Source organism: Lygodium microphyllum, chromosome 13 (assembly GCF_053477565.2).
Source record: "Lygodium microphyllum isolate KBCC chromosome 13, Lygodium_microphyllum_v1.1.10, whole genome shotgun sequence".
Taxonomy (NCBI): Eukaryota; Viridiplantae; Streptophyta; class Polypodiopsida; order Schizaeales; family Lygodiaceae; genus Lygodium; species Lygodium microphyllum.
This window is the reverse complement of record NC_141147.1, coordinates 13,561,981-13,695,894: the sequence shown is the minus strand read 5'-3', so window position 1 is coordinate 13,695,894 and position 133,914 is coordinate 13,561,981. Positions and strand designations below refer to the sequence as shown.

Genomic DNA, 133,914 nt, shown 5'->3' with positions numbered 1-133,914 from the left:
ATATTGGGTGACTATGCTATGGATGGCTTTAGAGAACTTGCACTACTATTTGCACATTCAGGCATTGGGACGAGAACCTCCTCACAAAGAATGTTTTACTTATGGAGATGATATGCATTGTAAGCTTAGTGAGCAAGGCCTTGTTATTTTCCTTCCTTTCTATCATGTTATTTCCAATAACTTCCATGGTATTCATCTCAAATAACGTGGCAAGTCACTTGAGGGCTTGTTGTAGATGGGAATTTTCATGCTAAAGGATTTGGTGACTAACCTTGAGGAATAATGTGTGTTAAGTCTATCAAGCAAGTTATTTTTGTTGTTCATCGACATACTCCAAGGGATTAAAGCTATTGATTGATCTTTTCACCTCTCCTTATCTTTCATCATGTACCTATTGTAATGATCCTTAAATACTTGTACTTTGGCTATGACTACTTCCTTGGATTTTAAGGATTCCTCCAACTCATCATATGAGAATTGAAGCTCTTCTTGAAAATTTCCTATTTTAAGGGGACTAATGATAGAAGTAGTACCAACTAGTCTTTCTTTGACAAAGGAGGGAAATGGAGCAAATTTTCTAGATTGACTAGGCATTGTTCCTTAAAGTGGTTTGAATACATGAGAGAGTGGTTGAGTGAACCAAACGATGAATTCTCGGAGTTCAAAAGAGGATTTTATACTCGTTGCATAGCTCCTCCGTAGGTTCCTTGATAGCTGTGGCTCCAATAGATTCCACTTCAAACTAGCTCTATGCAACTAGTCATAGTAGTTGGAGTAACTAATGTACCTAAGCATGCTACATATAGTCATCTAATCATGAGTTTGGGTGGATGTCATTGAAGAATGTTGATCATGTGGTGGATGACCCGATATTTAAGATCTCAGTAGTGATTAAGGTAGACTTCATGTTGTAGTGCATCAATTATTTTCAATGTAAAGAAAATTGAGATTGTCCATGTTTTTTGGCACTAGTTGCATGAGTTTCTAGCATTTGCAAATAGACATGTAGAAGTGAGACAAGCTTATGGGCTAAATTTCGTGTCTGCAAAGTGTTATGTAGGGGCCTAGAAGTAGTCATCGGGTTAACAAACTAATTTTTGATTGTTGGATTAAAGTAAAATTCAATAAATCTAGCCAAATGAAAAAAAAAACATTTGATAGAGTCAAAATTCAAGAAATTATTAAAACATGCCTTTGACACATCTACTTTGGGAACTATTGGTGGGTATCTAATTGAAATATGGGATTGTACTAATGTCCAAGGTAGATATATAAATTTTTCTATTTTTCATTGATTCTTGGATGCTAGTGAACTAAGAATTGGAAAAAATCCTTAGGCATGGTCTTGATAAGATGTTCACTAAGTACTCACGAGGTATGTGCATGAAACATTCAATATAGAAGTGAAGTGTTTTAGCTTACAATGTCTTGACTACACATTAGTTTCTAAAGCTATCAAAAGTAGGAGTTGCTGAATACATAAATTATCAAGCATAATGTTTGAAGCACTGATGCTACAAATAGGTATCCATGCGTCTTTGCCCTCGGTGGTTCCAGGTACGATTAGAACCCTCCTTGCTAACTGATGGACATGCGCAGGATCATAGTTAGGCATGGTGTGGTTGAGGGAATATTACCATCATTTTTTTTTTCATTAGATGTGTTTTTTCTACTACTTGGATTGCATCCCCAAGCATCAGATGGTTGAATCCTCACCAACCCCCTTGGATGTCCGAGACACTTTGGTCTCACAAACTCGGACATTCCTACTCAAACTTGGACAAACAAGTCCACTCAGACTCGGATGGTCGAGTCACTTCGGTCTACTCGGACACTTAATAAAGTCCACTCAACACTCGAATGACCGAATTGTCCACTTAGACACACTTTTCAAACTCAAACGGGCAACCTTGTCTAAGTTAAACTTGACCATTCAGACAAACCAAAACCACCACTTGAACAGCCAAGTTTGGGATTTAGACACTAACAGACATGCAACTCGAACATCCAAATTGGAAGATTACTAGAACCAAAACACTATCTTAGGGACTATCCAGACCTCCCAAACACACCAAAGGCTATAAGCTAGTTACCAAGTGACCCTACCCTAGCTAGATCCCAGACCCATGAGCATGATCGTAAAGGTGATCAACACAGAATTCACCTCGACGGGCCTAAGAATAGGCTAAATCAGTTGATTAGTTGTAGCTTACTACCTAGTGGAGACACTATTGGACTGCCTAGTGGGCGTGTAAAAGATTTCATTGAAGGTTGCACATTGCATTGTAGGTGCTTAGGTGCATGAGAAAAATTGAAAGCCTGATTGTGCATAGCTCACCTTGCATTGTACCATCCAAGTGTGTGAACTTGTGAAGTGACTTCATTAACAGGGAACACACTAAAGGGAATAAAGTCAGGAAAAGAACCCACCAATAGGACTTGCAACACCCTTGGGACCACAGAAACAACCCAAGAAACTCATCATGGAGAAGGGAACAACCTCAAAAGACCCGAGAATTGAGTGAAGAAAGGAACGAACCATAATTAGAGACATAACCTTAGCCAACTTGATCGCCCTCATTGACACCTTAGTGGTTCAAGAGATCGCTAACATGGTAGGGGCTAGCACAAACACGGGAGACCAAGACATTGACCTAGGAGATTTTCTACTTGACATACAATAACTCATATCATAATACAACCAGCAAATGAAAATAACACATCACGGGAGATCCGCATATGAAATCATAGTTGATCTCAAGGAGGAGAGGAGTTTAACAAGAGTTGCCTTGCAACGCTTGACCAGGTACACTCATCAGGAGCAACATGCTCAGAGACTACGCCAAAAAATAGAGCTTAATGAGGTCCAACAAGTCCTAGCCCATTGTAGGTAGAAATAGAGCCCGAGGAAATGTTGATTGGGAGAGAGGCTGATCTTATGTTGTTCAGTGAGCTTCTCACAAAGTGATTGTTGGATAAAACTACCGCAGAGCAAAGCGGAGTAGCCCTAGAATTGCTAGAGCTAGACTGGGGATCACCCCAAATGCTAGAAGTCAAAGCAAGGTACCTATAGTTGCAAAACAACTTAAGAAGTATCAAACAGGTAATGATCCTTGTAGCTTTGTTGGGAAATTTGAGCATGTGTGCAAGGCAAATAACCTCATGGACCTTGCTCAACATGCACATGCTTTTGAACTTTGCCTACTTGGAGACAAGGGATGAACTGGGTTCACTAACCTAGATACAATAAAGTGCAACAACTTCAACAACCTGAAGGATATTTTCATTAAAAAAATTTTGAAGTAGGATACTTAGACACCTCATCATCAGGTTGATGAAAGTCAACCAAAAAGATAAGGAGGAAATTCGAGACTATCTCACTCATGTGAGAAGTCTCTACAAGAGGATCCCAATGAGATGGAGTGACCTAATGAGAGAGCAATCTCCACCGTGTTTATCAATGGAATCCAAAACAAAGAACTTTATGAGGCCTTAGTTGGTAATTCAAGCCTGCAAAGGGATGTGCTAGCTAGGGTCTTTGAAGAGGCAATATGCGTGGATGACTTACTGGGGGAGAGAAGATCAAGAGCCACATCACAAGAGAACACCACTTCGAGAAACACCGAGAGAACCATAACTCTAAAGAGCGATCAAGACATGGTACACATGATAAGGGGAAAAACATGACCAAACCTAAGAAATAGTTGACTTGAAGTTAGAGTTGGCCAAGCTATAAGAGATGTTGAGAAGGCTAGTGCAACCCCATGTGTAGTATGTGCATTGTGGTGGGAATCATGTCGCAGTTGAATATCCTGACCCTAGATCATAGCCTTGTGCTAACCGTGGTAGGTTTAGACATGATGCATTGTATTGTTGGTTGCCAAGAAAGCTCACATACCCACATCCCTATACTCAACCTTACTATGTAGGGAATAGGCAGGCCAACTTTGGAAGGGGAGTTCCATTAGCTCTACTAGTGTCCAATAACTCAAAGCTAGCTTCCCCTAGGATGGACATCAATCCCATGGAAATCCCAAGGGATAGCATAAGTAGAACCCACATGCCATAGATAGAATAACCTCCCAAGGGCTTTGGCAAAAAGGTATTGAATTAGGGGGAAAGGAAAAGGTAGGAAATTTGCTCACAACACTCATATCAACTCTTATGACCTTGCCATTAGGAGAATTGCTTAGGCAAAACCCCGTGCTATGGCAGGTGCTAAAGCAATGGGTGGAAAGACTTGGTGGGCATGGAATGACTAACTTGCCAGACCAGGACACATAGACACATATACCAAGCTTAACTCTAAACCCATTGTCTAAATCTCTACAAATAAATGCCTTTTGGGGGGGGGGGGGGGGCACCAAAATGCATGCAGTCTTACTTATTGTGGCATTAGGTGATGCCACATGGAAAGGAATTGTGGATACAAGAGTAAGAGTTGGTGTGCTTAGCCATGTAGCTTTACAAGCTTGGGGTAACCCACCAATGGAAACTACACAGTTTAATGCTACACTAGTAAATGGAATGAAAATCAGGCCATTTGGAGTGCTACAAGATTGGCCTCTAAAGATAGCAGGAGTCCAATTCTCGGTTAACTTCATAGTTATGAAGGGAGTGGACTATGATATTCTGCTAGGTAGGCTATGGATGAGAAATGTCCGAGTGATAGAGGATTGAGATAATGGTATGATATTCTTGGGTAATAGAACATAAGCTGTTTGAGTAGAGATGGATACTTGGAAAACCTCATTAGTTAACCTTGATGCTATCTTTTCAATACTAAAGGGTGACTCATAAGGAAAGTGCGAACATGGACCCTTAACCAAGTATATTCCTTGCCCTAAGAATGAGTATGATTGGATGTATGTATTGGCAACCATTGACTAGCCATTCTCAGACAATGAGGAGTAGGTAAGCTATAGAAGCAGTTAACAAACCCAACAGAGTCATAGCCTCATGAGCCTACAACACCATTATGATGAGCTGGTATGCTATATAAAGACCTACAAAAATAGAATGAAAAGATACAAAATGCCATGGAGCAGCTAGTAGCAACGTAGAAGAAGAGAGAAGCCGATGACACCAAAAGCACATAGAAGACCTGGAAAAGAGGATGGCCTTGGAGATTGAAGAGCAGTGGAAAGAGAAATTAAGGAACTAGAAAGGAGGCTAAGGGCATTAGCCTGCATGCACAATGAAAGCCTCTAAAAGAAATGAAGCAAAAAGTAGATGAATGGGTAGATAGGAGCATAGAAAGGGTAAGAGACTTAGCGCGCCGCAGCTAGCCCTTTTACAGAAGGCGATAGGGTGTTAGCAGAGAGTAGGGAAGAGGCCACACAAGTGACTTTAAAAGCCCAACAACGTGCCTTCCTCCACACTCTCTTGGACGCCATGCAATCTGAGAAAAAGGAGGCCGTTGAGTCATTAAGGAGAAAGATGGAGATCACCCGCATGGCTCTAAGACACGGGTTGCACGTCCAATCGCAAACTACAAGGCCCAAAGAAGCAGAGCCACTAGAGCACAAGGAAGAAGAGCGCAAAGGATGACTAAAGACACTGGGCCAAGTTTTGAAAGGGGGCAGCAAGATGTGGCTCCTTAGTAAAAGGTTCTTAAGACAAGACCATACTTCGCAAGAATGCCACCTTATGCCACTCTTTTTTTACCTCAACGTCGACAACGATATCTATGCAATAGCTAGGTCAATTATGTATTTTTTTTAAAAACACGAACAAGAGATCCCAAGAAGGAAATCATAGGGGAAATGCACTACACGTAGGCCATAGCCACTGCACCTAGGGGTTCTCAAGTTAGGTGCATCTGGCGGCTTCAGTCGATCAGCTCCGTCCCTAACTCCCTAGCCCATCTTGATTCCCCACATTATGCTTAGGTCACATCAAGGGCAGGACATACCTAGGGAGGCCACACTCACCTATGGTTAGACCTGTCTCCCTAAGCTGCATCCACCGTACGTCCCTTATGCATGAACTGGGTCCTCAAGTGTGGGACAACACCCAAGCTTGCTTGTGACTAGACCCAGCTCCCAATTCCATTAGCATGAGCACAATGCACCACATAGTGAGGTAGACACTCCCCCTCTGTAGTGCACTTCTTTTCTTTTCAGGTACAGATAAAGGCTGCAAACCACTAACTTCGAAGGTCTCGTCATCCACTCCAACCATTCTCGGCCTCCACCACCTCAACATTTTGATCAGCTTTTCTCCAACAACCAATCCCCGAGAGGCTCCATCATCATCTACTCTCCTACCACCCTTCAAATCACCAAACCCTCGTGAACACAGACTTGCAAGTACCATGGGACTAGGAGGGGGATAATAATAATCCCAGTTCAAGATGGAGAAAAATAAGTCTAAGAAAACTCCAAATGCAGATGCAAAGGAAGAAGCAAGAAGGGAAATAGAGAAAAGCACAAGGGTGGCCTCAAAAGCTAAGTCAAAGGCAAAAGTGCATTTTTAAATGCAAGGCGCCTATAAAACTTTTGTATAAGAGCACCAAGCTCCCTCCTATGCAAAGTATAAAGGGTAGACATGCATAGGTAAAGAGAAATGGCAACTAGAAGGGAATGGGAAAAGAAGACCTTGCTGCAATGGCTGGTCATGTAAAAAAGGGGATAGGTGCCCAAAGGGATAAGGGTTTTGTATATAAACTCAAAAAGTGAATGAGAAGCTCATTTTTTGGTGTGTGGCTAAAGTGGACTCTTTTTATTCTTCTTGCCTTCTTATTCATGTTTGAGTGAGGGAGTGTGAGTGAGGGAGTGAGTGTGTGAGAGTGAGGGACCAAGGCAGAGAAGCTCCCACCATCTCCTCTCTTTTTCTTCTCTTCTTTTCTCTTGTCTTGCATGGCTATGGAGGATGGAGCTTGAAGGAGAGGGCTTAAGGATGCTTGAGCTTGCATCACGAATTGTGGAGCTGGCAGTGTGCATGAGGGAGGAGGGTACTCAATCGGGCATCGAGGTAAGCTCACTACACTTGTAGAGAGAGATAACATGTCGACTATGTGAGAGGCAGCCATTACCATTCTTCCATTCATTTTCCTTTTTATGATGATATCCCTATATCCCAGTGATCTTAGAGAATCGTTGAACACTTCTCCAAATGAAAGATAAATTACTGGCTCGGCTTGAAACACTTGAAAGAATATGCGGTTTGTGGGTCTTGGCAGTCAAGAGTGAGCTCCCAACATATGCATTGAGAGAGAGGGAGGGAGGGAGGGAGGGAGGGAGAGAAATAGAAAGGGGGAAGAAAAGAGGGAGAGGAAAAGAGAAAGAGGAGAAGGGAAATAGAGAGAGAGAGAGAGAGAGAGAGAGAGAGAGAGAGAGAGAGAGAGAGAGGAAAAGAGAAATAGAGAGATGGAAGGAGGAAGAGAGGAGGGGGAGCGAGAGGGGGGGAGGGCAAAACAAAGAGAGAGAAAGGGAATGGAACGAAGAAAGGGAAGAAAAGAGAGAAAGAGGGGTAGGGAGAGAAATAGAGAGGGAGGAGAGATAAAAATAGAGAGGGGAGAGAGAAGGAAAGGATAGGGAGGGAGGAGAGAGAAAATAAGGGCAAAGGAAAGAGAGGGAGGAGAGTGAGAAGAAGAAAGAGAGAGGGAGAGAAAAAAAATAGAGAGAGAGAGAGAGAGAGAGAGAGATAAAAATAGAGAGCAAGAGAGAGGGAGAGAGAAATAGAGAAACAATGAGAGAATGAGAGAGAGGGGAAAGCGAAAAGTAGAGGGTGAGGGGAGAGAGAGATAGGGAGATATTGCTTTTCATTTCTTTGTTTTTTAAGGTTTTTATTTTTCTCTTTACCTTTTTTTGTAGAGAGATGCATTGAGGGAGAGAAAGAAATACAAAAATAGAGAGAAGAAGGGAGGGAGAGGGAGAGAAATGATGAGAGAGAGGGGGGAGAGAGAAATGAAGAAAGAGGAAGGGAGGAAAACAAAGAAAGAGAAAGAGAGAAAAGGGAGAAGAAAGGAGGGAAACCAAGTAAGGGAAAGAGGGATGTGAGAGAAAGAGAGAAGGGGAGAGAGAAAGAGAGGAAAAGAAAGAGAGAGAGAAAGGAAAAGAGAGGGAGAGGAAGAGAAATAGAGAGACTGAGGGAGGGAGAGAGAAACAAAGAGAGAGAAAGAGAAAAAGGAAAGGAGAGAGAGAGAGAGAGAGAGAGAGAGATATATATATATATATATATATATATATATATATATATATATATATATATATATAGAGTGAGAGGGGGAGACAGAAATAGGGGGGGAGAGGGGGAATAGAGAGATGGAGATATTGCTTCCCATTTCTTTGTTTTTTAAGTTTTTAGTTTTCTCTCTTTGCTATTGTTTGCAGAGAGATGGATGAGAAAGAAACAGGGGGGGAGGGACACAAATAGAGAGATGGAGGGAAAGATAAAAGTAAAGAGTGAGAGAGAAATAGAGAAACAAAAGAAGAACGAGAGAGGGGAGAGAGAGATGAGGGAAGAGAAATAATGAGAGAAATAAAAGCATATTGTCTACCATATTATAAACGAAATGGACATCAATGATAGTTGCGACATTCAAGATTGTGAGGTATATCTCAATCAGCGTGTGCCATGCCTTTGCACTCAGTGCAAGCTAGTAATTCAACGAAAGCATCACTTGTCTATATACCACGTGCGATACTTCAACGAGTTTCAATCGGAGATCATTGACCGAGTAATCTCAGGCTTTAAGCTAAAGGTAAGAAAAGCGTGTACCAATCATGAATTAGCACGAGCACATTGCACTAACATAGTAAGGTAGACACTCCCCTTAGGAAGAGCACCGCACCTTCTCCTTTCAGGCATCACACAAGCGGCAAACCACCAACTTCGGAGGCCCCCATCAACCACTCGCTATCCATCTGGCTTCCCCGACAAACATCAGCTTCTACACACACCTGAATCTACGTGTGGCCCTTCCCTTTACACCATCATTGCTCAACTGTCTACCATCCTACAACAACACATAAGTGCCATGGGACTGGCACCCATCTCGGAGGGGGGTAATGTTAACCCCAAATCAAATGGCGGAAAATGAAGGAAAAAGCGAAAAAAGTATGGAAGAAGAGCAAAGACACACAGGCGACCTCTAAAAGCTAAGCCGAGACCAAAGGCGCAATTTTAAATGAAAGCGCCTCAAAAAACTTGAAAAACTCTCGTAAAAGAGTGCCAGGCTCCCTCCTGTGCCAATTGTAAAATATTAGACGGGCATAGGCTAAAGGCATAAGGCTAGAAGAGGGAAATGGAAAAAGGACCTTGTCACAATGGCCGGTCATGTAAAAAAGGAGATGGGTGCCCATGGGATTTTAGGGCTTGTATATAAAGTTCAAAAAGTGAATGGAAGCTCATTCTTTGTGTGGGGCTAACAAGAGCTCTCTTCTTCTTCTCTTCTTCTCTTCTTCTTGCTTGTGTGTGCTCTTAAGAGGGGGAGTGTGAGAGTGTGTGGGAGTGAGGGATCAAGAGGGTGAAGCTCTTCACCATCTCCTCTTCTCTTCTTCTATTCTTTTCTCTTCTCTTTTCTCGCATGCGCGGGTATGGAGGATGGAGCTTGGAGATGGAGGAGACTTAAGGATGCTTGAGCTAGCATCAAGAATCATGGAGCTACCGAGGTGTGCAAGGGAGAGGGCTACTCACATCGGCATCAAGGTAAGCTCACTACACTCATAGGATCGACGGCGTGTCGTCTAGGTGAGAGATAGCCATTAGAGCTCGCTTGAAACGCTTGAAGCAATAAGCAGTCTGTGGGTCTTGGCGATTGAGCGAGAGCTCCCACTACAGATCCCAAGTCATATTCTTATGTAGGGAGTCCATCTCAGACTGCATAGCCCTTTCCCAGGAGTGACTATCAACCCTGCGCATAGCCTCATCATAGGTGAGAGGCTTTCCTACATCTGTAACCAATACATAATTCATCGAGGGCTCAAATCTATCAAGTGAATGTCTATCTCTAGTAGACCGTCTCACTGCAGGCTCTGTTGCATGTTCAACACCTTGGCCATGTGTGCCAACTGCTGCTACAGGCTATCCAACTGGCTATGTTGGAGCACATGCTCCTCCTGGAATATAACCTTGCATATCTCTATCACCTTCTTAGGCTGTTGATGCATCTTGTCTTCATGGAAGACTACATCATGGCTGTGGATGACTTTCCGTGCCTGCGGATCCTAAAGGTAGTAACCCATCTTGCCTACATCTCCATAGCCAATGAAAATGCATTTGATACTTTTAGGATCCAACTTACTACTCTTGTCCTTGGGCACATGGTAGTATACCTCACATTCAAAGACACGTAGATGCGCATAAGACGGAGGTTTTCCAATCCATACCTCCTCTACAACCTAGAAATCCAAACCACTGGAAGGTGATCTATTTATGATATGTACAGATGTACTGACTGTCTCAACCCAAAAGATCTGTGGTAGGCCTGGCAAAGCAGCGTACACGCTCCTGGATAGTTCTATTCATCTGTTCAACCAAACCATTCTGGGGTGGGGTATAGGGGGCGGTCAATTAACACTTAATACCCCTCTTATTACATAGCTGCTCAAAGACGTGACACATTCTCCCCCATTGTCAGTCATAAGGCATTTCGGCCTATGCCCAGTCTAGTTTCTCAACCAATGCAAGCCATCTCTGAAACACGGTCAAGACATCTGACTTAAGCTTAATGGAATAAGCCTAGACTTTATGTAAAAAATCCTCAATAAACGTCACAAAATACTTTGCACCACCCATAGATTGACAAGGCATGGGCCAACAGACATCCAAATATCAATGCCAAGGGCTCACTCATGTGTATCCTACCAGACTTCTTATGCGTATTCCTAGTCTATTTGCCATAAAGATAATGCTCACATGAATCAAAACACGCATAGTCAAGGGGTGGTAAGTATTGCAAAAACCAGAAAGCATTTTCATTCCCTTCAAGGACATATGGCCCAAATGGGCATGCCAAAGAGATACATGTGGGATGGAACCCATAGACAAAACATGATCAACAGAGGATCCATCAACTACAAGAGGTTAGAGGCTACCAGCTTTGGCACCTCTAGCAAGCACAAGTCTTCCACATGTGATCTTCTAGGCAGAATCCCCAAAAGAGACATGAAACCAGCATCATTAAGCTGCCCTCCTGCAGACATAAGATTGCATGTAAGCATAGGTACATGATATACAGCCATACGTTCCCAATGCCAACGATAGCAAGTGAACATGAGAAGCTCCCTCAGCATAAGGTCTCCTTCTAGCACACACACACTCTCTCTCTACGTTTGGTCTTGTTCGATTTCTGTATGCTAAGGCTAACACTCACTGGATCTCCCGCATTTCTACGTTCTATTGCAAGCTTCTAGCTTGTTGTTCCTGATTATATGCCACTATGCCTTGCAAAGCTTTTTGCGCTAGTTTCCTCTCCTCTTCGAGATCTACTATGATATCCTTAGATGGCCTACAATGGTGGTCCATCTAGGTTTGCAAGTTATATTTACTCACTATCTATTGGATTTTATCTGAGAAATCCCCCAGATCAAGCTTTTCATTGAGTCTCTATGGTTTGTGCTAGTCTTTGGCATATCTGTGGTCTCTTGTTCCACTAAGGTGTTGATGAGGTTGATTAAATCAAGTAGATTCACACTTGCAAATGATATTGGATCTTCTATTTGTCTAGCTCTTGTGTCGTGTCTTAATCTTGGTCCTACCACTTGGGGTTCTCGATTACCCGTTTAAGTTTCAGGGCCTTCTCCTACTGGTGGGTTTGTTTAGTTTATTAAGTCTGAGTGAGTTCCTTGTTATTTACAAACAATCCTCAATTTAAGTTCACTTAGTGTGTATGGTACTATTTTCTATGCACTATGCGAAATTAGACTTTCAGCTTTTCAGTGCACTTCAAGTGACAAAATAAATGTGGAGTGCGAATGCAGAATGGAAAATGTAGCTCACACTATTCCCCTTTTTGTTCACATCCTAATGTGGCTCTTAAGTGTGTTCTCTAGCTATTCCTAAGAATTGTATAGGGTCTTTATTGCGCTTCTCTACTCAGTCAAGGTGGAATTGGGTTCTATGAGTTGGTTTTAGCTCTAAGTGGGGTTGGACTCTCAATTAGGCTACTAGAGGTTGCCTCTAGGTCATAGGTCACAATTTCCTGTGTTCTCGACTTCTGTAAGTCGGGTCGTTTATTTAGGGGGGTTTCGAGGTCTAGTTCAGCTGGTTTAGATGGCTAGGTGATTTGTCATTGTTTTTATATTTTTCCATGTTGGTCCAACTCCTAGAAACAGACGAGGTGGTCTGACTCTGGGAGTTGGGCAGTCCGATTCCGATCGGGTGTGTCCAATCGGATGGCAATCCAATCAGACCAAGGTAGTCAGATTCCTAAGTTTGGTCCGATTTGAGGTTGTTTGACTATACAAAAAAGGTGGTCCGAATGGGGTGTCTGATTGGACAAAAAGTCATCCCATGGTCCAATCAGATGGTCTCTGATCAGGCAGTGGTATGCCGACTGTCTGGCTAACCAATTGAACGGTCCAACTCTACTAACCAGATTATTTGATCGGTCACCGATGGGATAGTACGACTGCGGCGAGCGTGAGTGCAAATGCTAGCGCAATCGATGACAAGCTCCCTTAGGTTTATGGCATAACCTATAACCTTCCAAAACAAGCAGATAAAGCACAAGGAAGGCCTAAAGGTACATGGAATGGAAGATGGACTCAAAATCAACACGCTTGATTCGTTATGTACTTGTAGCACACACACACTCTCTCTCTCTCATCACTGAAGTGCAAAAATAAGCTCTTCTCTATTGGTTTTGGGATTTTAGGGTCCTAATCTACTTGTCTACTCATAAAAAAACTCCAAACACTTACTTGTTTCCAAAGATCAAAGTGCCTAAATCTCCTACCTATATCAAGCACCAGTTTAGGGGTGAACCCCTACTTCAATGCTCGATTCAAAGCACGTAAGCGCTCAAGGCTTGAATCCATTGGTCTCAGAAACAAAACCAAAATGTTGGAAGCTCACAGTCGACCGCCAAGGCCCACATACCACTTATTCTTTCAAGTGCTTCAAGCCGAGCACTAATGGCTACCTCTCACATAGCCGGCGCGCTATCCATCTCTACGAGTGTAGTGAGCTTACCTCGATGCCCGATTGAGTACCCTCCTCCCTCGTGCACACCTGTAGCTCCACGATTTGTGATGCAAGCTCAAGCATCCTCAAGCCCTCTCCTTCAAGCTCCATCCTGCATAGCCGCGTGAGACAAGAGAAGAGAAGAAGAACATAGGAGATGGTGGGAGCTTCTCCACCCTGGTCCCTCACTCTCGCACACTCACTCCCTCACTCACTCACTCGTAGTCCCTCCCACAAGCAAGAATGCAAGAAGAAGAAGAAGAAGAAGAGTCCACTTTAGCCACACACCAAAGAATGAGCTTCTCATTTACTTTTTGAGTTTATATCCAAAACCCTTATCCCTTTGGTCACCCATCCCTTTTTTACATGACTGGCCATTGTGGCAAGGTCCTCTTTTCCCGTTCCCTTCTAGTTGTCCTTTCACTTTACCTACACCCATCTATCCTTTACAATTTGCACATGAGGAGGGAGCCTGGCGCTCTTTTACAAAAGTTTTATGGGTGCCTTGCATTTTAAAATGCGCTTTTGCCTTTGACTTAGCTTTTGAGGCCGCCCTTGCGCTTTTGGTCATTTCCCTTCCTGCTTCTTTCTTTGTGTCCACATTTGGAGTTTCCTTGGACTTCTTTTTCTCCGTCTCAATTTGGGGTTAACATCATCTCTCCATAAACAATAATAAAGAAAGAAAAGAAGAAAATACAAAAGTAAAGAAAAAAGAGGCAATGTACCCAGCTCAAAGGCTTGAAGATGAAACCCTTTGTGCCTCTCTTTTGCAGCTTCCCTCCCTTCCCCTTTGGACCTCTCTCCCTCTTTCTCTCTCTCTATTCCTCTCCCTCTCCCTCTCAAAGCTTTGAGCTCTCCCTTTCATTCTCTTTTGCCAATGGTTTTAAGAAATGCCGCATTCAGGTTTTCAATGTTTTTTTCCCCTCAAAACAACATTACTATTTGCGTCACAATGTCTTTGGGTTACATCCCAATCTAGATTATGTAATACTTAAGGATTTTCCATAATGTCAAAATTCATGCCTACCTTTTCATTGCATTGCTTTAGTTTTGATGTTAAAAAAAAAAAGATTTCACATTAATTATATTGCCTTGTTTACACTTCTTTCACAAAGACATGTCATGAGTTTCATGGAGAATGGAATCTTTTACTATTGAAACAAAAATGCCTCACAACATATTTGCATTGTTGTGTTGGCTTAATCTCTTTCAAGTTTGTAGAAAATGCTTCACAACATGCCTTGTCATTGTGCTAGCTTTTGGAAATTTGATTTAGGCCAACCATGTAACTAGAATACCTCACTTTTCCCTAGTTTCAGTAATTTGTGTAATTATTAAAAATACTAATTTAGCATAGTGAATAGCATGAGTTTTATATAATGTGTATTGTGTGTGTGAGAGTGTGCATGTATAATAGACATGTTAGAGTTTACACTCTCTACAAAATCAACATATATATATCCAAGAATAGATACATCCTTCCTTCCGAAACATATGCACATTTCTCCAGCACCGTTCAAGCATCCCATGATACTCTTCACTAACTTCTAGTGCTTATTGCCATGGTTCGTTATATACTTGCTAGCAACTCCCACTACATAGGCAATATCTAGACATGTAGCAACCATGGTGTACATCAAGCTTCCAATTGTGAATGCATAAGGAATCTTGGCTAATTTAGTTTTCTACTCATCTAACATGGGGCTATCCTTGTGGGGCTAAGTTTCAAATAAGGAGGTAATTCTCTATCCCCCTTAATGCATATGCCAAGAATGTGACTAGCATTTCCAAAGTCCTTCGTGTTATAGGTCTCGTGCAATCTGTTCTTTAGTGCATTCACATCCATGGCCGACTTTCTAGCAATTAGCATATCATCCACATATACAACCAAAATTATAATGCTACTATCCCTAGCCTTTCTTTTATATAGGCATCAATTAGTCTCACTTCAAGTATACCCCTGAGACCGCATGAAGATCTCAAAATTGTAATACCATTTCCTAGGATCCTATTGAATGTCCTCATGCAAGTCCCCGTGGAAGAAAGTCATATTTACATCCATTTGAGCCAAGCGTTACTTTCACAAAATGCAACACTTTGCATAGGAAGAACCTTATGATGAAATTAATCCATGCATTTTAATTGTTTACTTTCTTGTACTTGAGCCTTTATATTGCTTTTTACTTTGCCAACTTGGACAAAGGTTCCCCAAGTGTTTATTGCCACAAAGAAAAAACAACCTTGTTTCATTGGGATTTTAATGCTATGGTAGTCTATCGAGAGATAAATGTTTACATTAGCCTTTAAATAGAATATCATGGTTGTGATCCTCTAAAACCAAGGAAAAAGCGTAGACCTTTCTAATTCTCCTAACTATATCCTCTAAGGTTATATTCTTGCTTTTTAAACCTCCAAACATAGTCAAAAAGTTCCTCATCCAAGCTAGGCCATTCTTATTTAAAGGATATTGAATGTGACTTCTTTCATCCTAGTGAGTTTCCAAATTTTGAGGGGCTACTCATTCAACTACTTTGTTCCACAAACATGACAAGTTTCAAGTTGATACTATCATCAAAATTGGCATTGTTCATCGAGTCTTTAGCAACAATCCACACCCCTCAAACTTCTATACATTTTCAAAAGAGACGACATATGTTTTCCTCCTCTCTCTTGCAAGGTGGCCAAAGTGGTGAAACCTTCATTACTTTCTTGATCCTCTTCCCATAGTGCTTATTGTTTTTTATCCCCATCGTGCTTTCCATAAATGTGCTTTCCATAGATGTGCTTTCTCAATCCCCCTCCTGATTGTGCTTTCGTTGACTAGCACCTCCTCCTTCTGCCTCTTTGTCTCCCCACCCTTCCCCCCATCACTTGTAACTAGAGTGACTAGGACACTTCCTTTGTAAAGGCCATCCTCTCCTTCCATTGACCACAATTCTTTCAACATAGATACTATCATCTCCTTAGCTTTCCATGAACCAAAATGCCTCCTCAGTAGAGGCTATCCTATCTTTTCATGGTTTACTAGTTTTCCTCCCTGGTTCCCAATTGTCTCTTGCCCTCATCACTAGCTTTGTCACCTCTTGATTTGGATCTCCCGATTTGGATATGTAAGCCAGATTCATGTCAAAGTGGGGTGCTTCCATGCATGCCAATACATTATAAGTAGATTTGCCAAAACCCGAATTACAATTGAACTTTTACTTGGTTTGGGCTATGATACTCTATGAATTGCATTAGCATTATGTTTGCATTTTATGCTTACTAATCCTATCTACATTTTATTTTTATTGCTCCCAAAGTTAGTAATTTTATGTGGCAAAGGTTGGCTTCAATAAAACTCTTAATTAGAAGATGGCTCAACCCTATATATAATGATATAGACCAAGATTCTTTCACTTGGATGGCTCAACACTATGAGAACATTATAGATAATGATATAGACCAAGATTCTTAATTAGAAGATGGCTCAACCCTATAGATAATGATATATACTAAGATTCTTTCCCTTAAGAGCACATTATATTTTATGGACCACCTCTTTTGAAACCAAAACTAATATTACATTCTCATGTTGGCCAAAGGCTCAAAGATATATACATGATAAAACATTGCATGAAAACAAAACTTATCATGGGAGGTGGAACACACAAGCATGGAAAATGCAAATAATTCAATAGCTCAAATACGTATCTCATATTTATGGAAAATTAAATAGACTTATGTTTTTATGACTACATTTACTATTCTACTTTTGATGTATAATGTTATATAAATATAAAAGCTATTGCCTTCTAAGCTCAAAACAACTTTATTGCCATATGATTTTCTATTTTGCAAGGTACTATTTACCAAGATGATAATATTGGCCTCCACTATGAAACATGACTGAAACTAGTGTTCCTTGCATGCTTCGTGTGTATGGAATGCTAGGCTACTTTGAGAGGGAAGTGAAATTACAATGTAGTATCACTTTTGCAGTTTTTCCTCTTCTCTTTTACCTTTTCTCATTTCTTTTTTCTCTCTCTTCTATATATCTCTTTCTTATCTTCTTGTCCTCTCTTTCTCTCTCTCTCTCTCTCTCTCTATATATATATATATGCACAACAAGGTAGCGTGGCAAGAAAGGCAACTCAATAGCAATAGTGGGATAGAGCAGCAAAGAACATGAAATAGCAATGCATGGTGGATGACAATATAGAAGTGGAAGAGCAATAGAGCAGGGACACATTGATGTTAAAATGAGTGGTAAGGTGGTTGATTGGTAGGGTCAATAAGGTGGTGGCAACTATGTGGGCGTATTACATAGCTACAAAACCATAATAGGATAGACATCATTCAAAGTTCAAAAGTTTGGCAACATATTATAGGTTTGGGATGCTCTTTGGAAGTTCATGACTTTCCTCGATGACAACCAAAATCATATAGTAAAGATTTCTTTCCTTCATTTGACGGTAAGTGCTTTCTAACTAGCACACATTTTTTATTATGTGATGCCATGATGGCATTTGTATTGGAAGATGGGACATCTCGCAAACCTTGAAAGGAGCCTTTCATCGCGAAGGATCTATTCGTTCTGAAGAATAATGTGTTGCGAAGCTATGCAATTGAGGGGATTTGATCCAACGACTGCTTCGAGCTAGACACCCAACCCTTTTAAAAAAAGTGTGATGTCATTTCTGGCAGGTTATTAAATGCACTCACAACACACTATGCAAGTAGAGCTGATCCACTAGTCCATCCCTAGGAATTGAACTTGGCTTCTTATGCAACCCACACAAATGCATTAAGGATTGGTCTAAATGCTAGTGTGTAAGGATACCCCTGAGATGCTCCCCGTGAACGTAAATCTCTCCGTGCCGGAGAAGATCGCTGAAAGTCCAGGCTGATATGCCCCTGCAGCTGCTTCCGGAGATCGATCTTTCATCGAGAGACATCAATCAATCACCTTCAGCTGTTTTTGAGATCGATCTTCTCATCAGGAGACCTCCGTCGCCGGCGGTTCTTTTTTGAGATCGATCTTTCATCAGGAGATCTATCCATCAACATGCGCTTCTTGTTCAACATGGCGCGAGCGAGGAATAGGAGGAGGAACAGCAGCAGCAGCATCCTAATGCGATCCCTGCTCGCCCCTCTCTGCATCCTTCCGTTGCTGCTCCTGCAGCTCTTCGTCGACCCCTCGCCCCCTTTCTCCTTCTCCGCCCTGCCTCCCCCTCCCCCTCCTTCGCGCTTCCCTCTTTTGCTCCTAGACTCCTCCCGTTTCTGCACCGGCGGCCCTCACTCCAGTTGCTTCCCTCGCATCCATGGCCTCTGCATCTCCTCCTCGCAGGTCATCTCTTCCTCTCTCTTCTTGATCCCTTAATCGTCAGATTCTGTCAGTGGATTTTTTTCCCCAAAAAGCAGACAAAACAAATGAAAACCTGTTTCTGCACCGTTAATTTTTGTTTATGTGCAGCTCACTGTCCACAAAAAACACTCTCAGTTGCAGATTCAAAACCCTTTAACTCAAAATTTTGGAGGGATTTTTCAATGAAATGATACATATTTGCCATTTTACGACTAAAATTTTTATGAATTTCAAGGATTTAAACTTAATGTTGCCGATGGGGTGTAGCCCAAGTCCAAGTGGTTTGAGTGTGTGGGTGTGTAAATGGGTGCGTGAGTTCCAACCCTGGATATAACCTTGAGGCATCTTGCATCTTTCAAATTTCAAGCCTTCTCAAAAAAAAAAAAAAAAGGCTTAATCTTTTTTTTTCCCAGTTCAGTCTACCCTCAAACCTCGTTTCTTGGTGAACATGGATGTACTATGTCGCCTCATAATGGCAAACTATCATCAAATCATCATAAAGTTTACAGCACATCTCAAGAGCTTGCATAACTCTGAGTGCTGACTTGTCTTTGAGTGAGGGTTTGCCCTTGGCCTGTATATAAGCCAAACGCCATGTAGAAGATGTTGCTATGGGGGAGCCTTCCAAGGTCCTTAGGGCCAATGATGATGCGGGTATGGAGGTAGACTCCTATGCCTCTCACACCAAAGATAAGGGTCCAAACTTGCAAGCCATTGATCAAGCCTTTATGTTTGGTATGTTCAAAGTTAATAATGCTAGGAAACAAGCTTTTTGTGCTAATGCTAAGAAGATTGATAAGGTTGAAATGGAGTGATCAATAGAGAACCTCTGTTAGAGGTACTTTGGTTTTGTTTCATTTGATCTTTACTTGCATAGATACCCTAATGCTAGATGATGATGATTGATGTATCATCTAGCACAATAGGCATATAGATGCATCATGGAGAGGAGCTGGACTCAATAGATATTACTTTAATAATACTACAGAGTGGGCTGCCCTTGATGTTAGACATCAAGTCTTTGCTGATTGCTTGATTGCTTGATTCTGTTCATCTCCCTTTGATGATTACCTTTAGGATGAGATGTGCCGACAAAATAAAACACCACATGCGAAAGGTAATCTCTTCTTGATGATTACGTTGGTCTATAATCTCGTGAGGGATGTACTGAATGAGACCTTCTTCATCCATAGTAGGCAACTCATCAACTATTTCCACTTGAGTACCATAAAAGGGTTTGAGTTGGCTAACATGAAACACATTATGAATCTTAGTGGAAGAGAGCAGTTTCAATCTATATGTTAAGTCTTCAATATGCGTCAAGATCCTGTAGGGTCCATAAAACTTGTAAGTTTATTATTGGCGCCATCCTTTAAAGTAGAGTAATGAGAGTTGGGTACTTTTAGCAAGACTAACTCTTCTTCTTGGAACTCTAAAGGTTACTTCTTTTTATCAACGTACATGTTCATTTGATCTTGGGTCTTTCTAAGATTCATCTGACACTGTTAAGAAGGGTTTGCATTCTTTCTAATTTTTCTTTCCCATGAGGGTTGATCTTCTCACTGAAAATGATTGTCGGTAAGGGCACCTTGTAACCATACATAGCCTAAAAGGATGAAACCCCAATACTAGCATGAGTAGAGTTTTTATAAGCAAACTCAACTAAATGCAACCATGAATCTCATGCATGTTACACATCTTGATAGAAATGGTGAATGTAAGTCTTCAATCACTTATTTACTCTTTTTGTTTGATTATCAGTTTGCAAATGATAGGTTGTAGAAGAAGCCAACTCAGTACCCATAGAGTTGAACATTGCCCATCAAAAGTTGCTTATGAACTTGGTATCTTTGTCACGTATAATCACTTGTGGTAATCCATATAATCTAAAGATCTGCTCCATGAACTGACAAGCCACTTGTGAGGCAGTAAACTACGTCTTGGTGGGAATAAAATGGATTGCCTTGGTGAGTCTATCCACTACTACGTAGATGATATTCCATCCCTTTTTGATGATAGGTAAGCGAGTAATGAAATCCATGGTAATATGTGTCTGTTTGCCTTCAAGGATAGGTAATGGTTGCAATAAACCACTTAGCTTATGAGTGCTGTCTTTATTCTGCTAACAAGGCATACACTTAATGACATAATCCCTTGTATCTCTCCACAATTCTTTCTAGTGAAAGCTTTTGTTGATTTTCTCATAGGTCTTAAATACTCCAAAAAGTCTAGTTATAGGGGAAGAATGCAACTCCTCTATAATTTTCAGTCTAAAAGAAGAAGTAGAGGGAATAACAATCCTACCGTTAAGCTAGATTAGGCCACAATCTGAAAATTTAAGTTTTTTTTCATGAAGTCTTATTGTAATTTTTGAAATATATGGTTGAGCTCATCATCCAAAAGGTAGGTCTCGTGTAACTCCTAAATCCAATCACTATGTAGCTCTGTTATAGTTGAAACCTTGCATGTCCACATCCTGGAAAAAGAACCGATTACTATAGTGTTCTTACTCCTTGTATGAGTGATGGCAAAATCATAATTTTGTAAGGTAGCTACCCATCCATGCTACTTGGAAGTGAGATTTGATTGAGAAAGGAAGTACTTTAGGATCTTGTGATCAGTTTGAATTCTAAATCGGCTGCCTTATAAATAATGGTGCCATTTTTTTATTGCATGAGAATAGCTAATATTTTTTGGTCATAGAAATTCATAGCCACCTCCTTATTTGTGAGCTTGCGGCTCTCAAAGGCAATAACTCCATGCTCTTGTAACAATATAGCTCCTATGTGATAGCCATTGGCATCACAGTGTATAGTAGACTCTCTAGAGAAATTTGGGCATACCAAAATAGGAGTAGAAGTAAGAAGTACCTTTAATTGGTTGAAGCTGCAATTTGCAAGGGCATTCCAAAAGAAGGCGTCATTTTTAAACCTATTAGTCAAAGGAGTTGCTATAGTTGCATAATGCTTAATGAATCTACGATAGAATGACGATAGACCAATAAATTCTCTAAGTGAAATAGTGGTAGTAGGTGTTGGCCAATCTTTGACACATTGCACCTTCGTAGGATTGACATGTATCCCTTTCTCACTAACAATATGGTCTAAGTACACATCTATCTACATAAAAGAACATTTTTTCTCCTTAGCAAAGAGTTTATGGAGTCTCAATATATCAAAACTTCCTCATATGTAACAAATGATCTTGTAGTATCTTGTCGTAAATCAGTATGACATCTAAGAAAACAAGGACAAACTGAAAGAGGAAAGGTTGTAAAATCTTATTTATTAGACTTTGAAAGGTAGTTGGAGCATTGGTAGACCCAAATGACATCATCAAGAAATGATACAATCCATGATCAGTCCTAAAGGCTGTTTTAGCTTCATCACCCTCTCGTATACGGATCTAATGATATCTTGATCTCAATGGAATTTTGGTAAAGAACCTAGCCTCCTTGAGCTCATCAAGTAAATCATCCACTTTGGAAATTGGATATTTGTTATTCATTGTGATCTTGTTTAGATCCTTGTAATCAATGCACATCTTGAAGAATCCATTTTTTTTTTCACTAACAAGACTAAAGAAGCATATGGTGAGAAACTAAGTTCAATGAACCCCATCTCTAAAAGCTCCTTGATTTACTTGGCCTATTCTTCATGCTTAAATTTAGACAATCTGTAGGGTGGCTTATTAACTGGCTTTGATTATGGCTCCAAATTTATAGGATGATCTACTGCTATTTTAGGAGATAATAAAGTAGGCACTTCAAACAAATCTCTTTACTTCTCAAGTAGAGCTTTTAAAGCTGGATGCTCAATTGATTTCTTGGGCTGATCCTCAACCTCTTTATTCAAGTGTAAAAAGAAAATTTGAGAGAATCTGTTTGATAGCTATCTTGGGATGTGTGCTTAGAATTGAGAGCCTAGGACTTGAATTCTAGCTGTTGAAATTGAGGAATTTTAGGGAGATTCAAGAGACTAGTCAATATTAGATTTGGGGCTGAATTTGTCTTTGAAGGAGTAGGATGAAGACCAATTCTCAAGCAAATCAAGGCGTAAATTGGTTTGAAGGCTTATTGGTCAATTTCAACAGCAAGAGGCATTTGGATTAGCGGAGGGGATCAGAGAATCTCAATTGTACTCCATCCATTTGCAATAAAAGTTAAATAAATATTGCAAGGGGCACGAGTTTTGGGGCCAACAAGTTGTTCATTGTTCAAGATTGAAGTGATAAAGTGTGCATTTTTAGTTTATGTGAAATTTATACTTGTTGTAGTTAGTGTTTAATCAGGTTTTTTAACCATCCTATTTGAGGAGGAAGGCTAGTTTCACTATCACTATAAACGATGATTATGTGCTTCTCAATATGGATTCAGTTGTCGGTCTACGCGTGGAGCAATTTGATGCACAACGATACTTGATCACGAATGAGAAGCAATGTATTAGTGAGTGAAAGAGAGTACAATGCTCGAGGCGAACACCGTGAATAATGCCACACTTATATGCTAATGAGGGACAAAGTGTCTATTTATAATAAAATGAGACCCTAATGGCTTAACCATCATAGGAATTCCTAGGTAAGACTCTAGAGTTTCTCTACTGCACATGCAGTTGTTGTAGAGAATGCTCTAGTTAGAGAGCCTTAGTATGATGATGATGGGAACGTCATCAGTGATGGAGACATTGGTGTGTCAGAGTAAAGCAATGTGGAAGCGAATGACCAAGGCAAAGAGAGTGTGTGTGTGTGTGTGTGTGTATAGAGAGAGAGAGAGAGAGAGAGAGAGAGAGAGAGAGAGAGAGAGACAGGAAATCTGCAGTGAAGAATGCTGTATAAGGATGCAGAAATATACATCGGTGCAGAGAGAATATTTGCGTATGTCTCTACCTCGAAGATCTTAGTCTCCGTCAGCCCCGAGGGCAGTCTCCACTGTGTGTAGCTTGAAATTTGTGAAAACAACTGTTCGAGATTGCTGAAATCAGGGCCAATAAATAGGCCAAGAAAAATTCTAAAAATAATGCAGGTGGACTGCATTTAATACAGCCGACCAGTCGACTGGACAGCAACTGTCTGACTGCACTATCCGATTGCAGCAAACTGGCTGATTGTGCCATGTGGCACTTGCGTTCCCTGCCCCCTGCTGTATGGACTGACGGCCATGTGGATTGCTTGGAGAAACTGCTGCAAAATTCCTTGGATCTAAAACTGTGTGTCCAGGGAATGCCAATCTCTAACACCCCCTCTCAGATCATGGATACGGCAAAAGGCTGAGGGATTTGGAGTGCTGCTGAAGTAAAGCCCAGGGAAGTGCCTTGATAAACAAATCTGCAGACCAGGGAAATGGTCCCATCTAGGATCTTCTCCTGAATGAAATGGTACTGGATCTCAATATACTTCGTCCGAGCATGAAATACAGGATTCCGAGCCAAAGCAATGCCACTCTCAATGTCGCACTACTGAAGAACAGTAGGATCTGGTCAGTCTATGGGGAGCCAAGCTCCTCCAAGAGCTTGCAAAACCACACTGTCTCACATTTAGAAGACGCCACTTGATACTCTGCCTCGGTCGAAGAGAGGGCAACCATGGGTTGCTTCTTGCTGCTCCATGAAACAACACCAACACCCAAGATAAAACAATAACCTGTTGTGGACCTCCGATTATCCACATCACCAGCCCAATCTAGATCACTCCAACTTGTAAGTACCAAGTTTGTAGCACCTATAACAATGGGATAATGGATCCCAAGATCAGGAGTCCTCTGTAGGAACTGCAAAATCCTCTGTGCAGCTTGTCAATGCACTCATGAACTTGGCCAGCATGCCTATAGCATAGCATAAGTCAACATGGGTATTAAGAAGCCAGATCAAGGAACCAATCAATTGCCTATATCGGGTAGCATTCGCCAAAGGAGAATTGGAATAAGTTGTAGCCTTCCAATTCAGATCCATAGGAGTTAAGAGAGACTTGCATCCCTCCATCTCACACATAGTTAGGAGCTCTTGTACATACCGTTGCTGGGAAATAAAGATCCCTCTCGGAATTTGATAGATCTCATGACCTAGAAAGAAGTGAGAAGTCCCATATCCGTCATCTCAAACTTCTCATGAAGTGCTACCTTCGTCTGCTCGACCATTTGAGTATAGTTACCTATCACAATCAAGTCGTCCACAAAAAGGACAAACACGACTGCCACTTGAGGTGTGTACATACATCTGAGGGTCAGCTTTGGAACACCAATACTCTAATTTCTCTTGGAGGAACGAGTCAATTTTCTCATTCCAAGCATGGGAAAATTGCTTAAGGCCATAGAGAGCCTTCTATAACTTGTACACCTTACCAATAGAAGAACTTCACATCCAGTTGATAGACCAGCCATCTCCTATGGCTAGCCAAGGCAAAAACCATGCGAATAATGGCCATTCAAGCTATAGGGGAAAAAGTATCTGGAAATCAATGCTTAGGCGCTGTGCAAAACCTTTAGCAACAAGGCGGGCCTTCTACTTGTTCAATGTGCCATCGCTGCAGTACTTGGTCTTGAAGAGCCATTTGACTCCAATGATCTTATGAGGAGGCTTCGGCAGGAGATACCAAGTGCCATTTCTCTCAATCGACTCCAGCTTCTGCTCCATCGGTTTTCGCCAATGATCATGTTGTAAAGCCTCCTTCAGGGAAGTGGGCTCCCGATCTTGCATGACACGAGTCATTAAATAATAATTAGTGTAAACAAGCTCAGTGTGGTGTGCTTTGTTCCTCTGAGAATGCCGCGGGCCATCCTATGGTTGCTATTCCTTAGGGACCCCCTCAATCCCTGCATAACGAGGAGTGTCACGAGCCCAACGAGGAGGCGAGATCTTGCCTCGTCACTCTCCATCTGCTAAAGTTTTTGGAAGGTCCACCGATAGCAGGGGAGCAATTGGTGAAGCCGGTGGTTGAGAACTAAGCTCCTCATCTGAAGAAGAGTTCTCAAGAGGCACAGGTTCTAGAGGAACAATTGCTGGCATCCAACTATCATTGGGATCTGCAAGAACAGGGTGTTTCGTACCCCCCTCTGAAACTAGAACTTCCACGAACTGAACATCACGCCTCGTGTAGACATCTCGCTTAACAGGATCATATAATTGGTAGCCTTGAGACTGCGAGCTATAGCCCATAAACACCTGTCTTTTGGAAGTTGCATCAAACTTGTCACGCTGTGTCTTCGGGATGTGAATATAGGCATCACACCCAAAAACCTTGAAATAAGAAAACATTTGGCTTAGGCTCAAAGTATACCTCATATGGAGTCATATCAACAATAGCAGAAGAAGGGGAACGATTAAGGATGGTAATTGTGGTAGCCACAATCTTAGACCATAGACATTGAGGTGTTTGACGATGCTCCATCGTGGTATGAGCCATCTCGATCACACTGCGATACTTCTGTTCCAAGATGCCATTCTTCTGAGGGGCGTTTGTATTGGCAAACTCTTGGTGAATACACGATCTGCACAAAAACGAGCAAACTCATTAGAAATAAATTCTCTGTCCTTATCTGATCGTAAGGTCTTCAATGTTGGGCCCAATTGGTTCTCCTCAAAGAGCAACCAATCCTGAAAGTTGGAGAAAGCCTCCGACTTCAGCTTCAAGAAATAAGCCCATGTCATTTTGTTGTAATCATCCACAATTAGCATGAAATACAAGCTCCCTTAAAGGGACTCTGTCCTCATCGGTCCACAAAGATCGGTAGAAACAAGCTCCAAGGGTGCTGAAGATTGCCTTGAAGCCTTGCTGGGAACAACCTCACGGGTCCGCTTTCCGCGGATACAAGATACACAAGGCTGCTGGCTCACCACAATATCCGACAAACCTCAAACAAGCTATCTCTTTGATGTTGTCCAAAGGTAATCATAATTGAGGTGGCCAAACCGAGCATGCCAAAGCTTGGACTGAGTTTGTGAGGTAAGAAGAAGAGAAGTCAAGGCAGAAGAAGACCGCAACTTGTGGACACCATTCTCCTCATAACTTGAAGAAAGAACTTGTCTTGATCCTCGATCAAGCATTTGAAAAGAATCCACATTAAATTCGAGGCCGAGGGCACAAATCTTGTGCACTGAAAGTAGATGGTACCCCTAAGTCGGCACATAAAGTACCTTGGAGGTATGGGCACCACCACATCCATCTGGAATAAGAAGCATGTTGCCTCGTCCCTGTATAGGAATAGACAAACTGTCACCAATGAGAATCTAGCCATGCGAAGGCGGCAAATGAGCAACACCTGCTGAAGAAGAGTTATGTGTTGGAAGGCACCATTGTCAACAATCCACTCCCAAGTGTATGGGGCCGTCAACGCAGTATCAAAAGTTGTCAGGGGCAAATCCTCAACCATCTCCAAGTGGAGGAAAGCAGCTGATGAGGGAGTAGCCACTGCTCTGGAATTCTTTGAGATTTCTCATTCTTTTTCTTCTCCTTCTTCTCCTTGTTGGGGCAATCCTTCCTCCAGTGACGCGTTTTGCCACAAGTGTGACAAGTAGACTTCTTTTTTTTGTACTCCTTAGATTTGTCCTCCTCCTCCTTCTTTTGGTCCTTCCCCTTCTTTTGAGAGGATTGACCAACCAAGGTCTCAGATTTAGAAGCATTGGTCCCTCTCAATTGCTTCTCTTGGTCCAAGACCTTAGGAACCGACTCTTCCCACCAGAGAGTCTTGGACCACCTTAAAGCAATCAAGGCGGAATAAAAACCACTGAAATGGGGCGGTAATTGTGAAAGAAGAGTTATCGCCATGTCTTCAGAAGTGATCACCTTCCTTGTGTTTTGAACTTGCATTTGAAGCTGCCTCAGCTTGTTGATATGCTATTGCATAGAAGATGACTTGTTGACACTCATGGTCCACATCTGCACTTTCAAAGAAACTCGCTTCATGACAATCATCCGATTGTACAGCTGATTAAGATTCAGCCATATCTCTTGGGCCATTGTCAAATGCCCAATATGAGAGAAAACAACTATAGTACATGAGAGAGAAAAACGAGCAAATGCGAGCATTGAGTTTATCGCAATGTGCCTGAGCCTTTGCCAACTCTGCCTTATCAATGGAAGAGAGTCTGGACTTATCTTGCGAAGAAGGACGATGGATAGCCTTCGTAACAAGCTCCGCCAAATCATAGGACTCTAGAATGGCAAGTATCATGACCTGCCAAATGTGGTAATTCTTGCCATTGAGCTTTTGATTTGATGGAAGAGCCGGTAAGACAGGCACCTTCCAATTCATGATCGCTTGAAACTCTGTCTTGGCCTCAGAAGACACCATGTACAATGCCTGCACAAAACACAAAAAGTAGTCCCCTCTAATTGTGAGAATACAGCCTACTAGGGCTCTTGTGTGCTCGTCACACTCTTCCACCCACTGGAGGCGATGAAAAGGTAAAATCTGCACTTGAAGGCCCAAAATTGTTGGAAAATGGTAGCCAACTATGGAGAGAGAGAGAGGAGAGACAATAACAGCAAGAGAGTGAGCTGAAGCAAAAAGAGGAGTGTACTTGCTAGAATGAAAGATAGAGTGAAAGTACAACTTATGTTTAGGTCAAGGGTTTTGACCTAACCAGCCTTCCACCAACTAACTAGAGTTAGGTTTATTTTACTCTAGAGCCTAGTGTCACTACTTTAAGTTTCTAAGACACTAGGTATACACACCTTATATTGACACTTTAATAAGTGTCCACACCACACAAATTACATTGGGTGCTGCCCATAGAATTGGCAAATTCTAACACCCCCTTGCAGTGCCAATGTGATGAAGTACAAGGATGATCAATCACCAAAGGGTAACAAGTTTAAGGACTTTCGAAAAGCCTCAAACTTCTCGCGTGGTAGTGTCTTGGGTAAAATGTTTGCAACATTTTTTTGTGTGGGTACATACGTCAAGCTGATCTCTCTTGCATAGCATCTCTCTCTGACATAATGGTAATGCACCTCTATGTGTTTCGTGCGAGCATGAAACACAGGATTTCATGCTACTGCAATAACACTTGACTATCAGAAAGAATCGGTGTAGGACCCTCCAATGGTAAACGTAGATCAGCCAACAATTTGTGCAACCATACACATTCCACTGTTGTGGTGAAGGCTGCCCTGTACTCAGCCTCATAAGACGTGGTAGCCACTGTAGGCTGTTTCTTGCTTAGCCATGAAATGCATGAACGGCCTAGAAAGAAACAGTGTCCACTAGTAGATTGCCTAGTGTTTGCATCACCAGCCCAATCTGAATCATTGTAAGCCTGTAAGTGCAAGTCTCCCCCCTAGGAAATAATAATGCATGTGACTGGATACCTTGCAAATATCTGAAGATCCGCTTAATAGCTTGCTAATGTATGGTCTGTGGACTATGCATATACTTGCTCACCTAAGATATTGCATACTGAATGTCATGGCGTGTGTTGCAAAGATAAATAAGACAGCCAACAACTTGGCTGTAAATTGCAACATGAGACGTCTCTTCACCATCATGCATAGACAGCTTTAAGCTTGGCTCCATAGGAGTGCAAATAGGTTTCCAATCTTGCATACTAAACCTATGTAATAGCTTATCCACATATTGTGATTGTGACATGATGATACCATGCTGATTTTGGGTGAATTGAATCCCCAAATAGTAGTGTAGGCAGCCCATATTTGACATAGCAAGTGCATGTTTTAATTCAACCTTAAAATCTGCAATTTTTTCTTGTGTAGGTCTAGTGAGCAGCATGTCATCTACATAAAGAATGATAATCAGCAAGTCCCTCCCCTCATTCTTAATGTGTAAAGTGGGAGCAATTGGGACTATTTTTGAACCCTTTGCTAGCTAAATAAGCATCAATTTTGGAGTACCATGCATGAGTAGCTTGTTTGAGACCATAAAGAGCTCTATGCAACTTGCATACCATGTGCTCTTTCCCTTCAACCACAAACCTTGGAGGTTGTGACACATAAACATCCTCATGCAAATCCCCATTCAAGAATGCTGTCTTAATGTCCAATTGATGTACTTTCCAGCAATAATTTGCAGCCATAGCAATCACACATCTCACCGTACTCATACGGGATGTAGGAGCAAAAGTTTCTTCATAATCTATGCCCTTCTTTTGTGCATAGCCTTTTGCTACCAATCGTGCTTTGTACTTGTCAATTGTACCATCAGCCTTGCATTTGAGTTTAAAAACCCATTTTGTGCCAATGGCCTTCTTGCTAGGTGGTAAATCCACAAGATCCCATGTAGAGTTAGTGGCAATAGAGTCTAACTCATCCTGCATGGCCTGCATCCAATGTACATCTTATTGAGCTTGGTCGAAGGAAGTAGGCTGATCATCATCCAATAGTGAGCTCATAAACACATGCTCATCACAATCATCTACTTTCGTAAAATCAATCAAAAGTGCCCCCCCTACATCATTTGCTGCATTCCTGGCAGCCCTTCTAGTGCGTTGAGGTATAGGAGCATCCATTTTACTCTCTTGGAGAGTCTGTAACAGCCATCTTGGGACTATTTTGGCTGCATTTACAGCAGCCCTTTCATGTTGTACTGCTTCTTCCACTGCATGTGGCAAACCATCATCGATATCTTGCTGTTTGGGAGCATATGGTGCAGCATCAGCTTGCTGTATTAAGTCTGCCCTGCCATTTACAGCAGGCACGGACTCCAAAGTAAGTGGCAAAAGACCCTCAAAGACATCACAAATGTCATGGGTGGTTGGCGTTTGTGTTAGCATATTAGTTAGCTCAGGTGTGAGTCTGTGCTGTAGAGGCTACATCATTTTATGTAGTATTTATCTGGCATTTTTTGGAGTGCTTTCTAGAGCTAGGGAGCATTTAATGCTGGTCGGCCAGCATTAAATGCTGGCCGACTGCATTTATTGCTCCCCCAATTTTATGTCTATTTATTGCTAGGGCTCTTGCTCCTCTAGTGTACTTCAGCCATCATTTGTGGATTCTTCTTGGGAGAGAGGAGCCAGTGCCAGGGTGCCCACACAGCCAATGACTCACTATTGTATGTTGCTGTCTCGTGTTCGATGTGGACTCCGTTTCCCGAGCATACATCTGAGTTCTCATCCATATTTGTGTTCATTCATTCATTCTTTCTCTTGTCTTGTGTTTCAACAGTTTATTTCAGCATGTTGTTTATGCTTCCATTGCTGCACCACTTTTGACATGGTATTAGATTTTAGGATTTGTGTTTCTGCTGTCTTTTATGCTGATTTCAGGACTGTTTTCCCTCTTGGTGATCATGCAACTGCTGCTTCAATTAGGTGACCGATTTTGCCTGCGTTTTTTGTTGACGTTAGCATTTGTACAGCTTGTGCATCCATTTCAGCCTGCGTTTTGGTGTTTTTGCATCTCCTTCTGGCTGGGTGCTTACATCATCAGGTCGTTTTTGTTGTTTTTGATAGTTTTTGACTGATTTCTTGACTTTTACTCAGTAGCTTTTGTCTTATTTTGATCAGATTTTGGGTTATACTGCATGTGAACTCTTGCTTTTTGCAGTCTGTGCTTGTGGTTTGGTTGTGTTCCCTCTCCCAATCCCTTCTTTTCTCTATTTCTTTTCTAAATCCTCTCTAGATGGCTCCTCCATGCACATCAACTGATGACAAGCTCCATGGACTTGATTATTACATGTGGAGTGTGGTGATGAAGGCTTGGTTTATTGAGAAGTGGTTATGGTACATGGTTAACGGAGCTGTGGCACGTCCTCGACAACCTTCTCCTGTTCCATCTGCTTTTGATGAAGACAACCATGAGGAGGTTGTGCTTACATGGGATTCGGATGATGCCTGTGCTTATTCGGCATTACTTCGAAGTCCTACCGGTGGCCACCTCCTGTACGACAACTTAAGATGTATGGTTGAAGTTACAGTTGATGTACGAGGCTCCTTTCACCATGAGGGCCGTTACTCTCTATGGCTAGCTCCAACAACTGAAGTTTGAATCCACAGATACAATTCAATCCTTCCTACTTCGTGTTACCCAACTCCAGGATCAGCTTTGCACTATACAGTCTAGCCTATCAGAGGCACATCTTGTTGTTACGGTACTCTACAAGCTTCCATCAGGAGTTTGATGGAGTGGCGAATGCTTTACGGGCGCAGACATCTATGACTCCTGTCAGTTTTCTTCACATCTCCTCCATGCTACTTGAGCATGAGGCTACTTTGCGACTATAGGGGAGGCTTCCGTTACATTATGGAGGTTCAGGTGAGGCTATTGCAGCTTCAGAGAGGGGTTCGAAGATGAAAAAGTCGAAGGCCCAATGTTACCACTGTGGCAAGAAAGATCATTTAAGGAAGGACTACAAAGAGTTAGCAGCTTCCAGGAATAAAAAGAAGCAGAAGACGAAGCGAGATGCGGACTCCTCCGACGAGTCATTATCTGCCTCAGATTCCGATTCCGATCCTCCAGCCAAGGCAAAGTCCCAAGTGTGGAAGGGATCCTCTTCTTTGGATCATGGGAAGGGCTTAGTGGCATCTTCCTCCGCTGCTTTCTAGTGGTGGTGATGCGGACATCCCGCACGACCCTCCAGTGCCAGAGAGGGAGTGTGAGCGGGTAGTGAGATGGGGCGGCCGTGCCTCATCTTTATGTCTATACATATGCACAGGATCTAGAGAGGGACATCGCTGACGCATCGACCAAAGTCTGGCAGGTACAAATCTTGGAGCTAGGATTGGCATCTAGGTTCATGATGGGCTGGTTACTTGACAGAGAGTGGGAGGCTTTCGTTTGGAGCCTACATGAGGGGACACTTTGGCAGTTTTGGCTGAAGGTGGGGATTCCATGGTCACATGTTCAGAGACATGTTTGGCAAATTGGTCTTGTATGTCCTGAGTGACATAGGTGACATAACACAGAGAGCTGCTATGATTCTTCTCTATTTTCAAGTGGACGTCAGATACTCTCCGAGGCATCAAGGTGGTGGGCTGGCCACTCATGGCTTGGATATCCATAGTTCTTCTGGTGGTTCTATGTATCGTTTATGATTCCCCATCATTGTACTATTGTATTGTATCCCATCACCCTTGATTTGAGAGAGGGTGTTAGTATATTAGTCAGCTCAAGTGTGAGTCTGTGTTGCAGAGGCTACATCATTTTATGTAGTATTTATTTGGCATTTTTTGGAGTGCTGTCTAGGGCTGGGGAGCATTTAATGCTAGCCGACCAGCATTAAATGTTGGCTGATTGCATTTATTACTCCCCCCATTTTATGCCTATATATTGCTAGGGCTTCTCCTCCTCTGGTGTACTTCAGCCATCATTTGTGGATTCTTCTGGGGAGAGAGGAGCCGGTGCCTCAGTGATTCACTGTTGTATGCTGCTGTCTCACGTTCGATATGGATTCCGTTTCCCGAGCATACATCTGAGTTCTCATCTGCATTTGTGTTCATTCATGTATTCTCTCGTCTTGTGTTTCAACAGTTTATTTCAGCATGTTGTTTATGCTTCCATTGCTGCACCACTTCTAACAATTTGAAACTGATAATGTGAAAATGCAGCATTTTCAGCAAATAGGACATCCCTATTGACAAAGACTTTCTTCTTGCGTGGGTCATACAAGCGATAGCCCTTGCTCCCCGAACTGGAGCCAATAAATATGCATTTTACAACCTTGTCATCAAGCTTCCCACGAAGCTCTTTCGGAACATGTGCATAGGCTATGCAACCAAACACTCGAAAGTAGTCTACTTTGGGTTTCTTGCCATGCCAAGCTTCGAATGGTGTGATTGTCTTCAGTGCCTTAGTGGGTGCATGATTCAAGACATGATTTGCACACTGAAGGCCTTCTAGCCAAAATTGATGAGGTAGCCCCTCGCTTTTTAGCATACAACAGGTCATCTCCAGAAGAGTCCGATTCTTCCTTTAGCAACACCATTTTGCTGAGGAGTCATTCTAACAGTGGCTTGATACGTAATGCTATGATCAAGCAAATATGTCTCAAAAGCACAAGACATATACTCCCCCCCTCTATCTGTGCGAAGTGTCTGCACTTTTAAGTCAGTTTCAGCTTCAAGCTTTGCAACAAGATGTTTAAAATGCATGAATACATTGGATTTTGCCTTCAGCCCATACACCCATGTATACTGAGAGTATTCATCAATAAATGTAACAAAGTACTGATGACCTCCAAGTGCATGTGTCCTCATGGGACCACAAACATCAGAGAGAATAAGCTGCATTTTTCGGACAGCACGCATTGCACCATCCTTTTTAAAGGCAAACCTATGCGTCTTGCCCAAAATACATCCCTCGCATGCATGAGAAGGTGGAGTTTCCACTGGAGGCAATGCATCTACCATATGACACCTTTGAAGGGTCATCAAACTCCCAAAGCTCGTGTCCATAGCAGGCATGACATAGCTCCACATTTTGCATAGTGGACAAAAGAGTAGTGATTGCTAAAGCATCATGAGATTGTCTATCCAACAAAAATAGACCCTTATGTAAGGTGCCGAACAGCCTAAGTGCATAATCCATCTCTTTGTCTCTAACAATGCATTTGTCATTCTCAAAGATGACTTGAAAGCCATGCTTATTAAAAGTAGAGATAGACAACAAGTTCTTTGTAATGCCAGGTACAAACAAGACATCTAGAGGCATGAAATCACAACCATTTGTAGCAGTAATAGTGACTGTCCCAATGCCACATACATCATAACTATTGCTGTTTGCACGTGTAACACGCTTCCCAGCAGGGGTTGAATGCAAAGAGGTAAACAAACACTTTCTGGAAGTGATGTGCATTGACGCCCTAGTGTTAAAATACCATATTTGCTGCGTTTCAGCAGCATTAAATGCTGAATCAGCCATTGAAGAATCATAGCTGCATGTGAGAAATGCACAGTCCTCCTTTACAAAGTTGGCTGAAGTATCATCATCAGTAGATTTGTTGGCTGATGTTTCTTGGACAGCCAAACCGGAGTTCTTTTTCTTCTCTTTGGCCAATCTCTTTTTGCATTCATCGATATAGTGACGGGGCTTCTTGCAATAATGTCATTTCCCCTTCTTTTTAGTCTTTTTTGTGTCTTGGACAATCTTATTTGATGGCTGTCCAGCATCACCCTTCTGCTGATTTTTTATATTTTGCTTGACTTTTCCTTTGCCTTTGAACTTGGAAAGCATAGCCATATCACTTGAACGCAATGCCACATTCTTCCGAGTCTGTTTCTCTTGCAGCAAGAGGCCTTCCAACTCCCTTTACAAAGTTGGCTGAAGTATCATCATCAGTAGATTTGTTGGTTGATGTTTCTTGGATAGCCAAACCGGAGTTCTTTTTCTTCTCTTTGGCCAATCTCTTTTTGCATTCATCGATATAGTGACGGGGCTTCTTGCAATAATGCCATTTCCCCTTCTTTTTAGTCTTTTTTGTGTCTTGGACAATCTTATTTGATGGCTGTCCAGCATCACCCTTCTGTTGATTTTTTACATTTTGCTTGACTTTTCCTTTGCCTTTGAACTTGGAAAGCATAGCCATATCACTTGAACGCAATGCCACATTCTTCCGAGTCTGTTTCTCTTGCAGCAAGAGGCCTTCCAACTCCACAAATGTAAGGGGCTGTTGCCCCCCCTCAAAGACAACATCAAAGAGGTGTAGAAACCAAGATATGACTTTGGAAGAGAGTTCAGTGTGATGTTTACCAATTCAGCATCCTGAATGACCTCATCAACAATGAGTAGTTGCTCATGTGAATCTTGTATGTGAGTAAGGTACTCTGTCATGCTGTCACCTTCATCCACGGTCACATTGGCCAACTCTCTGTGGAGATAGGATATCCTGGCCTCATTGCGTGCTGCAAACATACGCTCAAGTACATCCCATGCTGATTTTGAGGTCTTACAAGACTGAATGCGCGGAATAATTGCCCTTTTCACTGACAAGGCAATCAAAGAAAGTGCATGTGCATCTTTTGAGTCCCATTTCCTCTGATCCTTGGTAGGAGGGAGAGGAGGGGCAGTAGCAATAGCAGCACCAGTATCACCACTAGTAGCACCATCAACTTGTCCTCGAGCGTTACGTTGAGGTGTTTAAGGTGTGAGATCTCTTGGCCGCTGCAAATCACCTATAACATAGTCCCACAAGTCCTTTACCACATGAAGGTTACGGACCATAAAACTCCATAGTGGGTAGTTTGAGCCATCAAGTTTGTCCTCCTGAGTGAGGACACCAAGGATGTTACTTTGATCATTATTCCCTTGACGTGCCATGCTGTCAATGATAGACAAAAATCTGCAGCCAAATAATTCAATGTTGAAGTATAGAGTATACTCCTCAGAGTACCAAAATCCCCCACGGGATAAAGAAACAAGTACTAAACACACAAATGCCAAAGTGTGCACAATGCCACCCAAATCAGTACTCAGCCAGTAAATTACAGCACTATATTGCTGTACTACATCGCCTCAATATGTGTGCCCACAGAAGTACAAAATATAGCAACTTAATGCTGATTCTTACCAAAATTTACTGAAATTTCCCAAAATTCTTTGCCCAATCTGACTGTAACAGCAAATAAATGTTGCTGTACTACTTGTTGGGTAAAAGCCGAGAATTTCTTTTTAAAATTTCAAAGAAATTGAAGAAATTTGTACCTTACAATTGGAATTTCTATAGAAATGTCACCTCAGGATGCATGTCGGTAGTGAACAATAGCTGAAATCTGCATCGTGATGTGTGTCGGATCAAAAAAAGTGAAAAGCCCAAAATTTTCTTGAGCCAACATGGAAGAAATTTCGCAATGTCTATGGGTTTGGTAAAAATTTGCGCAATGGGCCTCCAATCGGACAAAAGCCCTAAATTTTTGGTGGGAATGTCCAAGAAATTGAGAAATTTCTTCGAATTGGTTGTCAATTCGAACTCCGGGAGCAAAAATTATCAAAAGCCCCAAATTTTTGGGCAGCATGACCTGAGATTTAAGAAGAGATGGCTGAAATAGACTGGAAATTCCAAAAATTTCGAGAAAACCCCAAATCTGAATATTAGGGTTTTTGCACTTTTTAGGGTTTGCAGAAATTGGCGGGCAGAGCTGAAAACAGCAGCAGCTCTTACAAAACAGCACTTCTCGGGCTATGTGTGGGACTGCGTGTTGGACTGCATGCAGGGCTGCACGCAGGCTGAAAACAGCAGGTCTGGAGCAGATGACCGAGCTGAACAGATCTGGAGCAAATGGACAGATTTGAAGCTGATGACTGAACTGGACAGATCTGGAGTAGACAAGAGACGGCTCTGCTATATCTCCTCCACTTCAGCAGCACCTCACAGCAGCTGAAAACTCTTCCTTGAGCTGAGAATCAAGCTGGCAACAGTAGGACCTTGGGCAGGATGGCATTGGCTGATGGTGGCTAAATAGAATCCGCGCGTACGAGCTGCTCTGATACCAAATGTTGGAAAATGGCAAGCCAGCTATGGAGAGAGAGAGAGGAGAGACAATGACAGCAAGAGAGTGAGCTGAAGCAAAAAGAGAAGAGTGTACTTGCTAGAATGAAAAATAGAGTGAAAGTACAACTTATGTTCAGGTCAAGGGTTGACTTAACCAGCCTTCCACCAACTAACTAGAGTTAGGGTTATTTTACTCTAGAGCCTAGTGTCACTACTTTAAGTTTCTAAGACACTAGGTGTACACACCTTACATTGACTTTCTTCTCTAACATAAAAAACCAGCAGCAGCTGCAGCAAATCTTCTCCTTTCTCACATGCCCATGCTCGCCTTAGCCTTGTTCTGATGCACAGTCCTCCTTGTCACACTTGAATGCTGAAAACGTAGCGTTGTGTCGCGTTGAAATCTCCTCTTCAAATGGGTCTACCCTAGGTTAGTCCTTCAATGCTATGATATCATGTTACGAGTGAAGCAATGTGGAAGTGAATGACCAAGACAAAGAGTGAACACACACACACACACACACACACACAGAGTGACAGGAAATTTGCAGTGAAGAATGCTGTATAAGGATGCATAAATATACACTGGTGCAGAGAGAATATCTGCATATGTCTCTACCTTGAAGATCTTAGTCTTTGTCAGCCCGAGGGTAGTCTCCACGGTGTGCCGTTTGAAATTCGTGAAAACAATTGTGTGAGATTGTTGAAATTAGGGCCAATAAATAGGCCGAGAAAAATGCTAAAAATAATGTAGGTCGGCTTAATGCAGCTGATTGGACAACAGCTGTGTGATTGCACTGTCCAATTGCAGCAAAATGGCCGACTATACCACATGGATGATGGCACCTGCTCTCCCTACCGCCTGTTGTATGGGTTGATTGCCATGTGGATTGCATAGGGAAACTGCTACAAAATTGCTTAGATCTAAAATTGTGTGTCTAGAGAATGCCAATCTCTAATACGGTGAGCCGTTTGAGGCCCTATCTTAGTGAGGGTGGGCATGTGAGAGAGTGCAATCGAAGAGAAACACGAATACAGTGAAACCAATTTTTTTGGAAAGGGTGGTAATTCCTTGATTAAGCACTTAACTACAGCAATCGGTAAATGAATATAACTTTAAATGTACAAATTACCTTAACAATCTTGGACATTGGACACCTTGTTGGCCACAAAACTAGCGCCTCTTTCGGTATTTCTTTAACTTGATTGCTAATGGAACGAATACAAGTTGAGATTCACAATCTCCTTTGCTGTTTCAAAAAGCCTCTTTGTTGTAGCAACAATCAGTAATCAATTGGAGCCAATTTCCCTTTGATTTTTCACCTAGGACTTGTACCAATGGAACCACCAATTGGCCAAATGCTGCGCCAAAGTCAAAGTCCTGTAAATGCATTTTCCTAGGATATGGTGACGAGGGTGAAACGGGGTATAGATTATGGGATCTTGAGAAAAGGGAAGTAGTACGTAGCAATGATGTTATCTTCCGGGAAGATCGCATGCATAAACAACCTGAAAAGACTGAGGAGGTATGTAGGGTTGTATTCCAGGAAGAAATACATTTTGGACAGCAAAATGTGCCCGTTGTACAACAGCAAATACGTGTTGTAAATGAACTTGCAAATGCAAAAAATAATATTGGAAATGATCAGCCAGCTATTGCCCATAATAATGAGCCACTGGATGTGCAAGAACAGCCAAGACAACAAGCTGTTAATGTTGATTTGTAGGCTGAAATGCCAGGATAGGAAGTTGAAAATGGAAATTTGCAGGAATAGCCAGCAAACAATGATCATTGGGTTAGAAGATCATCTAGGGCTACTAGACAACCTGATAGATTTGTTCTTGGTGCAAACAATGTGGCTGATTATGTCATGTTGACAGACTACGGTGAACCGTCTTGCTTCAAGGAAGCAATGGATAGATAGAACAGCAAGAAATGGTATAAAGCCATGTTGTCAGAGATGGAATCTCTTGAGAAAAATGGCACTTGGGACTTGGTGCAGTTGCCTAAAGGGCAGAAAACCCTTCCATATAAATGGGTTTACAAGATGAAGGTCACTTCTGGTTCCTTGCCAAAGTACAAAGCAAGATTGGTTGCGAAGGGGTACAAGCAGGAACATGGAGTTGACTTCGATGAGATTTTCACTCCTGTAGTCAAGATGACTACATTGAGAACCATTTTGGGCTTGGTTGCAGTTGAAGATATGGAGCTCATACAGATGGATGTAAAGACTGCGTTCTTACATGGTGATTTGCATGAAGACATATATATGCAGCAACCTAAGTGGTTTGTGGCACAAGGGAAAGAGAAGATGGTATATAAACTCAAAAGGAGTTTGTATGGGCTGAAACAAGCACCAGGAGAATGGTATCATAAGTTTGATATATTTATGTAGCCTCAAGGTTTTCATAGAAGTTAGGTGGATCATTGCTTGTACACCAAGAAGGCAGGAGATGGCAGCCTGATTATCTTGGTTCTGTATGTTGATGACATGCTGATTGCTGGCAGGGATACTTATTCCTTGGACTCATTGAAGCAAAGTCTTCATGGCAGCTTTGACATGAAGGATCTTGGTGATGTAAATCACATTCTTGGTATGCGAATACTCATAGATAGGTCAAAATGATTACTCTATCTATCTCAGCAGGAGTATATCTCCAAGGTTTTGTAGTGTTTCAATATGGAAGGGGGGAAAACAATTGGGGTTCCATTGCCTCCATATGTGTAACTTAGTACAGAGGACAGCCCTACATTTGATGATGAGAAGGCTGAAATGACCAAGATATCATATGCTTCAGCTGTTGGCAGTTTGATGTATGTTATGGTTGCTACACGTCCTAACATTGCCTTTGCAGTGGGAGTAGTTAGCAGATACATGGCAAACCCTAGTAAAAAGCATTGGGTAGGAGTGATAAGCATTATGAGATACCTCAAAGGCACAAAGGATTTGTGCATCTGCTTTGGAAAGCAGAAGGTATCTGTCATTGGCTTTACGGATGCAGACTATATTGGTCATGCGGATTGCAGAAAGTCCACTTCTGGGTATGTGCTTACCTTCACAGGAGGAGCAGTCTCTTGGATCTCCATGCTACAAAAGTGTGTTGAATTGTCTACTACAGAGGCAGAGTATGTGGCTGCCACTGAGGTATGCAAGGAGGCTTTATGGCTTTTACGTTTGGTGGGAGAGCTTGGCATTACAGAGTTACCTGTTCTCCATTGTGATAGTCAGAGTGCTATTATGCTAGCACAGAATCCCGTCTTTCATGCAAAGACGAAGCACATACAGGTGAAGTATCACTTCATTAGAGATGTACTTGACAGCAAGAGCATGGAGCTTGTCAAAGTGCATACAAATGATAATCCTGCAGACCTTCTTATGAAGGGTCTTCCAGCAGAGCTGTTTGCTCATTGCCGACAGATGATGGGAATTGGATAGATATATGTATTTCAGCTTTGTACATACCTAGACTTAGCTGATTCTTTTCTTCTCTTAAGGCACATTGCCTTTAGGTGGGAGGTTGTTGGGAATAAAGGGCCATCATGCCTTTTACATGTGCACGGGTGTGAACACACCCTTAGCACATTTGTACTTTTATATATATATATCTATCTAAAAACCTAAAGAGGTACACTCAACATTGTATCCACAAGTCGTGCTCACTCTCCTCTCTACTCTGCACTCTCTCTGTGTCTCTGTCTCTCTGTTGCTGTGTGTAAGCATTGCGTGTCTCAATCTTCGCGCCATAGGTTACAATAGCTATCTCACCACACAAATCAACTTCCATCTTCATCAATCTCCGTCTCTTGAACTCAACTTTCAATCACTCTACTCTTGCTCTCCCTTTTTGTCACCTTCTCTTCCTCCTATCTTTATGTCTCTCTCCCTCTCCCTATCCCTTTCTCATCTTTTCTTCCTCTTCTCTCCTTAACCCTCTCCCTCTTTCTCACTTTCAAGTTTCATTCATATATATTACACCCTCTCCTTTTCCCAAATCCCGTTTTCTCTCCCTCTTTTCCTTTCTTCTCATTCTTCTTCACAATGTCTAGGTCTCTTCATGATCTATCTTTTAGTCGCACATTTTCTATGTGTAGGATGATTTTATATAAAATTTTATATGTATTTTTTTAATGAATGTACGAAACAAGGTATTTTATTATTAAATTTTTTATGTATGTTACATACCATACATATTTGCGTACTGAATGTATCATACTAAACATACAAAACCAACATGTGCACACCATGCATTGGTTGTTGCATACCATAGGGATTTGTGCCATATGTTCCCGTATGTGGTCCGTGTCCAACCATAGCATGAAAAATTGTGCTTCCACCATAGTATCCTGGTTGCCTCATTGTAGCATGCATGCTCGGTTGTCCAAAATCCATTGGACTGTTGGCACTTCCATGATGGCCTTGCATTTGTATTCCTTGCCTCGTAGGTACCAACTGTTTTGTTTCATTAGCATCTTTGGGAGCTTCAAGTGAAGTTTTTGGCATTTCCTTGAATGCACCTTGCTGTCTTGAAGGTGTAGAAGATGATTTCTTCTTCTTGCCCTTGTTGTCCTTCTTGGGAGCATTTAAAAATTAGGTAAATTGAGGATCCTTTGCCAATTCAGCAAAGAGATTTGCTGCTGTCCTCATCCGATTCTTGCAGTGGTCATCAAATGGGTTGGAGGTGAGAGAAAGCCAAGATGAGAGAGAAATCTGATTTTCTTCACGAGAAAACCCTAAATTCTGCCTACTGCTTGTTCCAGCCTGCATTTAATGCAGCCACCTATTGTGAGGCACCTCCAAATGCTATCACCTGATCAATAATGCTGTTGCTAGTCCCTAGAAGGTGACTCCTTGCTATCTCTTGCTTGTTGAGGCCCCTAGATGGCTATCTTTTGCAGCAAATTGCTGTTCTTGTTGGGAATAAAGGGTCACCGTGCCTTTTAGTATGTGTGGGTGTAAACGCACCCTTACACTTTGTACTTATATATTCAAAACCTAAAATGTGGTATATTGTCATTGTACCGAATACCTAGTGTGTCGTGCTCACTCTCTCATTCTACTACTCTCAACTTTCTGTCCCCTTCACTCAGCTCATGCGTAGACTCATAGACTACAAATTGGTCTCAGAGCACACAGGTGGTGTATGCTTCCTGAAGCAAGTGACGGGCGTCAGGCGAGCAGGAGCTTCAGGTCCCAGATGTGGAATGACAGTTGATAGGTCGCAGGAGACATGTTTGAGGCGACCAGGCTCAGGCCACATGTTGCAGATGAAACACTATAGACGACATGTTGTAGGCGACCTGCGATTGGATGAAATGGGCTGTAGGCACACGGCGCATGGCGCACATCGGATTGGATGGGACGGACTGCGATGCGACAGGCAGCGGTAAACCTTAAAAAAAAAAGGAAATACCTTTTTTTTCTCTCCTTTATCAGGCGTTCACACACCAAGGCACAAAGCCAAATTCTCCCCAAGAAAATTGGGGCTTTTCTCGGATTTGGGGACTCTAATGCAGAAGTGGACAATCTGGCTCAGAAATTTGAAATCAGTGCACAATTGCCCATGAAAATTTGGGGTTTTTTCACATTTCGTTGAATTTCTTCAATTTCAGTGAAATTTCTGCACACCGGACCCGAGAAATTTGGGGCTTTTGCAGAATTTCATCAATTTGTGCAAGAATTGCTTAGTATATGCACTTGGGCACTTGAATTGATGCAATTTTGAATAGATTATCCTCTTAAAATTTAGGGCTTTTAACCCAAATTGTCAAATTTGTGCTCGGGAATGCCTTTGGAGCAGAAATTTCAGCGAAATTTTGGGGATTTCACATGTAATTGTTGGCTTGGTCTCTAACTATGTCAGAAATTGCTTGAGGAGTGCAGCGAACAACATTTTTTAATTCTGAAAATTCATTTGCAGATCTGAAATTTTTTGCAATCTTGGGATTTTCATTGCTGGTTGGTACTCTTGTGCACTGTGGTCATTTGTGTCATATTTGGGCTTGCCTTTGGTGAGTGGTTAGTCAATTTGGGGCTGCAAATTATGGCTGGAAACAGTGACAGCAGTAATCTTTTCTTTTTGCACATTAAGAAGCTTGAGGGTGTCCATAATTTTGCAATCCAGCAGAAACAATGCTATAATGTCTTGGTGCAGAAGAAACATGTAAAGCCCATTAGAACCAAGGGAATCAAACCAGGAGACATGGGACAAGAGGAGTGGGATGACTTGGACGAACTTGCTTGCTCTACCTTTGAGCTCTCAGTGTCAGACAACTTGCTCTTCAACATTGAGAAGTTGAATTCAACATATGCAATGTGGCAAAGGCTTGAAGAATTATATGCTCAAAAAAGTGCAGCCAACAAGGTTTATTGGCTGAAAAAACTGATGGACTTTCGCATGAAAAAGCCATGTCTGTACATTTGAATGAGTTTAACTTAATTTTCAGTCATCTGATTGCTTTGGATTTTCATATCGATGAAGAGTTCAAAGCTACATTCTTGCTATGCACCCTACCTGAAAGTTGGGATACTTTTAGGACAGCTTTGTGTAATTCTAATGCTCAGCTGTTATACTTTGATGTGGAGAGTTCTTTGCTGATGGAAGAACTCAAAAGGCAAAACAACTTAGCAAACAAGTCTTCAAATGCATTACACACTAGAGGCAGATTTCAGCATAAGAGCAGTTCTGAAAACAAAGCACGCAACAAATCTTGTGGAAAGAATGTGGAGGCATCATTGTGGCAAAAGGGCACTACAAAAGGGATTACTTGTAGCTAAAGAAAGAGAAGGGCAAAAACAAAAACAATGAAGCCAACAAGGCTGAAAACAAGGACAACCACCTTGTCAAAAAGAGCAATGTAAAAATAGAAGAGGTTAATGTAGTCACTGATGATAATGACAGTGATGGTGATGTATTTCTAGCTTATTCTTTGGATGCACATGCATTGATTGCGAATTCTGAGGATGACATTCACACTTGGATACTTGATTCAAGTGCGTCCTTTCATGTTACACCACATCGTGAGTTGTTCTTTGACTACAATGGTGCTGTATGTGGTCTTGTCTACTTGGGGGATAACTATGCATGTAAAATGTAGGTATTGGCAGTATAAAATTGGAATTTCAGTATGGCTCCACGTTTGTTTTGCATAATGTGAGATATATACCTCAGCTAAAGAAGAGCTTGATTAGCACTAGGCAACTAGATGATGAAGCCTATCACACCACCTTTAGGGATAGCAAATGGATAATATGTAAGGGCTTTCGCATTGTTGCCAAGGGGTCGAAAAGCGATACTTTGTATCCTTTGCATGTATCTAGTGTGCGTAACCATGTTGTCTCCATAATTGAGCATCCAAGTGTTGCTTCATGGATAGCTGGTTGAGACACATGAGTCAATTTGGAATGAAAGTGCTCTCTTGTTTGGGTTATTTACCGTATTTGAGATATGCTGATTTTGAACAGTGTGATCATTGCATTTATGGTAAACATGCTCAAATGTCACACAAAAAATCTATTTCTCTAAAGTCTTCACCCTTAGAGTTAGTACATTCAGATGTATGTCAAATGCCAGGGTTATCTTTGGGGGGGGGGAGTTTCCCAAGAAGTGTGGTTGGGCCAAGCCACCTTTGTATGCACACTTGAAGGTGTTTGGCTGCGAGGCATTTGTGCACATATGCACGGAAGAGTGCAGCAAACTTGAGCCAAAGTCTTGTAAATGTATTTTTCTAGGATATGGTGATGAAGGTGAAATGGGGTATAGTTTATGGGATCTCGAGAAAAGAAAAGTAGTACGCATCAATGATGTCATCTTTTGGGAAGATCGCATGCACAAACAACTCGAAAGAACAGAGGAGGTCCGAAGAGTTGTATTTTGGGAGGATATACCAATAGGACAACAAAGAATGCCTGTTAGATAGTAGCAAATACCTGCTAAAAATGTCTTTGAAAATGCAGGGAATGATGCTGTAAATGATCAGCAAGATCTTGCCCATGATGTCCCCACAAATTCAGTAAGAACATGTGCACTTGGAACAACGTGAACGAGTTATACAACAAGATGTACCTATAGAACAACAAGCTGTTAATGCAGATTTACAGGCTGAACAACTAGCAAATTTTGACCATTGGGTTTGTAGGTCGACTAGAGTGCAAAAACAGCCAAATAGATTTGTTCTTGGAGTCAACTGTGTGGCTGATTATGTCATGTTAACAAATTGTGGTGAACTGTCATGCTTCCAAGAAGCAATGAATAGATAGGATAGTAAGAAATGGCAAAAAGCAATGCTATCAGAGATGGAATCTCTCATGAAGAATGGCACTTGGGATTTGGTACTTTTGCCAAAAGGACAAAAAGTGCAACCTTGCAAATGGGTTTACAAAATGAAAGCCACTTTTGGTTCTTTGCCGAAGTACAAGGTACACTTGGTTGCTAAAGGGTATAAGCAAGAACGTGGAATTGACTTTGATGAAATCTTTTCTCTTGTAGTCAAAATGACTATCTTGGGCTTGGTTGTATGTGAGGACATGGAACTCATACAGATGGATGTAAAAACTGACTTCTTACATGGTGATCTGCATGAGGAAATCTATATGCAGCAGCTTGACGGTTTTGTTGCAAAGGGGAAAGAGCACATGGTATGTTAACTCAACAAAAGTCTGCATGGGCTGAAGCAGACACCACACGAATGGTATCACAAATTTAATACATCCATGCAATCTCAGGGATTTCACCGTTCTCAAGTTGATCATTGCTTATATACCAAGAAGGCAACAGATGGCAGCCTTATTCTCTTAGTATTGTATGTGGATGACATGCTAATTGCAGGCAAGGATGTTCATGCCTTGGACTCCTTGAAGCAGAGTCTACACAATAGCTTTGATATGAAAGATCTTGGTGAGGCAAATCACATTCTTGGCATGCGTATACTCACAGACAGATCAAAGGGTCTTCTTTATCTGTCACTGCAAGAGTATATTACCAAAGTTTTGCAATGTTTCAATATGGAGGGGGGGGGGGGGGGGGAAGCTATCAGTGTACCATTGCCTCCATATGTGAAACTTAGTGTAGATGACAGCCCTATATCAAATGATGGGAAGGCTGAAATGGCCAAGATATCCTATGCTTCAATTGTTGGTAGGTTGATGTATGCTATGGTTGCTACACGTCTTGACATTGCATTTGTGGTGGGAGTGGTTAGCAGATACATGGCATATCTTGGCAAAAAGCATTGGGAAGCAGTGAAGGGTATCATGACTTAAGGGCACAAAGCAAGAAGTCCACTTTAGGATACGTGTTTATGTTCACAGGAGGAGTAGTCTCTTGGATATCTAGGCTACAAAAATGTATTGCACTGTCTACTACAGAGGCAGAATATGTGGCTACCACAGAGGCATGTAGAGAGGCTTTATGGCTTTCACGTCTGGTGAGAGAGCTTGGGATCACAGAGGTTCCTATCCTCCATTGTGACAGTGAGAGTGCTATCATGCTAGCATGGAATTGTGTCTTTCATGCAAAGACAAAGCATATACAGGTGAAGTATCACTTCATTAGGGATATGCTTGACAGCAAAGGCATTGAGCTTGTCAAGGTACATACAGATGATAATCTTGCAGACCTTCTCATGAAAGGTCTTCCAGCTGAGCGGTTTACTCATTGCCGCCAGATGATCGGGGTTGGATAGTATATGTGTCTTTTCAGCTTTGTACATACATACACATGGCTGAATCTTTTCTCTACCTTCCAACACGTTGCCTTTAGGTGGGAGGTTTTTGGGAATAAAAGGTCACCGTGCCTTTTAGTGTGTTCGGGTGTGAATGCATCCTTACACCTTGTACTTTATATATATTCAAAACCTAGAATGTGGTATATTGTCATTGTACCGAATACCTAGTGTGTCGTGCTAACTCTCTCATTCTACTACTCTCAACTCTTTGTCCCCTTCACTCTCAGCTCACGCATAGACTCATAGACTACAGTTCTTTGATTAGAAAATGGACCAGCAGCTCTCTCTCTCTCGCTCTCCCAAGCTATAAACTAACTGAATGGTTGAGACTCAACCCAAAAACGTTTTTTGAGTTCGCATGGTCATTTTTGCCAAATGGCATCCTTCTAAACCCATTTTTTAAACATGATTTAACCATTTAATTAATTTTAAGAATTAAATAATCTTAAAAATTAATTTCAGCCCTTTTGACCTTGTCCACTCCTTGTCCTCTTGCTTCTTGTTCTTGTCTTGTACCTTCTTTTTCTTCCCGCTACCTGTACCTGCAATAAATGCCTTGGTGGAGCTAGAACTATAGGCCCCAATCTCTATGAGTCACTCGTTATGCTCCAAGACAAAGCGGGGAAAGCTCCTCCCATAAGAGGGTCTTGTGGGTCCTTGATGTGATTGATTTGTTATGTCATAATGAAAGAATGATCAAGAATGTGCCTTCTCTCCACTATTATAACATGGCTATCAAATGATCCCTTGATAGTACGATTTTAGTAGCCCACCCATCAAGAAACAAACCCAAGCGACGTCATCCAAAACTCCCTTGGAATATCGTGGACTTTGCTGCCTAAGATCTATTGAGTCTACCTTGCAAGGAAAGCTTCACTCGATTCCCATGAGGATCGATTTGAAAATAAGGTTCCTAAACAATACTAAGGTCACTTATCAGTTTATCTAGCTTCAATTTAGTGCAATTGCTTGTAAGGCTGGTGTAGAAGACATCGAACTGAGGAGATGGTAGTTGAGTCAAAAGGATCATAGCCATGTTTTCGGAGGATATCATTCGACTAAGAGAGGCAAGGTCACCTCTCATGTCCTCCATCTTCGTGATGCGCGCCTTCATAGAGGAGGTATAATCAAGACTAAGCTTATGCAACTTCTTCTCCAGGAAAATCTTGTGGGCAAACATCTTATGTAGATACAAAGACATAAGCTACTTCCACACTTCTATCGCAGTCTTCAACGTGCGAACATGCACAAGGACAGAGTCTTGCAAACTCAAAGAAAGGAAGGATTGGGCTCAAGAGTTGAGCGAATCCCACAAGGCTGCATGGTCCATAGAAGTCCCATTTGCAGGATCCCCTTAGGACGGGGGATGGAATTTGAAACAAGAGCCCGAAGATCAAAGGTGTCAAGTATGCACTTCACATTACATAGCCACGACAAATAGTTTGTCTTCTTTGGGTGATGAAGGTAAGATAGGCACTTGTCCGAAGGTATGAAGGACGGTATCTTCACTGAGGATGGAGCCTTTTGTGAAAGATGAATGGAAGGGGGATGGGTGCGCATGGGGGACTTGTCATGCCAACTGTAATCGCGATAATCGTGTCTTCGCCTAAAATAGTGATTGGAAAGAAGCTCCTCCTTTGAATCATCAAAGCTTCTGAATTGGAAAGATATCTCCAAACCTGCAATCACCTAGAAAGCTGTGTTTGACAGATAAACAATTGTCACTAGAAAGCCACCAAGAAGTTATCACTTGCACAGAAAGTTGTAGCCTATAGCAGAAAGTTGTCAAGTCTTAGGAAGCTATCGCATGCAGCAATATGTTGTTGACGCCTGCATGAGGTAGTGAATACCAGCAAAAATGCAAATTTGCGTTTTGATCAAAATGCAAAAGTTCATGCCGCTTGATGCTAGAAAGTTGCTGCTTGGTCCTTGGAGATTGTCGCGTGGCTGCTTGGGGGTGTAAATGGGCAATAGACCACCTCTTCAGCTAGTAAATGCAGTAAACACAAGTTGAAAATCCGTGTTTGGGAAATTTTGGCTGGTCCTCCGTGATGAAAACCTGCTCTTTTGCAAGAAATCTCTAGATTTTGTCCTTACTTAGGCAATGATACCATGTGAGAGTGCACAACAGAAGAGAAACATGAACATAGAGAGAAGTAGAAAGAGAGACAGAGAGGAAGTAGAGGATGAGGAAAGAATATTGCACTGATTGAAGAAGAATGTTGATACAATGATGATGGACTTATCGGTCTTTGCACGCAGCCCAAAGCGTCAATGAGGGCACTAGATCAGGTTGATGATGATGGCAACACCAAGCACGGAGAGATAGAGTGTGCATGTGTAAAGGGAAGACTGAAGATTGAAGAGTGGGTGTATCTTCCAAGTGGGGGCTGGCTATGAATAGGCATAAATGCCCAAATCTAGCCGATCTGCATTAGTGGAGGCCATAAATGCTGGCCGACCAGCAATAAATGCTGGTCATAGAGAAATAAATGCTAGAAAAAATAGGGGATACCTCAAAAAAATCCGAGATGACAAAGACAATGTCTGGCAGGTGTAGGCAGACTGTGGAAAGTAGTAAATGGCCTAGGAATGCACACAGGAAGTTGTCAAATAAAGAAAATGCACCTAAATTGCGAGAGCTCCTATGTCTCTGATAGACTTGATAGGAGCTCACGACCAAGAGATGATAGAATGACATGAGTAACACATGTAGGCTAATGGGGTCTTCGCGTTCCAATATATTTGGGCCTGATGATGAGTCGTCCTCATGAGTCATGAGTCATTTTGTATTTTGTCATTTTGGGTCCTTTCATGAGCATTGAGTGATAGCATGTGTCATGGTAGATGCCATTTTGTATCTTTTTGGAGTACTCAATTGAACATGCTACATGAATCTAGTTTCAACTCTTATATGGCCTTGCAATTGTTTTCTAAACTCAATTTCATGAAACTTTGTGCTTTCCATGATTTATCTTTAAGTTGCACACTTTATATGTGTGTATGCTGATTTTATAAAGAATTTTATAGGTATGTTTTTAATGAGCACATGAAACAATGTATTTTGACACTTTTTCGTCCTTTTACATCTTAACCTTGCCGCCATGTACACCTAAGGAATTTAACAATTCCTCAGTTTTCCCAATAGTTGCTTGGCACTTCGAGGGAGGTCTCAGTATGTATACATATTCGTATACAATTTCAATAGCTTGTCAAATATGCACGAGGCAATACTTCTCCAGTTTGAGTGGGATTGTTTGCAAGAAAGGTGTTGTGAGGATTTCCTAATCAGTTTAGAGGTTAATGATTGATCAGTCCTAAATAGGCCATTAGAGTATATATATCTGGTTTAAGATCTGCAAAAACACTGATGTGCTGGTCCAGTTTGAAGGGGTTGTTTGCATGAACAGTATCTTGTGAAATTCAGAACTGTTGGCATTCTCTATGGAAAGTTGACCTTTACAAGCAAACTTCTCAACTAAACAGGGCACCTAAACCAATGTTTTAAATAATTGTGATATGCTGATGTCTCATGGCTTAACCAGAATCTCTCCTATCAAAGTACCTTCTTCATACATGGGTTGATCAGCTTGGGTGCCTTGAAAATACCTGTACTATCAAAAGTGTGGTCTGACAGTGAACAAGGAGATGTTTTGCCCTCTACTGTTGAAAATGGCAACCAGGTTGGATACTTGTATGAATGAGCTAAATCAGGGAGCTAATTGCAAGCAGCTTGTGCTAGCCTCAGCTTTCTGCAACTGACATGGTTGTGTGTCTTTAAGCATGGAATTGTAGTGACTTCTCTAGGTTTCCTCTTTGTATGAATCATGATAGCACTCAGGATAGTTGACCTCACATTCATCTGATTATAGGCTAGTTCTGCGAGACATTGGTGTAAGCAAAAGTCATTCTGTGCTGGATGTAGCAATTGTTTAATTGCCTGTCAAAATATTTGCCAGTTTGCAGTGACTCGTAAACAATTCTTTCTCACAAGTAATTAACAAAGTGGATGTGATAATGCTTTGCAAACCAAAGTTGGGGACAGTCAGTTCTTATGCTGAAGTTTATGTTTACCCCATTACATAAACCAGGGCTGCCTAGAACCCATTAATGCATGCTATTCTGTCAATGTGCCTTATAAATGTTGCATTGTATGTGCAGGTGGAGATTTGTGAGGAGGCCAGTAATGATCCTGAGCTTTTGGAAACATTGCCCATTATGAGATTCTATGGAGAGCGACTAACACTTCCAGTTGTATATTCAACGTGTATGGGTGAAAAGAAAAGTATAAATGGAGTTGCAATAGTAGCAGATCAGCGTTACCTTCCCTACAGGAAACCTAATCCTCATCATGAGGCTGAAAAACTTATCCCGGCATGCTTGTTGCATCAGAAGCTGGGGTGGAGCAATACCACATTGTACTGGTTTGCAAAAAAACAGGATATTTCACAATGGGCTGCAGGTTTTTTAAAGGCAATGGCTCTGAATAACAAAGTACAATTCTTGGATTTGCCAGAACAAGAAGAGGCGGCCCTATGTTTTGAGGATGCCATAGTATTTTCAGCTCCAACCAACTTGTGGTATATTCCGGATGAAAAATCAAACAGATGGCTGCGAGAACTTGTGCTAAACTACTGCTCCATTCCCAGTGTAGGTAATCACACAATTATGCTACGCTTGTGCTTTATGATGACATTGATAAAATGAAAACAATGAGATCTTCTAGCTTTTGACTTACACAAGGAAGGTTTTCAACTATGGATTCAGCATTCAAATGATTATGTATTGCAGAATTGCCTAGTGCCCTGGATGTTTTCTGCAAAATCATGCTTCTGGTTGCATTTGCTTTTGATCTGCTATTTTGGCCCGAAAAACTTTAATCTGGAGTTCTCCCTTTTATGGTCCCATCTACATATTAATATGTTAGATAAAATACTTATTGGAGTAAGATTACGATGACTGAACAGCATCTCATCACTGATTTTTGACATCGCAACAACAAGGATTATAGGAATCACGGTGCCTTTACTGATTGGAACAAGATTATGATGACTGAACAGCATCTCGTCACCGTTTTTTGACATGGCAACAGCCAGGATTGTAGGAATCACAGTGCCTTTATAGCTGTAGTTGGCACACTAGTAAGGTTGCATGTGTGGCATGGGACATCAATGCTGATTGGCCAGTGTACAGGCAGCATTCAAGTCAGTTGATTGACCTGTTTGTTTGCTGTGAATGTTTGTGCCATTTTGCACCACAAGTCCATAGTGAGATCATCACAACTGCTCAGTTTATGGTGGGCAGTTTCAACCTCTAGATTAAGCTGAAATGATTAGTCAAGAATGCTACAGCATCACTCTTATTTTGCAATGAATGCTCTGCTCAATTTTCTGGGAATAGGAATGCTTCTCTTCCCCTGAAATGGCCCAGTGAATCAAAAGGTGCGAGCTCCCATCCTTCTTTTTGGCTAGCAAGGCCAGAGCATGAACCAGTCTCTGCTCCAATAGGTCTTCAATTTGTGCCTGAAGCTCCTTGAGCTTCTTCTTGACTAGCAAGGCCAGAGCATGAACCAGTCTCTGCTCCATTAGGTCTTCAATTTGTGCCTGAAGCTCCTTGACCTTCTTCTTGCTCATTCAATAGGGCGCCTTTGAGGAAGGTTTCACTCTTGGAACTAGCTTGATCTTACAAGTCCTTTGGTTGGAATGGAGCCAACTTTTGAGTGTGACTTATGCAAGAAAGAGAATTAAACTCTTGCAGCAACACCAAGTTTGTCTCAACCACATCATCTTGCTGTAAAGAAGAAGAAGAAAAAGAATTGCCTTCAATTTTCTGCACATACATCATTATAGTGCGTCAGCCCTTTTGAACTACTTGCTTCTCTTGGTGATGAGAAATGACTGCTACTCATTTAGCTCAAGCCACGAAGGGTGCAAGTTGCAACAATGCCATGCAAGGTCCATGCAACCTACCAAGACCCATCCCAAATGAGGACACAATGCAAGTGATGATCCACCAAGCCCATGAGATCATAGAGCCATGGCTGCCCTAAAATCATGTCTATATTGAGGAGAGGAGCCACCTTCAAAGTATTTTGAAACATGAAATATTCTACTTGGATAGTTCACCCCCCACTTAGGATGAGAGATGATAGCTGAAGAGGAACACTTAAGTGAGAAGAAATGATAAAGGCAATGAAGAGAGAACTCAGCTGAAGACTAGATGAAAGCTGAACACAATGATCAGTCCCTCCATGTACATTAGTGTGTAGTTTCAGTGAGGGTGCTAGAAGTGAGAAGGCACTAAGTGATAATGACCAACCGAAGTGTCTATAAACAGGCAATAAATTCTAAGGAACCCTATAAATACTATCAGGTGGTGTAACCGTATAGAAAACTCTAAAAATACTCTCGAGAGTTGAGTGGTGTTGTAGGCAAAAAAGATGGATGGGGTCCTAAAATAGGGACGAGGGACAATAAGATCAAAAGTTACCAAAATGAGTGGACTAGGACAGAGCTGGTAATGCCCTCAATGACTCAGTGTGGGGCTTACAACGAAGATATGACCATGACCACTAACACCCCATCTCGGATCTTGGGTGTGCTTGGATTTTAAGGGATGCAAAGGATGAAGAATCGAAGGCAATGAAAGAGCCTTTGTGAATATATTTGGCACATTGTCCATTGTGGGATAGTAAACTTGCTCCAACTCCCTATCTTGGATGTGATCCCAAACATAGTGATACTAGATCTCAATGTGCTTTGTGTGAGCATGAACCACATGATTCTTGGCTATGGCAAGGCAACTTTGACCATCCCCACAAATCACTGTGTGGTGTGGCCATGGGAATCGAATCTTAGCCATTCTTCTCCTCAAATAGCATCTTGGTCTCAAGGTTGCTGTACAAGTGGCTTGATACTTAGCATGTGTTGAAGAAAGAGCAATAGTAGGTTGGCACTTGATGGTCCCAGAAACGGCACTTGATCCTAAGGGAAAACAAAAATTTGTACTACATTTTTGGGAGTCTATGTCACCAGCCCATTCTTCTCCTGAAATAGCATCTTGGGGTTGCTACACGAGTGGCTTGATTCCCAACATGCGTTGAAAAAATAGCAATAGTATGTTGGCGCTTGGTGGTCCAAGAAATGGCACTTGAGTCTAAGGTAAAACAAAAATTTGTAGTACATTTTTGGGAGTCTATGTCATGAGCCCAATCTAAATCTGTCCAACCTTTTAGTGAGACTCTCTCTCCATATAAAATCCCATGGATTGGGGTGCCCGGCAAATACTGTAAAACTTGCAAAGCAACTTGCCATTGGGGTTGAAGAGGCCTTTGCAACTCGAGCTGCTAATTGCAAAAGAAACATCCAATTGCGTATGAATGAGCCATATTAGGGGCTCAACCAGGCACCTATACTTGGTGATGTTTGCCATTGCATGATGTTGGGACAATTTGGACCTTAGGTTCATGGGGCGTGACATGAAATTATCCTACAAGCAGTCATGCTAAAGATTGTCAACAACTCAGCCACATATCTTTGCTATGAGATGAAAATGCTAGTGGGTGTTTGGGACTAGCCCAAGTTAAAAATGAAGGAGTTTAAGATCAGTTATCTCAAACTTAGTTCTTAGCATCTCTCGAGTGTGTAATGTGCTCACGATGACTCCCAACAATGATCAAACCATCAACATAGAGAATGATGTATGTCACTGACCCATTAGACAATCTAAAATAGAGGTTCGGGTCATCATCAAACTGCTGAAAGCCTCAGTCAAGAAAGAAGTGGGTTATTTGTAGATACCAAGCTCTGGGTGCTTGCTTTAGGCCATAGAAGGCCTTCCGCAAGTAGTAAACACGGTCCTTTGAATTAGGGTCATGGAAACCTTGGTGGTTTCTCCACATAAATCTCATCTTGAAGATCATCATTTAGAAAGGTGGACTTGACATCCATTTGATAGAGAGGTCACCTATGATTAGCTTCCCCAATGTCAAAGCAAACTTGGCTGTTGGGGAAAAGGTCTCTACATAGTCCAAGCTAGGCTTTTGAGGAAAAGCCTTGGCAAAAAGCTTGGCTTTGAGCTTCTACAAGGTACCATCAGCCTAGTACTTGGTCGTGTAGACCCATTTGAACTCAATTACCTTCTTTTGCGAAGGACATGGAACCAAGTACCAAGTGTGCCTCTGAATGGAATCAAGCTCATCTTGCATGGTGCAACACCATGTATCATGTCAAAGCCTCCTTAATAGAAGCAGGTTCAGTGTCCTCCATAATCTTGTGCATCAAGGCATAGTTTACACTAATTGAAACAACATGTTCATGCTATCCTTGCAAAGGCTAAAGCTTTTGTGATCTGCGAGACCCCTGGGCTTGAGCTCTTGCATGAAAGCCTAGAACCATTGGGAGACCTATAAGTTCGACTATTGTGAAGTGTGTGGCTCCTCTTGGGTACCTAAATCTTGTATCACCAGCTCTCTCTTCTCAATACCCCCCTTGGGCATAGACAAATTTGCAATTGGCAATAGGCTATGGGCCTTCTCGTTCACTTCTTTAGAGCAATATTGGTTTAGGCATGGGATTGCATGGTGATCACGGAGTCACAACGTGCACATATCATTGACATAGCAAAGAAGAGATGGGCATGGATGTGCAAGTCCATTCATGGATTTGCAACACTATTATATACGGCCTACAAGTCTCCAATAGTCATGGATGATAGAGTCATGTTTTGACCAACTTGCATATCTCACTCGTGTGGTCCTTGTAGATGACCACAACACAGTTCTAGAGGAGCTTGGATGCTTTGCGGATGAGAGAGGACATGTGGCTTTTGCTTCTTCCACTTGTTAGAGAAGAGAGTCACTTATGAAGCCTCTCTTTTGGTGCCATATTTTTGGATATGCGTTGCAGACTCTTCAACCCTTGGCCATGAGAGTCCTTGCTCAGGATTGCTCTTTAGGTGCATGTGAGAGAAATTGGAGTGCCTATTCTCTCATTCACACGAAGATTCACAATCGGCTTAGTGCATGATAGTTAGAGCGGCTAATCTATTGCTGCACTAACTTGTGCATGATGAAAGCCATGATGACCATGGGTAGTCTAAAGCAGGTAAACACTTATCGTTTTGGTTAAGCTAAGTTTAAATTTGTTGTTTTCAATTGTATACAAGTTAACAATTTAGTATTTATAATCTTATGTCAAGTTATGTGCATTGTGTAGGTGAATGTTGATATATTTAAGTTGACGGTTGACACTCTTTCGAATGTACACCAGGAGGTTGATGCAGAGGAGCAGATCTTTGCAGAGCTCTATAGAGAGCTCATAACAACAGACACCTGTGACACTCACAATCAACGTGCTTGTGGGCGAGGAGTTCCGAGTTTGAGTTGCAACAATTGCTAGCATGGGCATGGTCATTTGGCACTCTTCGAGATCGACGAGAGGGTGTTTGAGTGGTTTGCAAGCATATGTGATGTGGGGCTCTAGTAGCTCTCATCCCGTGTGAGAGATGATGATATCCCTCCTCCCTTGCTTACAGTTACACAACCATTGCCTAGGGAGCCATCATTTGATGATGATGGTAACCTCATCAGTGAGGATGAGTATGAGAGTGTCTCATCATCTGATGCTGAGGGGTCATCTTCAGACTCTCTTGATTCCTATAAGAGAATCAGTCGAGATCCATCCTCTTCGATAAAAGAACAATAGGTAAATATGGGAATTTCATTTAAAATACCTCAAAATTCCAAAAATTGGAATGCTAAAGTTGGTTTGAAAGTCAAAACAATTAAGCTATACAAGGTATGTCAAGACAAAGTAGGTTGTTCAGACAGTTGATGCCTCTAATGATCCCTTCTTGATCAACGACTATCACCAAAAGAAGTGCTTTCCTCCTTGGGGAATAACTATTCATCCTTCTCTCCAACCCAAGAAAGCAAGAATATAAGACTAGCTTCAAGGTGTAGTGAACTCACCAACTTAGCTTCCTATGTTGTAGTTTAAAAGCTTGAAGGCTCAAAGGTGGTTCCATGATCCAAACAACACAATCCATTGCTATGCTCCTTTATATCCACTATCAAGTATGCCAATGATGAGATGAGAAGATAGAGAAGAAAAAGGAGAGAAAGAAGATGCTCTTGTCTTGCTTGCGGCTATGGAGCTTGGAGTATGGAGCTTGAGGATGGAGCTTGCTTGAAGCTTGCACTTGGATCACGGAGCTATCGGAGTGTGTGGGAGAGGAGGTGACTTGATCGGCATGGAGATAAGCTCACTACACCCGTAGAAATGGATGGCGCGTCGGCTATGTGAGAGGTAGCCATTAGTGATCGGCTTGGAATGCTTACTCTTGAGTCCATCGTGACTCATCCGACTCCTGATCCCTATGAGAGTTGTATGATGTATCATGTATGATCATTGACCACATTTTGTAATGGCATTGTTGTAGCCTATTTTCACTTTAAACATGTGTCTTATTATTTATAGTTTTAAAAAATCAAGTTAATTTTTTTTCATACTAATATCGTACCATACCTTGTAAAATCATAAGACACCATTTAGTACGGTATTTTATTATACCGTACTATATTGTACCTTTTGTACCTGACAACCACGTGATCAAGACTCACCTGTCAGCCTCAACCTTGTAGTATAGGTCAGGGTCATTATAGCATTGATTCATTCAATTCAGAGTTCTCTTTTTTCTTTGTCTATGTTGGTTTTTGCATTTTTGCGTTTTGTGTATTGTGTCTGTGTTTATTGCATTACTATTTGAGTTATTGTGTTTTAGTCATGTTCGTATATTTTGTGTTTTCTCAGTGCAAACCCTAGCATATCTTCACATGGTATCAAAGCTGGTGCTCTTTTAAAGAGTATCTTGTGGTATTGTGGAGAATTGTTTTTGTGCGAGATACATAGACAATATAAAATCATTTCACAATGTCTTAGACTCCTTCTTGGGATGCCATTGTGTCTTTTTAGCCTTTTCTATCATTGGAGGACCTAAGGTGGCTTTATGGACTTGGTAAGGATGTTGGCCCAGGTGTGGAGTAATTGTGAGTTTAATCAAGAATGAATGAGAATGAATCGATACATCACAACACTTGATAACAAATGAGAAGCGATGCATTAATAAGTGAGAAAGAGTTAATGCTTAAGGTGATTGCAATGAATAATGCCACACTTGTATGCTAATGATGCACAAAGTGTCTTTTTATAATAAAATCAAATCCTAATGGCTTAACTGTCATAGGAAACCCTAACCCTAGTGTTACTTAGTGCCTAGGACATTAGGGCAACAATTGCATTTAATGACAGTTTAAATGCCTAGGGAGCCCAGATCATGGATCGAAGGGCATCAACGCATAGCTCATGAGACGACTTGCACTTTGTGACGAGTACACCATAAGCCTTGTAAAGAAGAGTATTCCTCTAGTCCCTTACAATGACAAGAATAATACTATTCTGTAACATGCCTCTGTCCAAATATGTTTTTAGCAGTCCATCGAGAAACGAATCTAAGCGTAGTTGCGCGGTACTCCCATGGAATGTTCTGAGTTTTGTCGCCTAGGGTTTCTTGAGTCTGCCTTACAACGGAATGTTCGTGGGCGAACCCACTAGGATCGACCTGAAATCTAGGTTCCTAGTGGCCAAGGTCTCCTAACAGCATTCTAACGTCGGATCCTGGACATCCTACTTTACGCAGAGATACCCAAGCCGAAGCAGACCCATGTTGTACTTGGTTCAAAGAGAATGGGAAACGAGAGGGATGCGTCGCTCAACCTCTTTGTCCGTAGGGTATAGTTGCATTCCGGTCCTCTAAAACGGCATGAATCAGGTTCTAACCTAATATTACCTAAAGCTCGTACGACTGTAGAGCCTTGTGAGAAGCCTCCCAGTCCTTTGGGACCACCCTTCCGTAGGACGGATCCGTCGAGGGTTCCGTCCACCTGCTTCCCTCAATAGGCGTTCTTTAGTTATCTAGTTAGGTTCTACCACATTTTATGTGTGACATTTAAAATCAGCTTCCTTAATTAAGCCTTTTAGGGAACATGATTCATTCACGTAACTTATAGCATTGACATGAAAATAATTCAAACAGGCTCCTTGGAAGCAAACTTTATTCTAGCATTTTAACTGAGATACAAGTCTCGCCCAAAAAGGACGATTTTCGCAATCCGTGAGGATGCGCCTTATTTCTTCCAAGTTTTTGCCCTTGTACTAGTAACACGGCCTTGAGAATCCATTTCGAATCACGTAGATCGTTTGAGTAGGACCCAGAGTGAGGGAATGTATAGCCAGAGTCTCCCCTTGGCATCCAAGCGTCCTTCTACGTATAAACTAATCAGTAGAGAGACCTCTTGTGGTGGGTTTGGTCCACGTTCCCGTCATGGTTATTTAGAATCCCCTTGGCTAGGGTTGGTGGCCAGTTGGGGGTAGCTTGGCGCACCCTCCATGTATTCAACCTGATTCATTATTCAAATTTGTTTTGTGATTTTGGGTCAAACATTCCTTTCATAGACAATGATTCTAGATTTACAAGCACAAACAATAATGAAGGCAAGTGCTCATCAGGATATTTGCTAAGGTGGAGTTCCCATCTTTGAATGCTTAACGTTGCCCTTCTTGGGTCTTTCTTGCCTTGGCGTCAATTTCCATTATCTTCTGAGAGAGAAAGAATACCCTCTTTCCGATCACACTCCTATGTAATAGGAGCGAGCAATTATGCTATTGGATTTATATCCGATAGTTTTTGGATGGTAGCTTCCCTAAGTTGCTAACCTTTGGTTCTTATCTTAAGGTCCAGGTCTTAGATGATTCAAACTAGGATTTCAATTGGTCAGTTCGTAACTATTTTCCCACCTTAGAATTTTATCGGGGTTCTAAGTTTACCCTAGGGTTTCCTTCCCTTAAGATAGCATGAACTTTTGTTCATTCCTCTTGCAAGTCAAGAGTAAACTAAGCCCATTTACAGTCCTTAAATAGTTGCGAGCATCGAATGTAACGTGGCAAATGGTCGTTATTCTTGTGGATACGACCTTCAAGTTTTCTTGTATTAGCTTCGAGATGTATCATATTTTGAAAATGATATCTCCAAGAGTGTTTTGGAACTCATCGCGGCTAGTTATTGGGATAGAGACCAAAGAGCATGTTTACTTGACTCTAAGTCAAAATATGATCGTAATAACAATTTGACCTATTTATAATTAAATCCTAGCTGAGTCGAATTAAACCTAGCCCTACTTATTATATAGGATTTCATTTACCGAATTGCCTCTTGCAATTAAGTTTAGCAACTCACATGTGCATCTTGAATCTATCTTTTAAGATGAATCCCTATTATGTAGTGCAACCGAAACTATACATAATGCCACACAAATCTAGATGCAAGTATTTTCTGAGTTGATGATACGATGCGGAATTCCCATTCATAAAAATTCCTTCTAGTGCATTTATGCAAATCATAAAGCGTAACCTAAGTATTTAAGTGCAAGTGTATATGAGTTCATCATAAATGCGAGTTAATTCACTCTAATGGTCTACAGGATGCAATTGACCTACACGGAATATTTATGTACATTGACAATCTATGATGCATTTGCAAAAGTTCGAACTTAATACTTGGCTTAATACTGCAACAACCCGTAGATGCTTAATCTATTCGTGGCAAATCATGGTTATTAAGCCGTTACAACTACCTTTCGAGTTATGCAAGTTACATGGTGCGAAGTATGACTTCTTTCTAATGATGTCGATGCTTTACTGTTCGGTTCAAAGTACTAGACACGGTAGCGGTACTTGGTTTTGGAGTGTCAAATTAGCGTTTACACCCGATAACCCGTTCGTGTTAGTGGTGGCATCTTTGCCCAATCCTCCTTTTGTAGTCGCGGTCTTTCCGGTTACTTGCGAGAGTTTGCGCTTTGCATTATGGAGCTTGGAATATGACCTTTACTCCTGTCGGCGGAGCACTCCTTTATGCCGGAGTTCCCTACGCCTTGCCTTGACTTTCGCGATCTTTTTGTCAACTAAAGGCAGTTGATGGAGGGATCTCAGGAAATGGCGATGGGGAGAGAGGGTGCTCGGGGCTTCGTTCAAGTAAGGAATTGTCCTTGGGCCTCTTCTCTCTCTCTCTCTCTCTCCCTCTCTCTCCCTTCCTCTCTTACTCTAAGTTTCCCTTCCCTCACCCTCACCCTCTCTCTCTCTCTCTCTCTCTCTCTCTCTCTCTCTCACAACGTTGGCAGCAAGTGGGGGGGTAAGAGGAGAATAGCGTGTTACTGCTTAAGGAGGGGGGGAAAAAAGAAGAGAATTATCGTGTATTTGTGAGAGTGCGCAACGGAAGAAGAACACGAACACAGAGGAGGAGAGAGAGAAAGCAGGGAATGAAGGAATAAAATCTGCACTGACTGAAATGAATGCTGAATACACTGAAATGGACTGATCAGTCCCTGCACACAGCCCGGAGCGTCAGTGAGGGCACCAAAACAGACTGAAAGCAATGGCAGCACCAATGCTGGAGTGGGAGAGGAGGGAGAGTGTGCTGAACCTGCAGAAGAATGTGCTAAGAATGATTGGGGGGGCTGCTATAAATAGCCCCAAGCCAGAAAAAACTGGCCGACCTGCCAAAACTGGCCGACTTGGCCAAATATGGCCGACCTGCCCAAATATGGGCCGACTGCACACAAAAAGGCCCATTTTGGGCTGAGTGACACCCGAAAAGGGAATGCAGACAAAAACAGCAGATACAAAACTGATAGAGCTCCTCTGTCTCCTGCCAGACTTTGACAGGAGCTCACAACCAGGAGATGACAGACTGAGAATGAAAATAGAGCAGGCTAACACCCCCTCTCAGATCCTGGGAGGGTCTGAAGACCTAATAACTGCATGTGATGAAGCAAAGAAGCCTGAGGCAAAGGCTTCGTGAAGAGATCAGCCGCATTGGCCGCCGTGGGACAATAGGCCACCACTTGCTCCGAATCCACGATCCGCTCTCGAACATAGTGATATTGAACCTCAATGTGCTTCGTGCGAGCATGAAACACTGGGTTCTTTGCTAGAGCAAGGGCACTCTGGTTGTCCACGTGCAACTCCGTAGGTCCGGTCTGGGAAAAGCCAATCTCCGCCAGCAAGCGACGGAGCCAAACAGCCTCCATAGCGGTCGAATAGAGGGCCTGATACTCAGCCTCTGTAGAAGAAAGTGCCACAGTAGGCTGCTTCTTGCTGCTCCAAGAGACAGCACCGGATCCAAGGGTGAAAGCATAACCTGTAGTGGATCGTCTCGAATCCACATCACCTGCCCAATCAGAATCACTCCATCCAGAAAGGGTGATCCCATCTCCATACATGATCCCGTAGGATCGAGTCCCCTGTAAATACCGAAGAACACGCAAGGCTGCCTCCAGTGATCTTGTGTAGGAGTCTTCATAAAAGAAGACAACAAAGCCACCACAAAAGAGATATCCGGCCCAGTGTGAAGCAGCCAGATGAGAGAGCCTACAAGGCACCTGTAATGAGTGGCATCTGTAAGGGGGACTCCATCTGCCAAAAGCTGGGACTCAGGGTCCATGGGGCAAGAAATAGGCCGACACGTGACCATACCAAACTCCGAGAGAAGCTCGGAGATGTACCTGTGCTGTGAGATAAAGATGTCGTGTGCCATCTAATAGCAGTCCTAGAAAGAAGTGAAGGATCCCTAGATCCGTCATGTCAAACTCTTGCTTAAGAATGGATTGAGTATGCTCCACCTGGTGAGTGTTGCTCCCCGTAATGATAAGATCATCGACATACAAAATAAGGAAAACACAAAGAGAATCCACAACCCGTAAGTAGAGGTTGGGATCATGAGCGGAGCGCTGAAAGCCACTCTGTAGAAAGAAGCGGTCAATCCTCTAGTACCAAGCACGAGGAGTCCGCTTCAGGCCATAAAGAGCCTTCCGCAGCCTGTAGACATGATCCTCCTTCCCCTGCACAAGAAAACCAAGAGGCTGGGAAACATAAATCTCCTCCTCAAGGACGCCATTCAGAAAGGCTGACTTGACGTCCATCTGATAAACAGGCCAACGGTGGTGAGCTGCAAGAGCCATAAGAATTCGAATGGTAGACATCCGAGCTGTAGGAGCAAAAGTCTCGAAGTAGTCCAATCCTGCGCGCTATGCAAAGCCCTTGGCAACAAGCCTAGCCTTATGCTTGTCCAAGGAGCCATCTGCAAGATACTTGGTCTTAAAGACCCATTTCACACCTATCACCTTCTGTTTCTGGGGACGTGGTACAAGCTCCCAAGTATGGTTTCGCTCGATGGAATTGAGCTCGGCCTGCATAGCCTGTCTCCAAATATCCTGTGCAAGAGCCTCCTCCACAGTGGAAGGCTCGGAATCTTGAAGAATCTGAGACATAAGAGCATAGTTCACACATAGTGAACTATCCCGCTGGGCCTGTAATCGGGCTGATCTGCGTGGACCTGTAGAAGAAGCAGGAAAGTGAGTAACACCTGAATCCTGCATGAGCCGGCGATACCATAAGGGAATCCTAAGAGACTCCTGCTGCTGCGAGGGAGACCGTGTAGTCTCCGGAACCTGCAAAGCACCCATGTCGGAGAGGGACTCCCCCTCACCAAAAGAAGGTAGATCCTCCTCACCTAAAGAAGGCTGTGTATCCCGAGAAGACTCCTGAGGGGAGTCCGAAGGGGTGGAAGAACTCGTAGAAGGAGTCACATCCGCCAAAGGGGGAAGGGAAGCCGTAGTAGAAGGAGGAATGGGAGGGGTGCTAAGGGGTAACCTGGAAGGAAGAGAAGGTGGGGGGGGGGGGGGGGGGGTCCAGCGATGTCGAAGAAGTACCTGTAATAGAACCATCAATCGGATCCTCAGAGGCCGAAGCCTCATCAAAGATCACATCCCTGCTCACCTCAATCTTCCGTGTCGTCGGGTCGTAGAGCCGATATCCCTTCGTGGTCGTGCTATAGCCCACGAAGATAAGCTTTCTCGACTTAGAGTCGAGCTTCGTCTTCCTCTTCTTCTTGTCCACATGGACAAAAGCATCGCACCCAAAGATGCGAAAGTGGAACACGGAAGGCTTCTTCCCAAAGAAAGCCTCATAAGGAGTCATGTCTTGTAAAGCCGAAGTCGGAGAGCGGTTGCGAATATGCACCGTTGTGGCCACCGCCTCACCCCAAAGGAAATGAGGAAGACTCCGATGCTCTAGCATAGATCGGGCCATCTCCACCATGGTCCGATTCGCACGCTCCACCACACCATTCTCGGATGGTGTGTTCGGATGGGAATACTCCACCCGAATGCCATGATCCCTGCAAAACTGAGAGAAAAGGTGAGAAGTAAACTCGCCACCGTGATCAGCTCGAACGCTATGAACTTTGGAAGTTGTTTGTGTCTCCACAAACACCTGCTACTCGTAGAAATGGGAGTACGCCTCGCTCTTGTACTCCAAGAAATAAGGCCACACATAACGACTGAAGTCGTCCACAATCAGCATCAAATACTTGGCCTTCCCAAGGGAGGCCGTACCCATAGGTCCGCAAAGGTCGGTGTGAACCACCTCAAGCGGAGAAGTAGCCCTCCTAGAGGCAACCTGAGGGTGAGGCTGCCTATGCTGCTTGCCCCTTAAGCAGCTAGGGCACAAAGTGTGAAGAGGAGGGAAATCTGGAAGTCCCTCCACCATCTTCCTCCGAGAAGCCCGCCAAATAGAATCGAGGTTCAAATGACCATACCGAGCATGCCAAAGCAGCCCAAGCTCATGGGAAGTCCTCGCAGCCAAGGCTGTGAGCGTATAAAGTCCACCCTCGTGTGTACCCGTCCAAAGAGCATCACCCGTAGAAGCATCCTCCACTGTGACTGCATCCTGTGTAAAAATGACTCGGGTACCTAGCTGAGTAAGACCATGCACAGACAATAGGTTAAAGCCCAAATCAGGTACATAGAGAACTTTGGCGGAAGAAGACTGCCTGTTAGAAAACATAGGTAGAGTCCCCACGCCTCGAATAGGAACTGTAGAATTGTCACCAATAGTGACAGTGCCCCCTCGGGAACGAAGATCCTGAAGCCAGTCCTGTCGAAAGGTCATATGTGAAGATGCTCCACTGTCCACGAGCCAAGGCTTCTCTAGAGTGGTAGAAGCTAGGGCTGTATCCTCCTCAACAAAGACATGCACAAACGCAGACTCTGTCGTGGCTGGGGCCGCCTTCGAGTCCTTCTCCTTGAGCTTCAAATGGGGGTACTTCTGCCAACACTTCTCCTCGGGATGAGTACCCTTCCCACGGTGGGGACATTTGGGCTTCTTCTCCTTCGCATCCTTCTTGTCCTCCTCCTTCTTGTCCTTGGCCTTCTCCTTCTGTTGTTTCTTCTTCTTGCCGCCACTTGTACTTGCAGTAAAAGCCTTGGTGGAGCCAATGGCACCCACCTCTTTGAGTCGCTCATCATGCTCCAAGACAAGCGGGGAAAGTTCCTCCCATAGGAGTTTCTCACGGGTCCTCGAGGTGATGAGGTTGGTGTAGAAGACATCATAGCGGGGTGATGGCAGCTGAGTCAACAGAATCATCGCATATCCTCGGACGATATCACACGACCAAGAGAGGTTAGCTCGCCTCGCATGTCGTCCATCTTCGTGATGTGCTCCTTCATAGAAGAAGAATCATCAAGACTGAGCATCCGCAACTTCTTCTCCAAGGAAATCTTGTGGGCAAACGTCTTGTGCTGATACAAAGACGCAAGCTTCTTCCACACTTCCGCCGCAGTCAGTAACTTGTGAACATGTACAAGAACGGAATCATGTAAACTCATAAAAAGAAAGGAATGGGCTCGAGAGTTGAGCCTATCCCACAAGGCTGCACGGTCCATAGAGGTGCCATCTGACGAATCCACGGGGGGACGGTCAATGGGCGAAGAAACAAGCTCCCATATTTCGAATGTATCGAGGATGCACTCCACCTTGCACGACCAGAGGGAGTAATTGGAACCATCCAACTTATCTTCCTTCGGAAAGGAAGGGAGAATCGGCACCTGAATAGAGGGAATCAAGGAAGGCATCCGCACATCTGAAGCAGTCTTCACGGAGGGCACCTTCACGGTAGATGGAACCCTCTGAGATGCATGGACTGAAGAGGGACGAGTGCAAGGAGGCTCCTCCTGACGGCGAAACTCCTGATAATCCCGCCTCCGCTCAGAGGAATGATGAGAAAGGAGCTCATCCTCTGAGTCGTCAAAGCCTGAAAACTGGTAAGACATCTTCCGATCTGCAAAATACCAAACACCAAAGAAAAAACTGTGCTGAAGCCGAAGTACGACCAGCAATATGGTCACCAACCACGAAGACGCAGGCTGTGATAGCCTACAAACACCTGGATCTGCAAAACGCAAAGGTTGCTAATGAAAATCACCAGAACAGAAGCCGCCAGCACCAAAACGCAGCCTGTCAGTGGGTCGCCAGCAGGAGATGAGCCGCCAGGAGTGGAAATGACCATCAGATCTGCAAAATGCAGCCTGAAGATGTGTCTCCCAGCTGAAGGAGGGGCCGCCTGCCTGGGCAGTTGGAGATGAGGCGACAGCAGCAGAAGAGGGGTGAGGTATCTCTCCACAAGGTTAGGTCCTCCGTGCTCTCAGTCAGGCGATGATACCATGTCAGAGTGCGCAACGGAAGAAGAACACGAACACAGAGGAGGAGAGAGAGAAAGCAGGGAATGAAGGAAGAAAATCTGCACTGACCGAAATGAATGCTGAATACACTGAAATGGACTGATCAGTCCCTGCACGCAGCCCGGAGCGTCAGTGAGGGCACCAGAACAGACTGAAAGCAATGGCAGCACCAATGCCGGAGTGGGAGAGGAGGGAGAGTGTGCTGAACCTGCAGAAGAATGTGCTGAGAATGACTGGGGGGCTGCTATAAATAGCCCCAGGCCAGAAAAAACTGGCCGACCTGCCAAAACTGGCCGACCTGGCCAAATATGAGCCGACTGCACACAAAAAGGCCCATTTTGGGCTGAGTGACATCCGAAAAGGGAATGCAGACAAAAAGAGCAGATACAAAACTGACAGAGCTCCTCTGTCTCTTGCCAGACTCTGACAGGAGCTTACAACCAGGAGATGACAGACAGAGAATGAAAATAGAGCAGGCTAACAGTATTACTTGCTTAAGAGGGGGGGCTTATATAGGGGAAAGATGGGTATTAATTTGGGGGGGGGGAAATGCTGTGCTAAGGGGTCCTTTACTTCACAGGATCCCCAGATCAACCCGTCGCCCTGTGGCTATTAAGGGGAAGGAAGGGATATTGGGGGGTTGGAGGTGGCACACGTGTGCCCCTCCCCCCATTGAAATTGACGTCCTCACCATCTTCATGCCCTGTGATCCTCGAAAGATCCACCATCGCCACGTCGACTCCCTTTTGCCGTCATGATCTCCTCCTCTACCTTTGTTGACCGTCGTTTAATTCCCCCCCTCCCTCCGCCAGTTGGTGGCGTCACCAGGGAGGGGGTTGTAAAAATTTCGTTTTTAATTAATTTTAGGGGGGAGGGGTCTCACGGTGGCTCTTTAGGATATTACATATTCTTATGGTCGGCGGGCTTAAGGCCCTCTTACACTTTGACAAATTTGGGCCAAAATACAAAATCATGGACATTAAGCCCTTCATGAGCATAAATTGCTCATTATACCAAAGTTTTTTGCTTGGATAGATAAAGTGGTTAGTGTAAGGTATCTACAATTCTGATCATGCCATGGAAGGTTGTTGAAGGTTACTTGCCGCCTTCCAAGTTCATAGTGTTGCAAAATGCTTTGTAGACAATGTACTTGAGTACAATCTTGTGCTAAAAAAAGTCTAGAAAATTTGCCCTCCCACGTTGTGGTTATCACACCATAAGCCTTATAAAGAAGAGTATTGCTAAACTGCCTTGCAATGACAAGAATAATTTTGCCCTTGTAGGTAGCTTGAGACCCTCTTGCAGTTTTATAAAGTTGGGCCAAAGCACAAAGTAATGGACATGTAAGGTCTTCATGAGCACAAATAAGAAAATTCTTCGAAAGATTGACTACATGGATAGATATAGCTGTTTGCTTATGGTATCTAGCAATTCTGATCATGTCTTGGAAGGTACTGTTTTTATGGGGAGTGAATGTTGTCACATTTATCTAAGTGAGGGCAACACCAAGATGGAACACTCTCAAACTTAGGGAGAGAGTAGTATATAACCTTGATGTGTTTTTGGTAACCTTGTACATTGAAACTGCAAGTTACAAATTGAAATTACCAAACCCATTCAATGTATATGCATTTACTGTGAGCATGATGATCTAAGTACCAAGTTGTACTATATTTCAATTATTGATAGCGTCTCCTCCTTGCCATGGCTAGTTTGGTCATTTTGGAGCTTTCTGTTTTGTCTGTGTTGACTATTTGATATTACGTTACATTTCTAGTATCATTATAAATGCTAACTTTTTCCCCCACAACCATTGGTGATAATCTTTTTGGTCTTTGGGAATGATGCCTTGATGTGCACTCTCTCAGGGAAACTCTTCATGGCCACTGAGAACTGCAGCAATTCTAGATCGTCAGGGAGGAACTCGACACCTAGAAAATGTGCAGCTGGTACTTGACCTTGATCTCTTAAGCTAGAGGATATTAATGTTTGCTGTTTTCTCCCGTAGTATTGCCAGCTTGGAGTTCATTTGGGTTTTGTCTGCAGGTTGCTGAGATAGTGAAAAGGGTTTTGAACGTATCTGTCAAGCATGGCTTTAGTGGAGTTGGATCTTTCTGTGATCAGGTAAGGCTTCTCCTAGACTTAACTTATTGTAAGCAGGGATTTCGAATGTAATTCTATTAGGCAAAGTAAAATGGTACAATGCCACCTTGAAAGTTGTGTTTGCATTGCCACCTTGATGATTTTTGTGAATTGCTAGCACAAGAACAGATGTTGGTCTCTAAATTCTCTGTTTCCGTCAGTCAGGTTCATGGATAATAAATGGAAAGGGCAGTGACAAGGTCCTTATCAAGCTCAGTCTCAACTCCCCCTTAACCTCTGTTGCTCCATCACACACTAGAGCTAGACCATGGTTTTGCTAGAGTGTGCAATGGGAGAGATACACAAACATGGAGAGAGAAGAGAAGAAAGAGATTGTTTGACAGAGAAGAGAAAGAAAAGACTGCACTGAGCTGAAACTGAAAGCTGAAGATACAATGGAGATGATCAGTCCCAGCACACAGCCCACGGTGTCAGTGAGGGCACTAGATCAGTGGAGAAGATGGCAGGATGAATGAGACAATGCTGACTGCGCAAAAGAATGAGTGAAGCTGAAGTGGAGCGCTGCTATTTGTAGTAGCTGTCCTAAAAAATGACCAGCTGCACGTGTATGAATGCAACCTGGATCTCACTTAAACTGAAATGTAGTGGAACTACTTCATTGTTCGGCAATGTGAACACCCAAAAACACACTAAAAACTGAAATGCACTGAAATTCTAGGGCTGGAAACTGAAATGCAAGAACAGTTAGAGCTTTTATGTTCCATCGGACTCTGACGGAGCTTACAACCAGGAGTTCTCAAGTATGGAATACATAGGAATGCTGACTCCCCCTCTCAAATTCTAGGGAGTATATAAAGACCCAACAATCTCATGTGATGGAGCATAGAAGCCTCAGACAAAGGCTATGTTAAAAGACTTGCTAGATTGTCCTCCATAGGACAACATACCATTGCTAGCTCGGACTTCTTGATCTGCTTTTGAACATAATGGTATTGAATCTCAATGTGTTTCATATGGGCATGAAACTTGGGGTTCTTTGCTAGAGCAAGAGCACTTTGGTTATCCATGTGTAGCATTGTAGGCCCTGTACGTGGAAAGCCAATCTTTGCCAACATGCGGTGACGCCATACTACCTCTTATGTGGTAGAGCAAAGGGCATGATACTCAGCCTTTGATGAAGTTAAGGCCACGGTAGGCTATTTCTTGTGGCTACAAGAGATGCCTTGTAATGAGAGAGAGAGAGAGAGAGAGAGAGAGAGAGAGAGAGAGAGAGAGAGGTGTGTTGACATCTGCAGCCCAATTTGAGTCATTGCAACCTGTTGGAGTGGCTCTCTCTTTGGACATATCTTGTAGGATGAAGTCCTCGCAAATAGTGCAGAACACACAAAGTGGCTTTCAAGTGAGCGTGCGATGGGAGTCTTCATGAAAAAGGACAAGTGCCACCACATAAGAAATATTTGGCTTTGTATGAATGAGCCGATAAGGCACTTGTAATGGGTAGTATCTAGTAGGGGATCACTTGCAGTAGAAAACTTGGACTTTGGGTCCATGGACCTGTGAGAGTGCCTAATGGAGAGAATCATGAACATGGAGTGAAAGGGAGAGAGAGAGACAATAAGAAGAGAAGAGAGAGTGAAGTGATAATTTGGATTCTGCACTGAATCTGAAATGAATGACGAATACAAAAGGAGAGAGAGAATGGTGCGATCAGTCCTTGCATGCAGCTCACGGATCAGGTTGAGCACTCTAGCAGCATTACAGATGTGGAGAAATGTCGATGTTGGAGTGTGCACTTGCAAGCAAGTGAATCGCCTGCCCAGCCTTGGCTCATGCTATTAAAAGGAGAGGAGAGAGAAAACTAGCCAATTGTTGCAAGTGGTTGACCTGGAAACAGGTCTGACTGCAATTAGTGCAGTCGTAAATGCTGACGTGTTTGACCTGAAAATGGGTCTGACTGCATTAATTGCAGTTGTAAATGCTGATATGGCAGATCTAGGAAAATCACAGCAGTTTGGGGCTGGGCAGCATCTGGCAGGGCAGCGCATGCTATGAAATGCCTGACAAACATTGGAAATGCACACTAAAATGTGCCCAGGGGAAAGAAATGCGTACAAAACTGGACAAAACATAGATAGAGCTCCTATGTCTCTGTCAAACTCTTGATGGAGCTTACAACCAGGAGATGATAGACTGGCACACTAAATAAGGGCGACTAACACCCCCTCTTAGATCATAGGAGTGTCAGAAGACCCAACAATCTTGTGTGATGAAGTGTAGAAGCCTTGGGCAAAGGCTTCATGAAGAGATTTGTTGTATTGTTCACCATGGGAAGTAGGCCACTGCTAGCTCAGAATCCATGATCCGCTTTCGTACATAATGATATTTAACCTGTGTTCTTTGTGCGAGCATGAAACACATGGTTCTTTGCCAAAGCTAGGGCGTTCTAGTTATCCACTTGCGGCTGAGTGGATCTTGTTTGTGGAAAGCGAATCTTTGCCAACATTTGATGGAGCCAAACTACCTCCATAGCTATAGAACAAAGGGTACGGTACATTGTCTTGATAGAAGAAAGTGCCATAGTAGACTACTTCTTACTGCTTCACAAGATAGCCCGATTAAAGAGGGAAAGCATAACTCGTAGTGGATTGTCTTGAATCCACATCACGTGTCCAATCTAAGTCACTCCATCTAGAAAGAGCAGCCTCCTCTGTACATGATCCCATAGGATCAAGTCCCTTGTTAATAGCGAAGAATGCACAAAGCGGCTTTCTAGTAAGCTTGTGCAGGAGTCTTCATAAAAGATGGCAACGCCACCACAAACGAAATGTTCGGTTGAGTGTGAGTAAGCTAGCTTAACGAACTAGTTGAATCCCCATAGGATTTCACTTGAATCTCCTTATCCATCCTCCCAAAAAAGAAATTGATTCCAAAAGGGTAGACAAGAGGACTATGCCATCCTAATGTTTGTCAAGACACTCATAATAAGTAGCATCTGGGAGGGGATCTCCGGTAGCCAAAAGCTTGGACTCTGGGTCCATGGGGCAAGAAATAGATCAACGCTTGGCCATATCAAACTCCGAAAGTGACTCAAAGATGTACTTGTGTTGGGCTATGAAGATGCCATGTGGCATCTGATAGGTTCTCAGGCCAAGGAAGAAGTGTAGGATCCCTAGATCCGTCATATCAAACTCTTGTCTTGAGATCTCCCAAGTCTGATTAACCTCATGTGAGTCACTCCTTGTGATAATTAAATCATCCACATACAAGTTGACAAGCACACACATGTCACCCTCAATCTTATAATAAAGTTTGGGGTCATGGTCTGATCGATGGAGGCCACTTTGTAAGAAGAATCAATTAATTCTTTTGTACCAAGCTCTAGGAGCTTGCTTTAGGCCATAGAGAGACTTCCGCAATTTGTAAACATGGTCCTCCTCCCCCTGCACAAGAAAACCAAGAGGTTGGGGGACATAAATCTTCTTCTCTAGGATACTATTCAAAAAGACAAACTTTATGTCCATGAGAAAGACAAGCCAACCGTGATGGACTTCAAGAGCCAAGATAGCTCCAATAGTAGACATTGGAGCTGTAGGTGTGAAAGTCTTTGAATAATCCAAGCTCGCCCTTTGTGCAAATCCCTTGGCAATAAGCCTAGTCTTATGCTTGTCCAAGGATCCATCAGCCAAGTACTTGGTCTTATAGACCTAGTTCACATCAATTGTAACGGGGACTTGAAATTTTTAAGATGCTTTGCTCTTGCTAGTAACAATTGATTAATTTAATAATCAAATGTGCAATGTTGTAAGACACGTGATACACATGGCAGTTATTTCATGATAACGTGCCAAGGACCTTGAGGAAGCAGTGGGTGTCAAAGGCAAAAGTTGTGACAAGTTATGCAGTCGGGTTTTGGATGTCAGTTTGTGTTAGTTTTGGCCCTAGGATAGTTAATTGGCCATTAAGTGTCAGTGGTGACACTAGAAGATTGGCACTAACTAATTAATTAATACTTGTCCAAGGGTCAATTAAGGCTTGGAACCACTTGAGGTTGCAAATGACCTAGCCAATTAAATTGGAGATGGGTAGATTCAATTTTGGGCATGGTTAGAAAGGCTAAAATTAATTTTTTGAAAATGAATTAATTGGTTGAAAATTGTTGGAAAATGGGATTAGAAAGCTGCCACTTGGTAAAAATGCCCACACAATTGGAGAGAAGGTTGTTTGGAGCTGGAAGAGACTCATTCAGTGGATTCAACTTGTGGGAGAGAGAGAGAAGTTGTTGCCGACCAGTTTTTTGAGTAGAAATAATTTGTTTCTTGCAGGTAATGAAACCAGCCTTCCTCCTTGGATAGGGTGGTAAATAACTTGATTAAGCACTATTTACAGCAATTAACAAATTCACAAAATTGAAATGCACACTTCACCATATAATCTTGGATATTGGACACCCTGTTGGCCCCAAAATTGGCGCTCCTTTCGGTATTTATTTAACTTAGTTAAAGAAAAAGTTGATGTACAATGGGATTCTCCCAATTCCTTTCAGTATTTTTTGAGTAGAAATTAGTTGTTTCCTATAGTCGATGAAACCAACCTTCCTCCTCGGATAGGGTGGTAAATAACCTAATTAAGCACTATTTACAGCAATTAACGAATTCACAAAATTGAAATGCATACTTTACCATATAATCTTGGACATTGGATACCCTGTTGGCCCAAAATTGGCGCCTCTTTCGGTATTTATTTAACTTAATTAAAGAAGTTAATGTACAATGGGATTCTCCTAATCCCTTTCAGTATTCCAACGTCCCTTGCTGTTCAAAATGATAAGTAAGTGTTCAATCTGATTTGCCCCTTGATTCGGACAGTCAATTGGTCTTTGTCCGCTTTGGTGGAGATGGAAAATGCCCCAAATTTGTTGACTTGCTAGTCCCTCCACTTGAATTTAACTAAAAACAATTTCAATCTTGTTTAATCCAAGTCTTGGAGCTTTCAATTTTTGGCATGCTTCCTGAGGTTGTTGCTAAACCCTAATTTCTGTTTGCAGACTAGGGTTTACAATAGAGAAATCTAAAATTTCTTAGTCTTTGGTGATCTCAATGTTGTAATCTTGGTTGCAAAGCTGTAGAAAGGTTAGGAGATGAGAGGGAATGCTGAGGAGAGAGAAAATTTAGACTTTCTTTGCGAAGAATCGAAGAAAATCCATTATTTGTTGCTACTGCACTGTCTCAACAGCCTGTAGATGCAAAGAATAAAGATAATTAGTCATTTACTGCAGCTGTCGTCTCTCAACAGCCTGTGGATGCTATCACCTGTTGTTGATTGGTCTTCTCCTGCCCTTATCTTTCTTAGAAGGTCCTTCAGCGACTACAAATGAGACGAGCAACATCTCCGGCCTCTCTCTTGCAAGTTGAATATACTAAAATGCCTACCTCTAGTCTCTAAAGGCGTTTTTCAGTCTTGCATGGGATTTTTGACAAGTGGCAATCTTCCCAAATGGTTTTTTCAGCATTATCCATAATTAAATAAATATTAAATTTTAGTCTTTAAATACTGAAATTTAATCTAATAATTATTTCAGTGCCTTGGAAAATAATCTGATTGGCCAATAATTAAATTGGTTAGGCAACTTCCATTCTCGAGTGTCTCTGCACCATCTTTGACCATCAAATTGGTGTTAGGTACCACTAAACGCCACTTCTCTAGTGTCACCAATTGACACTTATGGCCAAATGAATGGCCTAGGCTAACAACTAGCACCAAATACCACCAAGTACATGTGCAGCATAACTTACAAGAACTTTTACCTTTGACATCCCGTGATTTCCTTGGGTCTCGGGTTCGTAAATTTACTCTAACCCCAGTTACAACTCACATGTGCAACATTTACTTAACCATGTGGTTAAAAATTAATCCACCTGTTAAGTGAGGTTTCAAAAATACATGTCCTCATAACAAGTGACAACAGCCAGGGGCCATTGGAGATCAAGCGACAGTGGCTTGGTGACTCCCAGGGCCTTGCAATTGCAACTGAAGTTGGCAACAACATTTTGGTGCCTCAAGGCAATAGGCGACTGAATTTATTGCAGATTAGAGGAGGCAACAGGCAGGTTGGAGGGTCTTTCCATGTGGAAATGCTGATTTCTCTCTCTTCTTAGCACTCTCTCACCTTCTTCAGCCTGTTATCTGAATATCTTAAGTATTTCTTTGCCAATCAAAGCTATTCTCAGTCAGATTTGGTGGACAATAGTGAGATTTTTGCTACCCTAATTCTCAACAAAAATTAGGGTTTAGTAGCTACCTTGGGACCCACATTAGCAAAATGGGGCATCGTACACTAAAATCAGCAAAGCTAAAATTCAAGGAATTGTTAGGGATTTTAGATGCCAACCCATCCCATTTGATTTGGGGCAACATTTGGCCAGTTCATGGTCTAGTTTGTACAAGTCATGGGTGAGTTCAACAGCATAGTTTTACAGCTTGTAGATCATCAATTACCCTCTGCGGTATAGTCATGATGCTAATCAAGTATAGCCTTTTCCAAAGTTCCCTTGGAGGAAAGTTTTGCACCCTTTTTAAGGATAAAAGCATCATAGAAACGGGGGTTATTTTTTTTATCAATTACATCTTCAAAATGTTTCAAGTGCCCACAAAGTAAGTCAAACTGTTTGTGCTTGCACTCAAATGTCTATCTGTTCAGTGACTAACTTGGACCATGTCTTCTCTGTTTCCTCACACTCTCTTCTTCCAAGTCTTCTGAATTTCAGTGTCCTTGTTTTTCAATCAGCAGCTGTTTTGGGCCTTCGGAATCTAGACAACCAGAAATGCTAGTCTTACTTGCTACAGACTGATATGCTTTGTGATGCTTAAAGAATCTCCAAATGGCTGCTATAAACTTAGCCACGACATTATCATTCATATTTCCACGAGTAGTAACTTTATTTCAATGAGGAAGACTACATCTATCATCTATATGCACAGGAAGAATATTGGCTTTACATTAACAAAGGTGTCTTAGATGTTACTCGTGTAACTGGCCCTAGTTGGTCTAGTTCATGCATGTATGCTCTGACAAGGTGGTTCATTGAAAATGGAAGTCCTGTAACTTGACAGGTTCGAGCTGTGGTCGAGGATGACCTATTAATTGTTCCTCATGGTTCACAAAACACAAACCTTATTTTTGCGCGCCCTGGAACAGTTGTGGTTGAGGTTCTCTCTCTCTCTCTCTCTCTCTCTCTCTCTCTCTCTCATCATCATCATCATCATCATCATTGGCTGTTCCTCTATCATTATAAACAGCCAACATGTTCCCGTTCTCAATGTTTTGTTGTGTTACTCAAGTGTCAACATTTAAGTGCTCTGTTCCAGGTGTTCCCATATTTATATTACACGGATGCACTTCGGAACTTCACACATGCAGCAGGTCTCCATGTGTATGCCCTCCTTGGTAAACGTCCACGTCGAAATGTCTTGATGTGGTTTTTCTCCCTGCTTGGATGGGATGCCTGCTACTCTCATCTTAGATGGTGTAAAAACTATGCAAGGGCGCAACCAATCAATGTAGATACTCGGGAGCTGGAAAAGTTGCTGCACCGCATTCATGGACTCTTGCAAGACAGAACTCAGTATTAAAATCGTTTCAGCTTCCCTGTCATGAAAATGGGAAGAAAAATAGTACTCATTGTTTCTATACTTGTTATTGCCATAATGATCTCTCCTCCTTTAAAGGTAAAATATATCTTGCCTCCTATTGATTTTTGTCTGCTCAACTACTAAATATAATTATTTGAAAAGGAGGAGGAAAAGAAAGTGGATTGTTTTAGTACTTCTTCAGAAATGGTTCACACATGCGCACACAGAGGAGGAGCAAATGTCTACAAAAGACCAAATTGGCCTTTGAGATCAAAATGTTACATCTGAAAGTCAGGGAACTCCAAGTCCTGCGGTCAGCATCAACTGCAAAGACATCAACCTGAGTGACCCTGCAGGCTGTAGTGTCCTGCAGACAGGTGTGGCCTCTAGGCATGGAGCCAAACAGACAACTGCGCAAACACACAGTCCAGCAACCTTACTGGCAAACAGGTGCAATCACAGGCACACAGTCACACTGTACATGGGTCAGAACTGCGTTATGGAAGGTCCTGACTGCAGCTCATAAGGGTTCCAGAGCAGTCACATTAGGCTTTGGCTGCGTCTCACAGGAGTGTGGATCACCAGGCATGCAGTCATACAAACAGACACACCCTCAGGCCTGCTGTGATTGATGAGGTTGTGAACAGCCTGTGAGGCACAGACAGAGCCAAACACACTTGCAAGAGAGAGTTGGATAGACCTTTTTTAATCAGCCTATATGCTATGGCTGGACTGCAGAAGAGGAAATGGTACTGTGTTCCTATGTACAGCCAGCTGTTAAATGCTGCAAACATGATGCAGATAAACTTGTGGTGAATTTTGAGTGTCCTATCTCTTCAGAGCATCCTGTGTGCTCCTATGCACAGGTCGCTACCCAATCTAGTGATCCCTAGGACCTAGATTGAGACTACCTGCTGGAATTTGCCAACACTTGGCTTGGGGAATATGTTGAACATAATCATTGTGATCTCCCAAAATGTGATGCAAAGGATATTTTGGATACTCATGTGGACACACAAAAAGTGCTTTGCTCCTTTGGCTTTTATGACCATGGAGTCATTCTCTTTTTCATTGTCCAAATTTTGGTGCTTTCTCAGATTCGCTAGTGGTTGCTCTCCATTTTGCAGGGGAATTGGATAAAAGAGATATTTGTCAATCTATGGGGCTTCTATGAGGTCGTGCTAAAATTGGTGAAGAACCAGGATGATCTTTTGGGCAGGTTACCTCTTTTTTTTTTTTATAGACAATTGGTGCCTGTGGTGCCATGGAGACCCATGGTTGATTTTCAACTTTCACTTAACAAGAATATCTGGTATGGGTTGAGGCTGAAAACTACCTGACAGTTTATTGGCCTTTATTAAAGGATGCAATGGTAGCCATTGGCATTGTTTTGATATGTCCAAGTATGAGGGTGGCAAACAAACATCACCTGTACATATCGTGGGACACTTAGTGAAAGAGGCCCAATTGGTTGAGATTTAATTATGCATCTGTTATGGTTTAGACTTAACTGGGGCACCTTTGTTGGTAGTCACTATTTCTCCCATAGCAAGCTTGGCCACTTCATGGTTGAGTGCCTAGAAGAGGAGGATGAAAGTGTTGATCATAATATGGATACTTACATGATGGTGCTGATACACCAGCCATTGATGAGTGACTTGTAGAAACAAATTTGGCTAAAGGCAAGAAACTTGTGCTATCCATGGTTCTTGATGGATGAGGATGAATTCATATTCAAAATAAAAAAGGCAAGAAGGTTAATGTTGAGCAAAAGGTTGGTCCATCGACACATGCTCAAGATTCCTTCCGTGCATATGTACTTCAAAAGGATAAGTCATCATGTGTGTCAAATGTACTTGTGATGGCTTTTTCTGATTCTAACTCACATGCACATTTGCGATCATGTGTTGAAGAGTGACCATGGGATCCATCTGCACGTCTTGCATTTGATGATCAAGGTTAAGGTAATTACGTCATGGGAGCGACACTCCCATTCATCTTCTAAAAATGAGAATAAGCCCTTTTCATCTAGGTATGAGCATCGTGGCTAGAATGCCCTTGTAGTATTGGCTAATTTTCTAGATGATACTTGAGGTATTGGAAAAATAAGTTAAATTGAGTCAAGATCAGGCTCTGAAAATTGATTCTCTCTTTGCTAGTATATGAAGGTTGCCACTGGGAATGTTCACGGGATTTGCTCTTATAGCAAACGGCATGATATTTGGTGTACTTTGCATGAGAATAAATGGCATGCATTGTGTGTTGTTGAGTGTCAAAGTCACATTGAAGCATGTAGAATTTTTGAATATCATGGGTTTTGATTTGTTTTGTGTTGGGGGCACTACAATGTATTAGTTTGATAATCATGAAAGATTTCAATTGGTGCTTGTAATAAATGATGTGCTTGGCCATTTTTTAGTAATTGAAATTATGTTTCAAAGCACGGTATGGCTATATGCATCAAATGATTCCTCACATCAACATGACTTATGGCATTACTTGAAGGCAAGCTTGTTCCTTGGTAGACCGAGGTGGTTGATGGGTGATTTTATTGTGTTTTGACCCTTCATAGTCTATCTCTAAGCATTAAGTGATGGATGCACTAGAGGACTATGCTTGGTAGACCGAGGTGGTTGATGGGTGATTTTAATGTGTTTTGATCCTTCATAGTCTATCTCTAAGCATTAAGTGATGGATGCACTAGAGGACTATGCTTGGGATGATTTTGCATTAGATAGGGTCTTTGGTCTTATCGAAGTCAATAATCTACTTTTCTTAGAGATTTATCATTCACATAGTTTTTAGTGACATTCATACAGGCTACTGTAAATTCAAGAGTGATATCTTTGTAACTAAAATTTTAAAATGTTAATATAAAACATATGCATATATAGGGATGTGAGCTTTTTCTTGGAGTCCCTAAGGGTTTTTTTAAATCCATAGGTTATTGTATCCATTTCTTGTGTTTGGGATACTTAAGACATCCCATTAGTCCCTTTGCACATTGTTAGTAGTTCCATTGTCTATGAGGTTGATTAATCTCGTTAAGCATTTTTACCTACAATGTTATCAATAAGCCAAATTGAAAGCCTTGATAGAGAATCTACAAGATAACTTCTATTAGTTCCATGAATTGTTGTATGGTTTACATGGATCTTATACTTGGAAAAACATGCTAAGAGCATAGAATGCTAATCGTCAGATAATTATAGACTCCTAATCCAATGTGTAGATGGTGTTTTTTTAGATCTTATTGGTTCAAGACACACACCTTTTGATAAGCTTACATACACATTTAGTATTTTATACCTTGATTAAGGATTAGGTTTTTTTTAGCATCCATGCTACTTTGGAGGCTCATATCAATGAGGATGAGGTTATGGATGTCTTCTTGCACTTGCTAAGGGACAAAAGCCTTGGTTGAGATGGTTTCATAAATAATTTTTTCGAGACTTATGCTATTCATTTGGTTAAGCCATGTGTCAAGAGGTTGGATTATTGGAATCATGTTTACATCTTGGAAAGAAGGGGTTATCAAGTTGATCCCCAAAGTGCTTTCTCCTTTGATGCTCAAATATTCACCCTTGATTTTCTTGATGGGTATCATGCATAATATATTCTTGGAGATGATGGATAATCGCCTCTATAAATACCTCCTTGTCATTGTGCATTTCCATCAATATGGGTTAATTAAATGTATGAATATTTTGCATAATATTTTGAGTGTACAAGTGTGCAAGTATTATGCACAACACGCTAATTAAGGGGTTATTTTAATCTAGTTGGAATTGGAGTACTTTGACTACTTGGAATGGTCTTTTCTTATGGAGCTCATATAGACCATGGATTTTGGGCAATGCATGTTCCAATTGCTAAATTGTTACTAGTGAAGTTTATTTACATATCATGATGAATGGTGTTATTGAGCCCTTTACTCATAACATAATTGATTAGACAAGGCTACTCTCAAAGTTCCTCGTAAGTTCCTCGTTTTTTGTCATTGTTACCTGTTTGATTCTCATCATGTTGCATCTACTTGAGACTAGGTAGTTGCTTGGTTTATCCCTTCCATTGAATCAACATTTTGTTGGGTAGATATTGATTGATGGCCATTTCATAATATTGAAAGCAAATAGAGAGAATCTTTGCAAGGCATTGGACATATGGGATTTGTCCTCATGATCTCAATTGATCCCATATCTAGTCAATACGAGGCTCCATTGGAATTCTAGATTGTCATTGTGAGATTGGTCCCATAGTTCTCACACCATCAATTGGTGCATCTTTTCATTATCACAGCTCCCCCTCGTTAGTTAGTAAAAGGTGAGTTCGCCCTCTTCCTTAGTTGCCTTAATTATTCACATATACTTGCTTATGCGGGCCAAGTGCGTTGATGTGAGGTCATCACCCAAAAACACCCATGCCCCTTTTTGAAGCTATAGCTATATATGATACTTCAAATCATACTCCAAATCGACTCCCAGTTCCACCATAGGGAGTCATCTTAGGTAGAGTCAACAAGAGCTGGAGAGCACACCACCCATGACCCGTGTGTCCATGTCCTTGCTCAAGGTATCACTAGAGAATACAAATGATACTAGCATGTCATTGAGTAGCTCCACCTCAACACTTCAACTTATCCACAATGGATAGATCCATGAGAGGTTGGGATAATATTGATCCCCATACTAGTTTCACATTGTATTAGGACCCTAGTATTTAAAAAATAATTACTTTTTATTTTTTAGCTTAATGTTTTAAAAAAAGTGTTACAATTTCTTGAACTTTATATGTATCTCATTATGTTCCATAGGTTGATTAGGCATTTTATAACAAGCGCGTGCACGTGTGAAACAGATTGATATTGAAAAGATCATTAGTAATGCGATTTAAAAATTCAAGAAAGAATATGATAATGCATTGAATACAATGAATCGATAACTAAATGAAAGAATCAAGAAGCTTGAGGCGAGGATAGAGGTAGAAGATGAAGAAATTACATCCTTGAAGCAACAATTAGTGGAAATATAGCTTAGCCCTATGCTAGAACAGGGGGAAAACTAGCCCAACATGGTTGAGGAGATTAACCAAATCAAAGCGGAAGTCAATTAATTACAAAAGAAAGAGGAAGAAACGATGGAGGCCACTTCATGGGTGAAGATACTTAAGAAGACTTGAAAGCAAGTACAGGAGGCAAATTAAGGGATCTGAGTAGCCAAAAAAAGAAAGCAACCAACCAATCTATCCTTGGCAGCTATCATAAATGACAAATTGGAAGAAGAATAAAAACAAAAAGTATGGGCATAATATTTGAGGGTTGCAATCGAAAATGCATGAGAATGTGTAAGGAGACACAAGGGATTATATGGCTTGATTAACATAGGCAAAGATTTGCACACATATGCTTGTAAAGTGTTGTAAGAAGGTTACCAAGAATATACAAGGGAGAGCTCAAAGGGGTGTACTCTCATTCTACACTTTCCCATCATAGAAACTAGAAGAGATTTCCTAGCCCACAAGTAGTAAGAGTGGGCTATTATGATGCCCTAAGGTACCTTCCTTGGGACTATAAGAGGTGATCTCTACGTTGTAATGCTAATATGGGAAGTTCATCACCTTGGATAATGCTCCAAAATAGGTAGTGGAAGCATTCCTATTTGATAGTTCAGTGGGCACTTGCTTATATAGTGCTCCTCAATCTTCGGCTCAAGTTTGTGAAGTTGATAGATCCCATCATCTAGGGGAAGGGCATTTGCTCCATAGTGACCAATATTTACTTATAACTGGCCCAAGGATGTTCCAAGCTAACTAATGGCACACCATACTCCATGGGATAGATGTGTGTCCATGTACCTTGATTGGGATCACAAAACCAGCAATAGGATACATGGAGAAGATGCTTTTGATAGAAATCCATCTTCATCCCTAGATTCTCTATAGGTGTCAACTAAGTCTTCATTGTATGTAGTTGAATAATATCCAAACTAATGATCTAGTTGAGCTCCTCTCAATGAGTCCTACGAAAGGGGAGTCTAAGATGTTGTGTAAGGTTGAAGATGATCCATATGTAGCCCATGTACTTGTAACCATGCATCTATTTGAACATATCAACACCCAATGTCACCCTACAACGCAAAGTCTATGCATAAAGGTCATTTTTTGGAAAAGGGCCTTGGGTAGAATAGGTGGTGCTTCCATCTCTATTGGTTATATCATGTAGAATTGAGAATAGCATCTATGCCATTCTAGAGAGATAATAAGGATATGGGCTTTGGGATCCTAAAATGCCTTCCATGCCACCATACAACCGGTAAAATTGATGCTTCCTCCTACTTATTATCCTCATCCTGTTGGGGGCAAATACAAGTTTTCCAGAATTTCTCATTCTACTAGTTACTTTATGGGGCATTCTTGCTTGGATAGGTGAAAGATAGTGAGTGTTAGAAATACATGGTACCCAAGGTAGGGAGAATGGAAGAGCCATGTTGTGAACTCCAAGGATAATTATGGATCCATCCCCCCATCCCTCGGGCAACCCAAGCCCTCAATATCAGAGAGAATGATCCTAATACATTATCCATTATTAGATATTCTCAATGCCCCGCCCTCATAAAATACTACCAATATTTCATGGCGCTCAAAGTTGTAACACTACCATTGTGAGGAGAAGCTATGTGTGACCCCAAACATTAGTTAGGTGACCTTTGAGGGTCTAGCCTTTGGGTTAGATAGAGTAGCTAGGTTAATAGCAACTCAAGGCACCTTGCATTGGGTTGCATGATGTAGGAGTCCTTTGGTTAAATATCGAAGGTTCATAATAAAGTCGATAGAGCAGGTTGACCTAATCACATTTGGAGGCTACAAAAAAGAGAGCCTCTCAAAGCCATGACAATCTATCGTTTACCCAATAAGAGTTATTCCACCTAGCCTTAAATTCTTTACCTAGATTCTGTCGAGATTACCATCTAAGCTTTAGAGTGGAAGTGCATGGGTGGACAAAGCCATCTTGTATTAGTTTTTTTGGAATTAAGATAATTTTTTGTTGTTGTCTACTTTCTATTCCTTGCTCATATACTGCTTGTTGCACCTTCATTTTACAATCCATTGTGCTCACTTCGAGCCTTTGGGTAGGTCCTATAGAGGGGCCGCCTCTCTCAATCCTCTAGATGCATGCTTATGTGGAAAGCATGTGAGAATATCCAATCTTGTACATCTAGCTAGGCCATTAAGAATGGCTAGCCCATGTGTATCTCTTAGAGCCAAGAGGTGGTTTTTATAACCTGTGCACTCTGTGGTATCTTGTGATGTCTTGCTTAGTCCCATATCTTCCTATGTTAGCCCTCTATAAATAGGATCATCGCTTTGAAAGAACGATACATCTCAATGATATGTATGCATTAAAACCCCTAGCTATATATATATATATATATATTTGGTAGGGGCATGCCCACATAGGTTGGATGTTTGCTGAAATTATCATCAAAGAGGTGCAAAAAGTGTGCAATATAGTTTGTCATCTTCCTATCAAGTTCCCAAATTGGGCTCATCAAGTCCTCTCAATGTTCAATTACATAATATCATGTGATTCAACTTTGAGCTTTTGAATTGATTGACTGTAGTAAATGCTATCATTGAATGATAAAAGAGCCTCGATCCCATGAAGGCTCAACTAGGTGCACATCTAGAAATTCCAAAACCAAGATAAATGTGAAAAGTGGGCATAACATTAGCATGGAAGGTCTTAATCTCTAGAGGAATCAACATTTCATGTGATGATCCTATGGGTCATGGATGGCTTATCACAACCCATGCATGCTATCAATATGCATTTACATCTCCAAAAAGCCAAAATGGCATATGAAATGAAGAAATGAGCACATCTAGCCATGTTGTTTAAACTCATGAACAACAATAAAAAACAATTAACTATTTTGATGCTTGCAATTGTAAGGATTGCAAAGCATAAACCACTACCTTATACGAAATGGTCTCTCAATGATCTTTTAGTTGACTTGTAGGATCCTAACATAATTAATAGGACTCTTTGAAAGTGTTATACTCTCCTAAAGACAAGAACATATGTCATCGAGTGGTCCAAGTTAGCGAGTCCACTGAGAGGAGCTATTTGCCTTTGATGGTGAGTGATGTGGTTCAAATTTGCCAAAGGTAGCCATGCTGGGCACAAGGATGCATGGTGGGCATTGTATTCCACAAAGTGTGACTACCTGATTCGGTGTGATCCCTTTGACTCATGGATTGTGTGTTAGTGCTACTGTAATGGTGCCGTATGGTAAGGTAGCTCTCGAGCTAGCAATGAAGAAATTTGCAAAATTTGGTTAGCCTAGGAGCTCTTCCTTTTTCTTTGTCCTCTTGCTCCTCAAAAGTTCCTCTATGAGTGTTCATCAAAGTTTTTGGGTTCCGAGGGGAGTATGGTCGCAAGGTTGAAACTTAAAGGAATTGACAGAAGGGCACCACCAGGAGTGGAGCCTGCGGCTTAATTTGACTCAACACGGTGAAACTTACCAGGTCTAGACATAGTAAGGATTGACAGATTGAGATCTCTTTCTTGATTCTATGGGTGGTGGTGCATGGCCGTTCTTAGTTGGTGGAGTGATTTGTCTAGAGCGGGGTTTTTGAGGGGGATTGCCATGTCCTGGGGGGAAGGGGGGTTGGGTGGAGCGGGGTTTTTAAAGGGGGGTTGCGCCGTGTCGTGGGGGGGTGAGGTGGGGTGGGTTGCGTGGGGTTTTTTTGTCGTGGGGGGGTGGACTTGGGTGGAGTGGAGTTTTTTGAGGGGGGGATTGTGCCATGTCGTGGGAATGATCTATATCAATCTTGATAATATGTAACTTGATAGCTTGATTCCACTCTGTATGAGTAACATCTACGTATATATGAGTAATCCAAACTATATTGTAGTGGTGGGAGTCCTTCCATCTATAACCCATATGTCGTAAACCATGTCTCCATCTTTGCATACAAGTAATGTGGCTCTCCACTCTCTACTGACTACCTAGAGGGAGTTGATGTCAATTGTGGATATATATACCTAGAGAGCTTATATATCCTTTGTAAGCAAGTTACTAATTGAAATAATACCTCCACAACCATTATTGTTGCTCCTATCTCTACTCCTATCTCTACTCTAACAATCTCATGGGGTACCAATGGTTTGCTTCATTTTATGCAAGAAATCATCATCGGTGGTCTCTCAATACTCCCAAGTATTTTTACAAAGATCTAGGTCCCATATTGAGGATCTATATAGCAAGATCATGCAAAAACACCTATGATGCATCCATGTGTCTCTATAAGCCATCAACAAAAAGATGGGTATTGATATGCCATCCAAGCTTGCACCTATCCACATAATCTAAGAGCTTATCGACATAAACACCAAATAGAGTAGATGAAATTGTACGCCCGTGCTTCAACTTGATGATATTGTTCATCGTATCAAAGACACTCTTGGAGCACATACCCTCCCTATCATTGACTCATACAAGGTATAAATCCCCATTGTAGATCCTTTGAAGTGTCAATATCTTAGCATCATTGTATAAATCCCCATTGTAGATCCTTTGGAGTGTCAATATCTTAGTATCATTGCATGAGTGTTTGTTAAATGTTTTGTGAAAACTTTCCTCTATAGTAGCTCTCATGTCAATATATATTGGAGCATAGTGACCCCTCTCCTTGAGCTTGCCTACCCCTTGTGTTGTATGGCCATGTCTCTCTACCCATGTAATGAAATTGTGCTCTAAAATGCAAGCATATATCTTGGCCAAGTAGTGACCAATCATGATCCTCCTATAGTTCTTCATTACCATGGGATCCCCACTCCTAAATGTTGGAAGAGAGGGAGAGAGATAGAGTGGAGTGGAAGATGAGCCTTAGCTCATTGTTGTTCTTGTTTCATCATTCTAACTAAAAGAGACTTACACATATAGGTATGACTAACCAAGACTAAATGTGGTTAAGTCACTGACTACACTAACGTATTGAATGTCACACACATGTACAGCTATATCCAGCTAGTGTCGGTCACACACATAAAGATAGACTAGCTGAAGAGTAGCGGGAGCTTGATATTCTAACACTCCCCCTCAAGCTCAAACCATTTGATAAACTCCAAGTAGCTGTTTGAAATATATGAACTTTTCTTTACCAAGAGACTTGGTAAATATATCTACTACTTGGTCTTCAGTCTTCACATGAATTAAGTCAATCTGCCCTGTAAGAACCATTTCTCTGATGAAATGGTAGTGAACCTCAATATGTTTAGACCTAGCATGGTAGACAGGATTGCTAGCCAAAAAACATTGATGGGGTTATCACAATGTAATCTCACTCTGCTTTCCAGCTGTATTCCCAAGTCTTTCAATAGTTTCATTGACCAAACTACTTCGCAAGCCGCTAAGGCAGCCCCTCTGTACTCAGCTTCTATACTAGACAATGCAACAATAGGTTATTTCTTACTCTACCAACTAATCATACTGTTGCCCAATCCAAATGCATAACCACTGGTTGACCTCTTGTCATAGGCACAACCAGCCCAATCAACATCAATAAACCTTGTCAAGCTAAGAGATTTTCCATATGCATAAAACAATCCATAATCTGTAGTACCCTTTACATATCTCATGATCCTCCTGACTACATCTAAATGTGCTTTGCGAGGCTTCTGCATGAATTGACAAATCAGCCCCATTGCATAACATAAGTCAGGACGGGTAATAATCAAAGTATATCAAGCTGCCCACCATCTGTCAATACATGGTCACATTTTCTATGTCATTCCCAACATCAATATGTAGCTTGACATTCTGATCAAGAGGTGTCTCCATAGGCTTGCATTCAGCCATACCATACTTCTGTAACATGTCATGAGCATACTGCTTCTGTAGTAGCCATATACCTTGAGGCATAGAGACTACCTCAATCCCAAGAAAATACTTTAGTTCATCAAGGTCTTTGACTCTCAATTCAGCATGTAAACATGATTTAATTTCACCAATGTCCTCTTCATAATCTCCAGTGATGACAAAATCATCTACATAAACCATTAGAAATACATATCCATGATCTGTCTTCTTCGTGAACAGATTGTGATCTACATCACCCAATCTAAATCCATGTTGCTATAAATAACTGCTGATTCGAGCATTCCATGCGCTAGGTACTTATTTCAATCCATATAAAGCCTTTTTCAGCTTACATACATGTGTAGGAAAGTCCGGGTGAACATAGCCTTCAAGCTGCTCAATATATACTTCCTCAACCAAATCAGCGTTCAAGAAAGCATTATTAACATCAATTTACCATAATTTCCAGCCTTTGCATGCTGCCAAAGCAATGACAGTTCTAACTATTGCCATTTTAGCCACCGGATTGAAAGTCTCCTCATAGTCAAGGCCATATTGCTGTGCATACCCTTTTGCAACCAGCCTGGCCTTATAGTATTCTAACAAATGATTTGACTTGCACTTAACCTTGTACACCCATTTGCAACCAATGGGGACTTTGCCTTCAGGAAACTCAATCAATTTCCATGTCTCATTTTTAGCCTGGGCTACATACTCCTCATCCATGGTAGCACATCAGTTATCATCTGTAATTACATCATTAAAATTTGTAGGTTCTTTGTAACCTGTCACACTAGCTATATATGCATAATGGCGGGTTGAATAACCAATGTATGTAAACCTGTCAACTGGTTTTCTAACTCTCTCAAATCTCCATAGCTGTGGGTCACTCTGAGCTTGCCTCTCATGAGGTGATACATAATGACTCTGCCTTGCTCCAGGCGTCATAACAGATGGAATGCCCAACTCACTATCCAAACTATCACTACTGGATGACTCATAACCTACTGTAAGTGGACCTGTCACATCCTCAAGCATCTTTTCTTTTCCCTTATCCAATCTCCCCCTCATTGACATATCCGTGTTAGTGGACGTAGGAGTACGACTCCACAAGCGTCCTAACCAAGGACTTACTGTAGGTGACCCATCACTTGTAGGACCTATTGGAAGAGAGGGGGAGAGACAGAGTGGAGCGGAAGATGAGCCTCAACTCATTGTTGTTCTTTTTCCATTATTCTTCTATCATACTAATTGAAACACATAGGTATGACTAACCAAGACTAACTGTGGTTAAGTCACTGACTACACCGACTTATTGAATGTCACACACATGTACAACTATATCTAGCTAATGCCGATCACACACATAAAGATAGACTGACTGAAGAGTAACGAGAGCTTGATATTCTAACACTCCCCCTCAAGCTCAAACCATCTGATAAACTCCAAGTAGCTGCCTAAAATATATGAACTTTTCTTTATCAAGAGACTTGGTAAATATATATGCTACCTGGTCTTCAATCTTCACATGAATCAAGTCAATTTACCTTGTAAGAACCATTTCTATGATGAAATGGTAGTGAACCTCAATATGTTTGGACCTAGCATGGTAGACAGGATTGTTAGCCAACATAACACTATTGAGGTTATCACAATGCAATCTCACTCTACTTTCCAGCTGTATTCCCAAGTATTTCAATAGTTTCATTAACCAAACTGCTTCACAAGCTGCTAAGGAAGCTCCTCTATACTCAGCTTCTGTACTAGAGAATGCAACAATAGGCTATTTCTTACTCTGCCAACTGATCATACTGCTGCCCAATCCAAATGCATAACCACTGGTTGACTTCGTGTCATAGGCACAACTAGCCCAATCAGCATCAGTAAACCCTGTCAAGTCAAGAGATTTTCCATATACATAAAACAACCAATAAGTCAAGACGAGTAATAGTCAAGTATATCAAGCTGCCTACCATCTGTTGATACATGGTCACATTTTCTATGTCATTCCCAACGTCAATATGTAGCTTGACATTCTGATCAAGAGGTGTCTCCATAAGCTTGCATTCAACCATACCATACTTCTGTAACATGTCATGAGCATACTGTTAGATATGATCAATGCCCCACCCTCATTAGGTGCTACTAATGATCCATGGTGCTCAAAGTTGTAAGGCCCCCATTATGAGGAGAAGCCAAATGTGAGCCCGGACATTGGTTGAGTCCTGACTTGTATATCAGATGAGGTCTATGTGACAGGATGGCAAAAAGGTGACTGTTGTGGGTCTAATCTTTGGGTTAGACGGAGTGGTTAAGCTGGTAGCAACTCGAGGCGCATTGCATCGAGTTGCGGTGTAAAGGAGTTAAAAGGGGCCTCTATTGTGGGGTCCGGGGGCAGCGCCCTCGGCCCGATGGCAAAGGGAATATTCCCTGGAATATTCCCTGGCTAACTAGTGGAGGCTCATATGGTAGGTCGGTCAGCAGGCCGACCTAACGACCTTCGCGGGCTATAAAAGCTAAACCCCTTCGCAGCCATCTCTTACTCATCTTTCACCCAGTCAGAGTTGTTGTTCCAGCTAGCCTTAAGCTCTTCACCTATCTTCTGTCTAGATCGCCATCTAAGCTTCACACAGTGGAAGCGCATGGGTGGACAGAGCCATCTTTGTATCAATTGTTTGGAGTTAAAGAATTTACTGATTCTCCTCTTATCTGTTGTGTATTCTCTATCTCTTTCTCAGATTCTGTTCGCTGCGTCGTGTAATATTTTACACACACTGCTTCTATAGCAGCCATATACCTTGAGGCGTAGAGACTACCTCAATCCCAAGAAAATACTTTAGTTCACCAAGGTCTTTGACTCTGAATTCAGTCTCTGTAAACACGATTTAATTTTAGCAATGCCCTCTTTATCATCTCCAGTGATGATAAGATCATCTACATAAACCACTAGAAACACATATCCATGATTTGTCTTCTTCGTGAATAGACTGTGATCTGCATCACCCAATCTAAATCCATGTTTTTGTAAATAACTGCTGATCCAAGCATTCCATGCTCTAGGCGCATGTTTCAGTCCATATAAAGCCTTTTTCAGCTTACATACATGTGTAGGAAAGTCCGGGTGAACATAGCCTTTATGCTATTCTATATTGTTAACCCTACAAGGTGGAAAAGTCGAAAAATATAAAGCAAAAGCCAAGGCCAAGGCAAAAGTGAAACATAAGAAAAAGTTGTGCCAAGAAGAATCTGGAAACACAGGAAGTGTAAAAAAGTCCTAAATCAAGGAAAAAGACGCACGAGAAAAAGTGCGAGTCTATACTTTTGTCGAAAAGCGCAAGGCACACCATGATTTAATTTAAGAGTGCCGGGCTCTCACCTGTGCAATTTGTAAAGGTGGATGGGCGGCAGGAAGGAAGCTAGGAAGATAGAATGACAATGGGAAAAAGGGCCGGCCGACCATGTAAAAAAGGGGATAAGGGAATGACCGCCCAAAAGGGATTTAGGGTTTTGCATATAAAGTCGAAAAGTGAATGAGAAGCTCATTCTTGTGTGTGGCCAAAAGTAGCTCTCTTCTTCTTGTTCTTGTTCTTGTTCTTGCTTGCTTGAGCATGTGCTTGAGGGAGGGAGTGTGAGTGTGAGTGTGTGAGGGTGAGGGACCGATTCTAGAGGTAGATAGGTAGGAAGTGAGGGAGTTTGAAGAGGTATTCGATCTCCTTAGCAAGTAGATTTTTGGTTTTTGGACTTGGAAAAGCATGGTGGAGTAGTGTAGGTATTTCCGTTATGATTTTTTTCTTGCATTTAGGAAGGATAGGAGCAAAACATTGGAGCTCGCAGTAGGTTTTTCTGTTGTTGTATAACAGGTTGGAACATGGAAAAGAAGGGCAAAAAATAAAAAATTGGGTTAAATATTGGTGAGGGGAACTAAGGTGAGTACATGCCTGGGTAGGGTGATAAGGGGCCAAGAGTGGCAAGGAAGACCACATTTTGCATTGCAGGGTTTCATGAGAGCTGGAGAGAGGGAGAGAAAGCTTCATTGCATGGACCTGCTTCGATCTTGCCATCGAGGAGTTCTTTGCCCACCACAGGTAATTGCACACCTTCCCTTGCATGAGTAGCTTAGATCTAGAGGTGCTCGACCAATAGGAAGGCCTCGATCGTGCGACGAATTCTGTGGAGTTCGACAAAAAATGTGTTGTGCTCGGTCCGTCCGAGTGACGATGATTCTGGTTCGAGTCCTAGAATCGGCCCTTGACCTTGTCTTGTATTCGGCCCTCGCCCCACTTGACTCAGACACCCACTACTTGGCCCGTCCGAATCGACCACTCGGACAAACTTAAAATTGCGCCCAACTTGGCACATGGCCCCTGGACCTTAGACCACTCGGCCCACTCGACCCTCGGACCGGCCGAATTCACCCTTCTGACTGCTTGCATTAGGCCCACCTGACTCGGTCCTCGAATGGACTGAATCGGACATTCGGCCCTTGCCATTCGGATATGTTGGGCCGAATTTGGATTTTTTCAAGATTCTAATCTATAGATTCTGAAATCGATCCGAGACCACATAGAGCCAAAAGCACATCATAGATCTATTACTAGACAGAAATCTAGAGCAAGTAGCTCAAAACTTAGCTACGAACGACCCTTCCAATCACGCATGGTGTTTAGCATAATGGCCCTATGGGCTAGGAGGAACTGCCCCCCCCCCCCCCCCCCACCCCCCCCGCCCCCCGGACCCCCGTAAGAGGGATTTTCCCTCTCCGCACCTTCCCCAAGTAGGTTGGAGAGAAAACACGCACCGTGACAGGTCCTCCAAATTAGACCCTAGTGTAGTAATGGCTCTACACAAGCATAGATTCTCACTTACAAAGGAGCAACTAAAAGCCCATACTTGAACAAAGACAAACAGAGATCCTAGAATCTCAATGGGCCAATCTAGCCAACAAAGGCCAAAAGGCCACACTGCAAAAACACGTGTGTTGCATCCGGACTGCATCTAGTCAAAGCAGAATGGAGCAACATCAAGCTACAATTGTGAGGATGACTAAACATGACAGTCTTAATGATAGATGCACCTTGAACGACACTGCACAGACGACCCAAGAAATCAGTGGAGAATCCACATCTGGTTGTGTAATTGGGGACTTAAGGGCATGTATCAGAAGGCTTGAATTTACAAGCCAAGACCTAGAAGATAAAGACATAGTACCACCTGCTTATCTTAGGGTCAAACTCACCACAAAAAGGGAGCATTGTGTCGACGCTCTCATCGACGAAGGAGCTGATTTTAATATCTTGACCTATGAAGCATGGACCCTACTAGGCCAACCAGAGCTCACATCGACTAATGCAACTCTTAGTCCTACGGGGGACACTCCCAGGAACTTATGGGGAAGTGCAAAATCCTTGTAACCATTGAAATGTAAAGCTTGCCTATCCTATTCCATGTTCCTCCAAATAGTGCTAATTGTGGAAAGGAAACCCTCTTCGGATGACCTTTCAAAAGAGAGACCAAGTGTGAGGCCAATTATGTAGCACAAAGGATACACTTGACATTACCGGGTGTGAGGATAATCATAACCTTTAGCAAGGGTGACCTCGTCAAACCTCGGGGGAAAGACAAGGAACATTATGACATGCCAGGCAAGCCTAGTAACGAGAGTAAGGACTTGTTGAAAAAGTTGATACAAGTGCATGTTGAATAGAGGGAACCAGAGAGGGGGGCCATGCTTGAAACAAGAAGGTCAGGAGACAATGCCAAGGACAGGCTTTGGACTTACAAATATCATAGAATACCACAAAAGAAGCCCAAGACTCACAGACAAAGGCATCCATGGAGAACCAACACAATGCCACGATGATATCCAAAGTGTTGCTACGTGCTCAAGGGTATTATGCATGCAACCAATGGATTTGGGTACCAAAGTCCCCTGCTAAATCAACTCTATTAGCTGAAGGCCAGATCATGTCAAAAGAAAAGAAGCAAAGGAGGAAATCTAGACAAAAATCCAAGTCTTCACTCAACAAGGTTGGAGTGACTGAGCCCCTCGTAAAAATCAAGAAACCAAACGAGACTATTCGAAGGGTAGATCCTTAGTCTAGCTTGCTTAATAAGTGAATATCATATGTACCTGTCGAGTGTACACAAAGACCACTAGTGCCCAAGAAGCCTTTGATTTTCCAAGAGGATAATGAGCACCACAGGCGCAACGTTGCTCATGGTAAGGTTGATTGTTCAATAAAGTACATGGTAGAATCATCTAACAGCCATGAGCAAATCTTCCAACCAGTGTCAAGTCCACCTAGGAGTCCCAAATCTCCTACACCCTCTTTCCCTAAACGGACATAGGAAGAACAACAACAGTCAAGTGCAGTTGCTCAATCCCAATCTCTATCTCCAGCTAAGCTTCCAAATGTCCAAGAGGTGGGACATCACACCACTCGTAGCTCTCGGTCCAAGGATATGCATGTGCAATCTATTGTGACTAGATCAACCGAGGCTCAATCTGCACAAGTGAATGCTCAAAGGGCAACAAAAGACACGACCACTTTTGATCTGCCTAAGGACTTGACACTGTAGTCTAGCAATAGTAGCCAGTCCATTGAACTAGCCATTACTACTTTCAATCAGGGATCACAACAGTCATAACCTTTGGCTATGGTGACACCCCTTGCGAAATATGTCCTTAGCAATTCACCTATGGAAGAGGTGTCGCAACCAATATCCTTGACACCTCTAGCACTTCCAAAGAACCTAAAGCCTAAGCTTGAGGAGAAATCTTTTAAAGACATGGCCAAGGAGAGGGGGCATCTGACCAATCAACCTAGCAAGACTGTTCAGTAGGTCGCAACTAAGTCCGATGAGAGAACACAAGAGAAAGAGAGTGCTAAGGCCCAACCAAGCACATCAACGGCTAACCTAGTTCAAGGTCCTGAGTCGTTAAGAAAGACACCTTCATTGCCCACAAACAAGAGGAGAACATAACGAACACGACGGCAGTTACAAGTGGCTGTGGACGCCAAGAAGATTGAGACCAAGAGCATGGAAGAACTTGGGAATAAAGCATCGAGTCCACCCCACTAAGGAACCCATTGCCATCTCCCCTAACAACATTGAAACCTTAGAAACATCCGTGGGTTTTGATAAGTCAAAGCAACCATCACCATCAGCGGTTGCTGGCAACACTCATTCCACTGACAACAAAACTTGCATTGACCAATGAAGAGTGGATAGGACACTGTCACAACAGGGTGACAAATGTATACCAGTCGCATCCAAGGAGAACCATGACGCAATAACAACAAAGCCTTAGGAGAAACATGGAAACCCCGAGGACATAAGAAATCCTAGAATTGACCAATCTTGGTCATTTAGGCCTGAGCCCCCAGCTATGCTAAAGCCTAGGGAAACTCCTAGAACCTTGCATGAGATAGCAACCAAGCAAGCCCTCATTGAATATAGAAGTATTGCGGAATGCTTAATTGATTTGGATGCTAAGCTCAAAGTGTTCGCACGTGTCTATGCCTTTGGACATGGGCGCATCCCCTAGGGAGCAGCTTGAAGAATACTTGCCATTTTCCCTATCCTAGGAAGAGCAAGAACATCTTGACGAGCACTATGACAAGCTCATGCATGAATGTATGCAACTCATCTCTGACGAGAAAGTCGACGAACTATGCTTAACTGTGATATTCAATGATGTGCTCTGCCAACCAAATCTCTTAGAGATAGGGCAACAAAAGCGACATTCAGAGGGTCAAAGTCAATTTGAAAAACATTGGTTTGAAAACCGCGTTACAATGGCCGAACTGGGAGCCTAGATTATAACAGTCTTAGAGGAGCAATTGGCCAAATGGCGGTCTCAAAGAGACCCAATCTATGTGGCGCCAACTTCCTTTTGAGTGCTGACTACCATTCGGGGTATGGACTTAGTTGAAACTAGCCAAGAAAACTCTCTAATTGATAAGGTTCTCACTAAGGGGGAGCTACATGTTGCGAGTAGGCTCAAACAAGGTACCATGCTACTCGATGTTGCAAAATATCTATTATTGTTGAGTAAGCTGCCACGAGTATTGGGATGCGTGCGCCACATTCCAGTATAATCCTGAGTTCTACACCTGGTTATTATCCTCACAAAGTGACATGGATGCATGAATTGTACATAAATGAACAATATGTTTTGTGACTGTGAATAAATAATACACAAGCGAGCACACACACAAGCAATGATAGTCAAGAGCAGAGAGAAAAGTTTGGGGGTTTGATAGGCTAAGCTCCTAGGGTCCTCCTCTCACCACATGTCTAGAAGTCGTGTGACTGTTCCCGCCTCCACGTGGAAGGCATGCAACCCTCATTGCCACCATGAGAAGCCCTGACCAACACCTTTGAGGGTGTAGATGGGGCGTTGTCCCTTTCTACAGGTTTTCCCCTATTTTCAATCTATCCTTTCGGGGAGCCCTGCCCCATTCCATCACAACTAGATTGTGCAACTTGGCGTGAGCAAAGATCTGCTACTACTGGCTGGAATATGCCTCCTAGTCTAGGCAGGATGAACATCATCACAGGGACCGTCCCTCTACAACAAACACTACATGCCTCACCGCATCCCTCGTCATATGTGCTTGATAATCCATTGTTTAATCCCTTCCATGCAAATAATTCTATCCTGCCTCAGGGCCTAACCCTTGGTTCACGTTATGCAGATTCCCCCACAGTAGCCATCATGGAGCACCTAGTGCAGCTAGCCTGCAAGGAAGCTATCCACCGTTGAAGGGAGCATACGGCACAAGCTCCTCTGCTAGAGCGCTATGTGCCTACCCTTAAGAGGTACTCACCGAAAAGAGGCCCTAAGTGACACCACCCCGGACATAGGCCAAAAACTTCCCATGCTAGGAAAATGAAGGCTCAAGGGAATGCCCGGGGACCCTGACGGTGCAGGCCCTCACCAGACACTCGGGCACCAGGTGCTCGAAAGAGGAGAAGGCAGCTAAAAACAAGAGGAAATTTGATGAATTATTTAAAGGCATTCTTGAAACAGCTACAGCCAGGGGCTACACCATTCGGGTCTCAGCCGATATCTTCCATGTCCGGCCTGATGGGAGCCCCTCCCCGGCATAGCCCTAGTCATCCCGACCACCAGAACTCACCCCGCCTCATACAAATAGAATAGTCCCTATGTTGTATAAGATGCTTAAAAAAGGCCATCTTGCCATAACTTTTTGTCCTTAAGTGGTTAAAGGGGCAAGCTCCCCCCAACTGTACAAACCTCCCTTACTACTAATACATGGCATGTCTTTTACAAGCGCCGATGAGATGCATCGCAGTCACACAATAGGATTTAGATGAAGTAATATCTTTTTGTGTTGCATCTGTTCGTCATAATTGATGCATGTGATTTGCATATACTCTCATGAAGTGTCAAGTGGATGCAGGACAACACATGTCTTTGCACGAAAGTGTTTAGGGCCCAAGTGACCGCAAGATCACCAACCTCACGAAGAGCCATGACAAAAGCATCACTGCCAAAAGCGAGAATTGACCTTGCCAATCGTCCACATCGCATGACCGAAAGCAGGATCAGGAGGCCACTCTCTCTTTTTGGGTTAAACTCTACACTTGGCACTCACGGCAGCCGTTACCTCAATTATACCAACATTGCACGGTACAAAGAGGTGTCTCTGTGTTCAATTATGCTACATCGTGCTGTCACAATGCAAAGGATATCTCATACACCTTCCTGTGTACTTCTCCTCAACATGGACAACTTTGCTTCATCCACATGTTGTTATGAGAAACCAGACATGCGGTCTTCTAACTACATAAAATTTAAGTATGCACGAGCACTCACATAATATCTACACCAAAATATATACACAGTTTGGATCCTCAAGTGCCGGACAATACTCTGAGCTTGCTTACAGTTCAATTTGTCTCCCAAACTAATCAAATTACATCTTGTGCATGATAAGAAGGCTAGCACTACCACCAAGGAGAGACCACATATGAGAGGTTTTCAATTGCAGATATTGAACACTCCAACGAAAGGGTCATTTGCTCTTCATCAACACTCAACTCTGAATTCTTATCCTTTATCATCATGCAAGCCCACCAAGAATCGTCGGCTGCAGAATACCCAAAACACCAACACCTGTGCCAACATAGGAGTGCAACCCCCCCAATAACAACCAGCCCTATCACCAACTTTACCAACCCTACCACTAGCCAACCACCAACCACATGCCCCAAATGACCTTCATCTGCCCCACCATCAAAACTCCTCCACCACAAACCACAAATGTTCCTTCCACCCATGTCTTCGGTGCATGCCAAAGCCTACTACCTAACGACTGTGAGTGCCATGGGACTAGCACTCAACTAGGAGGGGGTAATGTTAACCCTCAAACGAACAAGGTGGAAAAGCTGAAAAATCTAAAGTAGAAGACAAGGCCAAGGCAAATGTGAAACAGAAGACAAAGGCATGCTAAGAAGAATCTGGAAGCACAAGAAGTGCAGAAAAGTCCTAAATCAAGGAAAGGGTGCACGAGAAAAAGCGTGAGTGTATACTTTTGTAAAAAAACGTAAGGCACACCATGATTTATTTTAAGAGTGTCGGACTCTCACCTGCGCAATTTGTAAAGGTGGATGGCCGGTAGGAAGGAAGCTAGGAAGATAGAAGGACAATGGGAAAAAGGGTTGGCCGGCCATGTAAAGAAGGGGATAAGGGAATGACCACCCAAAAGGAATTTAGGATTTTATATATAAAGTTGAAAAGGGAATGAGAAGCTCATTCTTGTGTGTGGCCAAAAGTAGCTCTCTTATTATTCTTCTTGTTCTTGTTTTTTCTTGCTTGAGCATGTGCTTGAGAGAGAGATGTTAAGTGTGAGGGTGAGGGACCGTGGTGGAGAAGCTCTCCTTCTTCTCCTCCCTTCTTCTCTTCTCTTGTCTTGCTCACGGCAATGGAGCTTGGAGCGTGGAGCTTGAGGATCAAGCTTGCTTGAAGCTTGCACTTGGATCGTGGAGCTACCGGAGTGCTTGGGAGAGGAGGCAACTCGATCGGGTATGGAGGTAAGCTCACTATACCCATAGATAGATAGCGCATTGGCTATGTGAGAGGTAGCCATTAGTGCTTGGCTTGGAACGCTTGAAACAATAAGCGGTCCGTGGGTCTTGGCGGTTGAGTGAGAGCTCCCACACATATATACTTCCTCAACCAAATCACCGTTCAAGAAAGCATTCTTAACGTCCATTTGCCATATTTTCCAGCCTTTGCATGCTATCAAACCAATGACAATTCTGAGTGTTGCCATTTTAGTCATCAGTCTGAAAGTCTCCTCATAGTCAAGGCCATATTGCTGTGCATACCCTTTTGCAACTAGCTTGGCCTTATAGCGTTCTAACAAACCATCTGACTTGCACTTAACCTTATACACTGATTTGCAACCAATGGGGACTTTGCCTTCAAGCAACTCAACCAATTTCCATGTCTCATTTTTAGCCTAGACTGCATGATCCTCATCCATGGCAACACACTAGTTATCGTCTGTAATTGCATCATCAAAATTTGTAGGTTCTTTGTAACCTGTCACACTAGCCATATATGCATAATGGTGAGTTGAATAACTAGTGTATGTAAACCTGTCAACTGGTATTCTGACTCTCTCAGATCTCCGTAATGGTGGCTCACTTTGAGCTTGCCTCTCATGAGGCAGTACGTAATGACTCTTCTTTGCTCCAAGTGTCATAGTAGACGGAATGCCCAACTCACTATCCAAACTGTCGCTGTTAAATGACTCATAACTTGTTGTAAGTAGACCTATCACATCCTCAAGCATCTTTTCTTTTCCCTTATCCAATCTCCCCCTCGCTGACATATTCATGTCAGTGGACATAGGAGTACGACTCTGCAAGCGTCCTGACCAAGGACTTACTATAGGTGACCCATCACCTGTAGGACCATTCATAAATGTACTCACTATAGGTGTATTTTTAGCATTACTAGTGCTGACTAATCCATTAGTAGCCACTGCAATCAGATTACCATACCATGATGCCAGCTCATTAAAAACAACATCTCTGCTAATCAATGTCTCATGTGTAGATGGTACATAACACTTGTAAGCTTTCTGGTCTTGTGCATAACCAAGGAACACACTCTTGACATCTTTAGGATCCAATTTCTTCCTCTTTTCATCAGGAACATGCACATATGCAATGTTATCAAATACTTTCAAGTATGAAATGTTAGGCTTATGACCATACAACCTTTCATATGGAGTTACATCAAGAATCCATGCTGTAGGAGTTCTATTCAGCACATAGACAACAGTCACTACTGCTTCAGCCCAATAACCATTTGGCAAACTCTTCTCATTCAGCATAGCTCTTGTCGATTCCATTAGTACCCTATTTTTCCTTTTTGCTACACCATTTTGCTGTCATCTATAGCTGCAAGTTGACTGTCTTCTAATCCCATGTTTAGCAAGGTACCTGTCAAAGTAATTAGAGACATATTCTCCACCTCCATATGATCTAAGACATGAAATTTTATAGCTCAACTCATTTTCAGCATGCTTCTTGAAATCCTTGAATGCATCAAGCACATCATCTTTATGTTTCAGTATGTAAAGCCAAGTATACCTGTTGAAATCATCAATGAAGGATACATAGTAATGAGCACCACCAAACGAAGCATTATGAGATGGACCCCATATATCTCAATATACCAACTGCAAGGGTCGTGAGCTATTCCATACATATGTCATAAATGGAAACTGTGCTTGCTTTCCAAACTAACATGCATCACATACATGTCCAAAGTCATGATACTTGAACTTAGGCAATCCAAACACAATCTCCTTCTGTTGCATAGATTTTAGGTTTTGTACATTCACATGGCCAATCCACTTATGCCATATCTCAACATCCCGTATAGCACCATCATCATGTGCAAACATGGCTGCTTTCAATTCTGGAATTGACGCATCAAGAGTAAACATTGTGCCATCTCTTCAGCCTCTAGCAATCAATTTGCAGCCATTACCATATTCTTCACAACAAAGCATCCATCTCTATTAAATCTCACCTGCAGATTCTATTCTGCCATTTGTCCAATTGACAAAAAATTCTTGGTTATTGTAGGTATATGTAGTACATCATGCATGCTCTTTTTCTTGCCATCAGGCATCAACAACGGAATAATTCATGTGTGCTAAATGTCATGTTGGGTGTCATCCCAGATACACACATAACCATGTGAACCTGCAACCATCTCATCAAACCATTCTCCATGGGGTGTCATATGATTTGAAGCCCCTGAATCAATGTACCATCTCTCATCTCTGTTTTGCCTAGATGCATTCTTAGACACATGTTGCATGGCAAACAACCTGTCAACCTGCTCATCATGAGCACCGCTAGAAGATGCATAGTGCCCATGTTGTTTGCCCTTTGCCTTCATATCTCCTTGCTTCTTGTAACAATCCTTTGCAATGTGTCCATATCTACCGCAGTAATGACAGTCCTTATCTCTATTTGACTGATCATTTGACTTCCATGAACCACATCCACCACCTCTACCATGGGGTGATCTCCCCCTGCCTCTAAAGCTGCTAGATCCACACTAGCCCTGTGTATTTGTGCCATCATGCTAGGCATTCTGTTAATGCTGTCCATAATCATTTTGAGTGTCTCCTCGACCTCAAAAAGAGCCATGGCCTCTGCCATCTCTACCACACTGGCTAGAGTAAAGAACAATGTCTCTACTTTGAGACATACTAGAACCTGTATTCAGCCCAAGCTGAACTTCCTCATGCAATAGCAAAGCAATCAGCTCATCCCAATCAGGGGATTTAGCTCTCATAGAAATAGACGTATCAAATGCTTTATACTCTTTGCCAAGTCCATTCAATGTTACTACAATCATATCATCCTCAACATTGAAGATCCAATGGTGGCAAGCTAATCCGCTATGTTCTTGATCTCTATAGTGTAGGCCTGAATGCTTCTGCCATTCCTAGACATGTTATTGAACTGTTGCTTTAGCTGAATCTTTATTACATGTGTTACATTTCCATAATTATTCATGAGTATGCCCCATGCATCTTTTGGGAAACTGCATCTAGTAATCTGTATAACCATAGCATCTGATATACATAAGGAAAACCAATGTAACACCTTGCATGCTCTCTCAGTCCATAGCTTATGAGCCGTTTTCTGATAATTTGTCGGATTCCTTTCATGTATTTCAAGTTTAGCCCCATCACATGTACATAAGTCCCAATAGCCTCTGCCAACCAAAAAATTCTTAATATGGAACTTCCATGAATAAAAAATTTTGTTGTCCAGCTTTTCTTCCACAATTTGAGTGATATTGTCAGTGCCTTGAGCATTTGCCATAGTTGCAGCTTAGGTATTCAGTTATGTATACAACCTGTAAGTATCTGACTCTTTTTCCCTGTTGCAGTTCAGGACCAGTTTCTTGCTATTCATGACAGTTTCTTGCAATTCATGACAGTTTTCTTAACAACCTACTTGCTGTAAACTATATTCCAACCATGAAAAAACACAGTCAACTGAGCATAAACCAAGCTCAAATCAGTTCAAAACATTCTATGGTAGTGGCAAAACATCCCAGCAACAAACTATGTCCATACAAGTATCAAGTTTGTACTATATGCAAGTAGTAGTACTAAATATAGCTAGCCCATTGCTATAACCAACAGTATTTTCTCTGCTAAAACAAGAGTATTCAGACCTCAAAACAGCCCCAAAACATCTCATTTAGCTGCTACCACTCTATGCAAGGGTTGATACATGTCCAATCGGTCAGAATATATTGCATGTATGTTAAGTGAAGATGATAGATATCCTTCTTACAGACAATAACCAGTCAATACCCTGGTATAACCAACAACAAATCAATCCAAACTTTGGACTTTCAGCACTCACAATATCCCAAAAAGCATCTACCACTCAAGTAGTATGATGATCCAAGCATTTGTCAGTAGTGAATAAGCATCACAGATACTTCAACCCTGTAGGTATATTCTTTCCAAATTCAGGACAGTAACTAGTTCACTATTTTTAGCCTGATAAGCTCCAAAACTGAGCGTTTAACACTCCAATATCATGCTCAAATGCATGATAATAAGGGCATATACATTGTTAGGATGAAAGCCACTAGTGCCCTGAAATCACATGTTGTTTACTGCAGTAAACAACCAATCTGCATAGGTCTATGTTGAATATCTCAAAATCTGTGAGGATTTTGAAAAACTTTCATATGCAAAGTTGTAGACCACGTCGAAACGATCAGGAATCGTGGGTCGTTTTTCATTGTTGTTCTTCTTCCATTATTCTTCCATCATTCTAACTGAAAGAGACTTACACACATAGGTATGACTAACCAAGACTAACTGTGGTTAATAAGTCACTGACTACACCAACTTATTGAATGTCACACACATGTACAATTGTATCCAGCTAATGTCAGTCACACACATAAAGATAGACTGACTAAAGAGTAGCGGCAGCTTGATATTCTAACATTCAAGAGGAGGAAAATGGTATGCTCCATCCAGCTCACAAGAAAGCCTTCACACATAGCTTAATTTAAATATATCTCAAGGAAGGAGGAAGAATCTCCCAGCTAGGCCATCATGAACTTGCGCCTTCCCATGCTCCATCCCCATAGTAAAGTATGAACTGCAAGATGGAGGGAGGCCTTGCAAGGTAGACATGGGGGTTGGCCTTGGACATTGTATATAGATTCTTGGCATAGTTGCACCATGCCTCTTGTTCTCTGATCGGGGTACTCAACTCTCTCTTTGGAAACATCTCCCGTGTTCTCTTATTGTCCCACCCCAAAAATAGTTGTTATATCTCTACCTCCAATTTAGCCAAATATGCTCCTTTCTTTGTTTGCAATAAGCATTGAAAGATCAACCAAGCTTGCCCATATGTAATATTCCCACTAGCTATATCACGTTGCAACTATGTCCTCGTCTCATGAAATTGATCATCATACCAATAGGGAAATACCTTTTTGAGGGGTGGAAGAAGTCATATCATGAGAAATTCATGTCATTGATGCATGCAAAAATGATCCAAGTTTTGTCCTTATCTCACCCAAAGGGCAATGAGGGTACATAGTAAGCAATCCATCATATACTACAATTTTATATAGTAGAATTGTCTCATCTTGAAACTAGTATCTAACAATGTCCAAAAATCAAGTAGCAAGCGACCTTAGGTAGCCCCCTATCAGTGTGAACTCAAATATGCATGATTTTCTATTATAAAGGTCTAGTAAAATGGGCAAAGTTGATATCAGGCAGCAACAAAGAGGGTGACCCCATGGAATACCCTATTCTAGCCGATCCCCCCTTAGGATTCTAGCTTGTGAGACGTCTTGTAAATGGCCATTGTGACATGCTATTAAAGATGATCATCTTATGTACCCTCCCCAATCCCATAAAATATTTACCATACCCCATTCTCTCCCAGTGTCATGTGATGATCTTTCATGTTATGTGCCATACATCACTCTTTGGGTAGCACCTATGCATGCATTAAAATATCCAACTAGCAACATGTCACCCATCTTGTGACAAAGTACAAAATCCTCATATAGTGGCATAGTGGACTCCTTTGTGCCATGTCTTCATGGTGCATACCCAAAATAGGCTTGGGGAAAATAGTTAACAATTCTCTACATTCATCTTTATGTAGTCAAATCTGTAAGTATTGTGCTTGAATGTCTCTATGTACTAGATATACATGATCATGGAGCTCTTCCCTAAACAACATTACCACTCCTCCAAATCCTCTAATACCCCCTAGATGTGCATGTTGAGGATGAAAAGTTGACTCCCAATTATATCCTCATACCTCTAGTAAATGCCTACTAGTGCACAGGTGCATCATAATAAACATCGTTATATCTACATTCCTAGAAGTATCTTGAAAATAACATTGCATCCATTTGGATTGATAGTTAATCTCAATGTCTCATAGGTTGTGCATCATCATTTGGATCGAAAATTGGTGATGATTATGCATTCATCACTATACACTAAAAGATTTCCTCTTTGGAAGCTTTGAGCACCAAGCCATATGGTCTTTCCTATGTGCAACTTTAGTTGGAGTAAGGTCTTCATCTAATTACATCTTTTTTCCTTTCAAGACTTCTCTCTTGGACAAGAAAGCGCCCATTGTACCCATGTGCTATGCACCCATAATTGTCACCTTATTTGCATTGATTTTTGGCCCAAGTGCTTTTACATATTTTGTGGGGTGCCTTTCTTGGCCTAATCTTCTATGCGTTGTGGCAAAGTTAACACTTGACAATTTGCCACCTCTTCAAGAAGCGCATTCATGACCATCACTTTGTGGATGGCCGACACTTTATGATTTCTAATCACATCGATCCATTGTATGGTTTTCTTTACTTGTGCTTGCATTTGTTTTGTCATTGTAGCCCACAAAGTTGATTTTTTTTTCCAAGTGTACATGGATCTCTTTCATTTCATCTTGTACCTTTGGGGTAACCCTCCCCCCTCCCCCCCCTCATACATAAAATTTCATATGATTTTTACATTCTTTCACAACCTCTCTTGGAGTTTTGACATTGTATGACTTTCAAAAATGTCTTTTTCATTTCATGAGTTCTTCTCTCGACTTCATAATTATCAAATTTCTTTCCTGCATGCTCTTTTATATGTCGTCTTTTCATGACACAAATTGTATCGTAAACTATGTTTCCATTTTTGCCTAACATTTTGAGAACATTTGTGCCATATCAAACTACATCGCCTATTGCATGGTGCCTAGCATTTCATCTATACATGTCTTCATTTCTTTTGAATGGTCTCTAGCTCATTGTTCTACATTTTGTGAATCTCACATGACCCCGCGATTTTGATTGACAAAGCAATTATTGTTGTCACTCGAAATTTTGAGTTAGTAGCCCCTATATTACTATGATAAACACCAACTTTTTCTAATGAAAATTTTGTAACTAATTATTGTTATAGAGAGAAACAATGTGTGTGTGTGTGCGCGTGCGGACGTGCGTGCATGCCAAGCTAAAAATAGCCTATGAGACAAAGCTAAAAATGGTCACTGGGTATCAAAGAGTGATGTGCTAAATGAATAATTAAAGATATAGTGCGGAGCAGAGTGTAAAGTGATATAAAATACAACACCCATATAGAGATATACCAAAAATGGATGGGAGTGGGTGGATGGGTGTGATATACCAAAAAAGGAGGGGAGTGGGTGGATGGAGCCCTACATGACTATGTGTGACTGAATAATGATACAATGACACTATGGGGCACCATCTTGCATAGAACCATCCAGTCAAGATTGATTTTGGTGGGGATATAGCATGTCATAAATCCTTGACAAGAGAGTGTATAGGAAGCATCTAGGATGGACCCTCAGCTATCATGTGCTGCTTGTGTTGTTGGCAAATCTCCATCATCTCTTTGTGGTGTAGTCTTCGTGGCTGCTACCCTTGCACCCTTAGTTAGTGTGCAACTCTTTTCTACTCTCTAGATTTATAGATGCAGTGTGTGTGGTCATTGTTTGGAAAAAACCAATGAGTTATGCTCATCTACCCTCTCTCTCCAAGGCGCCTAACTGGAGTAATGTTGCATGGAGCCTTTGGATCTCAAGTGAGAATTGGCCCAAGCATCATTAGTTTGGGGACTCCATGATTGGTCTTAGGGAGGTGACACCTTTGAATAGTGTTATGTATCTCACTCAAACTATAGTATAGGCATTGCCTCTACAAATGTAGTGCTCCTCACTCTCCACCTTCTCTTGACATAATCTACAAATCATCTTGCCTCTAAGAATGTGGGCTACTCTCACTATCTCAATCTCAAGTTTGTGAGAGGAAACCTCAAGTTCACCAATGGCTACTTGCATCTCATGTGGCATGTATATGCCTAGGTATCTAGGTCTCTCAATGAAACCATCTGCCATGGACCTCATAAAGTGGTCCCTATAGTATGATATCTTCGATGAGAGGGGCTACTAGATTGAGATCCATGTATGGCATATATAGTTGATAGAGATCCTATTGCATGGCCATGTTCCTCTCAGTGTATTGAGGGGGATTTAAGGCTATACTAGAAGAAGAGGAGGTGATCCATGCTAATCCCATGTCTCGTGAGCCACTACTCTACATGTGCATACCATGAGCTCTCATGACCTACCAATGCTAGATATCTTGAAGCCTTGAAAGCTCCCCTAGGTAATCCATCTAGGTGCATGCCTCGTATCCTGTGCATAAAGCTAATGGTCTAGAAGATAGCCTTGATCATTATGGGGTGTTGTAGACTATGCTCTAAGGATCTCATGTGGTATTGATGGTTTGCTATGAATCATCCTTGAGAGCATGATAATGTGTGGATCCTCAATATTTATCCATAGATGTGTGGCCAAGCAAAGGATCTAAACTGGTGCTTCATACATCATGGGTGGTGTGGCTAATATGTCAAATGACCACCTCCATCTGTGAGGCTCATGGAAGTGTGCATGGTGGTACTCTCTCTCCAACATGGCTAGTGTAGCATATCCTCATGGTAGATCTCTAACTCCTTGTGCCATGGTGAATCTTTCAATGGACATGGTAAATATAGCTCCGAGGTAGATGAATCTTCTACTTTCCCTATCCTAGAGTAAAGACTGATCTCCTACATATGCTAGGGTTGTTGTATGGAAGATTAGAATCTTGGTTTTCACAAGATTAACTATCAATCCATGCTACATGTAGAAGTCGTTTCATGTAGGATGTGGAGATGTCATTGTAGACACTCTTGTGAGTTAGAGACCAAGACAAGAGAGAATTGTGTTAACATAGGCTTTTAGGCATCTCGAAGGTGTATAGGACAAAGAGAGACACAAAGTTTTTAGATACAATCCAATCCAGGAAGCCATTGGCTAAAAAAGAAACCCATGCTAAGGCACCATTAGCATTTTAGAAAAGAAAAACCAACTTCTAAAGCTGTCAAAAGTTCCTAACACCTCACACATGTGAGCACACAAACACACACACAAAGAAGAAAATGAAATTTGCATTAATGTCCTTTTAGATGCCTCAAAAACCTCAAGACTTTAGTTATAATCCTCTTTAAGGTATCAATGGCATGAATAAAAGAAAGCATGATTGCTAAAGCTAGTTACTAAAGACATAATGACCCTATGGAGACTTATTGCTTAGGCTTTCTTGACTCCTCTATGATGACTTTGTTGCCTCCATAGAATTGCCCATTTGCCATTTTCCTTAGTCACCTTCACCTTAGCAATTTCACTAGTCATACTTTGAGTTGTGCTAGTGTAGGTTCGTTTTTGGTTGACATTTAAGTTCCCTTGAAACATTTTGATTGATCTAGAATATTTAAGATTTTAATTGCAAACAACTTTAGGATATTAACAGTGTAAGAGCTAAATCTAAAGGATTACTAAATACATTTTTGATCCTAAAGTAGCTTAGTAGTTAGGCTTTCTAAACTTCTATATTATGGCTTTATTGCCTTGTTAAATTTCTCATTCGCCTTCTTTCTTAGCCATCTTCATCTTGAAACTCCATGATGAAAATAGGGCACCATCTTGTGGGCCCTAGGAATCCTTAGATTTCTCACATAGTCTAGGTAGGTGGCCACTCTTAGACATCCCTTACTTTTGCAAGGTCAATTGAAATTTGTTCAATTAAGACAATGAACCCTAAGTACTCGATCTTCTTTTTTAAGAAGGCACATTTTCTCCACTTTGCATAGAGCTTATTTGCCCTTCAGGTTTTGAGGATTATTCAGAGCTGGTTTGGATTGTCTTTCTTTTGTTTGGAATGGGCCAGCATGTCATCAAAGCATAAATGAAAAATTTGTCAAGGTACGATCTGAAAATGTCTTAAACTAATCTATTGAAAGTAGTTGGTGCATTAGTCACCCAATGGACATTATAGTAACTTCAAAATGACCATATCCTATGTTAAAAGCGAGCTTTGAGATATCATCTTCCTTAATCTAACTTTAATAGTAGCCTAACCTTGGACCAATTTTTAAAAATTACTTTGGTCCTTGAATTCTATCAAACAACTCATCAATCCATGGGATGGGACACTTATTTTTAATGGTTACTTGATTCAATCCACGATAATCAATGCAAAGCCTTAAAGTTCCACCCTTTTTCTTTTGGAAAATTACAGTGGCACCCCATGATGAGTTTTCACCTAGTTGTATAATTTGACAATATTCAATCATAGAATGTATCTGGTTTAATCTTATGTACTCAAGATTTTAAAAATAAAAGATACATGGTATATAATTTAAGATGGACAATATACATGGAAATTGTTTGCCCTTTTGGCCAATCCTACTCTAAACCTTTATCAATGATGGTGAAACTTCCTTTTATTTTTCAAACCTTGACTAAGATTTTTTGTGAAATTGATTAAAAAATCAGCATTGGACCCTAGATTTCATGCAACATTGCTTATAAAACATTTCCTCTATATAAGCGTTGCTTAAAACATTTCCTCTATATAAGCATTCTATGTCTTACTTTTTTTGCAAAATTAAGGAAACCATGAGATTAGATTAAGATGATGTGATCAAGTTTTGTCTCATTATGTTTTTGCCTTTGTGTATTCTCAAAGTAATTGTCTTTGATTTAGGATATGGGGACCAATAAAGTGATGACCCCCAAAAGAGTGCTATTTTTGCATGAGAATGAGGCAAAAAGAGTGCCACACATGTCCCCTTATTGGCGAACAATTCATGTATTTGGAGCTTTTACTGCATAGGACAAGGATAATGTGATTAGTTAAGAAAATTATGTATTAGCCTTCAACAAAGAATTCAAAACAAATCGGGATTCAACAAAAAAAATACACCAAGTGTGATCTTTTCATTTGCAAATCTTTTGAGAGTTTAAGCATGTTATAACACAACATTTCAAGACAAATGCTCAATCTCTAGTTCCAATGTAGAAGATGAAGGGTGCATGGTTTCTAAAGAAAGCCATGTTGAATTGAATATCTATATTACCAATGACAATCCAAAATTCTTGTTATTGAATAAACAATGGGCATTGGCTAGAATAAGATATTATCTTCAAATTTTGTTTCCAACAACATCTCAATTTTACATTAATGGTCAATTATTGTAGAAGGGCAAAAAAACATATAAATGTGCTAATATGCTACATCAATCCATTTTAAAATCTTCAAAACAATGGAATGATTTTTTCCAAATATCATACTATAAAATATGAAATATTTAAAAGAATTTAAAATTCTTAAGATTTATGGAATAGGTGTTTTTCCCTATTTGATGTACATCAATGTATAAAATATTCTTTAGTTTTGATAAAGTAAATGTTTTCTTTTTGGTTGCACTCATTGCTCCTTTGCTAGGGTATTCCTTGGTCTCAACTTTACTACTTCTCTCTTCCAAGAGTTCTCTTGGGGTTTTGTGAGGTATTTGATAACCTTGTTATTCCCTAGTATATGTGCTCCTTGGACTCATCCTAGGTCCATGCTCCCCCACCTTATTAAGGAGCTTTTACTGCATAGGACAAGGATAATGTGATTAGTTAAGAAAATTATGTATTAGCCTTCAACAAAGAATTCAAAACAAATCGGGATTCAACAAAAAAAATACACCACGTGTGATCTTTTCATTTGCAAATCTTTTGAGAGTTTAAGCATGTTATTACACAACATTTCAAGACAAATGCTCAATCTCTAGTTCCAATGTAGAAGATGAAGGGTGCATGGTTTCTAAAGAAAGCCATGTTGAATTGAATATCTATATTACCAATGACAATCCAAAATTCTTGTTATTGAATAAACAATGGGCATTGGCTAGCATAAGATATTATCTTCAAATTTTGTTTCCAACAACATCTCAATTTAACATTAATGGTCAATTATTGTAGAAGGGCAAAAAAACATATAAATGTGCTAATATGCTACATCAATCCATTTTAAAATCTTCAAAACAATGGAATGATTTTTTCCAAATATCATACTATAAAATATGAAATATTTAAAAGAATTTAAAATTCTTAAGATTTATGGAATAGGTGTTTTTCCCTATTTGATGTACATCAATGTATAAAATATTCTTTAGTTTTGATAAAGTAAATGTTTTCTTTTTGGTTGCACTCATTGCTCCTTTGCTAGGGTATTCCTTGGTCTCAACTTTACTACTTCTCTCTTCCAAGAGTTCTCTTGGGGTTTTGTGAGGTATTTGATAACCTTGTTATTCCCTAGTATATGTGCTCCTTGGACTCATCCTAGGTCCATGCTCCCCCACCTTATTAAGGAGCTTTTACTGCATAGGACAAGGATAATGTGATTAGTTAAGAAAATTATGTATTAGCCTTCAACAAAGAATTCAAAACAAATCGGGATTCAACAAAAAAAATACACCACGTGTGATCTTTTCATTTGCAAATCTTTTGAGAGTTTAAGCATGTTATTACACAACATTTCAAGACAAATGCTCAATCTCTAGTTCCAATGTAGAAGATGAAGGGTGCATGGTTTCTAAAGAAAGCCATGTTGAATTGAATATCTATATTACCAATGACAATCCAAAATTCTTGTTATTGAATAAACAATGGGCATTGGCTAGCATAAGATATTATCTTCAAATTTTGTTTCCAACAACATCTCAATTTTACATTAATGGTCAATTATTGTAGAAGGGCAAAAAAACATATAAATGTGCTAATATGCTACATCAATCCATTTTAAAATCTTCAAAACAATGGAATGATTTTTTCCAAATATCATACTATAAAATATAAAATATTTAAAAGAATTTAAAATTCTTAAGATTTATGGAATAGGTGTTTTTCCCTATTTGATGTACATCAATGTATAAAATATTCTTTAGTTTTGATAAAGTAAATGTTTTCTTTTTGGTTGCACTCATTGCTCCTTTGCTAGGGTATTCCTTGGTCTCAACTTTACTACTTCTCTCTTCCAAGAGTTCTCTTGGGGTTTTTTGAGGTATTTGATAACCTTGTTATTCCCTAGTCTATGTGCTCCTTGGACTCATCCTAGGTCCATGCTCCCCCACCTTATTAATTGGCTTGTCACTTTACTTCTTGGACTTAATTTGGGTCTTTTGGGTGTTTTCTACCCTTGCTCCCTAGCTTTTTTATTGAGTCCTCTTGTAGGGGCTTATTTAGACCCAGTTCTAGATAGCATGGAGTCTACAAAGATGTCAGAGTTGTAGGGGGTGCAGTCATGTGGGGCACCATAGGGCTTTTCCCCCAAGTGGGCTATTCAATCCTAAAAGGGTTTCTTGAAATTCCTTCTCAACTGCTCATATAGAGCAAAACCCTAACTGTGGGTCGAGCTGGCACCCATAGCTAGAAAGCTTCAAGCTTTCCCACTCCACCTTTAATCACCCTAGAAGTCACTAACAGTGGTTCTAATGATTGATTAATCTTATTTGGAGTTTGTTTGTAGACCTAGAAGCTCCCTCTTCATGCTGGACGCACTTAATGGACATCAATAAGTTCAATTATTTCACATCTCAAGTCACGTATACATTTGAGATGAGTGCTTGTAAGCACTAATGCTCCACATCTCAGTCATAATCTTAGTTTAAATCAATTACGAAAGATGTTTTATGTCTTTAGGAGATTAAGTGGTTCATCTTAAGCATATCCCCTAAATGATTAACTCTCTCATTGTTGATCATTGTGAGGCTATGTGTTAGGTATAAAACACATACACCATTTTCTTCTCTTCATCTACTCTATTTGTCTAAGTACACATCACTTGTTTTTAGCCTACTGTTCACTTGGATTAAAATATCATTTTAATTGCTTTTGCTTGTATTGCCTAGCCTGTAAAGGATTAGACACTATCATTGCCTTGTGCAATCAGTAAGACCTTCCTATCATGGCCTATATTGACATAAAGCCTCAAATCCTCAAGTTTGATGGGAGAGACTTTCACCCATGGCAGGTATTAGTGAAATATAAAATGATAGAGAGGGGTTACTAGCCCTTCATCAAAGGGACCAAAGCTATTGATCCATCCAACCCTATGGATTTAGAAGATTATGAAATAGCCCAAGCCATATAATGTTGCACCTAGATGAATCCTTAATCCACCATATTAACCAGGTTGCAATTGTAAAGGAGAAGTTGGATGAGCTTGAGAAATTGTATGGGATGTAAGAGGAAAAGAATTCCAAAATCTTCCTCAAAATAGAGTTCTTCAGCTTGGAATACAAGCAAGAAGAAGACCTAGAAAATTTCATTTCCCACATGAAGGGACTGATGGCTCAATTAGTTTCATTCCAAGCTCGATTGCTAAAGAAGATACCGTCGCAATACTTTTGAAAGCTGTAAGAAAATTCTTTTCATCTCTTGTCACTACCCTAACAAATGTACCAAATCCTATACTTGAAGGTGTCATCCGGTCTCATTTTGATGAGGAGAAAAGAAAGGAAAAAAAAAAAGCAACACACCATCTCAGCATCTACCTCCAAAACCCCACTCTTAGTCCATACTATTACTACTAAATGTTGCTTTTGCAACAAAAAATGACATTGTAAGCAACTGCTAGAAAAAACATCCTAACAAGATGAAGTGCAACAAATGTAAACAAATATGGCATATCACTAGTAAATGTCTTGACTCTCCTAAAGTACCAAAAGAATTAGAGGCTAAATATATCTCCAAAGCATGTGACGACTGAACTTTCTAGTTTATGTTGTATCATCTTTCCATAAACATCCTTGTAGCCTACTTTATAAAGGCATCCCATTGATTCATTGATAGGGGGAACCATTTACATGTTATGTAATCCAATGCTACCTTGGCATTGAGGGGGGGAGTTAGAAGTATAACATGAGAACCTTGTGTAAGCAAGGGTACATGAGGGAAGGTGAGGTGTGAATGGATTGAAGGGCAGGGAAAACCCTAACCCTAGTGAAAGGTGAGAAGGATCGAAGCTTGCTTGAAAGAGCTATGGCGGGAAAGCAAGAGCAAGAAAGAGAGAGAGAGAAAATGGGAACTCCAACAGTCACAATGTGTGACTGGGCCTTTCTTTATTCAAACTGTCACTAAAATAATAAGGAATAAAGTGATGGTGATGGGCACTTGCCACCTACAATGTGCAGTGGTGGCGAGTACTCTCAATGTAGTAATACATGGGCAGCTAGGCAGAGGCTCCTTTACCCCCAACAACCTCCCACTTAAAGGCGAATCTTCCCCAATGAGGAGTAAAAAAAGAAAAACAAAAGACAGTACAATGTACACATGTACAACAAGATGAGGAAAAACGTCATCTCATCCAATGCCCATCAATCTCTTGAGGAAGGAAAAGCGCTCAATAGTGAGGCTTTTCGTGAGAAGATCTGTAGGATTTTCATCAGTGGAGATCTTGACAAGGTCAACAGAATTGTCCTCCATGACCCCAAGTATGAAGTGATACCTCACCTCAATGTGTTTTGTCTTTGCATGAAAGACTAAATTCCTAGCTAGTTGAATAGCACTCATAGAATCTGAATGCAGCGTAGGTATAGAATCAATCCCAAGGTCATGAATCAAATGGCCCAACCATATGGCCTCCTTGCAAGCCTTAGTGGCTACAACATACTCGGCCTCAGTGGTACAAAGAGCCATATACTTCTGAACCCTGGACATCCAAGAGATAGCACCTCCAGCATAGGTGAATACATAGCCAGAAGTGGACTTCCCACTATCTGTGTGTCTGCATAATCAAAGTTTGTGTACCCCACAACTCCAATATCCTGGTTGCCATAGCAAATACACATATCTGATGTGCCTTTCAAGTGTCTCATGATACCCTTCATAGCATCCCAATGTTTCTTGCCAGGAGAAGCCATATAGCATGCCACAACACCAACTACAAGGGCAATATCTAGACAAGTGGCTATCATGGCATACATCAAACTGCCCACGGTTGATACAGAAGGGATCTTGGCCATCTTGGCCCTCTACTCATGTGTTTGTAGACAATTGGCCTGTGAAACCTTCACATAAAAAGGTAATGGACAAGCAATAGGCTTCATGTCCTACATGCGGAAACACTCAAGGACTTTATGAATGTACTCCCTCTGTGAGAGGTAGAGTAGTCCCTGATGCCTATCGCACTTAATGCGCATACCAAGAATGTGAGAGGCCTATCCCAAATCCTTCATATTAAATCTCTTCTTCAGCTAAGATTTAAGAGCACCCACCTCATCATGAGCTTTCCCTGCTATCAGCATATCATCCACATAAAGTACCAAAATAAGCAATGAGCCATCACGGCGGGCTTTCTTCATGTAAAGACATGGATCCATAGCACTCTTGTTGTAGCCATGTGATTGCATAAAGGCATCAAACTTATGATACCACTCCCTAGGTGCTTGCTTCAAGCCATAAAGACTTTTCTTCAACTTGCACACTAGGTGCTCCCTGCCAGGTTCTGCAAAGCCCTTAGGCTGCTCCATGTAAATCTCATCATGCAAATCCCCATGCAAGAATGCAATCTTGACATCCATCTGATACATGTCCAAGTCAAGCTGCGCGAATAAGGCTAAAACCAAGTATAGGGTGGTCATCTTGACCACAAGAGAAAAGACTTTATCAAAGTCAACTCCATGCTCCTGCTTAAAACCCTTAGCAATAAGTCTTGCTTTATAAATCAGCTTGGGGTGTCTAGGGGTACTTTTCAGCTTGTACACCCGCATGCACGGCAGAGCCTTCTTGCCAGTAGGCAAGGAAACCAAATCCCAAGTCATATTCTTATGGAGGGAGTCCATCTTAGACTGCATAGCCCTCTCCCAGGAGTTACTGTCACCCCTACACATAGCCTCATCATAGGTGAGAGGCTCTCCTATATCTGTAACCAAAACATAATGCATCGAGGGATCAAATCTATCATGTGGACGTCTAGCTCTAGTAGACCATCTCATTGCAGGCTCTCCTGCATGTCTAGCATCCTGTCCAACACCCTGTCCATGTATACCAACTGCTGCTAGAATTTGTCCAACTGGTTGTGTAGGAGCACGTGGCTCCTCCTGAAATATAACCCTGCGTATCTCTACTACCTTCTAAGGTTGCCTATGTATCTTGTCTTCATGGAAGATTACATCATGGGTGGCTGCGGATGACTTTTCACGCATGCGGATCCTAGAGGCGATAACCCATCTTGCCTGCATCTCCATAGCCAAGGAAAATGCATTTGACACTCTTAGGATCCAACTTAGTCCACTTTTCCTTGGGCATATGGCAGAATGCCTCACATCCAAAGACACGTAGATGCGCATAAGATGGAGGTTTCCCAATTCATACCTCCTCTACAACCTGAAATCCAAACCACTAGAAGGTGATCTATTGATGACATACAGAGCTGTACTGACTGCCTCAACCCAAAAGCTCTGTGGTAGGCCTACATGGCTAAGCATACTTTGTACATGCTCCTGGATGGTTCTATTTATTCACTTAGCCAAACCATTCTGGGGTGGGGTAGCAAAGTACTACTAGTAGAGAATTGCAGTTGTACATCCCCAATGCCAACAATAGCAAGTGACATGTCATCACCTAAGCAAACTAAACCAGAGATAGTGCAATAGGAGTGAAACCATTCACGGCATGGTGTAACATGAAATGAAGTGCTAGAATCCAAAAGCCAGCACTGTGCATACATAGAGTAAACCGCGGTCAACATCATAGCATCACAAGAACTAGCTACAAGTATGTACTCCCCATCGAATGTTGAGATATCGAGCTCCACTCGTGATACGCCAGGGTGACCGTTGTATATTTATGTCACCGACTTGTCAGTTGCAGACGCGGTTGGTACACCGCCCATGAATAATAGCTACATGATAGCTATCCTTATCTACTCTAGTTTGTGGCTCAGTTAGTATGCCACCTTAGTTAGTTGAGTTTGGTTTGAGACCCATATATAGGGTTCTTCTATTTCTTTGTACTTGAGTTCTTTTGGCTTACACAACTAAGAAGAGGAAAACTGTTTTCAGCCTCCACCCTTGTGTGTCTTCCCCCATTGTGCAAGCAAGAAAGCTTCAAGCGAGACTCCTTCCTTCTCTCCCACAATCTTGACATGGTATCAGAGCCTTGTTCGTGGTAAGGAGCTCAAGAAAGCAAGCCAAGCTTGCGGTGGTCTGGTAAGAGGAGCAGTGTTGCTTTCATTTCCTGTTTTGGGAGCAGATCTCTGCAGGTAGCACAGCCGGAAATTGCAGGAGTGCATTGTCTCAGGTTGAGACGCCCTTCGCGGTGAAGCAAGAGGGCAGTATATGCTGCGGGACAGGGCTTTAGCCCTGGGCGACCTTGTTTTTTTGATTTGAGGCCATTTCGGGGCCTGTTTTGCAGACGGAAGTTTTCTGCACGCACTCAAGAAAAGGCTCAGTTTTATGCTGTGCGACCACTGTTCTACAGGTCGGTGAAAAGTTACTGTAGAAATTGCATCGTATGCTTGTGCGCAGAGACATTGGGAGTTTCAGAATCATCCTTGGTTCCTGTTTATGCAAAATCGTCACTAGGAAGTGACTGTGTGGTCAAATACCACTTTCGCCAGTTTTGCAGATTTGCCCTTGTGAGGGTGAAGCTGTGTTTTTTGCAGTGACAGAATTTCTTGCAGTATTCTGTAATGGCGTCTGATTCTCTTTCACAGATTGTCACTGAAAAGCTTGACAAGAACAACTTCCAGGCATGGAAGTTTAGAATGACGAATTTCCTTATGGGAAAAGGATATTGGGAATTTGTTGCAGGAAATGAAGAAGAACCAGTTCTTCCTGATGTTCCCAATCAACAACAAATGCAGGCATTTAAAACATGGCATGAGAGAGCCAGGAAAGTTATGTATTGGCTGTCTATCAGTATTTCAGACTCTATGATTGTGCATATTCAGGATGCAAGTACGCCAAAGGAGGCATGGGATACTTTGTCAAAAATGTATAGCACAAATACGCAAGCCAGGAAAATGCAGCTCAAGCAAGAGTTGCATAATGTGCAAAGAGAAAGTATGAGCATCAACGACTACCACATGAAGGTGAAGAAGATTGCAGATGCACTTGCTTCCATTGGGTCGCCAGTGGAAGATGATGATTTAGTTTCCGTGACCTTGAATGGTCTAGGAAAGGATTATGCACAGTTTCGGACATCCATTTCAGTTCGTGAAAGATTTCCTGATTTTGAGGAGTTGATTGCTCTTCTAATTTCTGAGGAACAGAGAAATGGTGGTGCATCTTCTTCAGGAGGAACTTCAAAAGAAGCTGTCTTCTACTCAAATGCTGGAAGAGGTAGAGGCAGAGGTAGAGGAGGCCGATTTGGAGGCCGTGGCAGAAATCAGAATATGCAGCAAACTCAAGAAAACCAGTCCTATGGAGGAGGACGTGGTAACTCTAGAGGCAGGGGGAGCCAAAGAGGTCGTGGTGGATGGCAAAGAGGCCAAAATGCAAACAGTAATGTTGAATGCTACTACTGTGGTAAAATGGGTCATATGGCTAAAGACTGCTATAAAAAGCAGAATGACATCATGAATGGAAAACTGCAACAAGGGAATTATGCATCTTCTAGTAGACAGGGTGATGACAGAAATGAGCATTTGTTCATGGTGCAGCACATGAACAATTCTATGACAAGTGCAGAAGAAAGCAATGATGTATGGTATGTTGACTCAGGTGCATCAAACCACATGACAGGTCATGCAGAATGGATGGAGGATGCAAGGAAAATGGAAAAACCAGGATTTGTGGAGACTGGTGATGATACTGCACATCCTATTGTGCAGATTGGAAAAATTCCCTTGTCTATGCAGGGTGGGAAAAAGAAATACCTGTCCGATGTATTTCATGTCCCGAATATCACCAAGAATCTGGTTTCAGTTGGTCAAATGGTTGAACAGGGCTTGCAGGTCAGATTTAATCCTCATGGATGCTTTGTTGAGGATATGAAAAATAAAGGTCGCTTGATAGCAAAAGGAAAGAAGAAGGGCAGAATGTTTACATTGGATGCAGACATGTCTGAATTGAGTGCAGCAATGTTTGCACATGGGACCGGTGTAGTTGCAGATATTGATATCTGGCATAAACGCATTGGTCATGTTAATGTACAGCGACTTAAATCAATGCAGGCCCAAAATATTGTTGCAGGATTGCCCAAATTCAAGGTTGCAGAAATGCATAAGGTATGTGAAGCCTGTCAGTTTGGAAAACAGGCAAGGAAACCATTTCCTAGACATGTTCAAGAGAGTGAGAAGCCATTGGAATTAATTCACTCTGATGTGTGGACAACTAAAGCTGCATCTCTTGGAGGCTGTCATTATTTTGTCAGTTTTATTGATGACTATAGCAAAAAAGTTTGGGTGTATTTTATGAAAAAGAAAAGTGAAGTTTTTGGGCATTTCAAAACTCTTAAAGCTATGGTTGAAAAAGAAACAGGCTTGCAGATAAAATGCCTAAGGTTAGATGGAGGGGGAGAGTACCTCTCAAATGAGTTTGCAAAGTTCTTGCAGGAGCATGGCATAAAGCAGCAATATTCATGCAGTTATACCCCACAACAAAATGGAATTGCAGAAAGGAAAAACAGGCATATTGGAGAGGTATCTCGTGCCATGCTCAATGAAAAAGACTTGCCAGATTTTTATTGGGCTGAAGCAGTTGCTACAGCAGTCTACATAATGAACAGGACGCCCACTGCAGCAATACATGGAATGACTCCAGAGGAGAGGTATACTGGTAGGAAACCAGATATTTCTCATTTGAAAATTTTTGGTTGCATTGCCTATGTACATGTGCCAGATGAGCTGAGATCCAAGTTGGATCCAAAAGCTGAGAAGTGCATCTTTATTGGTTACTCTCTGCAGCAAAAAGGGTATAGATGCTATAACCCTTCTACTCGTAAGTTTACAGTGAGCAGAGATGTTGTTTTTTATGAGATGAGTAGCTGGTATAAACCAGTAAATGTGATTGATGATGAAGATGCACAAAATGGTAATGCTACACAGAATTCACAGCAGCAGTCACAAAATATTAGTGGACCTGGAGCGTCCTCTAGCAGTGGTTCACATTCTTCGCCATGGACAGGCAGATTGAGATCAGGAGAATCTTCTCAAAGCAATGCAGATAGTGGTATGCAGGTATCACGAAAAGGAAAAGAGAAGGTTGATCAGCCCATGTTTGATGTGAATGCAGGTCACTCTTATGTGGATGGTGAATCCAGTGGCTCAGAACAGAGCATTGATGATGAGTTGGGTATTCCTTCTATTGTTACACCTGGAGTAAGGAAGACCAGGGATGTTTTGAGAGCACCTGGGAGTGAACCTACTTTGCGCAGGTCTACAAGAGCTAGGTATCCTGTGGATAGGCTGAAATATGATGGATTTACAGCCATTCACTATGCATATATGGTCAAAGTGATACAGGAACCAGAACCCACATCTTTTGAGCAAGCCATGGGAAAAGAAAAATGGGAGAAAGCCATGGATGAAGAAATGGATGCCTTGGAAGCAAATGCTACATGGGAGTTAGTACCTTTGCCTAAAGGTAAGAATGCAATTGGCTGTAAGTGGGTTTATAAGGTGAAGCACAATGCTGATGGTTCTGTGAACAGATACAAGGCAAGATTAGTAGTCAAGGGGTATGCACAAACATATGGCATTGACTATGAAGAAACATTCAGTCCGGTTGCAAGGATGGCAACCGTAAGAGCAGTCATTGCTATGGCTGCATCAAAGGGATGGTCTTTACATCAGATGGATGTAAAGAATGCCTTCTTGCATGGTGATTTGCAAGAAGAGGTCTATATGGAGCAGCCACCAGGTTATGTGCATGCTGTTCATCCTGAGTTTGTTTGCAGGTTGAAGAAAGCCTTGTATGGCTTGAAGCAAGCACCTAGAGCATGGTCTGACAAGATAGGACAGTATCTTGTCACTATTGGCTTTCAGATTTCCAAGGCAGATTTCTCACTTTATGTGAGAAAAACAGAGAAAGGTATTATGCTGCTTGTCATTTATGTTGATGATTTGATTATGACAGGTGACAGTGATGAAGATATCCTTCATGTGAAAATGCTATTGAAGCAGAAGTTTGAGATGAAGGATTTGGGAGAGCTGCGTTATTTCTTGGGCATTGAGGTGATTAGATCACCAAGTGGGATACAGCTCTTGCAGAGGCAGTATGGATTGGACATGCTGTCCAAATATGGGATGACAGGTTGTAAGCCTATTTCAGTTCCTTTGGAGCAAAATGTGAAGCTGAGCACAGATGCAGGTGAGCTTCTAGAAGACCCTACTATGTATAGACGCATAGTAGAAAGTTTGATTTATATGACTATTACCAGGCCAGATTTGAGCTATGCTGTTGGATTGGTAAGTCAGTTTATGCAGGCTCCAAGGAAACCACATTTGGATGCGGCTAGACGCATACTTAGGTATGTGAAGTCCACATTGCAGTATGGACTATTTTATGAGACTGGGGTTCAGATACAGTTGCATGGATACACTGATGCTGATTGGGCTGGTAGTATTTCTGATAGACGATCTACCAGTGGATATGTATTCTCTTTTGGGAGTGCTGCAGTCACTTGGAGCAGCAAGAAACAGCCTACAGTTGCCTTGTCGAGCACAGAGGCTGAGTACAGGGGTGCAGCAATGGCTGCATGTGAGGTAGCTTGGTTGCATAAGCTACTTTATGATATGCATCAGTCTACAGATGGGCCAGTTGTCATTTATTGTGACAACATGAGTAGTATACACTTGGCAAATAACCCAGTCTATCATGCTAGAACAAAGCACATTGAGGTGCATTATCACTATGTGCGAGAGAGGGTTTTACTAGGTCTTATTGATCTAGTTTATGTCAGCACAGAGGATCAGGTAGCTGACATATTCACGAAGGCATTGGGCGCAGAGAAGCTGCGCAAGTTCAGAGACCTGCTTGGTGTGCAGGAATTGGGATTGAGCTCGAGGGGGAGTGTTGAGATATCGAGCTCCACTCGTGATACGCCAGGGTGACCGTTGTATATTTATGTCACCGACTTGTCAGTTGCAGACGCGGTTGGTACACCGCCCATGAATAATAGCTACATGATAGCTATCCTTATCTACTCTAGTTCGTGGCTCAGTTAGTATGCCACCTTAGTTAGTTGAGTTTGGTTTGAGACCCATATATAGGGTTCTTCTATTTCTTTGTACTTGAGTTCTTTTGGCTTACACAACTAAGAAGAGGAAAACTGTTTTCAGCCTCCACCCTTGTGTGTCTTCCCCCATTGTGCAAGCAAGAAAGCTTCAAGCGAGACTCCTTCCTTCTCTCCCACAATCTTGACATCGAAGTCATCAGTCTGCATGACATTGATTTCCTCTATTTTCACATTGGATTTTGCAGGTACCATGCTACGATCAGAGGACTTTTCTTGTACTTTGTCTTTCCCCTTCTCTTTGCGCTTCTCATTGCGCAACTCATGACACTGTGCGTATATGTGATCCTTCTTGCCACAATGATGATATGTCACATTGGAATTTCTTCCACGAGACTTGCTGCATGACTTATCACGCGACTTCGACCTAGATTTCTGCGAGTCTCTGCCATGGCCATTCCCATGGTTATTCTTGCCATTACCATCTCTGCCTCTAACAGTCAAAGCATGCGACACACGAGAGGCATCTAAGTTCTTATGGTTGATCTCTTCCTGCAGAAGAGCACTCTCTACATTAGGCAAGTTCAAAATAGTAGCAAAAGTACATAAGGCATTGCAGAATACATTCCATGACTCACTTAAAGTCCCAAGAAAAAACAATGGAGTAACCTCATAATTAAAGGTAATGTCCTAAGAAGTCAAGTTCTTGAGAATAGCATGGAACTAGCTCAAATGAGTAAACTGTTGAGATATCGAGCTCCACTCGTGATATGCCAAGGTAACCGTTGTGCATTTATGTCACCGACTTGTCAGCTGCTGCAGATGTGGTTGGTACATTGCCCATGAATAATAGCTAGATGACAGCTATCCTTATCTACTCTAGTTCATGGCTCTGTTAGTATGCCACCTTAGTTAGTTGAGTTTGGTTTGAGACCCATATATAGGGTTCTTCTATTTCTATGTACTTGAGTTCTTTTGGCTTACACAACTAAGAAGAGGAAAACTGTTCTTAGCCTCCACCTTTGTGTGTATTCCCCCATTGTGCAAGCAAGAAAGCTACAAGTGAGACTCCTTCCTTCTCTCCCACAATCTTGACATGGTATCAGAGCCTTGTTCGTGGTAAGGAGCTCAAGAAAGCAAGCCAACTTCGGGGTGTTCTGGTAAGAGGACCAGTGTTGATTTCATTTTTCTATTTTGGGAGCAAGTCTCTGCAGGTAGCACAGTCGAAAGGTGCAAGAGTGTATTGTCTCAGATTGAGACGCACTTCGCGGTGTAGCAAGAGGGCAGTATTGTTGAGATATCGAGCTCCACTCATGATATGCCAGGGTGACCGTTGTGCATTTATGTCACCGACTTGTCAGTTGCAGATGTGGTTGGTACACCGCCCATGAATAATAGCTAGATGACAGCTATCCTTATATACTCTAGTTCGTGGATCAGTTAGTATGCCACCTTAGTTAGTTGTCTTTGGTTTGAGACCCATATATAGGGTTCTTCTAGTTCTTTGTATGAGAGTTCTTTTGGCTTATAGAACTAAGAAGAGGAAAACTGTTTTCAGCCTCCACCTTTGTGTGTATTCCCCCATTGTGCAAGCAAGAAAGCTACAAGTGAAACTCCTTCCTTCTCTCCCACAATCTTGACATGGTATCAGAGCCTTGTTCGTGGTAAAGAGCTCAAGAAAGCAAGCCAAGTTCGCGGTGTTCTGGTAAGAGGACCAGTGTTGATTTCATTTTTCTGTTTTGGGAGCAAGTCTCTGCAGGTAGCACAGTCGGAAAGTGCAAGAGTGCATTGTCTCAAATTGAGACGCCCTTCGCGGTGTAGCAAGAGGGCAGTATTGTTGAGATATCGAGCTCCACTCATGATATTCTAGGGTGACCGTTGTGCATTTATGTCACCGACTTGTCAGTTGCAGATGCGGTTGGTACACCGCCCATGAATAATAGCTAGATGACAGCTATCCTTATATACTCTAGTTCGTGGATCAGTTAGGATGCCACCTTAGTAAGTTGTCTTTGGTTTGAGACCCATATATAGGGTTCTTCTAGTTCTTTGTATGAGAGTTCTTTTGGCTTACAGAACTAAGAAGAGGAAAACTGTTTTCAGCCTCCACCTTTGTGTGTATTCCCCCATTGTGCAAGCAAGAAAGCTACAAGTGAGACTCCCTCCTTCTCTCCCACAATCTTGATAGGTGAGACTCCTTCCTTCTCTCCCACAATCTTGACATGGTATCAGAGCCTTGTTCGTGGTAAGGAGCTCAAGAAAGCAAGCCAAGTTCGCGGTGTTCTGGTAAGAGGACCAGTGTTGATTTCATTTTTCTGTTTTGGGAGCAAGTCTCTGCAGGTAGCACAGTCGGAAAGTGCAAGAGTGCATTGTCTCAGATTGAGACGCCCTTCGCGGTGTAGCAAGAGGGCAGTATTGTTGAGATATCGAGCTCCACTCATGATATGCCAGGGTGACTGTTGTGCATTTATGTCACCGACTTGTCAGTTGCAGATGCGGTTGGTACACTGCCCATGAATAATAGCTAGATGATAGCTATCCTTATATACTCTAGTTCGTGGATCAGTTAGTATGCCACCTTAGTTAGTTGTCTTTGGTTTGAGACCCATATATAGGGTTCTTCTAGTTCTTTATATGAGAGTTCTTTTGGCTTACAGAACTAAGAAGAGGAAAACTGTTTTCAGCCTCCACCTTTGTGTGTATTCCCCCATTGTGCAAGCAAGAAAGCTACAAGTGAGACTCCTTCCTTCTCTCCCACAATCTTGATAGGTGAGACTCCTTCCTTCTCTCCCACAATCTTGACATGGTATTAGAGCCTTGTTCGTGGTAAGGAGCTCAAGAAAGCAAGCCAAGTTCGTGGTGTTCTGGTAAGAGGAGTAGTGTTGCTTTCATTTTCTGTTTTGGGAGCAGATCTCTGTAGGTAGCACAACTGGAAATTGCAAGAGTGCATTGTCTCAGGTTGAGACGCCCTTCGCGGTGAAGTAAGAGGGTAGTATATGCTGCAGGAAATGGGCTTTAGCCCTTGGTGACCCTGTTTTTTTTATTTGAGGCCATTTCGGGGCCTGTTTTGGAGGCAGAAGTTTTCTGCATGCACTCAGGAAAAGGCCCTGTTTTATGCTGTGCGACCACTATTCTACAGGTCGGTGAAAAGTTACCACAGAAATTGCATCGTATGCTTGTGTGCAGAAACATTGGGAGTTAGAGAATCATCCTTGTTTCTGTTTATGCAAAATCGTCACTAGGAAGTGACTGTGTGGTCAAATACCACTTTCGCCAGTTTTGCAGATTTGCCCTTCTGAGGGTGAAGCTATGTTTTTTGCAGTGACAGAATTTTTTGCAGTATTCTATAATGGCGTCTGATTCTCTTTCACAGATTGTATCTGAAAAGCTTGACAAGAACAACTTCCAAGCATGGAAGTTTAGAATGACGAATTTCCTTATGGGAAAAGGATATTGGGAATTTGTTGTAGGAAATGAAGAAGAACCAGTTCTTCCTGATGTTCCCAATCAACAGCAAATGCAGGCATTCAAAGCATGGCATGAGAGAGCCAGGAAAGTTATGTACTGGCTATCTATCAGTATTTCAGACTCTATGATTGTGCATATTTAGGATGCAAGTATGCCAAAGGAGGCATGGGATACTTTGTCAAAAATGTATAGCATAAATACACAAGCCAAGAAAATGTAGTTCAAGCAAGAGTTGCATAATGTGCAAAGAGAAAGTATGAGCATCAATGACTACCACATGAAGGTGAAGAAGATTGCAGATGCACTTGCTTCCATTGGGTCACCAGTGGAAGATGATGATTTAGTTTCTGTGACCTTGAATGGTCTAGGAAAGGATTATGCACAGTTTCGGACATCCATTTCAGTTCGTGAAAGATTTTCTGATTTTGAGGACTTGATTGCACTTCTAATTTCTGAGGAGCAAAGAAATGGTGGTGCATCTTCTTCAGGAGGAACTTCAAAAGCAACTGTCTTCTACTCAAATGCTGGAAGAGGTAGAGGCAGAGGTAGAGGAGGCCGATCTGGAGGCCGTGGTAGAAATCAAAATATGCAACAGACTCAAGAAAACCAGTCCTATGGAGAAGGACGTGGTAACTCTAGAGGCAGGGGGAGCCAAAGAGGTCGTGATGGATGGCAAAGAGGTCAAAATGCAAACAACAATGTTGAATGATACTACTGTGGTAAAATAGGTCATATGGCTAAAGACTGCTATAAAAAGCAAAATGACATCATGAATGGGAAATTGCAACAAGGAAATTATGCATCTTCTAGTAGACATGGTGATGACAGAAATGAGCATTTGTTTATGGTGTAGCACATGAACAATTCTGTGACAAGTGCAGAAGAAAGCAATGAAGTGTGGTATGTTGACTTAGGTGCATCAAACCACATGACAGGTCATGCAGAATGGATGCAGGATGCAAGAAAAATGAAAAAACTAGGATTTGTGGAGACTGATGATGATACTGCACATCCTATTGTGCAGATTGGAAAAATTCCTTTGTCTATGCAGGATGGGAAAAAGAAATACCTATCAGATGTATTTCATGTCCCGAATATCACCAAGAATCTGGTATCTGTTGGTCAAATGGTTGAGCAGGGCTTGCAAGTCAAATTTAATCCTCATGGATGCTTTGTTGAGGATATGAAAAATAAAGGTCGCTTGATAGCAAAAGGAAATAAGAAGGGCAGAATGTTTACATTGGATGCAGATATGCCTGAATTGAGTGCAGCAATGTTTGCACATGGCATTGGTGTAGTTGCAGATATTAATATATGGCATAAACACATTGGTCATGTTAATGTACAACGACTTAAATCAATCCAGGCCCAAAATATTTTTTACTGAAAAGTGCATCTTTATTGGTTACTCTTTGCAACAGAAAGGGTATAGATGTTATAACCCTTCTATTCGTAAGTTTACAATGAGCAAAGATGTTGTTTTTGATGAGATGAGTAGCTGGTATAAACCAGTAAATGTGATTGATAATGTAGATGCACAAAATGGTAATGCTGCACAGAATTCACAACAGCTGTCACAAGATATTAGTGGACCTGGAGCATCCTCTAACAGTGGTTCACATTCTTCGCCATGGACAGTCAGATTGGGATCAGGACAATCTTCTCAAAGCAATGCAGTTAGTGGTATGCAGGTATCACGAAAAGGAAAAGAGAAGGTAGATTAGCCCATGTTTGATGTGAATGCAGGTCACTCTTATATGGATGGTGAATCCAGTGGCTCAGAACAGAGCATTGATGATGAGTTGGGTATTCCTTCTATTGTTACACCTGGAGTAAGGAAGACCATGGATGTTTTGAGAGCACCTGGAAGTGAGCCTACTTTGCATAGGTCTACCAGAGCTAGGTATCCTGTGGATAGGCTGAAATATGATGGATTTACAGCCATTCACTATGCATATATGGTCAAAGTGATACATGAACTAGAACCCACTTCTTTTGAGCAAGCCATGGGAAAAGAAAAATGGGAGAAAGCTATGGATGAAGAAATGGATGCCTTGGAAGCAAATGCTACATGGGAGTTGGTACCTTTGCCTAAAGATAAGAATGCAATTGGCTGTAAGTGGGTTTATAAGGTGAAGCACAACGCAGATGGTTCTGTGAACAGATACAAGGCAAGATTAGTAGTCAAGGGGTATGCACAAACATATGGCATTGATTATGAAGAAACATTCAGTCCGGTTGCAAGGATGGCAACCGTAAGAGCAGTCATTTCTATGGCTGCATCAAAGGGATGGTCTTTACATCAGATGGATGTAAAGAATGCCTTCTTGCATGGTGATTTGCAAGAAGAGGTCTATATGGAGCAGCCACCAGGTTATGTGCATGTTGTTCATCCTGAGTTTGTTTGCAGGTTGAAGAAAGCCTTGTATGGCTTGAAGCAAGTACCTAGAGCATGGTCTGACAAGATAGGACAGTATCTTGTCACTATTGGCTTTCAGATTTCCAAGGTAGATTTCTCACTTTATGTGAGAAAAACAGAGAAAGGTATGATACTGCTTGTCATTTATGTTGACGATTTGATTATCACAGGTGATAGTGATGAAGATATCCTTCATGTGAAAATGCTATTGAAGCAAAAGTTTGAGATGAAGGATTTGGTAGAGCTGCATTATTTCTTAGGCATTGAGGTGATTAGATCACCAAGTGAGATATGGCTCTTGCAAAGGCAGTATGGATTGGACATGCTGTCCAAATATGGGATGACAGGCTGTAAGCCTATTTCAGTTCCTTTCGAGTAGAATGTGAAGTTGAGCACAGATGCAGGTGAGTTTCTCGAAGACCCTACTATGTATAGACACATAGTAGGAAGTTTGATTTATATGACTATTACCAGGCCAGATTTGAGCTATGCTGTTGGATTGGTAAGTCAGTTATGCAGGCTCCAAGGAAACCACATTTGGATGCGGCTAGACGCATACTCAGGTATGTGAAGTCCACATTGCAGTATGGACTATTTTATGAGACTGGGGTTCAAATACAGTTACATGGATACACTGATGCTGATTGGGCTGGTAGTATTTCTGATAGACGATCTACCAGTGGATATGTGTTCTCTTTTGGGAGTGCTGTAGTCACTTGGAGCAGCAAGAAAAAGCCTACAATTGCCTTGTCGAGCACAGAGACTGAGTACAGGGGTGTAGCAATGGCTGCATGTGAGGTAGCTTGGTTGCATAAGCTTGATATGCAAAGATAACCGTTGTGAATTTATGTCACGGACTTGTCACTGCAGATGCGGTTGGTACACCGCCCATGAATAATAGCTAGATGACAGCTATCCTTATCTACTCTAGTTCGTGGCTCAGTTAGTATGCCACCTTAGTTAGTTGAGTTTGGTTTGAGACCCATATATAGGGTTCTTCTATTTCTATGTACTTGAGTTCTTTTGGCTTACACAACTAAGAAGAGGAAAACTGTTCTTAGCCTCCACCTTTGTGTGTATTCCCCCATTGTGCAAGCAAGAAAGCTACAAGTGAGACTCATTCCTTCTCTCCCACAATCTTGACATGGTATCAGAGCCTTGTTCGTGGTAAGGAGCTCAAGAAAGCAAGCCAAGTTCGCGGTGTTCTGGTAAGAGGACCAGTGTTGATTTCATTTTTCTATTTTGGGAGCAAGTCTCTGCAGGTAGCACAGTCGAAAGTGCAAGAGTGCATTGTCTCAGATTGAGACGCCCTTCGTAGTGTAGCAAGAGGGCAGTATTGTTGAGATATCGAGCTCCACTCATGATATGCCAGGGTGACCGTTGTGCATTTATGTCACCGACTTGTCAGTTGCAGATGCGGTTGGTACACCGCCCATGAATAATAGCTAGATGACAACTATCCTTATATACTCTAGTTCGTGGATCAGTTAGTATGCCACCTTAGTTAGTTGTCTTTGGTTTGAGACCCATATATAGGGTTCTTCTAGTTCTTTGTATGAGAGTTCTTTTGGCTTATAGAACTAAGAAGAGGAAAACTGTTTTCAGCCTCCACCTTTGTGTGTATTCCCCTAGTGTGCAAGCAAGAAAGCTACAAGTGAAACTCCTTCCTTCTCTCCCACAATCTTGATAGGTGAAACTCCTTCCTTCTCTCCCACAATCTTGACATGGTATCAGAGCCTTGTTCGTGGTAAGGAGCTCAAGAAAGCAAGCCAAGTTCGCGATGTTTTGGTAAGAGGAGCAATGTTGCTTTCATGTTCTGTTTTGGGAGCAGATCTCTATAGATAGCATAACCGAAAATTGCAAGAGTGCATTGTCTCAGGTTGAGACGCCCTTCGCGGTGAAGCAACAGGGCAGTATATGCTACGGGAAATGGGCTTTAGCCCTTGGTGACCCTGTTTTTTTTATTTGAGGCCATTTCGGGGCCTGTTTTGGAGGCAAAAGTTTTTTGCACGCACTTAGGAAAAGGCCCTGTTTTATGCTGTGCGACCACTATTCTACAGGTCGATGAAAAGTTACCACAGAAATTGCATCGTATGCTTGTGTACAGAAACATTGGGAGTCACAGAATCATCCTTGTTTCCTGTTTATATAAAAACGTCACTAGGAAGTGACTGTGTGGTCAAATACTACTTTCGCCAGTTTTGCAGATTTGCCCTTGTGAGGGTGAAGCTGTGTTTTTTGCAGTGACAGAATTTTTTGCAGTATTCTGTAATGGCGTCTGATTCTCTTTCACAGATTGTCACTGAATTGCTTGACAAGAACAACTTCCAAGCATAGAAGTTTAGAATGACGAATTTCCTTATGGGAAAAGGATATTGGGAATTTGTTGTAGGAAATGAAGAAGAACCAGTTCTTCCTGATATTCCCAATCAACAGCAAATGCAGGCATTTAAAGCATGGCATGAGAGAGCCAGAAAAGTTATGTACTGGCTGTCTATCAATATTTCAGATTCTATGATTGTGCATATTCAGGATGCAAGTACGCCAAAGGAGGCACGGGATACTTTGTCAAAAATATATAGCACAAATACACAAGCCAGGAAAATGCAGCTCGAGCAAGAGTTGCACAATGTGCAAAGAGAAAGTATGAGCATCAATGACTACCACATGAAGGTGAAGAAGATTTCAGATGCACTTGCTTCCATTGGGTCACCAGTGGAAGATGATGATTTAGCTTCTGTGACCTTGAATGGTCTAGGAAAAGATTAGGCAGAATTTCGGACATCCATTTCAGTTCGTGAAAGATTTTCTGATTTTGAGGACTTGATTGCTCTTCTAATTTCTGAGGAGCAAAGAAATGGTGGTGCATCTTCTTCAGGAGGAACTTCAAAAGCAACTGTCTTCTACTCAAATGCTGGAAGAGGTAGAGGTAGAGGTAGAGGAGGCCGATTTGGAGGCCGTGGTAGAAATCAAAATATGCAACAGACTCAAGAAAACCAGTCCTATGGAGGAGGACGTGGTAACTCTAGAGGCAGGGGGAGCCAAAGAGGTCATGGTGGATGGCAAAGAGGCCAAAATGCAAACAACAATGTTGAATGCTACTACTGTGGTAAAATGGGTCATATGGCTAAAGACTGCTATAAAAAGCAGAATGACATCATGAATGGGAAATTGCAACAAGGAAATTATGCATCTTCTAGTAGACAGGGTGATGACAGAAATGAGCATTTGTTTATGGTGCAGCACATGAACAATTCTGTGACAAGTGCAGAAGAAAGCAATGAAGTGTGGTATGTTGACTCAGGTGCATCAAACCACATGACAGGTCATGCAGAATGGATGCAGGATGCAAGAAAAATGGAAAAACCAGGATTTGTGGAGACTGATGATGATACTGCACATCCTATTGTGCAGATTGGAAAATTTCCTTTGTCTATGCAGGATGGGAAAAAGAAATACCTATCAGATGTATTTCATGTCTCGAATATCACCAAGAATCTGGTTTCTGTTGGTCAAATGGTTGAGCAGGGCTTGCAAGTCAAATTTAATCCTCATGGATGCTTTGTTGAGGATATGAAAAATAAAGGTCGCTTGATAGCAAAAGGAAATAAGAAGGGCAGAATGTTTACATTGGATGCAGATATGCCTGAATTGAGTGCAGCAATGTTTGCACATGGGACCGGTGTAGTTGCAGATATTGATATCTGGCATAAACACATTGGTCATGTTAATGTACAGCGACTTAAATCAATGCAGGCCCAAAATATTTTTTACTAAAAAGTGCATCTTTATTGGTTACTCTTTGCAGCAGAAAGGGTATAGATGCTATAACCCTTCTATTTGTAAGTTTACAATGAGCAAAGATGTTGTTTTTTATGAGATGAGTAGCTGGTATAAACCAGTAAATGTGATTGATAATGTAGATGCACAAAATGGTAATGCTGCACAGAATTCACAACAGCTATCACAAGATATTAGTGAACCTGGAGCATCCTCTAACAGTGGTTCACATTCTTCGCCATGGACAGGCAGATTGGGATCAGGACAATCTTCTCAAAGCAATGCAGTTAGTGGTATGCAGGTATCACGAAAAGGAAAAGAGAAGGTAGATCAGCCCATGTTTGATGTGAATGCAGGTCACTCTTATGTGGATGGTGAATCCAGTGGCTCAGAACAGAGCATTGATGATGAGTTGGGTATTCCTTCTATTGTTACACCTGGAGTAAGGAAGACCATGGATGTTTTGAGAGCACCTGGAAGTGAGCCTACTTTGCATAGGTCTACCAGAGCTAGGTATCCTGTGGATAGGTTGAAATATGATGGATTTACAGCCATTCACTATGCATATATGGTCAAAGTGATACAGGAACTAGAACCCACTTCTTTTGAACAAGCCATGGGAAAAGAAAAATGGGAGAAAGCTATGGATGAAGAAATGGATGCCTTGGAAGCAAATGCTACATGGGAGTTGGTACCTTTGCCTAAAGATAAGAATGCAATTGGCTGTAAGTGGGTTTATAAGGTGAAGCACCACGCAGATGGTTCTGTGAACAGATACAAGGCAAGATTAGTAGTCAAGGGGTATGCACAAACATATGGCATTGATTATGAAGAAACATTCAGTCCGATTGCAAGGATGGAAACCGTAAGAGCAGTCATTTCTATGGCTGCATCAAAGGGATGGTCTTTACATCAGATGGATGTAAAGAATACCTTCTTGCATGGTGATTTGCAAGAAGAGGTCTATATGGAGCAGCCACCAGGTTATGTGCATGCTGTTCATCCTGAGTTTGTTTGCAGGTTGAAGAAAGCCTTGTATGGCTTGAAGCAAGTACCTAGAGCATGGTCTGACAAGATAGGACAGTATCTTGTCACTATTGGCTTTCAGATTTCCAAGGCAGATTTCTCACTTTATGTGAGAAAAACAGAGAAAGGTATTATGCTGCTTGTCATTTATGTTGAGGATTTGATTATCACCGGTGATAGTGATGAAGATATCCTTCATGTGAAAATGCTATTGAAGCAAAAGTTTGAGATGAAGGATTTGGTAGAGCTGCGTTATTTCTTAGGCATTGAGGTGATTAGATCACCAAGTGGGATATGGCTCTTGCAGAGGCAGTATGGATTGGACATGCTGTCCAAATATGGGATGACAGGCTGTAAGCCTATTTCAGTTCCTTTCGAGTAGAATGTGAAGTTGAGCACAGATGCAGGTGAGTTTCTCGAAGACCCTACTATGTACAGGCACATAGTAGGAAGTTTGATTTATATGACTATTACCAGGCCAGATTTGAGCTATGCTGTTGGATTGGTAAGTCAGTTTATGCAGGCTCCAAGGAAACCACATTTGGATGCAGCTAGACGCATACTCAGGTATGTGAAGTCCACATTGCAGTATGGATTATTTTATGAGACTGGGGTTCAGATACAGTTACATGGATACACTAATGCTGATTGGGCTGGTAGTATTTCTGATAGACGATCTACCAGTGGATATGTGTTCTCTTTTGGGAGTGCTGCAGTCACTTGGAGCAGCAAGAAACAGCCTATAGTTGCCTTGTCGAGCACAGAGGCTGAGTACAGGGGTGCAGCAATGGCTGCATGTGAGGTAGCTTGGTTGCATAAGCTACTTTATGATATGCATCAGCCTACAGATGGGCCAGTTGTCATTTATTATGACAACATGAGGAGTATACACTTGGCAAATAACCCAGTCTATCATGCTAGAGCAAAGCACATTGAGGTGCATTATCACTATGTGCGGGAGAGGGTTTTACTAGGTCTTATTGATCTAGTTTATGTCAGCACAGAGGATCAGGTAGCTGACATATTCACGAAGGCATTGGGTGCAGAGAAGCTGCGCAAGTTCAGAGACCTGCTTGGTGTGCAGGAATTGGGATTGAGCTCGAGGGGGTGTTCAGATATCGAGCTCCACTCGTGATATGCCAGGGTGACTATTGTGCATTTATGTCACCGACTTGTCAGCTCAGATGCGGTTGGCACACCGCCTATGAATAATAGCTAGATGACAGCTATCCTTATCTACTCTAGTTCGTGGCTCAGTTAGTATGCCACCTTAGTTAGTTGAGTTTGGTTTGAGGTAGTTTGGTTCTGTAATGGCGTCTGATTCTCTTTCACATATTGTCACTGAATTGCTTGACAAGAACAACTTCCAAGCATGGAAGTTTAGAATGACGAATTTCCTTATGGGAAAAGGATATTGGGAATTTGTTGTAGGAAATGAAGAAGAACCAGTTCTTCCTGATGTTCCCAATCAATAGCAAATGCAGGCATTCAAAGCATGGCATGAGAGAGCCAGAAAAGTTATGTACTGATTGTCTATCAATATTTCAGATTCTATGATTGTGCATATTCAGGATGCAAGTATGCCAAAGGAGGCACGGGATACTTTGTCAAAAATGTATAGCACAAATACGCAAGCCAGGAAAATGCAGCTCGAGCAAGAGTTGCACAATGTGCAAAGAGAAAGTATGAGCATCAATGACTACCACATGAAGGTGAAGAAGATTTCAGATGCACTTGCTTCCATTGGGTCACCAGTGGAAGATGATGATTTAGTTTCTGTGACCTTGAATGGTCTAGGAAAGGATTAGGCGCAGTTCCGAACATCCATTTCTGTCCGTGAAAGATTTCCTGATTTTGAGGACTTGATTGCTCTTCTAATTTCTGAGGAGCAAAGAAATGGTGGTGCATCTTCTTCAGGAGGAACTTCAAAAGCAACTGTCTTCTACTCAAATGTTTGAAGAGGTAGAGGTAGAGGTAGAGGAGGCCGATCTGGAGGCCATGGTAGAAATCAGAATATACAACAAACTCAAGAAAACTAATCCTATGGAGGAGGACGTGGTAACTCTAGAGGTAGGGGGAGCCAAAGAGGTCGTGGTGGATGGCAAAGAGGGCAAAATGCAAATAGCAATGTTGAATGCCACTACTGTGGTAAAATGGGTCATATGGCTAAAGACTGCTATAAAAAGCATAATGACATCATGAATGGAAAACTGCAACAAGGGAATTATGCATCTTCAAGTAGACAGGGTGATGACAGAAATGAGCATTTGTTTATGGTG

General features: G+C 41.9%; 1 protein-coding gene across 1 annotated transcript; it reads left to right on the top strand.

Annotated features, from left to right (window-relative positions):
• The first annotated feature begins 17,885 nt into the window (after nucleotides 1-17,885).
• On the top strand, nucleotides 17,886-76,060 carry LOC148026355 (uncharacterized). Its single transcript, XM_087690772.1, has 6 exons — nucleotides 17,886-18,460; nucleotides 50,734-51,222; nucleotides 68,071-68,151; nucleotides 68,249-68,326; nucleotides 75,416-75,511; nucleotides 75,671-76,060. Exons 1-6 carry the CDS (start codon nucleotides 18,179-18,181, stop codon nucleotides 75,932-75,934), a joined length of 1,290 nt encoding a protein of 429 aa, XP_087546898.1. The 5' UTR covers nucleotides 17,886-18,178; the 3' UTR covers nucleotides 75,935-76,060.
• Nucleotides 76,061-133,914: the final 57,854 nt, after the last annotated feature.

What these genes read in the sequence shown, in the direction of transcription:
- LOC148026355 (XM_087690772.1), top strand. Translation starts at nt 18,179, where the DNA reads ATGCGCTTCTTGTTCAACATGGCGCGAGCGAGGAATAGGAGGAGGAAC. An exon ending in TCTGCATCTCCTCCTCGCAG is followed by an intron (nt 18,461 to 50,733) that starts GTCATCTCTTCC and finishes TTGTATGTGCAG; the next exon opens with GTGGAGATTTGTGAGGAGGC. An exon ending in ACTACTGCTCCATTCCCAGT is followed by an intron (nt 51,223 to 68,070) that starts GTAGGTAATCAC and finishes GCACTCTCTCAG; the next exon opens with GGAAACTCTTCATGGCCACT.